The sequence below is a fragment of the Eptatretus burgeri genome, chromosome 2 (genome assembly GCF_056783735.1).
Source record: "Eptatretus burgeri isolate ZD-2024b chromosome 2, Ebu_testis_v1, whole genome shotgun sequence".
Taxonomy (NCBI): Eukaryota; Metazoa; Chordata; class Myxini; order Myxiniformes; family Myxinidae; genus Eptatretus; species Eptatretus burgeri.
Window position 1 is genome coordinate 154,282,509 of NC_140962.1, and position 121,896 is coordinate 154,404,404.

Here is a 121,896-nt window from a genome sequence, read left to right on the forward strand (position 1 = left end):
ACGTGTGAAGTACTTACTCTACATGGGAAACAAGTGTGATTTTTTTTGATGCCATAACTGGCTTTGTTATGACGTCATAATTACATACGTCAAGCATTTTATCCAATCAGTGTGATAATTTTTGAGGGTCATCTAGGGCCATATTGTATTGGGGGGGGGGGAATTGATGATGTCATCGCTCACGTAGTTTGGCAGCCATATTTGTTTTTAACACAAAAGCCTTCAAAAACCTCCGAAAGGGCTGAACATATACAGGAAAAACTTTAGAAGTATGATCGCCTATCCATGAGGAACAAAAAGTTCTTCACCTATGACGTCACAGGTCACATGGGCAGTGATGATTTTTTGAAGAATAAACCTTCAACAATCTTCTCCAGAACGGAAACTTCATCCACATGTTCCCCAAGCCTTGGGGATACCAGGGTGCTTATGAATAATTAATTGGGCACATGGTCTGGCAGCCATATTGGATTGACAAAAATCTTAAAAGTTCAGGACAAAATTATTTCTCTTGAACTGCTTCATCAATCAATGCGAAACTTCACAATTATGATTTAATAGTCATAGGAAATATATGTTTTAAATTTCAACCTGATCGGATACATGGTCTGACAGGCAGAATTATTTCACATTTTCAAACTGAGTTCAGGAATTGAAATCAAACTTGGCACAAGTATCTAAAATGATGCAATAATGTGGGCAGAGGCATATCTGGTGACATCGTGACATTAAAGAGTGTCCTTCTAGTTTTGTATTTTTTTTTCTGGAGTTGTTTTTTCTTTCCAGGGGAGGGGGCATGGACTGGTGTTGGCTTAATGGTTTGGGTGGGGGAGGTCTTGGTATCCCAGAATCCTGAGTTCAAATCCCACTCGGTTATTGAATTAATGCCAGGTGGGGTTGACTGTGCCTGTCATCCTTCTGAGATCAGCAAAATGAGTGCCAGCTTGCTGGTATCCCATGTTGGAGTGGCGAACTGTCCAGGATTGTGCCCAAAAGCCAAGGAGACTGCTTCGGCAGCACCAACGCTCTGCATAGAGTATGGTCCCCAATGGATGGTTGGGGCAAGGACGAAGACGGTTCATGGGTAAAAAAACACACAAACCACACAACACCCCTTGATGAGACCCCCACAATCAACACTCTACACAGATGTATACAATCACCCATCCATGCTCAAGCTACTTAAAAGCCCTGCCAACATCCCTGTTCCCCTCTATCTCCAATACTTACTTTCAGGTACCTATCTAATTCCAATTTAAACTTATCTACTGTTTCTGCTGCCACTACCTTTGCAGGGAGACCATTCCATGCTTTAACTACTCTCTGAGTAAAAGATGCCTGCCTTACTACTGGCTTCACTTTCCTCTTCTTTACTCAGACTATGGCTCCTGGTCATATCATTGTCAACTTTGCTGAATAATTTTTCTGCACTTATTTTGTCCATACCTTTCATGATCTTAAACATCTTTTTCATATCACCTCATAACCACCTCCTTTCTGATGTACTGTATAAAGTATTAGCTGTCTCCTTCAGCCGCTCCTCATAGCTGAGTCTAGCTAGGCATGGAATCAATCGAGTAGCCCTGTGCTGAATCCTCTCTATGACATCTATATCCTTCCTAATTTGTGGTGACCAAAACTGCACACAATATTCTAGATGTGGCCTCATTAAATTCCTCTACAATGTTAGAACCACCTCTTTTGATTTATTAGTGTGCCCATTAATCCAATGGACCAAATTTTCATTGGTCTTCACAGCCTTGTTGCATACCCACCTGCTATAGTGCTTCAGCATTAGCTTGCCTTTCACCAAGCACAGATGTACTTGGAGCCAGTATGGGGATTATATGTTCGTTATTATTATTGCCATATCGTACAACTATTATTATTATTATTGTTGTAAATATTATTAGTTTAATTACCTCCGCCACCGAAGGTGAAGGAGGTGATGTTTTCTCCCCCCCGTCTGTTTGTCTCTCAATCACCGACAGGTCACAATTTTAAACCGATCTTCACGAAACTTCACCACATGGTAGAGTTTGTCATAAGCAAGAAGCCTATTGTTTTTGAGGTCAAAAGGTCAACGACTAAGGTGGTATTTCTAAAATCTTCAATTTTCATCCGATTGACTTGAAATTTGAAGAGGATTTATATTTCAGGTCACTGAATTCAAGTGGGCAATTCTTTTTATTTTTTAATTTTATTTTTTAAACACAATGTCAAGGCTTGTATAAGAGCAAACACACAGAGCATATAACAAGGGGAGCAGGAGACAGGATGGATGGGAGAGGGAAGCAGAAAACAGTGGGGAATAGACACATGAGAAGATCTGTGGAAAGGAGCAGGATGGGGCAAGGTACACGGGGTAAACAAGATGAACACTACAGGGACTTTCAGGAAGGAAAGCAGGGAATTTGAAGGAGGTGGGTTTGGGGTGAATTGACGAGGGCAGAAAATATCATGGTTTTGGATGGGGGAAGATAAGAGATAATAGTGAACAGCTGTTTTGAAAACCTGGAGGGAAGAGTGGGATTGAAGAATGTGTGGGAGTTTGTTCCAAAGGCGGGAGAAAATGGGAATGGAAGTGTGAAGGTGAGCAGCGATTCTTGATTTTAGTAGTTGTACCAGAAGCGGGTTGCTGGCGGACCTTGAGCAGCCTGCAGAAATATGGGCGGGACAGATAGCAGACAGAGCGGGGGGGGGGGGGGCGAAGCCAGAGAGAGATGGTAGAAGACAGAAAGACCACTGACCTTCCTGCAGTGAGAGACCCAAAGACTCAGCCTCATCTTGGGATATAACAATGATCTTAAATGCCTTGCTTTCCACAGCGTGAAGCTGAGAAAGATGAGAGGAGGGAGCACCAGCCCAGAGGGGAGAGCAGTACTACATAAGGCTGTGGATGACAGCTTTGTACATGGTCAGGAGCTCAGGTGTGCCAAGGAAGGACTTTGCACAATGGAGGATGCCCAATCGGCAACCAGCTTTGGAGGCCAGCTTGAAGATTTGGCTTTCCCAGGAAAGATCATGGTAGGTAGTGAGGCCCAAAAGTTTGAATGAAAGGATTGTTGCAATAGTATATGGGGGTGGGGTGGGGTTTCCAGACGGTTCTTTCAGAGAGACACAATGAGAGTGTGGGATTTGTCAGGATTGAAAGACATGTTCCACGCGTTGGACGAGCTTGTGATTTTATCCGGATCTGCAGAGAGTGAAGAGGCTGCTGCTTGCTGATCTGAGCGATGACAGATGGTACGGCAGAGGGTGGAGTAGATCTGACGGATTTTTGCGGTCAACAACAACAATTTTTGCGGTCAACGGCCGATTTTCTAAAATTGTCAATTTCATCCAATTGACTTGAAATTTGAAGATGAGTTGCATATTTGGTCATTTAATTCAACCACCACTTATGTTTGATGGCAAATTTGTCTTATGGATTTTGCAAGTGTCATGCTCTGCACTACATCTTCTTCTTGTTTGCTTGTCTGTCTGTTTGTGTTCAGGATATCTCAAAAAGTTGTGGAGAGATCCAGATGAAACTTGGCAGGCTGGTTGGTTGTGTGACAAAGATGAACTGATTAGATTTTGGTGAAGATCCAGATCCAGCTACTAGAAGTTTTTTTAAAGTGATTCTTCACCATTGAGTGATAGGGCCAAAAATGATAAATAACACGATATCTCAAAAAGTTCTGCACGGATTCGGACAAAACATGGTGGACACGGGAGTGTGACAAGGACGATTGATTTGATTTTGGTGAAGATCTGAATCCAGATCTAGATACAAGCATTGTTTAATTTTAAAGTGATTCTTCACCATTGAGAGATGGGGCCAAAAACGATTAAGTACTGTATAGCATGATTTTTCAAAAATATATTGGGCCAGATATGTTCTCATGGACCAGACATTGCATGGCGGAGGTATGTGCTCTTCAAGTTAATATATGCTTTGTTACAATGTTATCTTGTTTTTGTTGTTTATTTCGTAATTAGAATGCCAATCTTTGGAAAAAGGACATATTAAGCTGCCTTATATACCTTAACATGGCATGGATTTAAACCATGGGAATTCCAATGGAATTTTTGTCGTTAATTTGCCTAATCAATTTCAGAGGTCATGACGATCATTTTGGTGCATCACTTTCCACATTAGAACACTCTAGTGGAACTCCACAAAAAAACATGACACACACACACACACACACACACACACACACACACACACACACACACACACACACACACACACACACACACTTATCGGAGATAATTGATTCCCCTCCAAATACAACCGAAAACCATATTTACTTTACCTATAGCTGCCTACTTTCCTCCAGTATCAATAACCAACCCCAGATCCTTCTCCTGCATGAACCGCTCTCTCTCTCAGTTCTGTCTCACAAGCACAACTTCTTCATAGCAAAGTCATTTGCATAGAAAAAGGGAAGGAGGGGGGCATGGGTTGGACAAAGAACAATACATGTTGTTAAAACTTACTGACATCTAAAATGGCCTGATAAGATGTTTTCCAAGCTGAAAACATTCCATTGTCAAGGTAAGAGGTGGGGCGTTCTCATAATACACAGCTATGTGCAGTACTTTGTGACCATAAATTATGTTGTTACGTTTGTGGGGTAGATGGAGGGATTTAATTGGAAAGATAGGATTTGTAGAGTTGCTTTGTCCGCGGACATGTAGGAGACATATCAATGTAAATTAAGTAGAGAAACTTTGAGCTTCAGTGTTATGTGTCACCACACGGGGGTGGGGGTTAGGTAGGGTTTAACGATAAGTTCTCCCAGTATGTGACTGCCCCCTGTGACCTTTTCCTATGTTTTTGCATTTCAAAACCGGCGATAAAAAAGGATCACCTCCTTAAAACAACAACAACCAAGCTGCACGTCCAAGCAGGCAGAAAGCCCCACCTCCAGGGGTGACGGCTGGTGAACCACACCCCTGGAGTGGATGATTGATGGTCGTGACATCAGTCTCGTGTTTGGGCGATGAGAAGAGTCTCGGGTGGTGCGACAAGAAGGTAGCCGATAAAAGGTTTGGCAGTTGAGACACAAAGAGGGAGTAGGAAGAGAGGTCGTGTGGGGTACGCACTTGGAGATGGTCTCGTTCTCTGGCTTCTCCTCGACATGGTGAAGAAGGCTGCACAATTTTCATGTTCGTGGTGAGGTAAACTGGTTCGCGTGGTGGAGCAAGATGCTGGCCACTGACTGTTGGCTGGGTCGTATGAGACCAGCCTCGAAGCCTCGTATTGAGCCATCGGGGAAAGAGATGGCACCATTTTGCAGAGCAGTGGCGTCGGCAAGGGCGATCGATGAAATAAGTTGCAAGGCAGTTTCTGAGCCTTGGTGTAAGAGGATCGCCACCCAAATTGCCTCCTGTACGTTTCTCGCCCAGAGAGCGGCTGGGCGCCATTTTGGGCACATTTTCCCCACATAGTGACGAAGCGGTTTGTCGAACATCAAGCTTCAGAAACTCATTTCTGGGCACTCAGCCAAGCACCGGGATAAAGGAGGGATTTTTATTTGATTTTATCTGTCCCCTTGTCTGTTTAAAGTCTGTGTGAAGGCACCTCAAGGCCCTGTCACACCTTGACGATTTAGCCAGCGTATGCCTGACGTATGCAAAATTTGGCTAAAATGCTGGCACACGTTGAATACATTATGGGTAAGTTTGTATACATTAAGAGCATGCTGGCATACGTTGTAGTACGCTGGCATACGTCGTAGTATGCTGGCATACGTCATCGTACGCCGAGGTGTTAGACAAATTCTCCATGCTTGAAATTTCCCGACGTATGCCAGCGTATGACACACGTTCCGCATAATGCTGGCCATAAGTTGTAGGCACGTTACGCGATAGTTGACACACGTTACTTGTAAGTTACTCATAAGTCGAAACACGTCGAGGTAATGTTTTGCGTACCCGAAACTTATTTCTAACCTATGAGTAACGTGTTGTAGGCACGTTACACGATCGTTGACACACGTTACTCATAAGTCAAAACACGTCAATGTAATGGTTAGCGTCAGTGTTCCAGACTCCCTGGTTTTTTTTTCTTCAGCATGACGGTGATGTTAACACTTCGATTTCTAGTGCGTTTATAATATAATATAATTAATAGGCTGCTGCTCAATGATTTAAATCATAACCGCACGAGAAATCGAAGTGTCAACATCACCGTCATACTGAAGAAAAAATAAAAAAAAAATAAAAAAAACCAGGGAGTCTAGAACACTGACGCGAACCATTACATTGACGTGTTTCGACTTATGAATAACGTATAAGTAATGTGTGTCGACGTGTGTCAACGATCGCGTAGCGTGCCTACAACTTATGCCAACGTAATTGTGCAGCAACTACAACTTATGCCAGGAACGTGCGTCATACGTCGAGAAATTTTCAACATGCTGAAAATTTCTCGACGTACTCGGCATATGACGACGTATGCCAGCATGCTTCAGCCGTTCAGCGTGCTATTAACGTATACAAAACTTACCCATAACGTATTCGACGTGTGGCAGCTTGGTTCGGCAAATTTTTCATACGTCGGCATATGCTGGCTAAAACGTCAAGGTGTGACAGCGGATTCACACTTCGATGTCTGGTGCGGTTATGATTTGAATCGTCGAGCCGCAGCCTATTAATAGCCTACGCCACGTGATCGTCGGCGATACGCTGCCGCGCGCTATGCATAAGTTAGACTATCATTGGGCATAGGTTGTCAACGCCGACAACACGCTCAGCATTCCTTGGTACAAGTTATCTATATGTGATTAAAACGTTCTGTGTACGTTACTAATACGTTATGCATACGTCCAACACGTTATTATACACCCAAAACTTAAAAAAAAACATCAATAGTTCAGCGTACGCCAGCGTTTTACATACATTTTGAGACCTTGCCATACGCTGGCTAAAACGTCAAGGTGTGACAGGCCTTTAAATAAGAATGTAGGTTACCTCACGTTTCATTATCCCGTTTTGATTTATCTCTGTTATGAATACTGTACTTGATTTATTTTCATTAAACCCCGTATTTATTTAAGTTGCTTGTGTCATCTATTTGTCGTGGGTTCAAGAGTAAAACCCCATCCTGTGCTTCCGTCTGCTCCGTCCTTGCCACCCTTTCCTTCCAACGCACACCATAATCTCCGAGAATCTTGGCTGTAAACCTCCAAGGAAAATCGTTCGGCTATCCGTCCAGGTAGGGGTGGGTTAAACCACCTGGACACGACAGTATTCTATCAGAATAGGGAGAGGCAACTGACAAAGAAGCATTATAACAGAAGGAACCCAGGATACAAGTCTACGTGGCAAGCCATGCACTAAACAAGATAAGGATATATATATATATATATATATATATATATATATATATATATATATATATATATATATATATATATATATATATGGCAAGCAAAAGCTAACTTCCCAGATCTCACAGCCACAAGCTTACCACATGAACATTCAAATGGCTTGCCTGGCAAAGTTACTGGGCAAGTGGTTTTAAAACAAACTTCATGGTCTTTTATTCAATTTGTGGTGATTATTCCCTTACAGTATACTGGTTAAGCTGATGATGCTTAAACCAGAACAAGAGAAATCTCACTCGCATCAATGCTGCAATGAGATGTTGTAGATGAAGTCCGACTGATGATTACTCCTTCGGCGTCTCTCCAGCGGTTGGTAAAGAAGGAAAGATTTAATGGCGCTCAGCCGTTGTGGCTTCAGAAATGGCGCCGAAAAATGGCAAGCGGAAGAGGAAAACTCGTTTGTTGCAGCCATGATTGTTTAACCAAACAAAGGAAATCCACTTCGCTCAATAGTCTTGATAAAGTTGAACCAAAAGTCACGATGAAAAATGATGACATGTTGAGTGACTCATGAATAGGGATGAGAAAGGCTTGTCCGTGAAGGCGTGCAAGCTTCCAACATGTCGTCGCCAAAGAACTCTTGTGAGCCCTCAGCCTTTTTCACATCCCGTGCGTTGATTGGCTCTCTGGAAAGATGCAACCGAATGGCTACCAGCGTTCACGTGTTTGAAAAAAAAATTAATGAATTATTGAGAAAATTAGTAAGTCACGACAAATTAAAACCCACTCATCCCACATAAGTGTTACGTTAACTATCAGTTTAAGTTGCAATAACAATATAAAGCTATATCAGTTATGTCCCCATGAACCTTATATGCATGTCCATGGAACCCACATTCTATTTAATCACACAAGCTATAATCAAGTCAATTAATACTCATACATGGGTATAATTAATACTGAACACAGATACATACTCATTAAATAAATGCAATAAGCACGTTTCAAATGAGCTTAAAACCAATCGTTGTCCATCATCTAGGTTTCACGAACATATTTATTATATGGCTAAAAAGCCATTATTCGCCAAATTAAATCAATCAGGAAGCTTAATTGGGCCACAGTTACACTGAAAGACCATAGAGCTAATATTTTAAGAGAAATTCACCACCTCACTGTACCACAACCAACTTCTTCCTCCCGTGACCCAATACGAAGTCATTTACTCTTCCTTTGATGTACCTAACTTCTGCTCATTCAAAACTGCACACAACTCTATGCATACAATCCTTTCTGCAGAATGAAGAATCTACATATATAACAGTGTCATCACTGACAAAAACGGTCTCCCAGTCCTTAATCTTACCAATCTCTATTGCTATACCCTCACTCACTGCACCTTCACCACTGCCGGCACTCACTGCACCCTCACCAATTCCTGTATTCACTGCATCCACACCACTGCCTACTCCCGTTGCGCCCACACCACTGCATGCACTATCACCTATTCTTGCTCCTACTGCACCCACACCACTGCATGCACTTCCTGCACACTCACCACTGCCTGTACTCACTGCATGGGTTGATAGAAAGACCAAATAGATGAAAGAGGGCTTATTGAACTGAGGTTTGGCATATGAGATTATTGGTGGGTTGAGGAAGGCAGGGGGGGAGTTTGTTGGAATGACCAATGGTGGATTGAAAGATTGAAAGTCGCGGCTGGGGGCGGGGGAAAGAGACATCACATCGGGGATACACAAAGTAACCTCAACGTATGTTTCCCCAAACCCTTAGACAACAGGCAAAGGTCTCCCTATCATAAAAATCATAACTCATTCTTGGGTGTCCTACATGTACATGAATGCTCTCCCCCAGGGTACATTTCCAAAACCATCACAATATTTTCTGCAGTGATTTCTCTGAAAAGTTTGCACATTATTGGGAGGTATGTTGCAGGTCTATATTTTGAGGAACTGGCTTCTCAGATATTTTTTTTGATTGGGAAAGTGGTGCCTTCTGTGAACCCTAAGACTTTGTTTTCCTTAGAAGAGTTTGTTGAGGCATTAAACACCCTGTTTGAGAAGAACTTGAAATTGTTTTTGTCAGACGTGGACAGTCTGTGTGTTTGCGCATGTGTTTCTGACAGCTTGATGAATGACGAAATTCCTTGTGACACACACGACAGGAATACGGCTTGCCTGGCACGTGAACCCATGCATGTCGCCGTAGATTTCCCGCATTTGGAAATGCTTTTGGACAAATTGTGCATTTGAACGGGCGCTTCCCGGTATGAAGTTGCATGTGGATCCAACAGCTGGATGACCAATTGAATCTCTTACCACACACCTTGCACATGTATGGGCGCTCCTGGCTGTGGATTCTCATATGTTGTTTACAAGATGACAAATTAGTGAATCCCTTAAAACACACCGTGCAAGTGTACGGTCGTTCTCCTGTATGAATTCGCATGTGTCTCTGACAGGGCGATGACGAAGTGAATCCTTTGCCACACATGCTACACGTGTACGGCTTCTCCCCTGTGTGGGTCCAAGTGTGTGCCTTCAGTGCGTATTTACGATTCGTACGATAGGAACAATCATTGCATTTGAACTTTTTATCACTGGAAATCGATCGGTGCCATTTCATGTGCACCTGCCAATAACTCTTCGTGGTGAAGCTGTGAGAACAGGAGGTGCATGGGAATTTCCTGATGAGCTCCACTTGACTCCCTGTGAAGATCATGCAAACAGAAAAAACAAAGTCACTGGAAAGTCAGATCTCAACTTCATTGATGTGTAATGAAGATTTGGATATGTCCACTAAAGTACTTGCAAAATATAAAAAAAAATACTAAAATAAATCAAACTTCTGGTCCAACACCAAAAGTGGTTTAAAGCATATTTCTTGCAATGATAGTCTGTCGTGGTTTAAGTGAAAGGGTTTTAGTTATCAATTTGGAAGGTATAACAACTATTGATAGCTCAAGCTATGGATGAGAACTCAAGCTTAGTTACCCTCAAGCAAGCCCTCATACCAGCCTTCTCCTGGTGGGGTTGTTTTCACCAACAGATGCAGAGGTGAAAGGTGAATCACTGGCATCTTAAAACCAGTTGCTTCGGGCAGATGGGGCTCATTGGCATTGGTAGGCAGCTCATCTAAAAGAAGGAAACTGAATCCAACCAAACCGCTGCTGCCTTGTGGTTCACCAAAGGTTGAGAGTTTAATGGGGTAAAGGCAGCAATCCTTCTTAAAGGAGGTGGCCTTTGCAATCGTTAACCCATGGGCCACCCTCGGGAAGGTGTACTACCCTAATTTTAGCCTTCCGATCAGAGTTACAGGAAGCCATGGGAGCAGGTGGTGGATGGCCATTGAGGCAGCTGGCACATATTGCCAATTGCATGGCCTTTATGCTATGCAGAGGATTCTGTTATTGAAAATAACTAGCTCGGATCACCCATCTCATAAAGACACTGCACGGAAGAAATCAATGGCAAAACACTTCCGTACATGCCAAGAAAACAATCATGATCAGAAATCAGAGATAAATCTATGGTGACAGATTATGAGCCCCTCCCCCCCCCCCCCACGTTTGAAAGCACCAAAATGGCTAATGGGGAAGAGCAAAGTGTTTCGATGAGAAGGGACTGGCAGTTATAACGGGACTGGATCAAACCCGCAAGGAAATCCAGTCGCTGAGGCCACTCGAACTGAAAGTCGAACTCCGAGCTTCACAAATGTTTACATAATTTGGACGTGGAATGTAAGGTCAATGAATCAGGGAAGGTTAGATGTATTAAAAGAGAACAACTGAACTTTTGGGGATAAGTGAACTTAGATGGACTGATTTTTGGCAGTTTCAATCTGATGATTACAAGGTGTTCTTTTATGGTCACGAAACCTGAAAAATAAATGGAGTGGCAGTAATTTGCAATAAGAAGACAACAGAGTCAGCACTGGAATACAACACAGTCGATGAATGAACATTTCAGTTTTTGTCTGGTTGGGTTTCAGAAAGTTGATATTCTTCAGGATTGAACTTAAGCATGGTGTTGGCTTAGTGATTTGGGTGGCTGGCTTGGGATCTTGGGTCTTGAGTTTGAGCCCCGTTGGCCGCTGAATTAACACCAGGTGGGGTTGACTCAGCCTGTCATCCTTCCGAGGTCGGCGAAATGAGTACCAGTGTACTGGTATAGGGGCACAGCATCAGCGACATAGTTGCGTCCCAACAAAATGATAGCGACCCGACAGCCAAGCTGCATTATGCAAGAAGAAGAGTGATTGAACTTCAGAGAGCAAAAAAACAAAAAAAACAACAGTCGCCCTGAAAACATACGAGAGAAAAAGTAAAATTAAGATCAATATTTGTGTATCGTCATGTATAAGCTGTTAACGGCACTCAGTGGAGCGCATACCTCCGCCAGGCTGATTAGTTTACGTTTTGTATCCTATTGATGGGCCGGATCTGGATCTGGACATGAAAAACCTTCGGTGGCAGAGGGAAAGAGTAGTTTTACAAAGTAGGAGGCAGACGACTGAACTTGAAGAGACAAACAGATAAAGGCACATTTTGAAAACCATTGTTGGAAGCGGTTTGTTTATGAACAGGTATATAGTTTGTGATTATCTTGCGATTTTGGAGGGTCCGCTTGGTAGATTCAGCGCACATAAGAATGCAATAAAGTTAATTTTGGTGTTTTTTTCGTATTTCCCATAGTCATTATGCGTAAGATGGGCTATTTTTCATATTGCTTAAGGTTGTTGTAGCGTTAGTAGTGATTAGAAGTGTTTGTTCTAAGGGCTAATGTTTGATGGTTTATATAATGGGCAGTGACATCATTTGTAGTGAACTGCCAGCATGAGCTTCAACTTACTATCCTCCGAGTCCCTTCTCTTCTCTGCTGGGCCAAGGGAGGTATCGTCTTCCACCTTAATCTGCAGAACTCCAGAAGGTCTTCCTATCTCCCAGTCATTTTCATATCTGGACACAATATTGCGTTTTAAGCCTGTCCGTGCACGGCACGAGTCCATGAAACGGCAGAGTATGGCATACATGGTGGAGTTGAACTTTCGTGTGGCCAAAGAACAGAGGTGAACCCTCGCCGGAGCGGGATCGGCACGGGCACAGAGCGCTCCAAGGATCTCAATCCCCAGCCCTCTAACCACGGCTCGGAGCGATGCCTTCGTCAAGCCCTGGTTCTCCAGCCAAGCTGGGATGACACTGATGCTGCCTTGAGCTTTTGTACAATCCATAATCTGTCTGGAGCCTGCAAATATATCAGTAATTGAAAAAAACCCCCCATCTTTTCTCAAGGAACATCATGAACAAGCACTCAATATGATTCTCAATGTACCATTCTCTTTACAATGTGGCAGTACTGCTGAAATGGTTATCTGCACAAGTGATGATGCATGGTTTGCTATTCCCTTACCCCCAAAAACATGAAGGCCAAAACGAATTAAAAAATACCAGTTCATCATCCCCGCCCACTTCCTTTTTTGAACCCACCTCCTTTTTCTTTAGCATTTGTTATTTTATCAAACACACAGGAAAAATAAAAATCACACCCGTGTCCGAAGCTGTGTAATGAAGCATCTGCACCGCTTAAAACATAGCCCCGTGGGGGAACTGACTGCTATTTCCCCCAACAGGCAGGGTAACCTACCTGACTGTTCTGATGCAAATGAAACATTAACACAAACAAGTAGAGATACATTCAAAGTACACCGCCCCCCCCCCCGCCCCCACCCATGCCAAATGGTAAAAAAACTGGCGTGTCAGGTACCAAAATCAGGCGCTCATTTTCCAAAAAAAGACAAGTCTAAACTAATAAATGTCATTGTGTGTCAGTGCGTCTCCTCCATAACTCCAAAACTATAAAAGCCGAGCAGATGAAAACCCCTTTTGAAGATTATAATTAACAGCCATATTTAATTACATCTACCACCTCGCTGTCTGGGTTCTTAAGGCATTTCCTGGGTAACCTCGCTGGGGTCTGAAGCTGTCATGCTTTTTGGCCTGCTCATCAACCATGCCTTGAGTTGGAACAGGCCGCAACAATTTCTTAACGACAACGTTTTTTTTTTCACTTTCCTCAGTCATATTGGAAGCCTGTTCATCATAGCTACGAATCGTTGTATACATCCATTTTGTAAGCACAATAGTTTTCAAATTAGGAACTTGGAGCGATTTCATGCATTATATTGTTGCGGGCCGGGGGTCGAGTGAGAAGACCACCAGTGGGGGAAGCTACCTCGGGTTCCCACCAGACTCCCCGGAATTGCAGGCCGTCGCACACGGATAATTCCGTGATGTGGCGGGTCGCTAACCGACCGTGAACGCCAATAAGTCAACTGCGTGACCTAGGGTCCTCCCGTCTATGGGTTAACCGCATTACCTAATTAATCATGTGATTTAATTACTGGGGAACACGCCCTCGGTATGCCTCGTCCAAACCGGAACACTTTACCGGATCGGATGCAGCCGAGCGACACTGCCAAGGACGTACCGGTTAAAAGAAACGGATCGTTGGGAATAACGTCCCGGCTAATCAGCTGCTCTGATTGGGCCTGGACCACTGCGTGGCCGGCCGTGATGGCTGGAAGTGGCTCCACTCCATTTCCGGCAAGATAACTCCAAGCTGCGGAATCGTCTCGCACCGAGCCCCATGATATGAATCGCCCCACATCAAACTCCGCAACATGAATTGCCTTGCACCGATCTCCCAGACCGTGCCGCGGCGACCGGCCGAGGGTCGTGTCGGCCCTGCATGCCTGCCCGGGCACCCCCGATTAGCGCTGATCAATGCCTGCTCCGTGATGCGCCACGCTGCCCGAGCGATCCGAACTACACAGCACACCTCTGCCTGATCGTGGCTTCGCCGGGCGGAGAGGCGAGGAGATGTCCGCCGTCCGTGGGGAACACCCACACCAGCCAGCGAGGACCGACGGTAAGGTGTTCGGGTAAACCCATGCACAGATGGTAACATGTTAGGATAAACCCATGCACAGACCAGAACAAGATGTGTGCCATCCGTGCCCTGCTCTGTACGATAATAAGGTGTCACAGGCGAAGCACGGGTCCACCTGCTATCGAGCATGTTTCGTACAGTACGCGCGGATCCGCCATGGCCCACGTGGTCAGCACTCGTGTTCGCCCGATTCTGTTATCGTGTGCGTGGGGCCAACCCCGATCTGTGTCAGGAATTGAGGGGAACGATCGGATATAATAATTCGATGGAGGTTTGGAATAAAAGAGAATATAGGGAGAGTATCAGATGGAGAAATGGAGGCAAAAGAGGATGCCGATACAATTAAATCCAGAAATGGGTTGAAAAGAACGTGCCGCCTGTATCTTGCACACTTGTGTCCTGTACAACGTGGTGTGGTTGTTGTTGTTTTTCTACTATCAGCCTCTGACGATGTGGTTATCGGCACCAAGCTGCCAGCCACGCTCTCGCCGATATTGGGTCATTTGCTTCTGTGTTGTGGAAAACAACGTCCGTGCAGCCTCTTTAAGAGATATTCGTTCGAATGCCTTTTCAATGCAGCCACCAATCTCATACCAGATCATTGGAAACGTCAGACCATCATCTTGAGCTTGCGGCAGGGGTTCCTTCGAGGGTAACGCTGTATCCTCGCAGCTGCGGTCGATGCTCGTGTGGTGTTGTCGCGGCTTTCCTATTTCCCTCCCCCAGCCGCAGCACGTGCTGCATGTGCTGGCCTCCGCGAGGACCCAAATTCGGATTTACCTCAGGAATAAGCAGAAAAGGAGAATGGAAATGAAGTTAGAGTGGTGTAAACAGACCGAGCTATGAGATCCACACAACGCACTGTCCCGTTGTCCTGCTCGACAAAAGGGAAGGGACTATCTGAACGTATATTTATGTAATAACTGTCTCGGGATCACTGTATGATGGTTGCTATTGCTTTGGAGGCATGCGGTTCTAGGAACCGCAATATGATACGATTTTCCACCATCTACTCTCACGGACCAATTAAAGTATGTCATCGAAATATTATTTCGGTTTTGAGGATTGGATATCGTCCGGACCAAATAATTGTCGAAATCTGTTGTGAAATCTCATAATTTAAAGAAATAACGAGTCTTATAACTAAGCTGATATACCTATTGACTTTAAGCAAGCTAGGCTATGATTCCTCCCCCATACATACACAAGAAAATGCAAAATTTCCAAAACATTAAGCTTATCTTTTTCTCCTGCTTGGAGAATTATATTGAGTAAACAAAAAAAATTAGGAATGTAACAAAATTAACCAGCTTCATTGAGCAATATGATTTAATGCATTCAATGCTTGATTTCACGTTCTGTCACCCAGAGGTACTGCCTATCCATAGCGTCTGCCAGATCTGTGTCGATATTTTTGGAGGTTTCACGAGGTGCTCGACAGGATATCAAAGCAAATCTTTTGAAAAACGGATGTTATAAAAAATAGTTACAATGTTTCCGCAGACCCCGAACCGACGAACAACGGGACACGTGCACAGACGATAAAGCAAGATGGCAGATTATCTGCAATGCTTATTTCATGGGCGATAGAACTTTGCAATGTCTCCAGGGTTGTTCAGCATGAAGCTGCAATTTGTGGTTTGCGCTCCGTCGCCCCGAGCGGGCGGCTCGCGCTCCGTCGCCCCGAGCGGGCGGCTCGCGCTCCGTCGCCCCGAGCGGGCGGCTCGCGCTCCGTCGCCCCGAGCGGGCGGCTCGCGCTCCGTCGCCCCGAGAGGGCGGCACGCGCTCCGTCGCCCCGAGAAGGGCGGCACGCGCTCCGTCGCCCCGAGAAGGGCGGCACGCGCTCCGTCGCCCCGAGAAGGGCGGCACGCGCTCCGTCGCCCCGAGAAGGGCGGCACGCGCTCCGTCGCCCCGAGAAGGGCGGCACGCGCTCCGTCGCCCCGAGAAGGGCGGCACGCGCTCCGTCGCCCCGAGAAGGGCGGCACGCGCTCCGTCGCCCCGAGAAGGGCGGCACGCGCTCCGTCGCCCGAGAAGGGCGGCACGCGCTCCGTCGCCCCGAGAAGGGCGGCACGCGCTCCGTCGCCCCGAGAAGGGCGGCACGCGCTCCGTCGCCCCGAGAAGGGCGGCACGCGCTCCGTCGCCCCGAGAAGGGCGGCACGCGCTCCGTCGCCCCGAGAGGGAGGCACGCGCTCCGTCGCCCCGAGCGGGCGGCACGCGCTCCGTCGCCCCGAGCGGGCGGCACGCGCTCCGTCGCCCCGAGCGGGCGGCACGCGCTCCGTCGCCCCGAGCGGGCGGCACGCGCTCCGTCGCCCCGAGCGGGCGGCACGCGCTCCGTCGCCCCGAGCGGGCGGCACGCGCTCCGTCGCCCCGAGCGGGCGGCACGCGCTCCGTCGCCCCGAGCGGGCGGCACGCGCTCCGTCGCCCCGAGCGGGCGGCACGCGCTCCGTCGCCCCGAGCGGGCGGCACGCGCTCCGTCGCCCCGAGCGGGCGGCACGCGCTCCGTCGCCCCGAGCGGGCGGCACGCGCTCCGTCGCCCCGAGCGGGCGGCACGCGCTCCGTCGCCCCGAGCGGGCGGCACGCGCTCCTTCGCCCCGAGCGGGCGGCACGCGCTCCTTCGCCCCGAGCGGGCGGCACGCGCTCCTTCGCCCCGAGCGGGCGGCACGCGCTCCTTCGCCCCGAGCGGGCGGCACGCGCTCCGTCGCCCCGAGCGGGCGGCACGCGCTCCGTCGCGCCGAGCGGGCGGCACGCGCTCCGTCGCCCCGAGCGGGCGGCACGCGCTCCGTCGCCCCGAGCGGGCGGCACGCGCTCCGTCGCCCCGAGCGGGCGGCACGCGCTCCGTCGCCCCGAGCGGGCGGCACGCGCTCCTTCGCCCCGAGCGGGCGGCACGCGCTCCTTCGCCCCGAGCGGGCGGCACGTGCTCCTTCGCCCCGAACGGGCGGCACACGTTCCGTCACACTGAGTGAGTTGTGTAATAACACCCGGTTTCCAAGCTGTATCACTGTGTTTTCTAAATTATCAAGCCAAATTTTTTTCCACCTGTCACATGTAGATATTTGTAAAGATTAATGTTTGTGAACATATCCCTGAAACGTGTGTGTGTGTGTGTGTGTGTGTGTGTGTGTGTGTGTGTATATATATATATATATATATATATATGCAATGTTGTTTTACGGTGAAATCTACTCATGGTTTTTGGATTGTTGCTGATATTAGCCAAGTGTGTGTGTGTGTGTGTGTGTGTGTGTGTGTGTGTGTGTGTGTGTGTGTGTGTGTTGTTCTTGAAGCATAACTTTCTCTCTCTGCCATCCTTGCTCTACCCCCTCCATATGCAGTGCAGCACCCTTCTCCCACACCTGTCTCATTCTCCCCTCCTCTCTCTCTCTGGACATATCCGGACGGTGGTTATGTCTTGGCAGCGTTTGTCTCCAGATGTTTTCGGGCAGGGTTTGTTTCTGGACGTGTCCAAGCGGTGTTTGTCTCTGGCCAGCTTGTCTCTGGATGCGTCCGGGCGAAATAACACCCGATGTTTACAAATAACAAAAATAATAATAATAATAATAAAAATAACACCCGATGAAATAACACGACTCCGGACGTGTCCAGGCAGTGTTTGTCTCTGGATGCGTCCGGGCAGTCATTCATGCACCACAGCACGTCTGCCTTCCCTTCCACTCACCTCACACTGTCTTGCCTTCCCTCACCCCTCCTGAATCCCCCATCCCTCCTCGCTCCCCTCCCTTCTCTCTCCTCCACCCCTCTCTTCTTCTCCCTCCCCCCTTTAGTATACCCACCAGCAAAGTGATGGGTCTATTTGCTTGTCACAAATAAAAAGGGCCTCCTCCTTCCTTAAAAAAATTAAAAAAAATCCAGATGATCAAATGGTATTATTTTTTATTTGGAAATAATCCCAAGATCCAAGAAAGGAAATGCAAAAAAATCGAAAAAAAAAAATTAATGAAAGAAAAAAAAATTGTATTTTTTTTTGTATTTTTTTGTCTTCTTTTCTTCCCCTCGGGGAGGGGGCATGGGCTTGGTTAAAAACACACATCAACCACACAACCCCCCCCTTAAAAGACCCCCACGAACAGCACTCCACACACGATCACCCATCAATACTCAAATTACCTAAAAGTGTTATCAACATCCGCATACCCCTTTATCTCCATAACCTCCAGGTACCTATCCAATTCTAATTTAAACTACCTTTCCAGGGAGATCATTCCATGCATTATCTACTCTCTGAGTGAAAGTCCCCTACCTCACTACCGTCCTAACTCTGCTCTTCTATACTCTCAGGCAATGGCCCCTGGTTCTGTCACCGTCCACTCTGTTGATTAATTCATCTACACTTATTTTATCTGCACCTTTCATTATCTTAAACATCTCCATCATATCTCCTCGCAACATAACAATTATATGGAGATCGATGACTAATCGGAATCTGTATCTCGATGTGGATGTCAAACAAAACAGAGAAATTCTTCAAAAAAAAAATGTTTGATGATAAAATCAACGTCGATGATCCTCCTCAAGTGATGAATCATGAACGATCGCACTTTGAGGAAACAACACACGGAGCGCTCACGTCGAGCAAGCCAACAACAATCAGGGTCGACTCATCAAAACCGGCAACGAACCTGCTCGGAAATCACGAAAAAACAACTCACAACGAACCGAGCACGACGATCTCTGGGCTCCTCCGACTCCAAACTTCCCTCAGAACAACCAGTCAGAACAGGCCACGCCTTCCTCGCAATGCATGCCGGGATGGCTTTTTCCCTTTAGTGCAAAAGTGATCTTGATTGGGCATCTGTTTATTACGTACGCAGGTTAAGAGTGATATTGTTACGGATTTGGAAACCTTGGGCACACAAGCAGCCAGAATCCCCGTAGTTCAGTTATTTCGATAAGTATGTGTTTATAGTTGGAATCCTTCCTTCTGTCTAATGGGAATTACATGTGTTCGCTACAAGTTATTTTTTTAGCTAGGTTTGTACTACAACAACGCCACCGTCCCTCATTCTTTCCGGTCGCCATTGTCCACGTGTTTTTGGCTGAAGGCGTGGGCGGAGCCTCCATCGCCTCAGATCGAGGCTCCGCCCCAAGGCAGGGCATGGACGTTTCCTCCAGTGAATGAGCGAAGGGCGAGCATCGCACGCGCGCCCCAGCCAATCGGGAGTCATCAGACAACCCCTCGTCCAATCAGGAGGTGAGTGGCAAGGAGAAGAGACCCCTCCCACCTCAGAAGAACAGAGTGGTTGGAGAGACAAGAGTGTGTTCTGCAGGATCGTGGCGATTGCAGTCTGCGGTCTTGGTGGAGATTGCGGCGTGGGCTGTGGTCGAGCTGTCTTTTGCAGTGGCTCACCGTGGTGGTGGTGACCGAACAGTGTGGTGGTGCTCGAGCAGCCAGGGTCGTGGGCCGTGGACTTCGGGTCGTGGATTCGAGTCCCACCGTGGTGGTTCGGGTCGGTGTGACCGCACGAGGCAGGACAGGTTCCCCGGCCCGACTCCCGACTAAAGACCCACGGGTCCAGTTCTTTTGGGTGTGTGTGTGTGTGTGTGTGTGTCCGTGGGCCCCGTGTTTAAGTAGGATTGTTAAGTGCTTTTATTCATTGTGCATTGCCTGCCTTTTATTCGGATAACTCTGCTCTGTGTGCTCCCCTCCCCGATTATTATTGTAAAAAAAACCCCCGTGTTAAATGTTCCAATTTGTTTCTGTCCTTTCTTTGATTGCCCCAGCATGGTTCAGACTTGAGAATTAGTGAGGCCGTTCGGGCCGGTAAATTGTTCATTTGGTCCGGCGCGGCTTTGGTAACTTCCGCTCGGTTACGCCGGATCCGAGTCGGTGATAGCGACTCGATTCGGTCAAAGTCAGCAGAGGGTGTGGTTTCCTCGAGAGTTGGACGGCGTGAGTACTTAGGTAAATTGGAATTAGACAAGTGGACCCTACCTCACGCCGTCAAAATATTGGCGACCACGGTCCTCTCAGTGACCCGTGATCTTTCAGAGTTGTCCTGGAATCACAACCTAAATTCTGGGTGTTCGGTGGGAGACGACTCCACTGCTCCACCTAGTTGTCGTTTATCACCACCGAACTCCGGCCCACAACAATATGTGGCAGGGGTGTGTTTCGTTAGCAAGCAGCTTGCTATCGCTTTACAAGCCAGTCGTTCTGTATCAACCGCATAGCAAGCCGCTCGGCAAGTGGAGCAAACGATTAAGAGAGCTGTTTTGTTTTGTTTGCAGAAATGGTCGTAGTAGTCAGATTAAAAACGATACTACAACGAAGGAAATGTTCTGAGGCACACCCGATATGTTTGGGGATTGACGTCACGAGGGGGTGAAGGGTGTGCATGCGCAATGAAGCACCGTGGTTCGGGCTTGCCTGCAGCAGCTGACTTGTGTGCTCACAGCATATTTCAGAAGGATACACAAAAGGAAATTCGATGCAGGTGGAGGCCGTTCAACCCAGCAACACCCCACCAATTTATCAACACAACATCAAAAGAAGAAAAATGTAAAAAGTTTTTTAAAAATTATTTTTTGTAGTTTTTAGCATACCAAGCGATGATTATGACGTCATACTTAAGTGATAGTTATGATGTCATATTTCAAGTGATAATTATGACGTCATAGGTCACGTCGTACGGGTGCCATCTTTGAAAAAACGAAAAACTTTGGACGTCTTTTTCTCTGGAACCGCTTGCTGGAAAAAAATTGAAACATGGCTCATTGTCAAGAATCTCCGCATGGGGTATAAGGGTTGCTAACGATGACGTCATCGGTGCCTTCATTATGACGCCATAATTTGACAAGTACAATGCTGAATTGGAAAAATTTGAAATTTCTGATCATCGTCTACGCAACCAACTTACCGGAGAAAAAAATATTATGTCATATTGTTGCGGTGCCGGGTTCGGTGGCGAGGACGACCGCTGGATGGGGCAGTTGTTAGGCTGTCTCCCACCGGACTCCCGCAATTGAAGGTCGTCGCTCCGGATAACTCCGAAGCCGACGGGTCGCTTAATCGACCGTGGTCGCCAATATTTCGACGGCGTGGGGTAGGGTTTATTTGTCTATTCCAATTTACCTAAGTACCTATGCCGTCTAACTACTGGGGAAGCCACACCCTCGGCAGGCTTCGTCCGAACTGAGTCGCTGTTACCGACTCGGGTCCGGCGTAACCGAGCAGAAATTACCAAAACCTGCCGGTCCAACTAGCAATTTACGGCACAAGCGGCCTCACTAATTCTCAAGCTCGAACCATACTGGGTCAATGAAACAAAACACAGATAACGAACTGGAACATTTAACAGTTATTTATTTACAATAGGCAAAAGGGAGGGAAACACAGAGCAGACTTGATCACGTATATAAATGCAGACAAATGTACAATGGCAATCACTTAACAGTTTTACTTACAGACTGGCACCACACACAGACACACACACCCAAAAAGAAATGGAGCCGGCTGGCCTTTATTGGACCCTCCTGCCGCGGAGGATAGGCAAGCTGGGGGTCAGAGTCTGGTCGGGTACCTGGCCACCTCGTGCGGTGTGGCCGACCCACACTTGTGAGCTCGGGGACCGTGGAACAGCTTTACGACTAACCAGGCACACCAAGGATGGTGGGACTTGACCCCACAACCAACGACGCACCAGGCACCAAGGATCAAGGGCGAAGAGACAGACGCCAGCCAGCACGATCCAACCACGAACCAAAAGCGAGACGAGACCCCCTTCTGTCAGGATTGCGCCGCCAATTCCGCATCTCCTCATTCTGGGTCGAGGGATCGGGCTCTCTAGTAACTCCCCCTCTCATTGGTAGGGGGGGTGTTGGGTGATCGGTGTCCTCTCCTCATTGGCTACAGACTGTCAGGACCCTCTCATTGGCAGAGAAGGCCTCGACCCCCGGTCAGCCAAAGAATCGGCTGACCGAGCAGTTGTCCAGTGCACCCAGAACTCAACAAACCTTTCAGCAGACTGAAAGAACACGTCAAACCCACGGACCAGGAGATGGGCAATAAAAGTCCTCAGCCATGAACCCCGGCACGTCTAACAACACCGTCCGCCCAAATACCTCAGATTGTGGTACGGCTCCATCCTTTGAGAACATGAACCTGATGCAGTTATGGCACCTGCCCGCCATTCCGGGGTCCTGGGGAGGGTGGGGACAACACTAGGAGAGAAAGGGGGGGAGAAATGGGAGAGAGGGAGGTGTTGTGATAGTCAGGTCATGTCAGATTAGATCTGTGACTTGCTACAGGTACCATGCAAACCTGTAATAACTTGTTTCATGGTCGGATTGTCGAAGACTAAACCGTCTCCCCCAGCAGGTTTCCTGGTGAGGAGGGTGTATGGATATGGACATCCAGCAGGATTAAAAACAAAACTTGTCAAGGGGTGGAGGAGCTCCTTGTGAGCCAATGGCCATCCATTTCTAGTGCCCAACTGTGTTTGCGGACATCGTCCTGTAGTTGGGTTACTTTTTTGAGGAGGTTGATGGCAGGATTTGCACTCCGGCCACCGTAAAACTGGGAGGTTGGTGGCAGGATTTGCACTCCAGCCACCGTAAAACCCTTCACTCTGCAAAACTCAAAAAAAAAAAAAAAACGCAAAGAAAACTCAAAATCCACTCTGTGGGAGTACCTCCTGTGCAGCTGCCCTTCACAGGGCAACTCAACGGATGACGGGATTGAGGCAAAGCCTTCGGGACCCCCCACTCTTTGATGATAGGAGGAAAAGCATGGGGTAACCTTCCTGGTTCAGATTGTAGTGGTGTGTGTTGGGGTGGTGTTAAGGTGTCGTCCACCAGGCGGTGGACTTCTTGGGTTAACCTGAGGCGGTCCCTTCGGGTGGGTGCTTGGAATATCCTATCCCAAAGAGAGGATGATAACCTGTCGATGTTATCAACTGAGCTCAAGTGTTTGGACATCGGTATCGCAGCACTCTCTGAGGTTCGGAGATTGGATCGGGGCGATATCATGGCGGGTGGTTACACTTACTATTGGTCTGGTCGCTCCGATGGTGACCATGCCGAAGGAGTTGCTGTAGCTGTGTCCAATAAGCTGACTCCAATGATAATTGAGGGAATGCCAGTCAATCAGCATATTACAAGACTAAGGATTCGTCACTCCTTGGATGTCATTTCCCTGATCTCTGTAAATGCTCCGAATGAGGAGAGCGATCTCACCGTGAAGGATGCATTCTACACCACGCTCGAGTCTGTGGTTGATCAGTGCCTCAGTCGAGATACTCTTCGGGTCTTTCAATGCATTGACTGGAACTGATCGGGATAGTTATGAGACACGTGTTGGTCCGCATTGGTCTGGAACTGTGAAGAAGAATCGCACCAAATTCCTTGATTTTCAAGAAGTCACGGACTTAGAGTGGTTCATGGTTTCAGCGCCCACACGCTCATCACTGGACTTGGATCTCCAATGCCGGTGGTGTGGCAAAGGAGATGACCATGTGCTCGTTGATGGTCGTTGGAGGATGATCTAGAACTGCAGCATCTACTGGAGCACTCAGTTCCTCAATATCGACCAAAGGCTTGTGGAAGCAACTCTGAAGTTGCAGCTTCTACCAGGGAGAATGGTACCATCCCAGCCTAGGCTAGATGTTGGCAAGCTCATGGATGAGAGGGTAGCTGAGGAGTTTGCGAACAGGCTCAGTGGAGATTTGGGGGGTCTGGGTGCTGTGGGGGGTCCTGAAGAGTTGTGGAGTGCCTTCAAGACCACCATCCTTGATGATGCCGGTGGACTTCTTGGAACTCACTGTTGGGCGAAGAAGAATTTTGTCTCTCAAGGGACACTGGATCGCATTGACCAGTCACAGGGCTCGGCTTAATGGTCGAGCTCAGCTGTTCAGGGAGTTGAGGCATAAAATTGTACATGCGCTGAGGGTGGACAAGGAGGCCTATGTGCGAGGAATCTGTGAGGGGGTAGAGAATCACCTGTGGTCAAGTGATTCTCGTTCTGCTTACAGGGGAATTCGCGCATTGCGATCCTCGATGCCTGTCCCTCGGTGTGCTGCAGTTAGAGCGGAGGGTGGTGGGCTCTTGACAGAGGCCTGCTTACTTTGTGAAGTGAACGTCTGCTGGGATGGTTACTTTGAGTGGCTGTACCAAGCTGATCCACCAGCTGTTGAGTTGAATGTCAGGGATGTTACTATCCCTATTGCTGACCCTCCAATCAACTGTGATCCACCTTGGTTTGTGGAAACACAGGCTGCGGTGAACCGGTTAAAATCGGGTGAAGTTCCTGGGATCTGTGGCATCCATGCTGACCTTCTCAAGGCTGGTGGAAATGCTAAAATCATGTCATGACATGCAGTCTGTGCTCTGCCTGGAACACAGGCATCATCCTTACTGACTAGAAGAGGGGCTTGTTGTCGCTCTCAGGAAAGGGAAGGGTGATCGCCAGGACTGCAACAACTACGAGGGGTGACGCTGCTTTCAGTGCCGGGCAAGGTCTTTGCTCGGATAATTTTTGATAGGTACATTCAAAGTTCGCCACCATCTGCTGGGGCACCAGCGTCTTGAGCATTCAGGCTTTACACCAAAGAGGTCAACGATTGACCGTATCCTTGCTCTTTGGGTAATCAACAAATGCAGATGAGAGTTTCGGCAGGGGCTGCTTGCAGACGACGTTGATCTCTGCTAAGCATTCAATTCAGTGAATCAGGATGCCCTCTGAAGGATTCTTTGTCTTCATGGGGTGTCCCCAACATTGAAATCTGATGTCTGAACTATACTTTGGTACTGAGAGTGCTGAGATGTGGTGATACAATCTCTGACTTATTTCCAGTTGTTACTGGAGTTTGTCAGGGGTGTGTACTGGCCCGCACACTTTTCAGTGCTTGCATGGACTGGATTCTGGGGAGGATGTCGGAAAGATCAAGCTGCGGTGCATCGTTTGGGAATGTCAAGATCTCTGACCTTGATTTCGCAGATGATGCAGTCATCTTTGCGGAGACTGGATATCCTTTTGGGAGGCCTTGAGGTGCTGAATGAGGAGTCGGAGCCACTGGAATTACGGGTTTCCTGGGTCAAAACTAAGATCCAGGCTTTCAGTGACATCTTGGATGCTGCTATCTTGTCTGTACTTGTTTATGATGAGGATGTTGAGGTCACAGAGATATTCACTTCCCTTGGCAGTGATATTCATGTCTCTGCTGGCTGTGAGCCAGAGTTCCGTAGATGTCTTGGTCGGACCTGAAGAGTAATGGATTCACTGGATCATGGGGTGGGCGCTGTCGGTACCTGTGCAGGAGGACGAAAGTCTGAGACTTCAAATCCTTGGTGCTTTCAGTCTTGTTCTACAGATGTGAGACTTGGACTCTGACCAGGGATCTGAGATGGAGACTTAATTCTTTTGGTATCAGGTCTCTTCGGAGAATCCTTGGCTATTGCTGGTCAGACTCTGTGTCCAACGAGCGGTTGCTGAGAGAGACTCAAATAAGATTTGTTACCTGCATGGTCCGTGAATGTCAGCTGCAGCTGTATGGACATGTGGCTCATTTTCCTGACGGTGTCCCTGCTCACTAGATTCTCTCAGCGAGGGAGCCTTGTGAGTGGAGGAAGCCAATGGGCCGACCACGTGCCTTGTTGTTTCAGTAGGTTGATCAGAATCTCAGGGAGATGGGGATGGGCCAGGCATCTGCCTGGGGCATGGCCAGACGGAGGTCCCTGGAGTACCATCGGAAAGTGGACGCAGCGACGCGCTGCTATGGCACATGCTCCCTTACCTGACCTGACCAGGAGGAGACACAATGACACAAACACACACCACACACATTTATTATTATAGATGAAGGATAGAAAAATCTTCTTTGAAAAAGCCAGGCATATCTGATACCTTACAGTAAAATAACAATGACCACACTATGGTCACAACCTGATACACAAAATACATACTTTTTGCCTTCTCTGTCCACTCAACATCCCATCCTTGTTCATGTTCCACATGTCTATGTGGTGAAAGATGGGTCTGCACATTAAAAAAAGTCATCATTACCTCCGGCTCGACCTACATTCTCTAATCTGTCTCATTAACCTTGTGTCACGGGTTCCCGTGTCTGTCCCGTGTGCCTTTATGAATAAATAAGATTAGATGGAGCCATATCTGTCCCGTCTTCCCATGTGAATGAATAAGATTATGTAGATAAGATTCAGAGTGATTCCGAAAAGGGGATGTACCTTTATGTGTGTGTGTGTGTCCCTCTCCGTGGCCATTAACCTTTTGTTCGTAAAAACTTGTGCGTGGTCATTCAAGGTAAACGAGTGCATTAATCATTCGAGGAACTTCGCCATTAGGCATTATATTGTTGCGGAACCGGGTATCGGCTGCGAGCACGACCGCTAGGTGGAGCAGTAGGGTCGACCCTACCGAACACCCGGAATCTAGATCGTACCTTTCGGAAAACTCCGAGGGTACGGGTCCCTTACCGGACCGTGAATCGTCAATAATTCCACCACATGGTACAGGGTTATTTGCCAATCTTCAAAATACCTAGAGATCCACGTGGCGAGTTTACCGAGTATTCACACCCTCGACGGCCCTCGTACGAGTCGAGCCGTTAGTGTGCCCGACCCGAGCGGATGGTTGCCGAAGTGCCGTCGGTCCAAATGTACATTTACAGCGGCAACAGCCTTTATAATTCACCAACACGTGCCATGCCAAACCAATGGAAGAAACACAGCAACGAACTGATACATTTAACAAATGTATTTATTTATAATGGGGGAAATGGGGGAACATGCAAGAAGCAGAGTTATCCGACTATAGAGATGCAAGTATGTACAGCAAAGAGCACTTAAACAATTCCTACTTTCAGACGGGCCCACCGACAGACAGACACACACACACACACACACACACACACACACACACACACACACACACACACACACACACCCAGAAGGACATGGACCTGTCCACCTCGTGTGGTTCGGCTGACACGGGCGAACCAGGCCAGCATCGAGATGCGATGATAGAATCCAGAGCTCCCTTCAGCGCTCATCCCAGCAACCAAAAACTCTGCTCTGTATCCCAAACTGTCCAGAAGGCAGGAGGTTTCTCTGCTACTTTTCCAAGTCTTTGAGTTGAACGTCAAAGCGAGGGCTGATAACTCCACACTTGTTCAACCTGCCCGTCAGATTGACCACAACCTTGCCTGCTCGATGGTCATCAACTATCTCAAAAACTCTCTCCTGTTCATCGACAGAGAGAGAGACGGCGTGCAACCGACTTGCGGTTCTTGTGGAGGAAGGATCTCTCGGTCCGATCGCACCGCAACTATATTCACCCTTCTCCAGGGGGGAGGAGACGCCTCCACCCTCCCCGCTCTCCCTCACTGGACGGCTTTGGCATGCAGAATCGCTCGTCGCCCTGTCATTGGCCAAAACGAGTGGCAAGTCCGTCGATTGGCCAGGGGGCGTGGTGACGTCACGCGGACCGCCTTTCTCACCGTCGCGGGGTCTGATTGGCTGAGCGGCGGCCCCCTCACTCGAAGAACGCTGATTGGTCGAGGGCTGCCGCGAGGCTCATCCTTGAACTCCGCCCACCAAGGCATCGGCCATAGGGAGGTGAAGGTAAGGGTGATGCTGGCGTTGTTGTAGTTGATGTTGGTGATGTAAAAATAAAAGAAAACCCTGACTATCAAAGTAACTTCGCAGCACATGTACGTTCAACTACCCATTAAACAAGGGACGGGGAGCTATCTATCCACATTTACTTATCGAAATAACTGAGCTATATGACCTGTATGTTGAGTGCTGATGGCTTCCAGATTCGTAACAACATCACAGTTATAATCCGCTGATCTCTATACCAACTGGATAGGAGAGGAAGCTCGTTTTTTGAAGCCATTTGTACGCCATCTTTGCTCCCCCAAAACGAATGAATTGGAATGTTCGGACCGAAGATGAATGCCACTTTACAATAAAGGGATTCCTCTTCTTCTTTGATCACGACCATCGTGGTTTTTACAACCGTAAGCAGCACATGATGGCATGTCATAAATACTATAACAATGCTTTTTCAACCTGGGAATGGAATAAAATCAAGTGGGAAGGTTGAATTTTCATAGGAAATATGCAGATTGAACGAAGTACTTGTATTGATGCATACGGGATTTTCGGTGTTGTGGGAGAAGGAATATGGTGGATGGAGCGCTTCCAGTGGTTTCAAGACCGTCTGACCAATTCACGCAAGGCACCCTGTCCAGTTCGTATGGCGATCAGTGGTTGTAATAGAACGGTTATGTCAGAACGAGCCAATTCGTCTATTTGACATATGATGAGATTTTTTGGGGTCCCTCATCATGAGTAATACTTGACCCAAACAAAGCCAATGGAAATCTGACACAACAAACTCTGGCAGTGTATAAATAATCAGCAGAGACCTCCAGGACTGTGTTCAGCCCACCAGAAAACCAATATGGCGGCCATATCATTTTTGTCTGGGTGATATGGTGGGTGGAGTCAAGCAAACAATGGGGGTGTGGTCAGGCAGCTGTCTGACCAATGGATGCACATTTCAAAAATCGACCCCCAAGAACACCAGCAGCAGCAGCAGCAGCAGGAGCAGGAGCACAAAGCTCTTGGAGACCTACCACATGTCCAGGTAAAAATTAAAAGATATTATTATGGTTCCTGGAGGAAGGCATTGTGGTTAGTCTTGGTGTCCCAATTCTTGAAGAACACTTTTTCCATTATTTATACTCGTACGTGCCCGTAGAAAATTTTTTTTTTAATAAATAAATATTCAAACCGCGAGCAAGAAACAACCACACAGGCCATTTCTTCACTCTCGCGTGCCCGTACGTGCGTTGCCCGGAAGTTCACATATCGCAGTTATGATTATTCGCAATTTAGTTTTGATGGCCAATTATTCAATTTGCGCCAACGTATTTTGCCTTTTCGCAATGTCGTCGCAAGGAAAAACAAAAAGAGAAGAGAAGAGAAGAGAGGAAAAAAAATTTTACTTCCTGGTTCGGAGCACACCAGCTCACTCTGATGTTACTGAAATTTATGCACCGTCTAATATGAAAACGATCATAACTTGGGGCATTGTGTTTATCCATAAATGCGCATAAGAAATCGATAAATTATTAGAATACATGAAGTCATCACTCTCCGGAAGCCCGTACGTTGTAACCTGTAATGAGGAACGTGGATGAGCTTCCCTTCCCCCATTGGCCATGCCCACGGAACAACGTGTCTTGTCATTGGTTTGGTAAATAAATGGCCATAACTTGGGAACCACTTGTCCGATTAATATGAAACCGTGAAAAGGCACATCCTCAGGTCCCCAGCAATATACCTGTCAAGTTTCAATCAGATCGGACCAGTGGTTGTCGAGAAACAGCGGTCACACACACACACACACACACACACACACACACACACACACACACACACACACACACACACACACACACACACACACACACACACACACACACACACACACACACACACACACACACACACACACTGCTGGAATTATAGTTTGATTTTAGATTACTAACTTTTTCCCAATTTTCAATTATTTCATTTTAAAATATTTGTTTTTTTCAAATATTTAAATTTCAATTCCACTTATTTGAATATTTTTCAATTATGAAATTTTTCCAAGTTTTCTTTTTTCATTTTGAGGCAGAATTTCAAGTCCTCCCAATTGGCTAATATTACGAGATGGCTATACTGGTGTGGAGGAAGTAATTATATTAATGTATTCTAAATTGTAATTATGCTGGTATTAATAAATTTAATTTTTATGCTATAAGTCGAAGTCGAATGTCAGTGTTCCTTCCCTTTGGCCAAGAGTCTTTGCCCTAAATGTTGATAAAAAATTGTCTTGTTATGGAACGATGTGACCTGAGATGATAACAGCAAACTTTGCCGTAATTACATCATGTGCTTCTCACCTAGAAGACACGTACTGCAGTTGGAGTTAACAGCCCTGACCACTCTTCCATGAAAGTATAAATGCCTTGAAATGCAATCTTGTTTTAGTGCAAGCACGTGAGGATGTATACCATCTCAGTGGGTTGTACTCCAAGAGAATGCAGGCATGTGTGGATGTATACTCCACAGTGGCTTGTACTCCTTGTTACTTAAGTTGCTACCAAGTATAATAAAACTCTGATGTAATGTACTTTCATGTTGTGGAAAATGAATTAATCGGTGTCTTTGATTTGAGTTGGTTAAACGGTGTCTTTGAAATGTAAGAGAAATGAAATAGAACCAGTTAAAGTTCCACAACAAAATTGAGGAATTCTAAACGATCACAACGAGACTTCAGAAGTCAACAATTAGGCCGAAAAAAATCCTCAACACTGGGAACCATCAACGAACTCTGATCGTAGCCCTCTAGTTCGTATAAGAATTCGCTGCCATGAGAGCATTTAAATTGCATCAGATATGGCAATAAATGCGAATTGCTGCTCCTAGCCTGCCAGCTCGATTACAGAAGACACCATTTGCATTTTTGCCGCCTTCATCCCGTTTAAAATATCTCCCGGGTACGAGCAACTTGCTAGTGTACATGAAAAAGTGAAGTCGTACATTTCAAGAGGACAAGGGGGTGCACATGGAAAAGGCACGCTTGCACACACAAGTAATCCACCACTCATCAGCCACATTGAGCGCAAACTAGCATCCACTCGTGCACAGGTACACCCACATCTGCACACTGTGCGATTCATGAGTCTTTATAAAACCAATGCTGAGTTAATGAGAGAAATTTATTCAGAGGAAATAGTTCAATTTTTTTTCAAGCCACACTTAACCTTTCTACATAACCATTTAAAAATCTATATATTTATCACACACTATGATTGTTGACTTCATTTTTTACCAACGAGATACTGGATTACAATTTTATTAAAGTTAAAAAGGAAGTTTTTTTTTTCTTTTAATTTTACGGAACAAGGAAAATCCCAAATGAGTTGACTATGTTGCTTCATCAATTACTTGTGACAAACAGCAAACAAAACGTGAATTCAAAGCGTGGGGAAATCGGGATGGAAACGTGCAGATTACAGAGTATGTCACAGATTTCAATTCACAACTGGATATCCGACGAACATGTTCGTACACATCTTGCACATGTATACTTGTTGAGTGCTGTATATTCTCACAATTTTCTTAAATGAAAAACTGGGATGTATTGTCCCCACACAAAATTTAAGTAAAGAGTGACTTGTCGTGGATTGTCCTCCCCTTCGATAGATATCAGAAGGAAGAACGAGTCCCTTCAGGGAGTAATGTATCCATAATTACCTCCACCACTGAAGGTGGATGGAGGTTATGTATTCACCCCTGTTTGTCTGTCTGTGAGCAGAATATCTCAGAAAGTTGCGAACCGATTCAGCCAAAACTTGGTAAGCAGGTCGGGTGTGTGACAAGGATGAATTGATTCGATTTTGGTGAATATCCAGACACTATAATATCTTAAAGTTATTCTTCACAATTGATAGATAGGGCCAAAAACGATAGATAGCATGATATATCAACAAGTTGTTGATGGATTATGGCATAACTTGGTGGATGAGTTGGCTAGGTGACAAAAACAAGCTGATTAAATTTTGGGTTAAGGTTCGGATCCAGATCCAGCCCATCAGTGGGATAAAAAATGAAAACTGTTCAGCCTGGCAGAGGTATTCATTCTACCATGTGCAGTTCTCGTTCCGAATGTTTTGCATCTTGAGAGAAGGTGATCAGTGCTCTCTGTTTTGACTTTGCAGAACCTGCACTTGTCCTTTCCACTCAGTGTTGCCATTTTTAGCTCATTTGGAATTTAAATTCCAGATAAGATATTGTCATTGTGCATCGTCCGTCCGTCCATTTACTATTTCGATTTCTCCGGCCAAACCGCTGAGCTGATGCGGCTGCAGTTTGGCAGCAACATTCCTCTCCTGACTGGTAGCAGCGATTGCAAAGCTTGCTCTGGTGACGTGACTAAGTCGGTCAAAATGGCTGACTTAGTAAATTTCTTCAAAAATCTTCTTCTCCAGATCCACCAGTCAGAATGCTGCCAAATTTGGATTACAACATTAGGCCAGGGTAGGGATGTTAAATTGCAGAAGTCATGCCAATCACGTGACCGGAAGTTTATTGAAATGGCGGAATTGGTCAATTTTGGGGAAAATCGCATTAATTCCTTAAAAAAAAAAAACTTTCTTCTCCAGACACACCAGTCAGAATGCTACCAAATTTGGGTTACAACATTAGGCCAGGGCAAAGATAAGCTGCAGGTCCAGTTGTCCTATTTTATGAAATCTATTTGGCATTGACCTTGAGCCTCGGCATTTTTGAATGAATCGTTCCCCATCTCAGTTCAGCTGCCCTCCTCTTTGCCATTCCAATAAATTAGCCCTGCTTACCCGTCTCCATTCTGTCCAGTTATTTTGAGAATCTACCTTTCCTGTCAATATCCCAATTTTTGACCGATTGGGTAATTAACTTGCTTTTCCATTATTTTGTCTTCATATGTCAATGTTTTCCATTGGATTGATGTTTATATGTGCAATGCTTTTCAAATATTTGCTATCATCTACTATTTGTCATGCATTTTTGTCTGACATATTCCATATCCCATAGAAATGAAGGGCTGGAGTGGCAATCTGTCCATTATTAGCTCTTGATGTCGGAAACAAGGTGTGAAAGCCCTGATACATCAAAAGTACGAGACAGCACCACCACCCACCACACCACAGATATGTCCATTTTTCATTATTCGATCAATTTTTCTTCTTTTGTTTTGAGGTTTACTCTCAACATTTTATTGTTGCCTGTTATATGGCTTGCTCTGTTATTTCCTTCATTCTGACTTTTGAGAGGTATTTGTGAACTTGGGATGCTGTGAGGTGAACTGTAATCGATACGCAACTTTTAAAATGACGTATTCCATCTCAGAATGCGCAGAAACCCCAGGAAACATCGGCGTTCGGGGCATCATAAAATATATCGTGTGTCAGAGATAAGTATTGCGACTAAAAATGGCTTACGAAGCTTCTGAAATAAGCCAAAAATACTTGAAAAAGTACCTGAAGGAAAGGGCTGTGCCACCACACAACAAAAGACTTCGAGAACTTTCGCAGCTTGTTGAACGGGAAGCTGCTGGTGCTGCAAACTCCCGACCATGTGAACCGGTGCAAACCCAAGTTGATGGGCATTTGCTATACAAACCCTCAACGTGAATGGACTGTTTATCTGGATTAGGTTCTTCTAAAAACCGATGGGAAGGACATATCTGGTGCTATTGAATGTGCAGGGTAAGCTTAGAATGACGATATTTACTATGAATCATGTTGGGGGTGGGGGAGGTGGGAGCTGTGAAGGCTGTTATAAATATATTGTTTGTACGATTCTGGGACCATAAGAAAAATGAGATTTTTTGCCACTTTTGCGAAAAGTTGACGCATCCGTGCGAGTATTTTATTTTATTTTTTACCCCGCGCACGAGAAGCAAAAAGCGGGGTTAAGTAATTGGTTCATGTCCATCCATCTGTCTTATTAGTTTATGATCGTGAGTTTATAAATCGAGGAACAACTTAAATCGAATGATTTATTTTGTACACGAATCGGAAGACAAGTTTGCCGTTTAACAGGACTCTGTCTGAATTCATCCCGAAATGAGTTAGATAATATTTCCACTCTGTCTGTCTGTCTGTCTGGTAGTCAAACAAATTTGAAAATCATTACAAACAGAAAACTTACTGTTTTTAAGGATGTTGTAAAGGACACAAACAATAGGCACAAATAAATAATGTAGTGTGCAGATAGGGTCACGTAATGAACACAGCGGAAAATGGCGGTAAAACCCGGAATTAACTCATTTATATGATTTTTTACAATCTTTATTGTATTTAAAGTTAATTATGTCCTCGAACACCGTAAAACACAAATAGTCTGTCATAATACTTTCAAGAACCTCCGGTTTTGCAGTACTGTCGTTCAATTTAAATAAAGGTTTAATGGGGGGTGTAAGGGTGGTATTCAGAGCTGCTGCTGGACTACTTCAATAGCACTAGACTTCGCATTTTCTTTTTAACGATCGTTAAAATCATTATTTTTTGGAAATTGCAGTAACACTGCATGGGGTACCGTGTTCTACGAACCTTATAGTTTTTATATATTACTACGGCCGCTAATTGTATTAACAGGAAATCAACACCTCAGTCTCATCCACAGATATTTGTCGTATTTCCGATATCCCCCCCCCCCCCCCAAGTCTGATTTACATTCAGGAACAGAACAATTATGGTGAACAATTTTGAAATAGCTACTTTTTCATTTATATGCAAAACATTGTTTGAAAGACTTTGAATCAAAGATATTTTACTTGCATCGGCAGGTTAAAAGTGTCCTGCGAGCTGAACCGATTCACTACACACACACACACACACACACACACACACACACACACACACACACACACACACACACACACACACACACACACACACACACACACACACACACACACACACACACACACACACACACGTGCAAAAGGGCTCATTTGGTATGCAGATGTCATTTCAAAAGTCATGTGTTGTGAAGAATGAAAAAAAATGGCTCATGTGCTGAAAGAGTAAATCCACTTGGTTAAAAAAAAGAAAAAAAAAAAGACGATCTCCTCTATTATCCAGCTCGGCTCTTTTATACCTCTTCTCTTTAAGTCTGGAATCGAGTTTGTGTTGTTGAAGCAGATCTTCCCACTTCTGCATTGCAAAGCATTTTATTTGTAGGCATCATTCCAGATTGTGGGTTTATCGAGATGGACTTTCTTGTGTCGGTAAAAGCTTGAAGAAACAGAAAACGTTTTACGACACACTGTGCACATGTACGGGCGCTCACCCGTGTGAATCCGTAGGTGTTTCTTAAGCGTTGATGACTGGCTGAAGCACTTGTCACACACAGTACAGCTATATGGCCTCTCTCCTGTGTGGATCCGTGTATGCCTTTGAAGAGAGGACAAATACCCAAAGGATTTTCTGCACAATTTACACGTGTAAGGGAGCTCACCCGTGTGAACTCGCATGTGTATGCGACAATAGGACGACGTAATGAATCCCTTCGCACAGACTTTGCAGGTGTATGGTCTCGCCGCCGAGTGGATCTGAATGTGTCTTCTAACCGCCCATTTATTGTGCATACTGTAAGGGCATTGAGTGCATTTGTACTTTCTGTCACTGGAAACCGATTGGTGTATCATCATGTGGCCCCGCAAAGCAGCTTCCACGGTGAAGCTTTGAGAGCAGAAGGTGCAGGGGAACGGCCTGATGAGATCCACCTGTCGTCCTGTGAAGAGCAGTCACACAAATAGCAAGCTACAAAAAAGAATGGTGAATGCAAACAAAGTTCAAGTATGCCAATAATATTCACTGCAAAATGATAATCAAAAAAAAATTGATCCAGCATTGTCCGAACCGAGATAGACTGGGAGATTATAATTTCCAAATGAATTAACCTGTCATAGTCGGCATGCACCTGCTGTAAATGCTCGGCCGCCCTTCTTAAGACCATAGCAAGATAAGATTGGTGCATCGTGGAGGATGCATCCCCCGTTCAGGAAGCCATGTGACCACTAGTTAAACAGCAAATTAGACGGTGGACACTGAAACTCGTGGTTAACTGATTGGCGTTGGTTGTAAAGCAATCACTGTATCACGAAGTTAATTGTGAGCGGTGGCCCCAAGTCCGGTTCTTCCGAGGAGAAACGAAGATTAACCCATTCATACTAAACTAGGTACCTGTGGTCGAAACAATAATATATATTGTTGCGGTTCTTGGAACCGCATGCATACAACAGATAGGTGTCCCAAGACAGTTATGCCATTAATATACGTGTAGATAGACCCCTTCCTCTTGTTTAGTGGGAAGACAAGGGAGTGCATTGCGATGGTCTAATAGTTAGGTTATTAAATCATTTTTCCCTTTTTATTTCATCCCCACTCTTTATTTTCTGAGGCAAAATCCACGACGTGCGCTTTGGGCTGGACATGCGCTTTGAGCTTCCACCGTCTACCCGAAACCAGACATGTGCAGTGAGTCACGTACGCTTTAGCACCCAGGTCGGTGGGCTGGGCCGACGTCTGCCCGAAACCCGGCCCAGGCTGGCGGACCATTGAGGGATCGGGGCTAGTCAGAACGCCGACTCAGGCGATGACGTTAGATTCGGCATGGCCCCTCCCCCGAGCTCCATAAAACACGGAGAAATCCTCCGTGTAAGTTTTGGTGTTGAGAAGTGTTGTGTTCGGTGTGGGTGTTCTTCACGCGGAGTGTTCCTGCTTCTTGATTCCACCGTCTCGCCTCGATGAACCACCTCCTGCCTGGTCCCGCCTACTGGACTCCGTCCTCCACTCGAGCTCCTCCTTCAGAACATGATCTTCACACGTGCGGCTGTGGCCAGAACAACGCGACTATTGTCGGGTACCGCACCACAGAGTATCCCCCCCCCCCCCGAAACGCCCAGGTAACAAAAGCTATAACCTCAATTCCTCTCCCTCTCTGGCTGCAAAAGTACCTATTCATTGGCGTTTCGTGTGTGTGTGTGTGTGTGTGTGTGTGTGTGTGTGTGTGTGTGTGTGTGTGTGTGTGTGTGTGTGTGTGTGTGTGTGTGTGTGTCTGAGTGTGCTGGCGCCTGTCTGTTAAGTAAGCCTGTCGAAGATCCTTATTGTTGTTACTGTTAATAATCTCGCGTCAAGTCTGCACTGTGTCTGCTTCGTAAGTTGCTTTTATTATTGTCGCACCCCCCCCCCACCCCTCTCTTCTCTTTCCCTGCGTTACATACCCAATAAATCTTTGTCGTACCACATACTTTTCCTCACTTGCTTGTTAATAAATAATTGTCATGAGAAAAGTTCCCAGCTCGCCTTGGTCTTGTCTGTCATTGGTCCAGCATGGTTTGAATCCAGGTTTAGCGGGTCTTTATTCCCAACAATCCGTTCCTTCTAGCCGTTACGTCCTTGGCAGTGTCGCTCGGCTGCATCCGATCCGGTAGAGCTATCTGGTTCGGACAAGGCGTACCGAGGGCGTGGTTCGCCGGTAATTAAACCACGTGGTTAATTAGATAACCCAATTCCATAGAAGGGAGGACCCGAGGTCATGCGGTTGAGTTATTGGCGTCCACGGTCGGTTAAGCGACCGCCGCATCACAGAATTATCTGAGAGCGACGACCGACAATTCCGGGGAGTCTGGTGGGAATCGACGTAGCTTCCCCCACCTCGTGGTCTTCTCACCCGACCCCGCAACAATACATACACACATATATATATATATATATATACATATACATATATATATATATATATATACACATATATATACATATATATATATATACATATATATATATATATATATATATATATATATATATATATATATATATATATATATATATATATATATATATATATATATATATATATATATACATATACATATATATATATATATATATACACATATATATACATATATATATATATACATATATATATATATATATATAGTTGCGAATTCGCGCCTGCAGGTGTGCGGACAGCCACGTAACTCGGATCGCGGCACGTCACCCACCGGACGGACAATTCAGTCGTGACCCTCCGGGAACTATCGCCCGGAGCCAGTCACGGGTGGGCCTTTCGACCTCACCACGATCGTGCCAATCGGCCACCCGCGTAGGATAGGGTTGTTCGCCAAACTCGACCTACCTAAGTACCCACGCGGATGGTAAACCGGGCGATCGTACCTCGCCGCAGGTCGACTCCGGACACGAGCCGCTTGGGCGGCCCGTTCCGTACTACCGGGATAACCGAGCGGTGTTATCGTTGACCTCGACGGTTCAGATTATTTACCGGGCGTTTTGCACCCACTACGAACCCCTTACGTGAAGCAGGATGGAGATTCAATCAGGAAAAGACGAAGCGAAACGGGAAAACAGTTCACACAATGCACATTTATTTCCCGGCACACGGAAAGCACGTATATACAGCCATACAGTCAAAATGCACATAAAGCAACCAAAACAATAAAAGCAACAATGACGCAGAGTTAATACCGACTACGCGCACACATGGCAACACTTATACAGCTTTACCTTACAGACGGCGCCAACACACATTGACACAAAAGTAAAGAAAAGAAGCCACCCTCATAGACAAGGAGGCAGACAGGCCTGTAGGCCAAATGTGCGTGGGACCAAGAGGAGCGGCCAGGTCCGCGAGACCGGAGGCGTCCTACCCGCGTCCTCGTGACGCGTTGGCGGGCGAGCCACAAATGTGGCCGCGCGGCTGTGCCCCGACTCCGTGCTCCTTGGCGGGTTTCTTTGGCACAAAGTTTGGAGTGGGGTGGGAACGGGGCCCCCTTTTGCACTATCTCAGCGCGGGGGGAAAGGGGGAATTGTTGATGCCCTGGGGGAGGGGGATGGCTGGCTGGCTCGGGTCCCGCGACGAGACGAGCGATCCCCCACACTGTAACCTCGTCGCCGACCGCCGTCCTTCTCGCCTCGGACCCGAGCTCCCTTGCCTGCAGTTCACCGCGCACACTCGCCTCGACTTCACCAACGCAACGCAACGCGTCCCCAACAGCCACTTCTCGACGACCCTCTTCAGGCAACTCCCGAACTCAACTCTTCCTGAAACTCTTCTCAGTTCCACACTCTCCTCACCCGACCGACTCGACTCTGCCACTCTTTTTCGTTCCACACTCTCCTCACCCGACCGACTCTACTCACAATTCGCCTTGCGCTCGCCTTTTTATAGGCGGGCAGGAGAAGCCAGTATGCAAATATTCGGATCAGAATGACCTCGGGGGCGGAGCCACGCTTGCCCATTGGTCGGAGGAAATGGGGGCGTGAACCTCCCCTGATCCTAGAATTTGCATATATCGACTTCACACACACGCGCCTGGAGGCAGGGTCAAGCCGCCCCGCGCTCGCTAATTGGACGGAGGAAAAGTGGGCGTGTAGCGTTTTTGATCCGAGTTTTCCCTCGGAAAGGCCGCTATTTGCGCTCGCGGCTCGGTTCGCTCAGCACCAAATGCCGAACGGGCCCGAGACAGCCCGGCGTTCAGTGTTCACAGGTGGTGCGGGAATGGCCGTAGAAGGAGAGAGGTGAAGGTGGTGTAGGGTTTTCGGTGGTGGTTTGATGGTTATGGTGCCGTTTGGGAATGGCGGTGGTGGGATGATGTGGGAGCGTAGATGGTGGCGGTGGCGTGGTTGTTGTGTGATGGCGGTTGAGACGTGGTTGGTTCAAAATAAAGATAGAACAGAAAAAATGGCTAACTCAAAGCGTCGCAGCCTGGATGAATCACATAAATTCCCTCTATACAACGGGTTTGGGCTAACTACACATGTACTTAGAGATATCTCACCTACGGGCCCTTCATGGTGTAATGCAAATTTCCACAGCCGTAACAATATACACACATATATATATATATATATATATATATATATATATATATATATATATATATATATATATATATATATATATATATATATATATATATATATATATAGTTTTTGGGCCAATCTCTCAATTGTGAAGAAACACGGGTCATTCCGTGTCATTTCAGCCAGGGGTTGTGGTGACCCCCTCAGATTTTTCTGAAAAATTCTCAAAGCTACCTTAACATATATGAGGAAGGTTTGCCAAGTTGTAGCTCAAAATTCCAAGTAGTGTCCAAGATATGGTCCTACAAACACCCTCGGGGTGTTTCAATTCTGGCAGTCGCGAGTTGCAGATTTGTATCTGAAGTATTTTTTGAGAGCTCTAAATTCCAGAGTTTTACAGAGTTCTGAAAATTCACACAAATGGTGTCTATTAGTGAGGCTTTCAGAATCTGACATCAAAAATGTTCTACTTAAAATACTTTTTAAGATAAGTACTCTCAAAATTAGTGATTTGTAACATGCAGTCAAAAAAATTTAAGTTTACAAATTGCTGCCAACAGTCAGTTTATTCATCATGAAGAATTTTGTTTCCTGATTTACATAATCTAGTGACTGGATCATTTACACAAGAAAACTGAAACCTTTTGGAGCAAAAACTTGGGTGCTATAGGTGTCTGAACTTTGCTCCAGACTCAACGACACTGAAATTTACCCAGGTTTTATTTACCCCAAGTGTTCACCATGTTGACAGTTATACAGCTCTTTTAAATTTTTGTCACTTAAAGACACATACATAGGCAAAATGTGGTAGAAAATTCAAGAGTTGTTCTCAATCCCTTCTATTTTTAAACGATTTTTATAAAGGCCCACTATTTAAAAAAAATCATGTTCGATGAAAGATGTAGAATAAAAGCAATAGGTATGCTTTTGAAGTGGAAGCCATGCCAAACATTCATATGTTGGCACCACAATGATCAAATTGTTGTGTTTTTTGGTCAGAACAAGTATGTGGTTACTTTAATTTGGCTCACATTTTTTTTAAAGGATATTTTAGTTTAAGGCCACAGCCAATCTCAACTACAAATTAAGACACATAATGTGATCATAATAATCACCATTATAAATATTTATTTGCATATCTAATTGTTTATATACTTAGTGAACATTGTATGAAAGTCCACATCCATTTGGAAATGTAGGTACAATATCTGATTCCCCTTTTTTTTCATAATTTCATATCAAATTGTTTGGAGAAATGTACTTGGATCCATTGTACAAAGTGAAGTGATTAGTTTTATAATTGCCAGGATATAATAAAATGTAACAATGAGCATTGGCAGTTACGACAGGGCTGTGTATAAGGTTAAAGCCTTAATAAGATGGAGTTATGCTTCATGCCTAATTTTGGAAATGATTTTGGTACACTTCTTTAAGCTTTACTAAACCGATTTATATATTGTTAGATTCCACTTAAGTCATACTTCCTTACAATATCTTCATTTTTCTATATGTTTGTTAGTAAAAAATTTATTTAAAAAAAGTAGCTTTTGGGACTGCAGAATCATTAGAAATTGATGCATTTTTTGTAAATTACTTCAAAACTTCAAACCCCACATTTATGATATTTTGCATGAATATAAAGGTTTACACAAGTATTTACTTGGTATAAATTTGATGTTTATGTGCAAATTTAATTCTGTGATATGAGATTAACAATGTTATCAAAGAAACCCAGATTTAAGACTGTAGACCAATTTGACCAAGCAGAGTTTGGTTCAAAGGTGTGAATGATCAGAATCCACCCCTGGGTAGCTCCTGTTTATTTACGAGCTGAATTTAGAAACCTGGTTAGAGTGAGGATTAACCAGTCTATTGAACCTGTGCCACATGTATATTTAGCTTAAGTCAGAGCTTTGTCATATCTATAGTGTGTGTAGTCAGCACAAGCACCATGTCCGCAGAAGCACTGGTGCCTTGTCGTGTTGGGGCTGCGTTAAATTCTCATCATTGTCACCGATTAACTCACTGTAGAAAAACTGGATATATTAGACTAAATAATCTGTCAGAAAATGACAAGAAGCTGTTAGAGTGGAGGTGTGGAAAAAAAAAAAAAAAAAAAAAAAAAAAAAAAAAAAAACTTTACTAATGAAGATGATAATACTTGCCATCATGAGAAACTCTACATTTCTAGCTATGTGCGGCTGCAAAAGTATTGTTGTGATCCATTGAAAGTACACAAGAAGAAGTTGGACAGTAAGTACGACAATTTAATTATCAAAATAATGCTTTAAAGTACCATTGTAAAGTAAATGATTTCACCCTGTTAAAGACTATAAAGGTACATGTTTAATCTTTTACAAATGTGATACATGTAAGTAATAGAAAAGTGAATTCATGTCATGAACTGTACAGAATAATTAAAAGTAACAAATTTACAATTTCTTTATTATGTTGTAAAAATATGAATGTAGAAAAAAAGATCATAATGAATTTTTTCTTTAAAATAAGTACTGTAACAAAAAAAGGATAAAGACAAAAGGTGAGAAAACTAAAAGGATGTTTATGCTGAAATGCCCTTTTGAAATGATGAAGACTCAACCAGATTTTTCCTTCCTTCTATTTCAGAGAATCTCCATACATTGGACCAGGATTAAGCGAAGGCTTGGGGGCTTAAACCTGGTCAAAAGCTGTGCTTCAATTGTGAGCAGAGGCTGAAGAAGTCACCTGTCAGGGAGCAGTTTTCATCTACAAGTGATGAGAACGTGATGGAACAAGCAGATGAATCTTTTCACTCTCTTGAAGCTAGTGTATCTGCATTGGGGTGTACTCCAATGAAGGAAATTCACAGCATCTCATATGCAAAGCGTAAGGTGAAGGACATACACACATCTGTGAAGAGAAAAGCTGCCCGCATCCTTCAAGTGGACTCTGATGAGCTTACTTCGTCGTCAGAGAATGATGAGAAGTGCCGAGAATTTGATGAGTTTATTTATCTTCTAAAGGAGAAATGCTCGAACTCTACCAGAAGGGAAAAGATAAAGTTACTGACTATGGTGCCTGCAAGTTGGTCAGATAGAAAAGTTTCTAATATTTTTGATGTTTCTCGGTATATAGCCAAGCCGTCAAGACAGTTAAGGGAGGAGAAGGGCATTCTTTCTGAGCCTGATGCGAAGAAAGGGAAAGCTTTATCAAGTGTTGTATGTGAACGTGTGACTGATTTTTATCAGTCTGATGAGTACTCAAGAGAGTGTCCTGGCAAAAAGGATGTTGAGTCAGTTATTGTTGAGGGCAAGAGAGTTCTGAAACAGAAGCATTTGTTACTTGTTAACTTGAAAGAGTTGCATCTAGAGTATGTTAAAAAGTACAATGATAAAGTAGGCGTTTCAAAATTTGCAGTGCTAAGACCAAAATGGTGTGCATCTGTGAATAGTGCAGGAATGCACTCAGTATGTGTATGTCAGTACCATCAGAATGTTAAACTCTTGTTAGCAGCAATACCACAACATAACGACTATAAAGACCTTCTTCTTAAGATAGTATGAAATACAGAGAACCGTCAGTGTATGCTTCATTTGTGTGAAAACTGTCCAGGAAAAACTGTACTGTATGATTACTTGCTAGGTCTGTTCTCCGACAATGACATAGATCCTGAAGATATTATCACTTACAAACAGTGGGTGCATTCAGATCGTACAGATCTGAAGACTTTTCAAGAAACTTTAAATGACTTTCTGGATGTTTTATGTGACGGATTTGATGAATCAAGGAAACATCATTACATCGCTAAATCGCAGTGTGCCTACTTACAGAACTTAAAAGAACAGTTACCCCCAAATGAAGCCATTATCTTATTAGATTTCGCTGAAAACTACAATTTCTTGGTGCAGGACGAAGTACAGGGACACCATTGGGATAATAGCCAGGCAACTCTCCACCCCTTTGCCATATACTACAAGGGGGCAGAGACTCTGAACTGCTTATCTGTATGTGTGTTATCAGATAGTTTAAAGCATGACACCACTGCTGTTCATGCATTCTTATCTAAAGTGTTTCCCTATTTAAAATCTGTTATTCCTAGTTTGGAAAATGTTTCATATTTTTCAGATGGTGCTGCAAGTCAGTACAAAAATGACAAAAATTTTGTGAACTTATGTTCCCATACAGCAGACCGTGGTGTGCCTGCAGAGTGGCATTTCTTTGTCACATCACACGGGAAAAGCCCATGTGATGGGATAGGGAGAACGGTGAAACGACTTTGTGCGAGAGCAAGTCTGCAGGCTCCTCTACAGAACCACATTTTTACAGCAGAAGACATGTTCAAATGGGCAGATGGTCATATCGAAGCCATTAAGTTTCTTTTTGTAAGTACAGAAGACATTCAAAATAATTCTGAAACATTTGACCTTGAATCTCGATATGCTGCTGCTGCAACTTTGTCTGGAACACGTTCTCACCACAGCTTCATCCCTACAGCTGATGGTAATATTGAAATGTGTAAGGTTTCATTAGATTCAATTTTCAGCACTGTTTCCGTAGGTACCGGTACTGCACAAAGTACACTTTGTAATGATTATTCTAAATTCAAGCAAGGGATGTATGTAGCTTGTTTGTATGACTCAGAGTGGTACATTGGCTGTATTGTGGAGCGTTCAGATGAAAACCAGGATGTATTAGTTAAGTTTATGAAACGATCTCGTCAAACATTATGTTGGCCAGAAAATAGTAAAGATGAATGCTGGGTTCCATTTGATCACGTCCTGTGTGTAGTCAGTGTTCCACATGTAAATGGTCATAGTGCAAGACACTACTCGCTACCTGAGTGATTTTGAGCTGATAAAGAAGAAATTTGAAACTGCTTGATGTAATGCTTATACTTGAAATATGACTTATCTAATTTGTCCCTGAAGATGGTTGTAAATGACTCTGTGAAATGTTTGATTTTCACAGCTCCATATACATTCTGATATACAATTATGAAAAAGTTCAATGTTGTATACAAATGTATATACTTGTAAATATGCACTTATTCCAATGTCACTTTCCATATGAAAATAAAGTATATGTCACTTTTTAAGATATTGTTTAATATTTATTACTTTTATATCATACAAAATGCACCATTGTACATTGTGCCTTTTTCCATGATCGAGATAAGTGTTAGCGTCTCATTTTTAATTGGAAAAATACATTTTTGAGCCAAAGTAAATTAACCACCAAGTTATTCTGACCATGAAACACTACTGCATGCTCATTGTGGTATCAGCTTAGGAATTCTTGACATGGCTTTCACTTCAAAAGCACACCTATTGCTTTTATTCTACATCTTTCATCGAACACGTTTTTTTTTTAAATAGTGGGCCTTTATAAAAATAGAAGGGATTGAGAACAACTCTTGAATTTTCTACCACAGTTTGCCTATGTATGTGTCTTTAAGTGACAAACATTTAAAAGAGCTGTGTAACTGTCAACATGGTGAACACTTGGGGTAAATTTCAGTGTCTTTGAGTCTGGAGCAAAGTTCAGACAACACCTATAGCACCCAAGATTTTGCTCCAAAAGGTTTCAGTTTTCTTGTGTAAATGATCCAATCACTAGATTATGTAAATCAGGCAACAAAATTCTTCATGATAAATAAACTGACTGTTGGCAGCAATTTGAAAACTCAAATTTTTTTGACTGCATGTTACAAATCACTACTTTTGAGAGTACTTATCTTAATAAGTATTTTAAGTAGAACATTTTTGATGTCAGATTCTGAAAGCCTCACTAATAGACACCATTTGTGTGAATTTTCAGAACTCTGTAAAACTCTGGAATTTAGAGCCCTCCAAAAATGCTTCAGATACAAATCTGCAACTCGCGACTGCCAGAATTAAAACACCCCGAGGGTGTTTGTAGGAGCATATCTCAGACACTACTTGGAATTTTGAGCTACAACTTGGCAAACCTTCCTCATATATGTTCAGGTAGCTTTGAGATTTTTTTCAGGAAAATCTGAGGGGGTCACCGCAGAATTTCATTTTTTTGGCTGATTTGACACGGAAAGACCCACACTTAAAATTCTGCAATCCAGATCCGCATCTGGATCTTCACCAAAATCTAATCATTTCGGCCTTGTCACACACCAAACCTCTCCACCAAATTTTGTTTCAATCCGTTCACAACTTTTTGAGATATCCTATTTACAGACAGGCAGACAGGGGTGAAAACAACCTCCATCCACCTTTGGTGGTGGAGGTAATGAGTTTTTCATGTGTGTTTGCACTCTTTTTGTCATCCTTAAAAACAGCAAGTTAGCTGTTTGGAATGATTTCCAATTTTGTTTGACTGACAGGTAGACAGACTTTTAAAAATGTAAAAAAAAACAACCTCACTCTTTTTGCACGCGTGATCGGGATAAGATTCTGTATATTTTGCCAATTTCAGAGTGAAAGAACTGATAAACTGCAGGTTTGTGTTCTACAGTGTTCAAAATATAACATTCAATTGAAATTGAGTGGGACCTTTATCATCGGCTGACGTCTGAAAATAGACAGACAGACAGAGACGAAGTGAACCGATTGCTTCACCCTACTATTCGTTTCACAGGCGCGGGGTCATAAACATCATCACCTGCACATCCACTACGTGGCGATACAGGATAATTAATACATTATGTATCAAATGTTAGGCAGACAAGCATCGACCTCACATGACCAACACACTGCCAAACAGATACCGTACGTATACAATTTATGACACTGTTTCCTTCCATCCTCTTCTATCCTGTTCATTCGTCCAACTGCGGCTCGATTGCCCCACTGCTACTTCAGGTGACACTTTATCAAGGCATCAGAAGGAATTTGAAGAAGACAGGTTGGAGAGTTGAGCCTCAAGGTTAGCCAGATGATGTTCTGAGGACGACGACACATTTGTTACGAGTCTTGCCGAATGACAAGACATTGCCCTTTGATTGGTTAGCCTTTCACTGCCTTGCCACGGGAATCGGCGTGCCGGGGCTTTGAGGATGGATACGATACCCGTAATGAGATGGAACCTCTGCATAATACGGCGATAGAGAAAGCAGGCTTTCATCAGAATCGTCAACATCAAATACAGTTGAGATAAAAGACCAATCATCTTGCGAGATGGCACTTTACAATCCCAGCCAGTGACCTCAGAAAACAAACAGACAGATTCAACAGCATTGTACAAATGCTCTTCTAACAGCAAGAAAGTTAATATTATTTTTTTTCCTCTCCACTACATTTTGAGGGTTTTCTGGGGTTTTTTTTCTTTTTTAACGATGGCTCTCCACAATTATATATTTAGCTATTCTGGTAAAATATATGGGTGCATACAAATCATACGACATCTGTAATAAAATGGCGTAGTACAGGTCCTAATTGTGGATTACCATGTAAAGCCTGCTGCTCAAAAGACTTACCATCTTCTGGGTCCCTTTCTTCCTCCTCAATGTTGGAGTGCTCATCTTCTGCTTTGATCCACAGGACTCCAGCAGATTCTCCCATTTTCTCAATGTAATTTCCGTATTGAGGCACGGCGCTCTGCTCAGAGTCTCGCCGTGCACGGCACAATTCCATGAAACGGCACAACTCGGCATACATGGTGAAGGTGAACTTTCGTGCGACCAAGGAACACAGTCGAACTCTCACCAGAGCGGGTTCAGCACGAGCACAGAGGGCTCCGAGGATCTCGATCCCCAGCCCCGTGACTGCGGCTCGGAGCGACTCGTCCGTCAAGCCCTGGATCTCCAGCCAGGCCGGGACGGAACCGATGCTACCCCAATTTCTTGCCGAGTCGATCATGTCAGCAACCTGCAATGAGGTAATAAGGTAAATGAGCAACCGTCCTGCTCTTCAATAAATAAGAAATTAGCCCAAACATAAAATAATTGAATACTTTTATAACAATGTAGACGTTTTGTGTTGCAATCCTTGATTTGAGTGGAGCAGCTTCACCTTCAGTAACAGTTTATGGATTCAGCATTTGGGGGGGGGGGGGGGAAGAAAAGGCAAAACCTTTCCCTCTTACTAGCAGAGTAGTAAAAATCTTACGAGCAGAGTACCCGCCCGACGTGCGTTCCTGTTCAAAGCGTGTAACACGTTCTTTATTTGGGCGGTGTATAGGTAACAGATTGCTGCCTTGATCGATCCCGAACACAAAACATAACCTGGGTTACGTATATGAAGCAAAATCATGCGTACTGCATAGATGCATGTATATAACTCATAAAATTCCAAACGTACCCCCTCTCCCCCCAAACAAAGAAAATACTAAGATGGGTGAAAAAACAACAAAAACTTGATGGAATCATACAAAACCTGCAGTCATGACTTCAGGGTACCCTCATTAGAAGCCTGGCTTGGGATCTTAGAGTCCTGAGTTTGAGCCCGTGTGGGCCATTGAATTAACACCAGGTGCGGTTGACTCGGCCCGTCATGCTTCCGAGGGTAGCGAAATGAGTACCAGTGTACTGGTAATAGGAGCATTGCATTAGCTGCGTAGCCACGCCCTCAGCCAATGATGCTACCCACAGTTTTGTGCTGCACGAGGAGGTGCCGCCCTCAATAATCCCTGAAAGTTTCATTTTCTCCGGTCAAATCTCAGACGACTAGATGATAAATACACACATACATGTATGAGAGTTCCATTATAGCATGGTATTGTGGTGCAGCATGTAAAAATAAATAAATAAACAAAATTTTCATTGCAATGATCTTGAAGGCCTTGGTTTCCATGGCGTTAAGCCGAGCAAGATGCGAGGCAGGGGAGCCAGCCCAGAGGGGCAGTACTCCATTGAACTGCGGACGAAGGCCTTGTGATGCAGGTGGACAGAAGCTCAGGTGTGCCAAGGAGGTGCAGTCAGCGATTGGCTTTGCCCAAGAGAGATCATGGCTGACATGCGAGACCCAGAAGTTTGAGTAACTGAAACTTCAAGAGCACGAATCAGCTTGCAAAAGAAATTTTACAAAAATAAATAAATAAATAAATAAATAATAATTGTAACGAATCCGCAAAAGAGAATTGGACACTACTGTCTACTGACGCTCACAGAAATCACAATTATCTTTTACCTCAATCATTAATTAATTATTTAATCAATTAATTAATAAGGACTCGGATTATTACACATCGATTCCTCGTTGAAATCTCTATCAAGAATAGATATTTTAACGCAACCATGGGCAATTATCCAGAAACCTTTAATGAATCGATATGCCAAGGATCCCCCCCCCGGGTTGAAGAGATCGAAGTTTGTGAGGAAACAACACGTGCGGCGCTCACAAGTCCCCTCCACCGAGTACCGAACAACAATCAGGGTCTCCTCATCAGATGAGCACCGAACAGACTCGCAAATCATGAAACAAACAAAAAAAAAAACAACTCACAACGAACCGAGCACGACGATCTCTGGGCTCTCGGACTCCAAACTTCCCTCAGAACATCCAGTCAGAGCAAGCCACGCCCTCCTCGCAATGCATGCCGGGATAGTGGAAGCCACCCCCATGCTCAGAGGTCATCTATTTATTACGTACTTACGCCAATTGGCTCTCCATAATATGGTGTGTGTGTGTGTGTGTGTGTGTGTGTGTGTGTGTGTGTGTGTGTGTGTGTGTGTGTGTGTGTGTGTGTGTGTTTCATTGCCAATAAAAGCTTGTCCATGTCCAGCGTAGTGTCTGCCCACAGACGAGAGTCTATACATAAATATGCAGACAGATTCGAGCATACTCAGACAGACTAACCATGCACAGCCGGTGCGTGTGATCGGCGAATCCATCCTCCATGAGAAACCGCACGTCGTTCAGGTAGTATTGTCGCCGCTCGTTCATCCGAACCGCTCGCTGGTAATCCCGGTCCCTGGTGAGACGACGCACGCGTTCTTCCTGGGTCTCACGTTCGCGGCGGACCCGTTGGTAGTCGCGGACGCGGATTAGCCGCCCCACGCGTTCTTCCTGGGTCTCACCTTGGCGGCGCAGTCGGTGGTAATCCCGGTCCCTGGTGAGGCGTTGCGCGCGTTGTTCCTGGGTCTCGTATTTGCGCCGTTTCCGTTGGTACTCGCGCTCCCTGGTGAGACGTCGCTCCCTCTCGTTCTCGGTCTCGTTGCACCGACATCGCCGCATCCTGTGAGCGCCGGGAGTTTGATGACGTCCAAAATCCGATTTGCGTTGTGGTGGCATCATGGGGCTGATGTGCTGTGTGTCTGTCTGTCCGTCCCACCCTGAAACACGGAAACACCAGGCGGAGGAAAAAACAAATTACGAAGTAAAAGTTGCTTCAAATTAATCCAACCATTCGGGAAAATCATTATTTATTCAATCGGACAAAAGGATGAACCTGAGCAGTGTATAAGCAACAGACCGCTGCTTCAACCACTCCCGAAAACAATTTTGGTTTCTTTGCCGTTAAAATATATTAATAACCTCCCAATTTTTGACCTCTTTCAACCAGAGTAACAAGAAAAGGTTTCCGTTTTGTTATATCGTGGTATTTTTTTTTTTATCACATGCTTGCTCGTTACCTCCGATGGTGGATCGAGGATATGCTTCCACCCCCTCTCAGTCTTTGTCCAACTGTCTGATAGCAGCAGCGTGCGAAGTGTAAAATCTCCAGCGGGGTAAAATAATTAAAATAACATGCATCTTTATTGTAAAACATTTCATTTTATTATTCACCATTAATGAGGTTCTATCAAAACAAAACAAAAAGACAAGCTCAATTCTCCCATTGTTTTCACAAACACAAAGAGCACGGTTTAAATTATGACTTTGACAAACCAATGAAAAATGAAGTTCAAAGTTCGAGGATTCAGAATACGTGTCGAGTTGGTCAAACTCTACCAAGGAAGGTCACACGGTGCCATCTGCTCACAAATACAGGACACCGCTCAATCGTGCAGATGTGTCTCGCCGCACGCCGCAAGCGGACGACAGTGTTCGATTCCACACAATCCTATCTCCTCTCCCCTTATGCAGAATGTGACTTGGACCATGTCAACACTTTATTTGGTGATTTTATGCGACAATAAAATACCATCTCCATCTGATACAAATAAGCATTAATAACGTGCTACAACAAACACAGTGCTCAAGCAGAAGGGCACTCGGTAGAGCGCATACCTCCACCACGTAATGCCTGATCCACGTGAAGATATCGGGCCCGATACATTTTTGAAACATCGTGCTATATCTCGTTTTTGGCCCGATCTCTCAATGGTGAAGAATCACTTACAAAATTAAATAATTCTAGTTTCCAGATCCGGATCCGGATCTTCACCAAAATGGAATCAATTCTTGTCACACACCAAACCTGTCCACAAAGTTTCGTCCAAATCCGTCCACAAATTTTTGAGATACCGTGCTATTGTTACAAATTTGGAAGCCCTTTGCACACAGACAGTCAGCAGTCCCATAGTTCAGTTATCTCGTTAAGTATATGTGGATAGTTAGAATCCCTCCCCTATGTCTCATGGGTTAATTTCTTGTGTGTGCTGTGGGCTTCTTTTATAGTCAGGTTTTTTTACATCTTTAAATCTAACAACACCAACAACCCCCCCCACCCCCACTCCTCCCACTCTGCAGGTGAACAAGCGCTTCACCCGCCCAACTTACACTTCACACCACAGCGCCATAACGCACGTATTTCTGACTACGGACGTGGGCGGAGCCCCCTCGCCTCGGAGCTCTGACTCCACCCCATCAAAGAAGAATGTCTCCCCTGTCGACACAAAAGAGCCTCTCTCGGGGGAGGAGCACCGAGACGCCGACACGCCCCTCGTCCTCCAATCACGGCTGGCCACCACGGCACCCGAAACCCCTCGTCCAATTCAGAGGCGAGTTAGCCGAGAGCGGATCCCTCCACCCCGCATGGGGGAGGGATAAGAAAGATCGCGAGCTGTATCCGGGGAGGTTCCTTGGTTCCTTGGCGGTTGTTCCTTGCTTCTGGTCTGCTGGGCTCTCCTAGTTGTCGGTCATCGTTCGTGGCTGGCCGGGTCGTTCGTAGAATCCTGGCTGCGCTCGTTGGATTCTGGTTCGTGGGTTCTAGTCCCACCGTGGTGGGTTGTGTTGGAGCACTCGAGCTGGGGATCCCCGTTCCCTTCGACGGATTCCGAGCTCCACAAGTGCAGGTCGGTAAAATCGCACGAGGCGGCCAGGTACCCGACCAAACTCTAACCCCCAGCTTGCCTATCCTCTGCGGCTGGAGGGTCCAAATAAAGGCCAGTTGGCACCATTTCTTTTTGGGTGTGTGTGTGTCTGTCTGTGGCCAGTCTTATAAGTAGAACTGCATAAGTGCCTTGCTTATTGTACATTGCATTTTAGTCAGTTTAACCCTGCTCTGTCTCCCTCTCTGATTATTATTTGTAAAATAAACCCTCTTGTTAAATGTACCAGCTCCTTTTCTGTGCTTTCTCTCATTGGCTAAGCATGGTTCGGGTTTGAGTTATAGTGAGACCGATTATGCCGTAGATTGTTATTTGGACCGGCGTGGCTTTGGTAATTCCCGCTAGGTTACGACGGATCCAAGTCGGTAACAGCGACTCGGTTTGGACAAAGCCGGTCAAGGGTGTGGCTTCCCCCGTAGCTAGATCGCACGGCTAATTAGGTAAATTGGAATCAGACAAAAAAGACCCTAACCGCGCGGTCAAAATATTGGCGTCCACGGTCCATTAAGTGACCCGTCGACTTCGGAGTTATCCGGAGTGACGACCTTCAATTCCGGGTGTTCGGTAGGAGATGGCCCAACTGTTCCATCTAGCGGTCGTTCTCCGCCCCGAACCCCGGCACTACAACACGATACATCGTTTTAGCGCTATCTCTCGCTGGTGAAGAATCATGAAAAATTAGCAGATCCGGATCCAGATCTTCATCAAAATTGAATCAATTCTTCCTCGTCACACACCCAACATGTCCACCAAGTTTCGTCGGAATCCGTCCACAACTTTTTGAGATATCCTGCACACAAACAGACAAACAGAAAGGGGTGAAAACAACCTCCTTCACCTTCTGTGGCGGAGGTAATGAAATCAACAACAAATGGTAACAGCAACACAATGTGAATAAACACTGACCAAATACACTATTGTGCAGTACAGTACAGTGTACAGTAGTATAATGGGCTGAATACACTCTCACACACACAACTGATTTCCATTCGCTTCGCGGAGTTTAAATTTGATACGAACAAACAAAAGTAATATCACATTTTACACTTTAAAGCTTTCAAATTGAACAATTTTTGATAAAATCTGAAGGTTCGGTTCAGATTCAAGAAGTCTGAATGTTAACGTCTGAGGTTTTACAGGCGCACTCTCCTGCTTCAGAGGTGAACGTCGCAATAAAAACGAACGATAAACGTGACACTTTAAAGCTTCCGATTGAACAAATCGTTTGAAATTTTAAGGTTCAAGAGGTCAGCGAGGTTTGTTTGGCACAGTCTGCGTTGAAGAGTGTTCAGTTTCGATTCACGAAGTAGTCTGAAAAACACCGCCAGTGACGTTGCACCAGCACATGCTTCTTCTTCAGGAGGTTTGACTTGTCGATATTCACCAGTTTCTTTCGGCTTAAATAAGTATGAAATAACTCACCACAAACTATAGATATATGTTCCACTCCAATTGGTGGTAAACTCCGCAAGGCAGATATCAGAAAGCTGGACAAGGCACGGCCAGGCCGCAACGCATTTCCAGGATGGAGTCGAGACGTCCTTGTTCTGAGCCCCTTTTGTTCACTCTTCTCGAGAGAACGTCGTCAAAAACACACACACACTGCGCGTCTATGTCTGTTTATGATGACTGTGGATTCTCATGTGTTGCTTACACGACGACAAGTTGGTGTAGCCTTTACCGCACGCCGTGCATTTGTACGGACGCTCTCCCGTGTGGGTTCGCATGTGGATCCGATAGTGCGACGGATGATTGAATCTCTTCCCGCACACGCTGCAGGTGTAAGGCATCTCTCCGGTGTGGATTCTCGTATGTTGTTGAAGGGTCGACGAATCGGCAAACGTCTTTGTGCACAGCGTGCACGCGTATGGGCGCTCGCCTGTGTGGATTCTCTTGTGTTTCTTGGACGAAGAGAATGAACTGAATCCCTTGCCACACACTGTGCAGGTGTAAGAGTTATCCTGGCCGTGGGTTTTCTTGTGCCGATGAAAACACGACAGGGCGGTGAACGTTTTGTTGCACAATGGGCACGTGTACGGGCGCTCGCCCGTGTGAATCCTCATGTGCACCTGACAGTACGACTGCGAACTGAATATCTTACCGCACACGTCACAAGTTTGCCGGTTATCTCCCGTGTGGATAAGCATGTGCTTTTGAAGATTTGCCTTACGCGAGAACGTTTCTGCGCACACCGTGCACATGTAATGCTGGTCGTCGTTGTGAATTTGCATGTGTTTCTGCCGGTGCGACGACTGACTGAATGCCTTGTCGCACACCCTGCACGCGAACGGGCGCTCCCCTGTGTGGATCCGAGTGTGTTTTCTCAAAGTCGAAGAGTGAGAGAACGTCTTGGCGCACACTTTGCACGTGTACGGGCGCTCACGGCTGTGGATTCTCATGTGTTGCTTGCACTGTGACAAATTAATGAACCCTTTGCCACACACGGTACAAGTGTGCGGGCGCTCTCCTGTGTGAATTCGCACGTGTTGTTGGCAGTTGGACGACCGACGGAATCTTTTGCCGCAAACTTCGCAGACGTACGGCTTCTCGCCAGTGCGGGTCCGAGCGTGCTCGTCAAGAGCAGATGAATCGGAGAACAACTTTGGCAACACCTTGTATGGGCACGGGTAGTCCACTGTGTGAACTTGCATGTGTCTGTGAAGGTTTTCGAATCCATAGAATTGTTCACCGCAGTCGCTGCAAGAATGCAGCTTCTGTGCCATGCACATCTTGGTGTGTTTCGTGAAGTTCCTGGTTTCATCAGGAACACAGGCACAGTCGATGCATTTGTGCTCGTCGATCCGGGGAAATGGTCGGTGCCTCTCCACGTGCATCTGCAAATCGGCGTCGCTGACGAAGCTGTGGCAGCATGAGACGCAGGAGAACTTCTCCTCTCCTCTCCCTGGGAAGATAGGTCAAAAAGAAAACCAGGAAATACAATTAGAAACCGTACGAGGAAAATGAAAACGACGAAGGCCATGGATAGTCAAATTCGTCATCTCTAGTGAAGAACCAGTCCTTGCGGATGGGATAATTTGCCTAGAATGATGGGCGGGATGATTCCCCCAGAAATATACAAACGAGATGAAATCCCCAAAAATTGTATGGACTGGTCAAATCCCCCAGAAATATATGGTTGGATTAAAATCAACCAGAATTTGTGGATTTTATAATAACGCGTATGCCTGGTGTTGGCTTGGGATCTGAGGATCCAGAGTTCAAATCCCCCTCGGTTGTTGAATCAATACCAGGTGGGGTTCACTTTGCCTGTCATCCTTCCGAGGTTGGTAAAATGAGTGCCAGCATGCTGGAATCCTGCAGCGGAGTGGTGACCCGTCCAGGATTGTGCCTAATAGCCGAGGAGACTGTTTGGGCAGCATCAACGCTCTGCACAGAGTGTGGTCCCAATGAATGGATGGATTATGACGTGTAATACCTCTTCCAGCAGATGGCACCATTCACTACACATTTCTTCCGATTCTGATGTACCATACTCTGTCTCAGCGTTTGTGAAAGCTTATATTGGGTGGTTTGCCACGGCCTTCCCAGCAGTAGTAACGGCAGGAATTTGTCCGTGGTGCCGTTGTAGCTCACCAACTCTTCGCGAAGGACACCGTGTGATCTTTAACGGCCACCAACTAATGCTGGTAGATGGGACGCCCGTTTAACGTGCGTCCGAGGGACGGCGCGCACATCGATGAATCACCCTGCCTGCGAAGCACCGCAATGACAGTTTATATGTGGAGTGTGCATACCTGTGGTTCTCGAATCTCAACCATCCTGGCAGCCCTTGACAGCTCACACATTTACGTCGAGAGAATTGGGGTGCTGCTCCCATCCTGAACTTCCCGTACTACCAATTTTTATTTATCCATTTTTTTTTTAAACCGACCCATACCCGCATACCTTCCTGGGCACAACCACACGTTTTCAACCGATTCAGTCCAGGAGTTTAGAAATGCATAGACGTCAAGGATACAAAGATACAAACATTTCTTGAATTACACATATACAGGGTGTAACAAAATTCTGAAATCATAACTTCATTGTTTTTGTTGTTTTTCAGGATAGAATCCATGTAAAAACAGAGGGATGAAATGTCAAAAAAACACAAACAACCAAACAATGAAAGAATGTCACCACATTACGACGCCACAATATTCTTATGGTTTAGCATCACGATATATTTTGACGTTGTTCCATCACAATCCCACAACAAAAGTGGTTTCGTTGCCAATCCTCGCTTGCTGGGAACAAGATGGCCCGTGGGGCGGGTACTCTGCCAGTAAAATAGAATTCCAACAGATCCCAATTTACGAGGATTTAATCCGAATTTACAAGGATATAATCCGAATTAGGAAGATTTAATCCGAATTAGGATTCACTCCGAATTACAAGGATTTAATCCGAATTAGGATATAATCCGGATTACGAGGATCCGAATTACGATTTAATCCGAATTAGGAGGATTTAATCCGAACTACGAGGATATAATCCGAATGAGGAAGATTTAATCAGAATTAAGAGAATTTAATCCGAATTAGGATTCACTCCGAATTACGAGGATTTAATCCGAACTAGGATATAATCCGAATTATGATTTAATCCGAATTAGGAAGATTTAATCAGAATTGAGAATTTAATCCGAATTAGGATTCACTCTGAATTACGAGGATTTAATCCGAATTAGGATGTAATCCGAATTACGATTTAATCCAAATTACGTGGATCCGAATTAAGATAGAATCCAAATTAGGATTTAATCCGAACTACGAGGCTTTAATCCGAACTGCGAGGATTCAATCCGAACTGCGAGGATTTAATCCGAACTGCGAGGATTCAATCCGAACTGCGAGGATTCAATCCGAACTGCGAGGATTCAATCCGAACTGCGAGGATTCAATCCGAACTGCGAGGATTCAATCCGAACTGCGAGGATTTAATCCGAATGAGGAAGATTTAATCAGAATTAAGAGAATTTAATCCGAATTAGGATTCACTCCGAACTAGGATATAATCCGAATTATGATTTAATCCGAATTAGGAAGATTTAATCAGAATTGAGAATTTAATCCGAATTAGGATTCACTCTGAATTACGAGGATTTAATCCGATTTAGGATGTAAACCGAATTAGGATGTAATCCGAATTAGGATGTAATCCGAATTACGATTTAATCTAAATTACGTGGATCCTAATTAAGATAGAATCCAAATTAGGATTTAATCCGAACTGCGAGGATTCAATCCGAACTGCGAGGATTCAATCCGAACTGCGAGGATTCAATCCGAACTGCGAGGATTCAATCCGAACTGCGAGGATTCAATCCGAACTGCGAGGATTCAATCCGAACTGCGAGGATTCAATCCGAACTGCGAGGATTCAATCCGAACTGCGAGGATTCAATCCGAACTGCGAGGATTCAATCCGAACTGCGAGGATTCAATCCGAACTGCGAGGATTCAATCCGAACTGCGAGGATTCAATCCGAACTGCGAGGATTCAATCCGAACTGCGAGGATTCAATCCGAACTGCGAGGATTTAATCCGAACTGCGAGGATTTAATCCGAACTAAGATGATTTACTCCGGATTACGAGGATTTAATCCGAACTACGAGGATTTAATCCGAAGTAGGAAGATTTAATCAGAATTAAGAGAATTTAATCCGAATTAGGATTCACTCTGAATTACGAGTATTTAATCCGAATTACGAGGATCCGAATTATGATTTAATCCGAAGTAGGAAGATTTAATCAGAATTGAGAATTTAATCCGAATTAGGATTCACTCTGAATTACGAGGATTTAATCCGAATTAGGATGTAATCCAAATTACGTGGATCCGAATTAGGCTTTAATCCGAACTGCGAGGATTCAATCCGAACTGCGAGGATTCAATCCGAACTGCGAGGATTTGATCCGAATCGCGAGGATTTGATCCGAATCAAGATGATTTAATCCGAACTACGAGGTTTCAATCCGAACTGCGAGGATTCAATCCGAACTGCGAGGATTCAATCCGAACTGCGAGGATTCAATCCGAACTGCGAGGATTCAATCCGAACTGCGAGGATTCAATCCGAACTGCGAGGATTCAATCCGAACTGCGAGGATTCAATCCGAACTGCGAGGATTCAATCCGAACTGCGAGGATTCAATCCGAACTGCGAGGATTCAATCCGAACTGCGAGGATTTAATCCGAACTGCGAGGATTTGATCCGAATTAAGATGATTTACTCCGGATTACGAGGATTTAATCCGAACTACGAGGATTTAATCCGAACTACGAGGATTTAATCCGAACTACGAGGATTTAATCCGAACTACGAGGATTTAATCCGAACTACGAGGATTTAATCCGAACTACGAGGATTTAATCCGAACTACGAGGATCCGAATTATCAGGCATATTAAGTGCGAGTTGTACGGATGTGTTAAATCGTTTATCACCACCAATTGCTCGCAACTCACCATCCTCTTCCGGGTCCTCGTCACAAACCGAGTCTTCGTCTTCTTCCTTCATCCGTAACATTGCAGCAGGTCGTCCCGTCCCCTCGGCGTCCATGTCATGTCCGGGCACGACGGCCCATTCTGATCCTCGCCACGCACGGCACGACTCCATGTACCGACAGAGCTCGGCGTACATGGTGTAGGTGAACCTCCGTGCGGACAAATAACGGAATCGAACCCTGACCGTCGCGGGCTCGGCTCGAGCACAGAGACCCCCGAGGATCTCGATCCCGAGACCCGTAACTGTGGCTCGTAGAGAATCCTCCGATAGACCCTGGATCTCCAGCCAGGCCGGGACGACGCCGAGACCACGACGAGCCCTCCTCGAATCCATTCTCTGTCAGAATTCCGCGCACACTCGAAACCGTCACCCGACCCGCTTCTCCACAAACACTTCAACCGGTGTCCCGGAAATGCGTTAGACCACGCCCACTTCCCCTCACGAGGTCGACACGCCCTTATCCTCACGAGGTCGACACGCCCACTTCCCCTCACGAGGTCGACACGCCCACTTCTCCTCACGAGGTCGACACGCCCACTTATCCTCACGAGGTCGACACGCCCACTTCCCCTCACGAGGTCGACACGCCAACTTCTCCTCACGAGGTCGACACGCCCACTTCTCCTCACGAGGTCGACACGCCCACTTTTCCTCACGAGGTCGACACGCCCACTTTTCCTCAAGAGGTCGACACGCCCACTTTTCCTCACGAGGTCGACACGCCCACTTTTCCTCACGAGGTCGACGTCATCATTTTAATATTTTTTATTTAAAAAAAATCATTTTAATATTTAATCTCGATATTCTGCTTTCACCTCTTGGTTTAATTCGTGAAGGCTTTTGTTGTTGTATAAATTAAACTTTAAATTCCTCCCATGAATAATGCGCTTCCGCTTGACCAGCAGTCTCGTGATTCTACTTCCGGTCATCCGAGGTGTGGTTCCGGCGAGTGGTTCGTTGGAATTCCTTTCATCGAGATGTGGCCAGATTTCTCACTCCCCCCCCCCTCCATCTTCCCACCAAACAGGCATTTGTACTTCCGTGCTGCGTCAAGAAACTTCAAGGAAATTAATTTATTTGTGAATATTATTTGAGATGTTATGATTTTATAGGTGTGCGTCTTTTATTGTGTGAGTGTATTTGTTCAACCCCACCCAACTATCCCTCCACCAATCAAATACCCCACCCACCTGAGCCACGTTGTGAATCTCACCCTTCACCTCCCCTTCCTTTTTACCATGTCCCTCCTTTTACTTTGACCCATCAACCCCACTCCCAATCTCTCTCCAAAACCCACCTGCATCCCCCTCAACCCCCGCCCGCATCTGCTCAACCCCCGCCCGCATCCCGCTCAACCCCCGCCCGCATCTCCCTCAACCCCCGCCCGCATCTCCCTCAACCCCCGCCCGCATCTGCTCAACCCCCGCCCGCATCCCGCTCAACCCCCGCCCGCATCCCGCTCAACCCCGCCCGCATCTCCCTCAACCCCCGCCTGCATCCCCCTCAACCCCCGCCCGCATCTCCCTCAACCCCGCCCGCATCCCGCTCAACCCCCGCCCGCATCTCCCTCAACCCCGCCCGCATCTCCCTCAACCCCCGCCCGCATCTCCCTCAACCCCCGCCCGCATCTCCCTCAACCCCCGCCCGCATCCCCCTCAACCCCCGCCCGCATCTCCCTCAACCCCCGCCCGCATCTCCCTCAACCCCCGCCCGCATCCCCCCTCAACCCCCGCCCGCATCCCCCTCAACCCCCGCCCGCATCCCCCTCAACCCCCCGCCCGCATCCCCCTCAACCCCCGCCGCATCCCGCTCAACCCCCGCCCGCATCTCTGCTCAACCCCCGCCCGCATCTGCTCAACCCCCGCCCGCATCTGCTCAACCCCCGCCCGCATCTGCTCAACCCCCGCCCGCATCTGCTCAACCCCCGCCCGCATCTGCTCAACCCCCGCCCGCATCTGCTCAACCCCCGCCCGCATCTGCTCAACCCCCGCCCGCATCTGCTCAACCCCCGCCCGCATCTGCTCAACCCCGCCCGCATCTGCTCAACCCCCGCCCGCATCTGCTCAACCCCCCGCCCGCATCTCGCTCAACCCCCGCCCGCATCTCCCTCAACCCCCGCCCGCATCTCCCTCAACCCCGCCCGCATCTCCCTCAACCCCCGCCCGCATCCTCCTCAACCCCCGCCCGCATCCTCCTCAACCCCGCCCGCATCTCCCTCAACCCCCGCCCGCATCTCCCTCAACCCCCGCCTGCATCTCCCTCAACCCCCGCCCGCATCTCCCTCAACCCCCGCCCGCATCCTCCTCAACCCCCGCCCGCATCCTCCTCAACCCCCGCCCGCATCCTCCCTCAACCCCGCCCGCATCTCCCTCAACCCCGCCCGCATCTCCCTCAACCCCCGCCCGCATCTCCCTCAACCCCCGCCCGCATCTCCCTCAACCCCGCCCGCATCTCCCTCAACCCCCGCCCGCATCTCCCTCAACCCCCGCCCGCATCTCCCTCAACCCCCGCCCGCATCTCCCTCAACCCCCGCCCGCATCTCCCTCAACCCCGCCCGCATCTCCCTCAACCCCCGCCCGCATCTCCCTCAACCCCCGCCCGCATCTCCCTCAACCCCCCGCCCGCATCTCCCTCAACCCCCCGCCCGCATCTCCCTCAACCCCCGCCCGCATCTCCCTCAACCCCCGCCCGCATCTCCCTCAACCCCCGCCCGCATCTCCCTCAACCCCCCGCCCGCATCTCCCTCAACCCCCGCCCGCATCTCCCTCAACCCCCGCCCGCATCTCCCTCAACCCCCGCCCGCATCTCCCTCAACCCCCGCCCGCATCGCCCCTCAACCCCCGCCCGCATCTCCCTCAACCCCCGCCCGCATCTCCCTCAACCCCCGCCCGCATCTCCCTCAACCCCCGCCCGCATCTCCCTCAACCCCCGCCCGCATCTCCCTCAACCCCCGCCCGCATCTCCCTCAACCCCGCCCGCATCTCCCTCAACCCCCGCCCGCATCTCCCTCAACCCCCGCCCGCATCCCGCTCAACCCCCGCCCGCATCTCCCTCAACCCCCGCCCGCATCTCCCTCAACCCCCGCCCGCATCTCCGCTCAACCCCCCGCCCGCATCTCCCTCAACCCCCGCCCGCATCTCCCTCAACCCCCGCCCGCATCTCCCTCAACCCCCGCCCGCATCTCCCTCAACCCCCGCCCGCATCTCCCTCAACCCCCGCCCGCATCTCCCTCAACCCCGCCCGCATCCTCCTCAACCCCCGCCCGCATCCTCCTCAACCCCCGCCCGCATCTCCCTCAACCCCCGCCCGCATCTCCCTCAACCCCCGCCTGCATCTCCCTCAACCCCCGCCCGCATCTCCCTCAACCCCCGCCCGCATCCTCCTCAACCCCCGCCCGCATCCTCCACACCCCCCGCCCGCTTCCTCCTCAACCCCCGTCCGCATCCTCCTCAACCCCCGCCCGCATCCTGCTCAACCCCCGCCCGCATCTCCCTCAACCCCCGCCCGCATCTCCCTCAACCCCCGCCCGCATCTCCCTCAACCCCCGCCCGCATCTCCCTCAACCCCCGCCCGCATCTCCCTCAACCCCCGCCCGCATCTCCCTCAACCCCCGCCCGCATCTCTCCCTCAACCCCCGCCCGCATCTCCCTCAACCCCCGCCCGCATCTCCCTCAACCCCCGCCCGCATCTCCCTCAACCCCCGCCCGCATCTCCCTCAACCCCCGCCCGCATCTCCCTCAACCCCCGCCCGCATCTCCCTCAACCCCCGCCCGCATCTCCCTCAACCCCCCGCCCGCATCTCCCTCAACCCCCGCCCGCATCTCCCTCAACCCCCGCCCGCATCTCCCTCAACCCCCGCCCGCATCTCCCTCAACCCCCGCCCGCATCTCCCTCAACCCCCGCCCGCATCTCCCTCAACCCCCGCCCGCATCTCCCTCAACCCCCGCCCGCATCGCCCTCAACCCCCGCCCGCATCTCCCTCAACCCCCGCCCGCATCTCCCTCAACCCCCGCCCGCATCTCCCTCAACCCCCGCCCGCATCTCCCTCAACCCCCGCCCGCATCTCCCTCAACCCCCCGCCCGCATCTCCCTCAACCCCCGCCCGCATCCCGCTCAACCCCCGCCCGCATCTCCCTCAACCCCGCCCGCATCCGCTCAACCCCCGCCCGCATCTCCCTCAACCCCCGCCCGCATCTCCCTCAACCCCCGCCCGCATCTCCCTCAACCCCCGCCCGCATCTCCCTCAACCCCCGCCCGCATCTCCCTCAACCCCCGCCCGCATCGCCCTCAACCCCCGCCCGCATCTCCCTCAACCCCCGCCCGCATCTCCCTCAACCCCCGCCCGCATCTCCCTCAACCCCCGCCCGCATCTCCCTCAACCCCCGCCCGCATCTCCCTCAACCCCCGCCCGCATCTCCCTCAACCCCCGCCCGCATCTCCCTCAACCCCCGCCCGCATCTCCCTCAACCCCCGCCCGCATCCCGCTCAACCCCGCCCGCATCTCCCTCAACCCCCGCCCGCATCTCCCTCAACCCCCGCCCGCATCCCGCTCAACCCCCGCCCGCATCTCCCTCAACCCCCGCCCGCATCTCCCTCAACCCCCGCCCGCATCTCCCTCAACCCCCGCCCGCATCTCCCTCAACCCCGCCCGCATCTCCCTCAACCCCCGCCCGCATCTCCCTCAACCCCCGCCCGCATCTCCCTCAACCCCCGCCCGCATCTCCCTCAACCCCCGCCCGCATCTCCCTCAACCCCCGCCCGCATCTCCCTCAACCCCCGCCCGCATCTCCCTCAACCCCCGCCCGCATCTCCCTCAACCCCCGCCCGCATCTCCCTCAACCCCCGCCCGCATCTCCCTCAACCCCCGCCCGCATCTCCCTCAACCCCCGCCCGCATCTCCCTCAACCCCCGCCCGCATCTCCCTCAACCCCCGCCCGCATCTCCCTCAACCCCCGCCCGCATCTCCCTCAACCCCGCCCGCATCCTCCTCAACCCCCGCCCGCATCCTCCTCAACCCCCGCCCGCATCTCCCTCAACCCCCGCCCGCATCTCCCTCAACCCCCGCCCGCATCTCCCTCAACCCCCGCCCGCATCTCCCTCAACCCCCGCCCGCATCCTCCTCAACCCCCGCCCGCATCCTCCTCAACCCCGCCCGCATCCTCCTCAACCCCCGCCCGCATCCTCCTCAACCCCGCCCGCATCCTGCTCAACCCCCGCCCGCATCTCCCTCAACCCCCGCCCGCATCTCCCTCAACCCCCGCCCGCATCTCCCTCAACCCCGCCCGCATCTCCCTCAACCCCCGCCCGCATCTCCCTCAACCCCCGCCCGCATCTCCCTCAACCCCCGTCCGCATCTCCCTCAACCCCCGCCCGCATCTCCCTCAACCCCCGCCCGCATCTCCCTCAACCCCCGCCCGCATCTCCCTCAACCCCCGCCCGCATCTCCCTCAACCCCCGCCCGCATCTCCCTCAACCCCGCCCGCATCTCCCTCAACCCCCGCCCGCATCTCCCTCAACCCCCGCCCGCATCTCCCTCAACCCCCGCCCGCATCTCCCTCAACCCCCGCCCGCATCTCCCTCAACCCCGCCCGCATCTCCCTCAACCCCGCCCGCATCTCCCTCAACCCCCGCCCGCATCGCCCTCAACCCCCGCCCGCATCTCCCTCAACCCCCGCCCGCATCTCCCTCAACCCCCGCCCGCATCGCCCTCAACCCCCGCCCGCATCTCCCTCAACCCCCGCCCGCATCTCCCTCAACCCCCGCCCGCATCTCCCTCAACCCCGCCCGCATCTCCCTCAACCCCCGCCCGCATCTCCCTCAACCCCCGCCCGCATCTCCCTCAACCCCCGCCCGCATCTCCCTCAACCCCCGCCGCATCTCCCTCAACCCCCGCCCGCATCTCCCTCAACCCCCGCCCGCATCTCCCTCAACCCCCGCCCGCATCTCCCTCAACCCCCGCCCGCATCTCCCTCAACCCCCGCCCGCATCTCCCTCAACCCCCGCCCGCATCTCCCTCAACCCCGCCCGCATCTCCCTCAACCCCCGCCCGCATCTCCCTCAACCCCCGCCCGCATCTCCCTCAACCCCCGCCCGCATCTCCCTCAACCCCCGCCCGCATCTCCCTCAACCCCCGCCCGCATCGCCCTCAACCCCGCCCGCATCTCCCTCAACCCCCGCCCGCATCTCCCTCAACCCCGCCCGCATCTCCCTCAACCCCGCCCGCATCTCCCTCAACCCCCGCCCGCATCTCCCTCAACCCCCGCCCGCATCTCCCTCAACCCCCGCCCGCATCTCCCTCAACCCCCGCCCGCATCCCGCTCAACCCCCGCCCGCATCTCCCTCAACCCCCGCCCGCATCTCCCTCAACCCCCGCCCGCATCCCGCTCAACCCCCGCCCGCATCTCCCTCAACCCCCGCCCGCATCTCCCTCAACCCCCGCCCGCATCTCCCTCAACCCCCGCCCGCATCTCCCTCAACCCCCGCCCGCATCTCCCTCAACCCCCGCCCGCATCTCCCTCAACCCCCGCCCGCATCCTCCTCAACCCCCGCCCGCATCCTCCTCAACCCCCGCCCGCATCTCCCTCAACCCCCGCCCGCATCTCCCTCAACCCCCGCCTGCATCTCCCTCAACCCCCGCCCGCATCTCCCTCAACCCCCGCCCGCATCCTCCTCAACCCCCGCCCGCATCCTCCTCAACCCCCGCCCGCATCCTCCTCAACCCCCGTCCGCATCCTCCTCAACCCCCGCCCGCATCCTGCTCAACCCCCGCCCGCATCTCCCTCAACCCCCGCCCGCATCTCCCTCAACCCCCCGCCCGCATCTCCCTCAACCCCCGCCCGCATCTCCCTCAACCCCCGCCCGCATCTCCCTCAACCCCCGCCCGCATCTCCCTCAACCCCCGCCCGCATCTCCCTCAACCCCCGCCCGCATCTCCCTCAACCCCCGCCCGCATCTCCCTCAACCCCCGCCCGCATCTCCCTCAACCCCCGCCCGCATCTCCCTCAACCCCCGCCCGCATCTCCCTCAACCCCCGCCCGCATCTCCCTCAACCCCCGCCCGCATCTCCCTCAACCCCCGCCCGCATCTCCCTCAACCCCCGCCCGCATCTCCCTCAACCCCCGCCCGCATCTCCCTCAACCCCCGCCCGCATCTCCCTCAACCCCCGCCCGCATCGCCCTCAACCCCCGCCCGCATCTCCCTCAACCCCCGCCCGCATCTCCCTCAACCCCCCGCCCGCATCTCCCTCAACCCCCGCCCGCATCTCCCTCAACCCCCGCCCGCATCTCCCTCAACCCCCGCCCGCATCTCCCTCAACCCCCGCCCGCATCTCCCTCAACCCCCGCCCGCATCCCGCTCAACCCCCGCCCGCATCTCCCTCAACCCCCGCCCGCATCCCGCTCCAACCCCCGCCCGCATCTCCCTCAACCCCCGCCCGCATCTCCCTCAACCCCCGCCCGCATCTCCCTCAACCCCCGCCCGCATCTCCCTCAACCCCCGCCCGCATCTCCCTCAACCCCCGCCCGCACGCGCCCTCAACCCCCGCCCGCATCTCCCCTCAACCCCCGCCCGCATCTCCCTCAACCCCCGCCCGCATCTCCCTCAACCCCCCGCCCGCATCTCCCTCAACCCCCGCCCGCATCTCCCTCAACCCCGCCCGCATCTCCCTCAACCCCCGCCCGCATCTCCCTCAACCCCCGCCCGCATCTCCCTCAACCCCGCCCGCATCCCGCTCAACCCCCGCCCGCATCTCCCTCAACCCCCGCCCGCATCTCCCTCAACCCCCGCCCGCATCCCGCTCAACCCCCGCCCGCATCTCCCTCAACCCCCGCCCGCATCTCCCTCAACCCCCGCCCGCATCTCCCTCAACCCCCGCCCGCATCTCCCCTCAACCCCCGCCCGCATCTCCCTCAACCCCCGCCCGCATCTCCCTCAACCCCCGCCCGCATCTCCCTCAACCCCCGCCCGCATCTCCCTCAACCCCCGCCCGCATCTCCCTCAACCCCGCCCGCATCTCCCTCAACCCCCGCCCGCATCTCCCTCAACCCCCGCCCGCATCTCCCTCAACCCCCGCCCGCATCTCCCTCAACCCCCCGCCCGCATCTCCCTCAACCCCCGCCCGCATCTCCCTCAACCCCCGCCCGCATCTCCCTCAACCCCCGCCCGCATCTCCCTCAACCCCCGCCCGCATCTCCCTCAACCCCCCGCCCGCATCCTCCTCAACCCCCGCCCGCATCCTCCTCAACCCCCGCCCGCATCTCCCTCAACCCCCGCCCGCATCTCCCTCAACCCCGCCCGCATCTCCCTCAACCCCCGCCCGCATCCTCCTCAACCCCCGCCCGCATCCTCCTCAACCCCGCCCGCATCCTCCTCAACCCCCGCCCGCATCCTCCTCAACCCCCGCCCGCATCCCTGCTCAACCCCCGCCCGCATCTCCCTCAACCCCCGCCCGCATCTCCCTCAACCCCCGCCCGCATCTCCCTCAACCCCGCCCGCATCTCCCTCAACCCCCGCCCGCATCTCCCTCAACCCCCGCCCGCATCTCCCTCAACCCCCGCCCGCATCTCCCTCAACCCCCGCCCGCATCTCCCTCAACCCCCGCCCGCATCTCCCTCAACCCCCGCCCGCATCTCCCTCAACCCCCGCCCGCATCTCCCTCAACCCCCGCCCGCATCTCCCTCAACCCCCGCCCGCATCTCCCTCAACCCCCGCCCGCATCTCCCTCAACCCCCGCCCGCATCTCCCTCAACCCCCGCCCGCATCTCCCTCAACCCCCGCCCGCATCTCCCTCAACCCCCGCCCGCATCTCCCTCAACCCCGCCCGCATCTCCCTCAACCCCCGCCCGCATCGCCCTCAACCCCCGCCCGCATCTCCCTCAACCCCCCGCCCGCACATCTCCCTCAACCCCCGCCCGCATCGCCCTCAACCCCCGCCCGCATCTCCCTCAACCCCCGCCCCGCATCTCCCTCAACCCCGCCCGCATCTCCCTCAACCCCCGCCCGCATCTCCCTCAACCCCGCCCGCATCTCCCTCAACCCCCGGCCGCATCTCCCTCAACCCCCGCCCGCATCTCCCTCAACCCCCGCCCGCATCCCGCTCAACCCCCGCCCGCATCTCCCTCAACCCCCGCCCGCATCTCCCTCAACCCCCGCCCGCATCCCGCTCAACCCCCGCCCGCATCTCCCTCAACCCCCGCCCGCATCTCCCTCAACCCCGCCCGCATCTCCCTCAACCCCCGCCCGCATCTCCCTCAACCCCGCCCGCATCTCCCTCAACCCCCGCCCGCATCCTCCTCAACCCCCGCCCGCATCTCCCTCAACCCCCGCCCGCATCCCGCTCAACCCCCGCCCGCATCTCCCTCAACCCCCGCCCGCATCTCCCTCAACCCCCGCCCGCATCCCGCTCAACCCCCGCCCGCATCTCCCTCAACCCCCGCCCGCATCTCCCTCAACCCCCGCCCGCATCTCCCTCAACCCCCGCCCGCATCTCCCTCAACCCCCGCCCGCATCTCCCTCAACCCCCGCCCGCATCTCCCTCAACCCCCGCCCGCATCTCCCTCAACCCCCGCCCGCATCCTCCTCAACCCCCGCCCGCATCCTCCTCAACCCCCGCCCGCATCTCCCTCAACCCCCGCCCGCATCTCCCTCAACCCCCGCCTGCATCTCCCTCAACCCCCGCCCGCATCTCCCTCAACCCCCGCCCGCATCCTCCTCAACCCCCGCCCGCATCCTCCTCAACCCCGCCCGCATCCTCCTCAACCCCCGCCCGCATCCTGCTCAACCCCCGCCCGCATCTCCCTCAACCCCCGCCCGCATCTCCCTCAACCCCCGCCCGCATCCCGCTCAACCCCCGCCCGCATCCCGCTCAACCCCGCCCGCATCCCGCTCAACCCCGCCCGCATCTCCCTCAACCCCCGCCCGCATCCCCTCAACCCCCGCCCGCATCCCCCTCAACCCCGCCCGCATCCCCCTCAACCCCCGCCCGCATCCCCCTCAACCCCCGCCCGCATCCCGCTCAACCCCCGCCCGCATCTGCTCAACCCCGCCCGCATCTGCTCAACCCCGCCCGCATCTGCTCAACCCCCGCCCGCATCTGCTCAACCCCGCCCGCATCTGCTCAACCCCCGCCCGCATCTGCTCAACCCCCGCCCGCATCTGCTCAACCCCGCCCGCATCTGCTCAACCCCCGCCCGCATCTGCTCAACCCCCGCCCGCATCTGCTCAACCCCCGCCCGCATCTCGCTCAACCCCGCCCGCATCTCCCTCAACCCCCGCCCGCATCTCCCTCAACCCCCGCCCGCATCTCCCTCAACCCCCGCCCGCATCCTCCTCAACCCCCGCCCGCATCCTCCTCAACCCCCGCCCGCATCTCCCTCAACCCCCGCCCGCATCTCCCTCAACCCCGCCTGCATCTCCCTCAACCCCCGCCCGCATCTCCCTCAACCCCCGCCCGCATCCTCCTCAACCCCCGCCCGCATCCTCCTCAACCCCCGCCCGCATCCTCCCCAACCCCCGCCCGCATCCTCCTCAACCCCCGCCCGCATCCTGCTCAACCCCCGCCCGCATCTCCCTCAACCCCCGCCCGCATCTCCCTCAACCCCCGCCCGCATCTCCCTCAACCCCCGCCCGCATCTCCCTCAACCCCCGCCCGCATCTCCCTCAACCCCCGCCCGCATCTCCCTCAACCCCGCCCGCATCTCCCTCAACCCCGCCCGCATCTCCCTCAACCCCCGCCCGCATCTCCCTCAACCCCGCCCGCATCTCCCTCAACCCCGCCCGCATCTCCCTCAACCCCGCCCGCATCTCCCTCAACCCCCGCCCGCATCTCCCTCAACCCCCGCCCGCATCTCCCTCAACCCCCCGCCCGCATCTCCCTCAACCCCCGCCCGCATCTCCCTCAACCCCCGCCCGCATCTCCCTCAACCCCCGCCCGCATCTCCCTCAACCCCCGCCCGCATCTCCCTCAACCCCCGCCCGCATCTCCCTCAACCCCCGCCCGCATCGCCCTCAACCCCCGCCCGCATCTCCCTCAACCCCCGCCCGCATCTCCCTCAACCCCGCCCGCATCTCCCTCAACCCCCGCCCGCATCTCCCTCAACCCCCGCCCGCATCTCCCTCAACCCCCGCCCGCATCTCCCTCAACCCCGCCCGCATCTCCCTCAACCCCGCCCGCATCCCGCTCAACCCCCGCCCGCATCTCCCTCAACCCCCGCCCGCATCCCGCTCAACCCCCGCCCGCATCTCCCCTCAACCCCCGCCCGCATCTCCCTCAACCCCGCCCGCATCCCCCTCAACCCCCGCCCGCATCCCCCGCCCGCATCTCCCTCAACCCCCGCCCGCATCTCCCTCAACCCCCGCCCGCATCTGCTCAACCCCGCCCGCATCCCGCTCAACCCCCGCCCGCATCCCGCTCAACCCCCGCCCGCATCCCCGCTCAACCCCCGCATCCCGCTCAACCCCCGCCCGCATCTCCCTCAACCCCCGCCCGCATCCCCCTCAACCCCGCCCGCATCTGCTCAACCCCCGCCCGCATCCCGCTCAACCCCCGCCCGCATCCCGCTCAACCCCCGCCCGCATCTCCCTCAACCCCCGCCCGCATCTCCCTCAACCCCCGCCCGCATCCCGCTCAACCCCCCGCCCGCATCTCCCTCAACCCCCGCCCGCATCTCCCTCAACCCCGCCCGCATCTCCCTCAACCCCCGCCCGCATCTCCCTCAACCCCCGCCCGCATCTCCCTCAACCCCCGCCCGCATCCCCCCTCAACCCCCGCCCGCATCTCCCTCAACCCCCGCCCGCATCTCCCTCAACCCCCGCCCGCATCTCCCTCAACCCCGCCCGCATCTCCCTCAACCCCCGCCCGCATCTCCCTCAACCCCCGCCCGCATCTCCCTCAACCCCCGCCCGCATCTCCCTCAACCCCCGCCCGCATCTCCCTCAACCCCCGCCCGCATCTCCCTCAACCCCCGCCCGCATCTCCCTCAACCCCCGCCCGCATCTCCCTCAACCCCCGCCCGCATCTCCCTCAACCCCCGCCCGCATCTCCCTCAACCCCCGCCCGCATCTCCCTCAACCCCCGCCCGCATCTCCCTCAACCCCCGCCCGCATCTCCCTCAACCCCCGCCCGCATCTCCCTCAACCCCCGCCCGCATCTCCCTCAACCCCCGCCCGCATCTCCCTCAACCCCCGCCCGCATCTCCCTCAACCCCCGCCCGCATCTCCCTCAACCCCCGCCCGCATCTCCCTCAACCCCCGCCCGCATCCCCCCCAACCCCCGCCCGCATCTCCCTCAACCCCCGCCCGCATCCCCCTCAACCCCCGCCCGCATCTCCCTCAACCCCCCCCGCCCGCATCTCCCTCAACCCCCGCCCGCATCTCCCTCAACCCCCCGCCCGCATCTCCCTCAACCCCCGCCCGCATCTCCCTCAACCCCCGCCCGCATCTCCCTCAACCCCCGCCCGCATCTCCCTCAACCCCCGCCCGCATCTCCCTCAACCCCCGCCCGCATCTCCCTCAACCCCCGCCCGCATCTCCCTCAACCCCCGCCCGCATCTCCCTCAACCCCCGCCCGCATCTCCCTCAACCCCCGCCCGCATCTCCCTCAACCCCCGCCCGCATCTCCCTCAACCCCCGCCCGCATCTCCCTCAACCCCCGCCCGCATCTCCCTCAACCCCCGCCCGCATCTCCCTCAACCCCCGCCCGCATCTCCCTCAACCCCCGCCCGCATCTCCCTCAACCCCGCCCGCATCTCCCTCAACCCCCGCCCGCATCGCCCTCAACCCCCGCCCGCATCTCCCTCAACCCCCGCCCGCATCTCCCTCAACCCCCGCCCGCATCTCCCTCAACCCCGCCCGCATCTCCCTCAACCCCGCCCGCATCTCCCTCAACCCCCGCCCGCATCTCCCTCAACCCCCGCCCGCATCTCCCTCAACCCCGCCCGCATCTCCCTCAACCCCCGCCCGCATCCCGCTCAACCCCCGCCCGCATCTCCCTCAACCCCCGCCCGCATCTCCCTCAACCCCCGCCCGCATCCCGCTCAACCCCGCCCGCATCTCCCTCAACCCCCGCCCGCATCTCCCTCAACCCCCGCCCGCATCTCCCTCAACCCCGCCCGCATCTCCCTCAACCCCCGCCCGCATCTCCCTCAACCCCCGCCCGCATCTCCCTCAACCCCGCCCGCATCCTCCTCAACCCCCGCCCGCATCCTCCTCAACCCCCGCCCGCATCTCCCTCAACCCCCGCCCGCATCTCCCTCAACCCCGCCTGCATCTCCCTCAACCCCCGCCCGCATCTCCCTCAACCCCCGCCCGCATCCTCCTCAACCCCCGCCCGCATCCTCCTCAACCCCGCCCGCATCCTCCTCAACCCCCGCCCGCATCCTCCTCAACCCCCGCCCGCATCCTGCTCAACCCCCGCCCGCATCTCCCTCAACCCCCGCCCGCATCTCCCTCAACCCCCGCCCGCATCTCCCTCAACCCCCGCCCGCATCTCCCTCAACCCCCGCCCGCATCTCCCTCAACCCCCCGCCCGCATCTCCCTCAACCCCCGCCCGCATCTCCCTCAACCCCCGCCCGCATCTCCCTCAACCCCCGCCCGCATCTCCCTCAACCCCCGCCCGCATCTCCCTCAACCCCCGCCCGCATCTCCCTCAACCCCCGCCCGCATCTCCCTCAACCCCCGCCCGCATCTCCCTCAACCCCCGCCCGCATCTCCCTCAACCCCCGCCCGCATCTCCCTCAACCCCGCCCGCATCTCCCTCAACCCCCGCCCGCATCTCCCTCAACCCCCGCCCGCATCTCCCTCAACCCCCGCCCGCATCGCCCTCAACCCCCGCCCGCATCTCCCTCAACCCCCGCCCGCATCTCCCTCAACCCCGCCCGCATCTCCCTCAACCCCCGCCCGCATCTCCCTCAACCCCCGCCCGCATCTCCCTCCAACCCCCGCCCGCATCTCCCTCAACCCCCGCCCGCATCCCGCTCAACCCCCGCCCGCATCTCCCTCAACCCCCGCCCGCATCCCGCTCAACCCCCGCCCGCATCTCCCTCAACCCCCGCCCGCATCTCCCTCAACCCCCGCCCGCATCCCCCTCAACCCCCGCCCGCATCCCCCGCCCGCATCTCCCTCAACCCCCGCCCGCATCTCCCTCAACCCCCGCCCGCATCTGCTCAACCCCCGCCCGCATCCCCGCTCAACCCCCGCCCGCATCCCGCTCAACCCCCGCCCGCATCCCGCTCAACCCCCGCATCCCGCTCAACCCCCGCCCGCATCTCCCTCAACCCCCGCCCGCATCCCCCTCAACCCCCGCCGCATCTGCTCAACCCCCGCCCGCATCCCGCTCAACCCCCGCCCGCATCCCGCTCAACCCCCGCCCGCATCTCCCTCAACCCCCCGCCCGCATCTCCCTCAACCCCGCCCGCATCCCGCTCCAACCCCCGCCCGCATCTCCCTCAACCCCCGCCCGCATCTCCCTCAACCCCCGCCCGCATCTCCCTCAACCCCCGCCCGCATCTCCCTCAACCCCCGCCCGCATCTCCCTCAACCCCCGCCCGCATCCCCCCTCAACCCCGCCCGCATCTCCCTCAACCCCCGCCCGCATCTCCCTCAACCCCGCCCGCATCTCCCTCAACCCCCGCCCGCATCTCCCTCAACCCCCGCCCGCATCTCCCTCAACCCCCGCCCGCATCTCCCTCAACCCCCGCCCGCATCTCCCTCAACCCCCGCCCGCATCTCCCTCAACCCCGCCCGCATCTCCCTCAACCCCGCCCGCATCTCCCTCAACCCCGCCCGCATCTCCCTCAACCCCCGCCCGCATCTCCCTCAACCCCCGCCCGCATCTCCCTCAACCCCGCCCGCATCTCCCTCAACCCCCGCCCGCATCTCCCTCAACCCCCGCCCGATCTCCCTCAACCCCCGCCCGCATCTCCCTCAACCCCCGCCCGCATCTCCCTCAACCCCCGCCCGCATCTCCCTCAACCCCGCCCGCATCTCCCTCAACCCCCGCCCGCATCTCCCTCAACCCCCGCCCGCATCGCCCTCAACCCCCGCCCGCATCTCCCTCAACCCCCGCCCGCATCTCCCTCAACCCCCGCCCGCATCTCCCTCAACCCCGCCCGCATCTCCCTCAACCCCCGCCCGCATCTCCCTCAACCCCGCCCGCATCTCCCTCAACCCCCGCCCGCATCTCCTCAACCCCCGCCCGCATCCCGCTCAACCCCGCCCGCATCTCCCTCAACCCCCGCCCGCATCTCCCTCAACCCCCGCCCGTGATCCCGCTCAACCCCGCCCAGCATCTCCCTCAACCCCCGCCCGCATCCTGCTCAACCCCCGCCCGCATCTCCCTCAACCCCCGCCCGCATCTCCCTCAACCCCCGCCCGCATCCCGCTCAACCCCCGCCCGCATCCCGCTCAACCCCCGCCCGCATCCCGCTCAACCCCCGCCCGCATCTCCCTCAACCCCCGCCCGCATCCCCCTCAACCCCCGCCCGCATCCCCCTCAACCCCCGCCCGCATCCCCTCAACCCCGCCCGCATCCCCTCAACCCCCGCCCGCATCTGCTCAACCCCGCCCGCATCTGCTCAACCCCCGCCCGCATCTGCTCAACCCCGCCCGCATCTGCTCAACCCCCGCCCGCATCTGCTCAACCCCCGCCCGCATCTGCTCAACCCCCGCCCGCATCTGCTCAACCCCCGCCCGCATCTGCTCAACCCCCGCCCGCATCTGCTCAACCCCCGCCCGCATCTGCTCAACCCCCGCCCGCATCTGCTCAACCCCCGCCCGCATCTGCTCAACCCCCGCCCGCATCTCGCTCAACCCCCGCCCGCATCTCGCTCAACCCCCGCCCGCATCCCCTCAAACCCCGCCCGCATCCCCCTCAACCCTCACCCACCTCCACATCATCCCCCTCAACCCTCACCTACCTCCACATGCATTGCCATCAACCCCACCTACCTCCCCATCAACCCCCGCCTGCATCCCCCTCAACCCCCATTAGCATCCCCCTCAAACCTCCCCTGCATCCCCTTCAACCCCCACCCGCATCCCCCTCAACCCCATCAACCCCCGCCTGCATCCCCCTCAACCCCCAACCCTCCCACTACCCCACCAGCTTTAATACATTCATTTCATACATACGTGGTCGAGGCTCGTGGAAGAGTGAGAGCAAAATGGAAAGGGGAAAACACCAGCAGGCAGCAGCAGGGTATAAGTGAGTGTGAGATCAAGTGGAGGGGAAGGACCCATGAAGGTGAACAAGCTGCACACAAGTTGATTGAAGCACAGCAAGAAGAGGAAGGGGAAGGTGGGGATGAAACAGAAAAGGAGCAAACGAACAGAGATGCGGGAGAAGAGGAGGTAAATCACAATAACCCGAGTACTTTGGAATGGGGTTAATTTGGGGTGGAATAGATCATGAGTATGGATGGGGGATGACCTGAGGTGGTGGTGAACAGCTGCGATCTGGAAGCCCTGGAGGGAAGAATGCCACTGAACTGACTGGGGAAGTTGAATCCACAGAAACAGGGGAGAGGAACAAAATTCACAAGCTTTTAGTTCAACATTCCTCCCCCCCCCCCCAACTACCCCTATGCCAAACCCAAACCACCTGATGCACATGTGAGAGAGCAGTGAGACAGAGTGCTCGTAATAAACACCCTGACTTCTTCCGAACTCTGGTGCACAGTGATTGCTTTGGAACCACTTGAGCTGTGTCAAAGAACGTGCATCCCATGTTTGTTCACATTTTCTGGAATGTCATGAACACGAAATGCCCCGTGCTGGTAAGTGTTGGAATTTATAATATGTTCAGGGTGCCGGCGATAGCTCGCCAACTCCTCGCCATGGACACAGTGGGAACTGCCACTTTATAACTGCTTACAGTGATGAATGGGTGCGGAGACGTCCCGCTTTGATGGAACACCTGACCCTGACCCATGACGTTTTTCATTATTATTCAATTGATTTTAGAATGAGATTGAATATATATTCAATTCAAATCGAATGAAAGACCAAATCGGTACACAGTCCAACATTGGAATCATCACAAAGAACCGGAACAGGCAAAAAACCAAAGATGAAGTCATCAGGAGAAACCTGGATAGCATTCACATTTCAGCTGCTGCTCCTCTACCCTCAAACCCATCCAGGCACAGCCAAGTGAGCCTTATTTAAATAAATAAATAAAAAAACCACAGATGAAAAAAATTAATAATTCTGACTGCCAGACCATGTGCCCGATCAAGGTGAAATTTAAAACGCTAGTGCGGGCCCGTAAGTGCGTGCCAGTATGTGCAGCTTCGTTCCTTCGCTCTCGTAAACAACGACTGGATTGGGGCATTGTTTCAATTAGATCGGACCAACCGTATCATAAACGGCCATAACTTGGGAAACACCTGGGAAACATACTCAGGTCCCCAGCGTCAATTGTGACGTCATATCGAACGACGAAGAAGCATTGTGACGCCCCTCTCTCTCACCCCATGTCTCGCCCCTCCTCTCTCCCCCACTCTCACCCCTCCTCTCCCCCCCACCTCTCCCATCCCCCTCTCTTGCCACGTCCTCTCTCCCCTCTCTTGAATTGTGACGCTCCCTCTCTCTCACCCCCCCTCTCTCCCACCCTCCTCTCTCCCGCCCCTCCTCTCTTGCTTCTCTCTCTGTAAATGTATTCACAAATGTCTACCAAGCACAACAATCAATTCAAACCTTGGGAAAAAAAAAACAGCTTTCAAACCCTTGGGAAACAGCTGTTTCACTTGGGAAAATTCAAACCTTGGGATTAATTAATAATTTGAACAATTAATTCAAACCTTGGGAAAAACAGCTTTCAAACCTTGGGAAACACTCGGGAAACAGCTGAAATGGATGAAGAACTATATCAAACCTTGAAAAGGCACATACTCAGGTCCCCAGCGTCAATTGTGACGTCATACCAAACGAAGAAGAAGAATTGTGACGTCAATCATGCGAAAAACAAAAAGAACATTAATTGTGCCGTCATTGGTGACGTCATAGCACCGTGTCCTGTCATTGGTTGACAGACGTTATTGGTCATTTTTGGTTGACAGACAATATATAGGTCGTTATTGGTTGACAGACATTGGTCATTGTATCATGTTATTCTTTGTATTACTGCCAATTATTGTGCTATTATTATTAATATGCTGTTATCATTATTCTGAGATATCTTTGGGAAAAAATGGCAGATAAGGTGGAACGACACTTCAGCTGGGATATATACACCTTTCCAACACTGAAAAAAGCAATAAAATGGCCGTAACTTGGGAACCGCTCGTCCGATTAATATCTAACCTTGAAAAGGCACATCCGCGGGTACCCGGCAATTTTCCTGACAAGTTTCAATCAGATCGGACCGGCAGTTGTCGAGAAACGGCGGTCGCAGACAGACAGACGCACACAAAGATTGCTGGAATTATAGATTGATGTATTCCCCATCACTACTAGATCATAATTGTGAACTTTCACGTCGATTGATTAAGCAGTTCCAAAGAAAACATTATTTAAAATTTTTCTTCAATCCAATATGGCTGCCAAACCATGTGACCTATCAATTATTCCTTAAGAAAATTGTACACACACCCATGGCTTGGGGAACATTTGTGTGAAGTTTCCCCTCGATCTGTCCAGACGTTCTGGAGATTTTTATTGGTTTCAGGGTAAATCCAATATGGCTGCCCAATCATGTGACCTATGACATGAGGTGAGAACCTTTTGTTCCTCACGGTTAGGCGGTTATACATGTCCATTTTCAATCTTTGGCACGATGCATTGGTTGAAGCCGTGTCGGCTTCGAATCGATGACATCCCGTGCGACAGCCTGGTCCAGATTTTGCCAAATGTGGAGTAGATTTATTTCCAATCTCTTGCAATTCAATTGGCAGATGCCGGTTTTTCTGCAGGTTTTTCTCAGTATGTTGCCATGGACATGTTCGATGGCGTTCGTGTCTGGAGCCGATGTCGACGGAAGAAGCTGCAGCGCGCACTCAATCTTTTCCAGGCGAAGGTGCTTCTGGACATGAGGCACCATCGCCTTGCAATAAATGTGGTCCACCCTGAAAAATGTCTTGCTGGGAGAGGTAAGAAGATTTCTTGCATATGGAAAAGCCAACCACTTTCAAGTAATATACAAGAGCAGCAACAAAATCTACTCCACATTTGGCAAAAATCGATGACCACTGAATATCATCGATTCGATGCCTTCACGATGCCAAAGGACATCCTGTCAGAGAACAAGCTGCAGATTGATACGAAAGCCCGAATTACTCCACATGGTGAGGTCATGATGCAGAGAATGGAATTATGAACATGCACAATTGCAAAATCACCAGGATGACAGCTGGGTGTCAAAACATATCTTGGAATCAAAATGCACCTTCTGCTCTTTCCGTGCTCTGTGAGGCACACGCGGGTCCACCATCAACCCCTTTCTGGTGAAACTCCCAAAACCTGGAATCACTGCTCACCTCCACTCATTTGTTCTTCTTCTTCTCACCTGTGGAATCAACTTCCACATTCCCTTCAATTCCTTTCTTCTCTCCAGGTCATGCTGTTTTACCACCATCTCAGATCATCCCCCATTCAAAACAAAACCATGGGAATGTTCGTTTTACTCATTCGTTTTATTCTGAAAATAGAAACAATATCCCCCTTCTACCACGCGGCGGGGGATAAAAACACTCGCTCTCAATTTCCAGGATTTTCCATGCATGGAATCAATACCTTTTATTTTCTACACCCATTAACCCTCCCCAAGCCCACTTCTTTCTAAGTTGCCAGTTTTTCCTTTCTAAATGTTTGCTTCTGCATCCACCCTATCCCATCCCTCCTTACCCCTCATTTTTCCCCAACTCCCTTAAATATAATATCTCCAAGTCTCCCTCCATTTTGTCTCTCAAATCCATCGTACGAGTGATTTGCCCCTTTCTTGCTGTTCCGTTTGTTCTGTTAGGTCTCAATCCATTCCATGTTCTCGCTCCTCCATGAGCCTCGACTTTGAATACAAAAAACGTGAGGATAGACATAAGAGGACAATAAATATATATCAATTCAGTTTCTTTACAACTAGTGGGGCAGATAATAGCAATTTTTGAGAGGAATCGTGCAAATGATGAGAAGCATCAAATTTGGCACATTTGTTCTCCAGGAGATTCTAATCAAATCTGCCTGATTGGCCATTTGAAAATCCAAATTTTGAAAAATTGAAGAAAAAAAAAAAAATAAATAAAAAAAAAAACTTCAAAAAAGTCAAGATCACGAATCAATGTTGGATGCTGGCTGAGACTGGTGAATGTTTCAGAAACATCATCAAAGACGTTCCAAGTGTGCCATGCAGTTTTCTTCCCTGTACCGCAGAAGGCAGACACGACGCCACATCCAGTGAACGCATGGAAGTATGGGGTCCCTCGAGCTTTCTCAGGCCCAATTGCAGAAACTACCTCATGAACTGGAATCCATTGCGCCTTGGCTCCTTGGCCAAAGGCAATCCACATGTTCTCAAGACCTAGTTCCTGTAAGGATGGCAGTACAGATATTGCTATGACTAGTACGTCCGTGTCATTAGCCTTAATGATAATGGACTTGCTACCATCCGTCGTTGCATCCCTGGCGTGTACAAATATTCGAGTGTCAGCTTCTTCATGACAACATGGAGACACAGCATCCGGTGACTTCCTTGTGTTGCTGATGGCATCTTCGCCTTTTGTGACAATGACTGTGCTTGCCGTCTGTGCTTCACACATCTTTTCCGCAAGGAAGTGAAACAGCTCAGTCTTGTTGCTGTCAACTCGAAGAAAGCTTCTCCAGTTACTTGGGGTCTTACTGGTTCCTGGCACTCTTCTTCTGATTCCTTGCCCCCTTTTCGACCTTGCCTCGGACTTCAGACTTGACTTCTTGTACACATCAAACATTACGTCCACCCTCTCGTACCTGGCACCATAGGATTCCACCTTTGGGATGATGTCTTCTGTAGAATAGTCATCAAATATCTTTGAAGTGCGTGGAGGTAGGGCATTGATAAGTGCTGAGCCATCAATGATGACTACATCTCCCCTTGGTTCTCTGTCTGGGATGTTCACTTACGCTTCAAGAATTTCAGCCAGCTGTGACTTCAAAATTTTTTGAAGTTTTTTTTTTTATTTTTATTTTTTTTTCGAAATTTGGATTTTCAAATGGCCAATCGGGCAGATTTGATCAGAAATGCCAAATTTGATGCTTGTATCATAATTTGCACGATTTTTCTACTATCAACTACACTAAACCAGACCAGCACACACAAACACACATTTGTTATAAATCCTTGTTCTGCCATGTTCAAGTTAATATGAATGTAGTTCTCCACCATTCAGGGTCCATTTTAAAATTTCTCAGTGGGTTCGGAGAGCCTCTGCCGATATTGTAACCTGGAGCCGGGGTGCCATAAATCAAGAAGTCAGGATGTATGCTCACAATGCCTTCTGCAGCCAGGGATCAAGGCCTTCCACATCAATGGAATCTCCAGGAGGTGGATTCCAAAGGACTGTCACTCTCCCACCGGCGGTAGGTTGGAGTGCTCTGTTTCATACAAGCTTACATCTGGCCTTGCTCCTCCTGCCCTCTCCAAGTCACACACATTCCTCCACAAACCTTCACCGATTCACCCTCCCAGCATCTAGATTTCTTGCCCACCTGCACATCAATGTCTTCTCATTCTCCCGATTGTGGAAAATGTCCGTCTCCCCGTGTCCGTTGTCTCATAATCCTCACTTTAGTCTTTCAAATGAGCTCACCCATGATGGTCTTGTCACACTACCTGTGTTCCAATCAAAGGTGGACGGAGGTTATGGTTCTACCCGTTTGTCTGTGAGCAGTGCTTCTCAAAAAGTTATGGACGGATTCGGATGAAACTTGGTGGACAGGCTGGGTTGTGTGACAAGGACAAAATGATTCATTTTTGATGAAGATCCGAATCCGAGAATGTTTTTATTTTTCAAGTGATTCTTCACCATTGAGAGATGGGACCCAAACGATAAATAGCACGATATTTCAAAACGTTGTGGACAGATTGACAAAACTTGGTGGACGAGTTGGTTCAGTGTCAAGAACAAGCTGATTCGATTTTGGTTCAGGTCCTGATCCAGCTTTATCAGTGGGATATAAAACGTTACCTTCACAGCTGGCGGAGGTATGCACACGACCGAGTACCATTCTAGTGTGTTATTCATTTCCTCCTTGTGTATATCCAACCTCCCAATACTACAATATTATTTTATTTTTTCTACAAGAGCAATTGCTAAACAGATCAACGGAACAACATTTGTATCCAAATGTGGAAAAACAAACATTTCGGTGTTACTTGCTCAAAACATCTACTGACATATGTGAAGACACAGGGACAGGTAAGAAAGAGACCAAGGTACGAAGCACCTTTACCTATTCAATAACGAACATGGGGAGACGGGACTTCTGGTTCAGGGATTTTTTTCCACGTGTTGGTTAAATTGCAGCTGCCGCTTCTACCTCATTAAAACCAAGTTTTACAACGCGATTTGTTGTGTTTTTCTGTTCAACCTTTGTCCTCCCTGTATTGCTGTTTGCGTTTCGGTCCGATTTTGTGTGTTAAATCGTACCTTGTTGTGCTGTATTTGTCAAATTCGTTTTCGTGTTGTTCATGGCCTTCTTTAGCTGCTCCTCGGATAGCCAATATGCCTGGTGTTGGCTTAATGGTTAGGGTGGTGGGCTTGGGGATCCTCCAAGGATCCTGAGTTCAAATCCCACTCGGTTGTTGAATTAATATCAGGTGGGGTTGACTCTGTCTGTCGTCCTTCCGAGGTCAGCAAAATGAGTGCCGGCTTGCTGGTATCCTGTGTCGGAGTGGCGACCCGTCCAGGATTGTGTCCAATAGCCAAGGAGACTGCTTAGGCAGCACCAATGCTCTGCACTGAGTATGGTCCCAATGGATGGATAACCACTGGACGATTTCACCGTTACGTGTAAGACATCCAGCCAAATTTTTTTAAACAGTTTTCTTCAGAGGCTAATATCTTGGGTTGGATGATGCAACACTGCAACACTTGTGAGTACGATAACATGGTGTTTAAATTTTGCAAAGTCAGAAAAAAAAAACCCAGAAATGTTTGCGTTAAGTGTGTCACATGATCGTTCATCTTGTGAGTCACAAGTAAGTATTTTTAAAATGCGCGATCGGCGAGCGTCGACAACGCATAACTAAAACAATAGGCTGACATGCCGTCATAGAAACATTGTCCAACATACAAAAATGTTAATGACAAGGTGTTATGGGTAAACCAAAGTGTCTTGGGCATCAAATAAGTTTCTTAAATGATGGAGCGGTACTTTTCATTCGGGGCTGCCAGAATAGTATCGAGGTACACACACACTCGCCTCTCAGCAGTCTAACCTGCGTTCGAATCCTGACCCAGCTATAAACCGTCATCCCGGTTGCCTTGCCAAACAGCAAGAGGCATTGACAAAAAAAGAAAGAAAAAAAAAAAAGCATTTTTGCTCCAAAAACTTTCTGGAAGCATCTCAAAGAGGACAGATTGTGATGTTAGGATTGAGTTTATTACAACAAGTAACATGAAGGCTGCAGCAGAGAGGTACAAAACTTATGAGCACCCTGGGGAAGTGAGGTCCGGGGAAGGCCACACAGGAAGCTCCCCCGTCTCTTCTTTCCCTCCCCCACCCCCCCAAAAAAAACATCCAAGTTCAAATTAAATCCCTCCTAAGCAACCGACAGTATCCAAGATGCAATGCAGGTCAATCTCTCTCCACCTCAAGCAAAACCAATTGTTCATTAATCTATTGCAAAAATATAGAGCAAAGCAAGTCCACTAAGTCTCATCACTGGTTCTCCATCTACCCAGTGTCTTACAGCATGATTCTCGGAAAAAAACCACCAGAACCACTGCCGAGCACAACAGATATCCCAGGAAACCACGGTAATACAGGACGAGCAAAACGGAACATTATTCAAGAGATAAACATCACAGCTACTTCAGTTGGATTGACCACCTGCAAGTCAATACAGTGGACGCCGCTTTATAAATCCACCGTGGGACCACGCCGTTTGGATTTATTAACCAGCTGGATTTATTAAGCGGAGAACCTATTTTCAGCTACCTACTGGATAGATAAGACAAAAAGCGAATGTCGTTAAACACTGCTTTATGCTACAAAAACATTGATTTATCAAACGGTGACAAGGGGATTGTTCAAAAGAATCTCTCCAAGGTCGCTTGCTTGGGAGGGAAGGTTTTGCGCAAATGTTCCTTTATTGAATCAGTCACGTGGCGGAAATCGGGATGGGCAAAACCTGAGAGCTGCAGTCCCCTGTCCAATTTGGCGACTGCAGTCCGCATCTCTGCCGCTGTTGGCATCGGCTCGGGTTCGTCGTCGCTTTCTTCTTCCACTTCTTCAGCTATGGGCTCGGTGGCTTCGAGAATCTGACCGACGAGCTGGTAGGTCATTTCCTCTTCCGTAATTTTGCCTGTTGCCTCAATGTCGTCGTCGATGGTGATCCATTGATCGAACACTTCGGCTGTGAGCTCGGGTGGTGGCGAGGACAGTGGCTCCATTTCTGGCATTGGGTCTGGTTCTCCAACAAATCCTCCCTTTCGCCAACAGTTCCGAATCGTTTCTGCCGTGACTTTTTCCCATGCAACATCGAGCATATTCATCGTGTCCAACAGCGTTACCTTTATGACAACTTCGTTGGCTACAAGTTCTTCCTGGCTATCACCGATAGTATCAATGATGTTCTGACGAAGCTGGTGTCGAAAGTAGGCCTTCAGCATCCTAATTATTCCCATGTCGCATGGTTGGAGCACCGATGTTGTGTTCGGCGGGAGGAACTTGACGGTGATGCTCTTCAGTCCATCGACTTGCGTATATGCCGAACAATTGTCAACAAGCATAAGTACCTTTCGTTTTTGACGATGGAACTTGAGATCCAATACGCGAAGCCAGCGCTCCCAGATTCTACTTGTCATCCACGCATTGGAAGAGAAGTCGTAGGTCAGGGGCAGTTGTTGAAGATTTTTGAAGCAACGCGGCTTCTTTGGTTTGCCAATCAGAAGAAGATCTTCCTTTCCACTGTCCATGTTGCAGCAGACCATCAATGTCACTCGGTCTTTTGCCGTTTTGAATCCTTTTTTGCCTTTCTTGTCCTTCTTGGCAATGTACGTCGAGTCTGGTAGAGCGTGGAAGTAGATTCCTGTCTCATCGGCGTTGAGGATGTCCTGCTTGTCAAATGACTGAAGAATCTCTCCCAGCTGATTTCAACGGAACTCATTCGCTGCAGCCACATCCGCCTCAGCCGCTTCTCCCTTCAAAACAGTGAAGACAATTCCATTCCGTTTCTTCCACCGAGAAAACCAACCGTCAGAGGCCCTAAAGTCGTGATGACCAGCTTTTTGCGCAAGGACTTCCGCTTTCTGACATAAGATCAGGCCATTCACTGGCGTATTCCTCCGATTCGAAAATTCCCATCATTCAAGCAGGGCTTTCTCCACTTCCTCGTCTTTCCCCACCCGCTTCCGCTTCACACCGCTGAGCTCTTGAACCTCTGCTCTGATGATGCCTTCGTTCTTAATAAGATTCTGGAGCTGGCCACGAGAAATTTCCAACGCGATTGCAGCCTCACGCTGACTTGTCTTCGCCATTGCATTGGAACGGTCTAATAAGGCCACCTTCTCCTCCATGGATAGATCCTTCCTCTTTTTACTCGTGGTCGCCATCTTGACTCTAAATCACAACCCAACTCGTGACTCTTAAAGTACAAAAGTGCTGAGAGATAGAATTCAACCAACCGGCGCAAGCTATAAACGCATACAATACACGCTTCACCCACTGTGACAACCGAAAAGTGAAAGCGTAGAGTGAGCTGGAAATCATTGCACAAGGCTGTAGTCAATGGGATTTCCACTGTGACACTGCGGGTTAGGATTCTCCAGTTATCCTATAGTTAAGCACACACCCCCACAGCAGCGCATACTACATCAAGCTTAGGTTGAGACCGCGCACGTGCCAAGCAGGTGGATTTATTAAACGGCGGATTTCTCGATGTAAAATTCCGTTCCAACTCATTTTGGTCACGATAAGCGGCTGGATTTTATAACCGTGGATTTATAAAGCGGCGTCTATTGTATCTGCCAATTTAATCCAGAAACTGCGATTGCTGGAAAACCAAGACATTTCATGCCCCGACTGACGCAGCTGCCATCCCTTCCACACGAACCTCTCCGTTTGAATAAACTACATTGAAGTCTTGTATTAATTTTTTTGGTAATTTTCAAGAACAGAGAACGATGCTCACGTAACGTGGTAGGTCGACCGTAAAATAATGGACAACCCGATGAGGAGACTTTTATTTATTTTTAACAAAGAGGAGCAGAAAAGAAAGTGGAATGTGGAGTTCCCACACAGACGACATACAGTATTCGAGCGGGTTGCACAGCACCATTTGTACCTGGATATCCATTTTCCAGTATTCGTATATTTACAGCAAGAGTTTTAGCGATATCGTTTTCCACAAAATGCACACATTTACGGGTGCTAGTTATCGGCTGCAATCTCTTCGGAAGTTGGAACGAGGTCCTCCCAGGAGAATGCGCACGGTCATTAGGTACCAAGATTTTTTTTATTTATTTAATTTTTTGCACCAATATTTACTGTTTTGTATGTACGTGCCAGATGGTGAGGTGACATGCGAGCATTAAATAATTTCTGATCGTTTCTTTTGGGTTGTGCTTCGACGACTTTCCAGGGGCTGAGGTATTGAGGTTTGCGCACGCATTTCCATCGACACGAGCACGACGAGTTGTTCATTCCGTCGACGGATTGCTCTGCACGCTTGTTATGCCTTTGCGTGTATGTCTGGTCTGAGTATCTTTCAACCTGAGACAAGATGATTGGCGCTTTCTCTTTTGACTTTACCTAACGTACACCTGTGCATTTTTCACTCAGTTCTGCAGTTTTATGAGAGGTGTTTATGTCATAAGGAATATGCACATTCGTAATCCCAGTTCAGCTGCCTTCTTCGATGCAATACAAGACTTTCCAAATGACGTATGAATGCTAAATGAGGCATTTTGCACATGTGCTGTGTGAGTTTTCACTTACTCGGGCCTGCTCACTGGGCACTTTTAACCTGCCATCGCTTGCGCCAAAATCTGTGATTCAAATAGTCTTTTAAACGTAATTTTAAGCACTTCGATGAAAGAGTGGCAATTTCAAAATGGTAAACCATCATAGTTTTGTTCCTGAATACAAATCCATCGATCCATCCATCCATTGAGACCATACTCTGTGCAGAGCGTTGGTGCTGCCGAAGCAATTTCCTGGGCTATTGGGCACAATCCTGGACAGGTCGCCACTCCGGCACAGGATACCAGCAAGTTGGCACTCATTTTGCCGACCTCGGAAGGATGACAGGCAGAGTCAACCCCACCTGGTAACAATTCAACAGCCGAGGGGGGTTTGAACTCAGGATCCGAAGATCCCAAGCCCACCACCCTTACCATTAAACCAACACCAAGCATAATACAAATCAGACTTACGGAAATAGTAGAAATATCTGTGGATGAGACTAGGAGGTGTTGATTTTTCTATCATGCAAGTTAGCGGCTGCAATGAACATATAAACGCACGCACGCTTCTCCTTTTAGCAATCGATGCAAAAATGTAGGACAATTTCTTGTGGCCCTGGGAACAAACAAACAATATATTTGTAACAGCCCTAACAGTTCCCCCTCCCCTCTCAACACGATTAATAGCAACTACAGTAAACCCTCCAATATCACGAGGGTTAGGTTCCTGGACAATGCCGCGATAGTTAAAACCGCGATCATTGAAACGAAGGGCCAATGGGAAGAGGCTGGTTCAGTTCCTGGACTGAACACCTTACGATTGAAATAACAAAATTATATGCATATATATAGCATGTTGACATTGAAATAAACATGTTAATACAATAAATAGTGTCAACTAAACAAAAGCACAAGAGTTTTACCCTTTAAATGTATTCCAAAACAGTGAGATAGGCGAGTGTAAACAAATTACGTACTCGTTCGCACTGTTCTCTGCCATAAATAGAAAACGCAAGACTTAGCTCGGGATGACGATGATTACGCTGCTGTAGGTGGGGGGAGCGTGGAGGTTAGAAAGACGTGGGTGTGGAACTTGCGATGGCTGTTGAATCATCGGGAGCACGGAGAAGGCACCTGCTGCATTGCCACATCGAAGGGTAAAAGGATCCTTCGCCACCTTGACCCAGAGCAGATCTTTCTTGCTTGGCGAGGAAGGCTTCAGATGGCATCCTCTTCCAAAATAATGCCATCTCTTCGGCGTTAAAAACCTGTTCAGACAAATCTCTTCGTCTCGATTCGTTCCATGAGCCATGGTTGAATTGGAGCCTTCGGCTCTGGATGCCTCGTGGAAATGTTGGGAAATCTGCGATGGTTTCTCCTGACACCGGTCCGCTCAAAGGCATTTTTTTTTCTGTTTGGTCCTCGATCCAAACATTAAGAGTTTTATCCAAGTGTTTATCTTGTCGATCCAAGTGTTTTTTGTCCTTTTAATATGAGAATCACAGGATTTGAATGAGCCTTTTGCACTTTGCTGGCAGGAATCCCTTGCACGGATATTTAAAAAAAACAAAAAAAAAACTTACATTTATACACAGTGGATTCATTGATCCAGTGATGGCGGCCCACAGATGCCGCACTTTCACTTCTTTCTGATGCATCTAACAACTTGATTTATTCGTGCAATGTCTTAACTATTTTCTGTCTTTTGGCAAGATAAAATTTGTCTATCGTTTTAAGTTTGGGTGCCATTATCAACTGTTGGGTGTTCACTAGATCTTGCAGATCTAGTATTACATGACCTCCATGTGTCGTTTCCTGTTCGATGACGATTCGTTATTAAATTTAGCTTCATTCCCGTATGCTGGTCCGATTATTGCAATGAACGGTGTGCAAGAAACATCAAAAGGGTCGTAATGTTAGGTAATCATACATTCGGACGCAATGACTCATCTCAGCTCAAAAACCATGATTCGCCAAAATTAGATACTGCAATAACAAAATCGGAACACAATAGGTTGCCCGGAATTGGTGGAAACCCACGATGTTGGAGGCTTTACTGTAACATCATTTTTAAAACTTGCCCTTAACATTCACAAGCCCCAGATATGTCCATCCCACCGGTGTTCAGAACCACCTAATAAAGATATACAGTCCATTCAATGGTAGCAATCAGTCAGGGGGTTGTGTAGCACACGCCCGTCCACTTGGGCCTTGCACTGGTACACATGATGGTCGAGAGTTTGCATTACGGGTAGCTGCACGTTCAACAAGCTGAAAAGTTCTCCAAGTGTTTCATTGAGAGAAAGAGCTGTGCCTCTGTACAAGTACTTTTTCCAAGTATTTTTGGCTTCTTTCAGAAGTTTTGCAAGCCATTTTAAGTAACAAGCCTCATCTCACCCGCACGGTATATTTTACGATGCTACCGGGATCACTATTTTCTGGGGCTTCTGCGCATGCACACCGAACATTTTGGGGCAGATCATGTTATTTCTAAAGTCTCATATTCCAACGACCTATTCAAAAATATTTCCAGTCTGTCTAGTTTATATTTATCATCGTCATCATTTAATGCGTACTCGTATGTATTTGCACGTAATTTTGTTTTAACGTCTTTGCGATTGTTTAGGCTGTATTGTGTTTAACAAATCGAGGTTTACATCTTTTTTTTTTTTCGCACTCGTTCTTGGCAATTATAAGCAAGGAGAGTTTGGGATTCAGGTGTAGCCTTGCCTTCTCGTGTGCATCCAAATATTGTATTTAACTGGAGACTTCACGGAACACTTTACCCCATGCAGTCTCGAGTAAAAAAAAAGGATATGGGCGGGGTGTGCAAGCAGCACATTTGATTGGTCGAGATTATGTAAAATGCCGCAACATTTTGTCCAAGTACTGCTAAACGAAAGGTTTTTGAAAGTGCCAAGAGGGTGATTTGTATTCTGCAGTGTTCAAGTATATAATTCAGTTGAAAGAAAAAAAAGATTTTAAAGGCTGTACAAAAAATATTTTCCGGAAGTTTTCCGCCGTTGATCCAGGATCTTTTACACCACCGAATTTTAACACATTACATTAGTTCTTCGTGCCTGTTGCTCGTGTCCTTTACGACGTCCTGAACAACAGCGAGTTTCCCGTTTGGAATTTCAGAGGCAAAGTACTGCTAAATTCCGTGTTCGTTTTCCGATTCACGTTCAACATACAACATACAACATTCAATTTAAATCAATTTGTTCCTTGATCACAAGCTGATGTCTCTTGACAGACATAGTGAACCAATTGTTTAACCCGCTTTTCGCCTTTCATGTGCGGGGTAATATACATAGCCTACAGTACCACAGTTGTTTGGAACATCAAAGATATAGTCGAGAAATACAATGGTTTTTGTGGAACCATTCTGAACAGCAAGTGCCTTGTTTTTGCATCCAATTTCTCCTGTAATTTTACAATGCCGCAACCATTTTGCAAGGCACTACTCTGCATGCGATTGCATATGCTTCTGACAGTTTGAGGACGAACTGAACCCCTTACTGCACACTGTGCATGTGTACGGCCGCTCTCCAGTGTGATACCGCATGTGTACCTGACAGTGCGACGAGGAAATGAACCCTTTACCGCACACTGTGCACGCGTATGGGCGCTCGCCTGTGTGAGTCTGCATGTGCCTGTGACAGTTCGATGACAAACTGAAGGTCTTATTGCACACCGTACACATGTACGGGCGTTCTCCAGTGTGAATTCGCATGTGTTTCTGAGAGCTTGATGACTGACGGAATCCCTTACCACACACACTGCAAGTATAAGGCTTCTCTCCTGTGTGTATTCGTGTGTGCCGTTGAAGAGTAGACAAATGACCGAAGGATTTTGTGCACACCTTGCATGCGTAAGGGCGCTCACCTGTGTGAATTCGCATGTGTCTCTGACAGTATGTGGAGGAATTGAATCCCTTTCCACAAACCTGGCAGGCATATGGCTTCTCTCCCATGTGAAAATGAGCATGTGCTGTGAAGGTGCTTTTATCACGCGTACTATAAGGACAATCAGTGCATTTGTACTTTTTATCACTGGAAGCTGGCCGATGCCTCTCCATGTGCACCTGCAAGGCAGCTGCGGTGGTGAAGCTGTGAGAGCAAACGGTGCAGATGAACTTCCCGAAGAGCTTCTCCCATTTACCTGTGAAGATCATCAAAACAATGCAGTTAGCTCTCCACAATACACAATCAGAGCAAAAATATATAAATAATTGGGTACAAATCGAAAAAGAAATCATTCCGTTGATCAAAATATTATTTCTGTCAAGTGAGAAATTCATTGCACGTAACATCACTGATAAATCTCGCATCTCCTTTGTTTTCTAGACAACTGTGAGTCATTGATTGGCGGTCTAATCGTGTTCAGTGCGTTGTTAACCTCTGCCATCTTCGAAGATGGATGGAGGTTCTGTTTTCACCCCTTTCTGTTTGTTTGTTTGTGAACAGTATTACGGAAAAACTCCTCGACGGATTTCGACGAAACTTGGTGGGGGGTTAGGTATGGTCCAAGGATCATGCCATTAAATTTTGGACTTGGTCCACCCCCCCCACCCCCCAAAAAAAATTTTTTTTTTTGCATTTCTGCATGTTTTTAGTGATTTCCAACCCCCCCAAAAAAGTTTGAGAAAAAAAAAATTTTCTTTTGCATTTTTTTACATGTTTTAAGTGATTTCCAACACCCCCCCCCCAAAAAAAAACAAAATGTTGGAGAAAAGAACTATAACTTTGTCAGCACTGTTGACATCATATTTAATGAATAAGATATAAGGTTCACTTGAGTGACCCAGCAGTATTGGCGGCGGAGGTTTTGCACTCTCCCGAGTGCTTCCCCTCTAGTTTACATTTGGATTCTTCCGATTCAATCATATTTATGTGCATTGTTTTGATAAATCAAAACAATATATATATATATATATATATATATATATATATATATATATATATATATATATATATATATACATACATATACAGTAGACGAGGCGCAAGTCGGCAGCGTGTAACTCGTCACTTCGCCTAAGTCGGCAGCGTCAAAAAGTCCCGAATTTATCTAATGTTAAATCCCTTTGAATAAAGTCTGTAAGTCGTCATCTCTAAGTCGTCAGATGTTGTCAGGTCAGGTCAGGTATGGGAGCATGTGCCAGAACAGCGCGTCGCTGCATCCACTTTCCGCCGGTACTCCAAGGGCCTCCATCTGGCCATCCCCCAGGCAGATGCCAGGCCCATCCCCATCTCCTTGAGATGATGGTCAACCTGTTGCAACCATGAGGCACGTGGTCGACCCACTGGCCTCCTCCACTCATGAGACTCCCTCGCTGAGAGAATCTGGTGAGCAGGATCAGCGTCAGGAAAACGAGCCACATGTTCATACAGCCGCAACTGACGCTCACGGACTATGCAGGTAACAAATCTCATCCGAGTCTCTCTCAGCAACCGCTCGTTGGACACAAAATCCGACCAGCGATAGCCAAGGATTCTCCGAAGAGACCTGGTACCAAAGGAATTAAGTCTCCGTCTCAGATCCTTGGTCAGAGTCCAAGTCTCGCACCCATAGAGCAAGACTGGAAGTACCAAGGACCTGAAGACTCGGACTTTCATCCTCCCGCACAGGTACCGGCAGCGCCACACCCCATGATCCAGTGAATCCATGACTCCCCAGGCCCGACCCAGACGTCTATTGACCTCTGACTCGCAGCCAGCAGAGACATGAATATCACTGCCAAGGTAAGTGAATCTCTCCACGACCTCAACATCTTCACCACAAACAGACACAGACAGGACAGCAGCATCCAAGATGTCACCGAAAGCCTGGATCTTAGTTTTGACCCAAGAAAACCATAATCCCAACGGCTCCGACTCCTCATTCAGCACCTCGAGGGCCCCCAAAAGGATATCTAAAGTCTCCGCAAAATCAAGGTCCGAGATCTTGACATTCCCAAACGATGCACCGCTGCTTGATCTCTCCGACATCCTCCCTAAAATCCAGTCCATACAAGTGCTGAAAAGTGTGGGGGCCAGTGCACACCCCTGACGAACTCCAGTAACAACTGGAAATAAGTCAGAGATGGTACCACCACACTTCACAGTACTCTCAGTACCAGAGTAGAGTTCAGACATCAGATCGATCCGTTTTGGTGGCACCCCACGAAGACCAAGAATCCTCCAGAGGACATCCCGATTCACTGAATCGAATGCTTTACAGAGATCAACATCGGCTGCAAGCAGCCCCTGCCGAAACTCTCATCTGCGTTCGGTGAGGACACGAAGAGCAAGGATACGGTCAATCGTTGACCTCTTTGGTGTAAAGCCTCTGGTGCTCAAGCAGATGGTGGCGAACCCTATCAAGAATTATCCGAGCAAAGACCTTGCCCGGCACTGAGAGCAGCGTCACCCCTCGGTAGTTGTTGCAGTCTTGGCGATCACCCTTCCCTTTCCAGAGAGGGACAACAAGGCCCCTCTTCCAGTCAGTTGGGATGATGCCTGTGTTCCAGGCAGAGCACAAAACTGCATGCAACGACACGAGTGCAGCATTTCCACCAGCCTTGAGAAGTTCGGCATGGATGCCACAGATCCCTGAAGCTTTGCCCCGTTTCAACTGGTTAAACCGCAGCCCGTGTTTCCACAAGCGAAGGTGGACCACAGTTGATTCGAGGGTCAGCAACAGGGATTGTAACACCCTTGACGTCCAACTCGACAGTTGGGGGATCAGCCCGGTACAACCGCTCAAAGTAACCAGCCCAGCGGGCCTTCATTTCAGACTCCTCTGTCAAGAGCCTACCACTCTCTGCTCGAACTGCAGTGCTCCGAGGGATGGGCTTGGATGAACGTAATGCGCGAATTCCCCTGTAAGCGGGACGAGAATCACCTGTCCACAGGTGATGCTCTACCCCCTCACAGATTCCTCGCACATAGGCCTCCTTGTCCACCCTCAGTGCACGTACAGTTTTACGCCTCAGCTCCCTGAACAGCTCAGCTCTGCCATTCAGACTGGCCCTGCGACTCTGGTCAATGGTATCCAGTGTCCCTTGAGAGACAAAATTCTTCTTTGCCCAGCGGTGAGCTCCAAGGCATCCACCGGCAACATCAAGGACGGTGGTCTTGAAGGCGTTCCACAACTCTTCAGGACCCCCCAAAGCACCCAGACCCCCCAAGTGTCCACTCAGCCTGTTCGCAAACTCCTCAGCTACTCTCTCATCCCTGAGCTTGGCAACATCCAGCCTAGGCTGGGATGGTACCATTCTCCAGGACTTAAGTTGCAGCTTTAGAGTTGCTACAACAAGCCTGTGGTCAGTATTGAGGAACTGAGCACTCCGGTAGACCCTGCAGTTCTGGATCATCCTCCAACGACCGTCAATGAGGACATGGTCAATCTCCTTTGCCACACCGCCAGCGTTGGAATACCAAGTCCAGCGATGAGACCATGAACCAGCCACCCTAAGTCCATGACTTCTTGCAAAGTCAAGGAACTTAGTGCTATTCTGGTTCATAGTTCCTGACCCATGGGGACCAACACACACCTCATAACCATCCCTATCAGTTCCAGTCGATGCATTGAAATCCCCCAAGACTAGAAGTGCATCTCGTCTGGGGCACTGATCAACCACAGACTCGAGTGTGGCGTAGAATGTGTCTTTCACGGTGAGATCACTCGCCTCAGTCGGAGCATAAACAGAGACCAGGGAAATGACACCTAAGGAGTGACGAATCCTTAATCTCATAATACGCTCGTTGATCGGTGTTACCTCAATTATCATTGGGGTCAGCTTATTGGACACAGCTACAGCAACTCCTTGGGTATGGTAACCATCAGAGCGACCAGACCAATAGTAGGTGTAACCACCCACCATTATCTCGCCGCAATCCGGTCTCCGAACCTCAGAGAGAGCTGCAATCCTGATGTCCAAACGCTTGAGCTCAGATGATAACAGAGACAGGTGATCATCCTCTCTTAGGGATAGGACATTCCAGGCACCCACCCGAAGGGACCGCCTCAGGTTAACCCAAGGAGACCGCCGTCTGGTGGACGACACCTCAGCACCACTCCGACACACTCTCCCGCAATCTGACCCAGGGATGTTACCCCGTGGTTTCCCTCCTATCATCAAAGATTGGGGGTCCCGAAGGCTTTGCCCCAATCCCGTCATCCGGTGAGCTGCCCTGCGAAGGGAAGCTGCACAGGAGGTACTCCCATGGAGTGGGTTTTCAGATTTTTTTGCGTTTTTGCGTTTTGCGGAATGAAGGGTTTTACGGTGGCCGGAGTGCAAATCCTGCCACCAACCTCCTAATAAGAAGTGACCCAACTGCAGGAGGACGTCCGCAGACACAGTTGGGCACTAGATATGGATGGCCGTTGGCTCACAAGGAGCTCCTCCGCCCTTTGACAGGTTTTGTTTTTAATCCTGCTGGGTGTCCATATCCAAACACCCTCCTCACCAGAAAACCTGGTGGGGGAGACGGTTTAGTCGCCGACAACCCGACCATGGAACAGGTTAGTACAGGTTTACATGGTACCTGTAGCAGGTCACAGATCGAACCTGACCTGACATAAGTAATGTTGTCCGTTCCCAAGTAATGGAACCTCAAGTAAATTACCATTCCTAACTCGTCACATGGAACTTCTTCCTCGTGAGAAGCCAGATTCCATGGAATCGGGATGCTCGCTCATTGGTTTACAGCGCCAGTGATAGGCTATTTATAACTGCGCTGCGTTCAGCTCTGTCAGCGTGCCGTCCCACATGCATCTGAAGAGGTAGACAGGCTGCGCAATGCAGTCTCTGGCGAAGGAGTAAAGGATCGATCGAGCTTAGTGTTGAAGTCCGATCATGGTATTATATAGGCTTGTTTTGTACGTCACCACACTCACTTTCACATAGGTATTGAGTGGTAGTCATCACGATGACTGCGTGTCATGTAATTTGTCGATGGTATACGAGTTTTCATTCCATATGAAAACTCATTCTACATTCATTCCAGTGAATGAATTCTAACAGCCATTCATTCCACATTTGTCGATGGTCATATACCATCACCGATGGTACATGAGTTGTCTTACAGTTGTTCATTATCTTTACTTTTGATAAAGTGATTCATGAATTCCATCTTTGCTTGATCACTTTCCAACTCACCAATGAACCCCCACTTATGCCCCGAGGATTGTGTTTCCCTTTTGGTACAATAGCCAGCTTAGAGATTGTTGCGCCCTCTCACACGTACGTGGCCAGGCCACGCGCGACTTCATCCTTCACCCCAGTCATCATGAATGTTTGCATACGCGCAAGTCGTCACATGTCTAAGTCGTCACTTTTTTCTCGGTCCCGATGGTGACGACTTATGCCTAGTCTACTGTATATATATATATATATATATATATATATATATATATATATATATATATATATATATATATATATATATATATATATATATATATATATATATATATATATACATACATACATACATACATACATATATATACATATTTGTTGCGGACCTGGGGTCGGGGACGAGAAGACCACGAGGAGGGGTGAGCTACCTCGGGTTCCCACCACTCTCCAGAATCACAGGCCGTTGCACACGAATAATTTTGTGATGCGGAGGGTCGCTAATCGACTGTGAACGCCAATAACTCGACCACGTGACTTGGGGTCCTCCGTCTGATGGCGTTTACCGAAAAGTCACGTGACCTAATTACCGGGGGACACGCCCTCGGTACGCCTTGTTCAAACCGGATCATCTTACCCGATCAGATGCAGCCGAGCATAACTGCCAAGGACGTACCGACGAGAAAAACAGATCATTGGGGGATAAAGTCCCGGCTCGGCTATGGACCACGCTGAATAAATGAAGGAAAAGACAAAAACGAGCTGGGAACATTTCTACACAAGCATTTATTTACACTCAAGTGAGGAAAGGCATGTGGCACAGTGAATGAGGTTTATTATTATGTACAGCAGGGATAGCAAGGAATTTGTGGGGTACGGCAAAAGGGCAAGCAATTTACAAAAGCAGACACAAAGCAGACTTATCCTGTTATCAGTTCTACAATCTTAACAGCGCCATCATATACACACACGCGCACGCACGCACGCACGCACGCACGCACGCACGCACGCACACACACACACACACACACACACACACACACACACACACACACACACACACACACACACACACACACACACACACACACACACACACACACACACACACACACACACACACACACACTCGGGCGGACTTGTACCGTCTGCAATTCTCGGGTGGGAGGGGAGCCATCCATAATTCTGAGGGAGGCAATTGGGCTGGGGGGGGGGGGGTGGAGGAGGACTTGGATCAATTCTGGGGGTTAGGCAAACTATTGGTGTTTATAGTTGCAACGATAATCTGGAAAGTTTATTATTAGAGGTATATAACAAATTGATGAAGTAATCACTGGTAAAACTAGATTCCCACTGTAGTGCGATCCGTTACGAACACCACGACTGGCCATTCGTAGCTGATCATGGAATTTCTCTGAAATTTCAGGTTTGGATACGAGGTGATGCGAGTTGATACGTTCTGATACGATTTGTTGCGCTCGGATGCGATCTGTTCACGATTTGTAAATTTCAGGTGTCATGATCTGTCACGGTCTGATCTTCCGTTCAGACACGATCGCATACGTTCCGATAGGATTGTTTCGATCGAGTCCACGATTGGGTCTCGATCTGACACGATCGGGTTCCCCGAATTGGGACGATCTGGTACGTGCAGATACGTTTCGATACGTTCATGAAGAACCGATGCGCTCCGTTACGATAGGATACGATTGTGGTCGCGATGTCTTTCACGATCATGATCGAGGGTGATCACGATTTGAGCTACGACTGGACCCCGACGGGTATATATACAGCCCGACTGACCATGGACTTCATTGTTTCTTGAACTTTTACAGAGTGAACACTACAACCTTCAACCATTGATGATGGCAGGAGTTGCGGATGATGACAACATGGCATTTGCAGTATTACTGTATACTTACATCATCGCCAGAGAGGAAGAAGGGGAGCAGCAGACAGACCAGCTACAATCCCAACCACAAAGGGCCAGGTGAGCTGCAGTCAGGCAGTTCTGGGTGCGACCATGGCTCAGAGAGGAGAGGAGACAACAGCTTGGTCAGTTCTCCAGCCTCCTGGACACCCAATTGAGGCTGGAGGATCCAGTAGCGTTCCAAAACTACACAAGGTTAACACCACAGCTCTTCGATGAAGTCTTGCCGAAGGTGGCCCCAGCAAACGAGAGGGAAGTCACCAGTTTCAGGCAACCCCTCTCACCTGGACTGAAACTGGCAGTGACGCTGAGGAACCTCGCAACTGGAGACAACTATCGGTCCCTTGCGTATGCCTTTAGGTGTGGAGTGTCCAGCATCTCAGAGATGGTTCCAGAAGTGTGCCAGGCAATTGTGCAAGTGTACAAAGATGAAGTGTTCAGCCTACCTGTGACCCCTGAAGCCTGGAGAGCCGTAGCTCACCAGTTTGAGCAAAGATGGAACATTCCCCACCCAATTGGGGCACTGGATGGCGAACACATTGCTATCAAGAAGCCACCATGGGCTGGCAGCCTGTACTACAATTACAAGGGCTTCTTTTCAATACCACTCCTGGCCCTGGTGGATGCAGATTACAAGTTTGTGTGGATCGAACTTGGTGGAAAAGGACATGTCAGATGCTCAAATATTTGGCGACTCGGAGCTGTTCAGTGGCCTGGAAGAGGATGCCCTAGGACTCTCCTCACCCTACCCTCTGACTGCAAGCCCTGATGACCATCAAGACATGCCCTTCTTCATCTGAGGGGATGACGCCTTCACACTCAGGAACTACCTCATGAAGCCATACAGCAGAAGAGGGATGTCCAGGGAGGAGAGGATTTTCAATTCCAGACTCTCAAGGGGGAGGAGAATGGTGGAAAATGCCTTTGGGCTCCTGGCCAATAGATTCAGGTGTCTTCTCAGGACTCTAGAGCAGAAGCCAAATACTGTGAAGGATATAGTGGAGGTGGCAGTGGTTCTGCACAACCTACTGAGGCTGAGGCATCCAGGCATTGCAGCACAAGAGGCGGACCATGAGAATGAAAACCACAATGTCATCCCAGGGGCATGGAGGGACCAAGTGGACTGGCTAGATGTGGATCAACCTCCTGCACCTAGCAATTCAGCGACAGCAGAGGCGAATCAGAGGGAACTCCTGAACGCCTTCTTCAACTCACAAGGTGCGGTCGCATGGCAGAACAGGATGGCCGGGCTGCATGACGCGGAAGGTGGAGAGGATGATATTTGACATTTTGAATTTTGTTTCTGAAAAAAAAAAAACCCGGAGGAAATGGACTTTCCCAAACCGAAGACCGATGCATACGACAATTCAAAACTTGCCTAAATTGTGGTTAAAGTGTGACAGAGTAGAAAACTTTGTGACAAAAGGAGAATTTGCTCGTTATGAGCAAATTCTCCTTTTGTCACAAAGTTTTCAAATTTCTTTTTTATTGATGTGTTGAAATGAGTATCTATACCATTCAGTGTAACATGAAATAAATATTCATGCAGACAAGTAAGTTAACAACTCGTTTTATTTTATTTTTTATCTTTTATTTTTTGTTATAACATATTGTTCCATTGAGAGGAAGTGAGTGGCCTTAAAGATGGCCATTAAGGAGTGTCTGTTTCTTGGGGGACTTCTACCACAAGGAGTCTCTACTTGTCGTCCAGGGGGTCTTCCCGTTCCTGGTACAGGTCTGTGTCATCATCCTTAGGAAGTGGATCAGGGGTGATGAGCTGCGAGGAGAGGTTGAAACTGCCGGCATCTTGTGTACTGGGTCCCAGCAGCCCGATGAAGGAGTGTCCTGGCTGAGGCTTATTGGTTTGTGGGCAGGTCATCGGGAGCGTGGGGAACTGTCGCTGGACGTAGCTGCGGTCCTGACTACCCCAGATACTGGGTGGAGGTCCTATAGGGTGAGGTGGCCACTGGGAGGGTTGAGGCTGCCACATGGCCTGCTGGAACTGGATGGGGGCCTGCTGGTCTTGGCTTGGTGGTGGCTGCATCTGGCTATGCTCAGCTGCCCGTTGAGCCCTGTGTAGCTCCTGCATGATGTTCGCCTCAGCATCCCTCCTGATCTCCCCAGGCAACTTGGACAGGATCTCCTCCACATACTTTCCAAAGTAGGAGCTGCCACACGCAGCAGTACTTCTGGATATGAATTCAACCAGCAGTTCTTCTGAAAGAGAACAAGCGAGGGATATTGTTACCGGGATGGCCAAAAAGATTATTTTTAGTGGGATTAAAATTATATTTAGTGGGACTAAAAATTATTTTAGTCCGACTAAAAATATTTTAAGTCCCACAAAATAGAATCTTTTTGACCCTCCCGCTACACCAAAGAGGGAGCTTTTCTTTTTTAGGAATGTTATTATTTCTAGTAATTATTTCTCAAAGAATTTCTTAATGTGAAATTAAATGAAACTGCAATTGTTATTAGGAGAGATAATACTTACTCAGTTCTCCAGAGGTCATCCTATCCTCACTGCCCCATCTGGAGCCGACCCACCCTGGCTGGGAGGCTCGTGGTGAGGCTGCTGGGAGTGTTGGTGTTGGAACCCTGTTGGTAGTAGAGGCAACTACTGAGTTTTGGTTGGTGGAAGGTGTGAGTTCAGTGCCACTGGCACTTGCTGCTGCTGCTGCTGCTGCTGCTGCTGCAAAGGAGGCCACATTTCTGGCATCCACAGTCTCAATGTGAGGGATCAAAAAGGAGAACTTATCCCATCCCCACTTCTCTGTGCTGTTCATGTCAATAATTGCATCTCCTCCTGACCCACTCTTCTTGGCACGTTTCTTCAGCTGGCCCATCATGGTCCTCATGCTTGAGTACCATATTTTTAGCTGCTCTTCAGTACTATTCATCTTAGCAGCCTGTGCAGCCCAGAGATTCTCCTTCTGGGTAACATCCTTGAACCCCAAAAGGCGTTTGCTGTACAGGACCTCATTTCTCATGAGGAACTCAATGATTTCCTCCTTTTGCTGTTCAGAGAAGGCAGTGACTGTTTTTTTTCCTCTTTGCTTTCTCGGAGGGGTAGCTCTCATCTGTCTCCTCTGGTGCGGGCTCTGGCTGGATTGGTTCAGGCTCCGGGGGTGGGACAGCCTTGCCCTTTCCCTTCTTGCCTCTGGTACCCTTGGGTGGCATCTCTCAAAGGCTCTAAAAATTACTAGCAAAGGCAGGTTACTAAGATGTGTTCTCTTCAAGAGTAGATCGCTGAATGAGACGCATTAAATCTTGTCCGGTATATATATGGGCACGAGAACTCGTAACAGATCGTGAGCGTTCGTGTAAAAACGTAACTACTCGTATCAACTCGCATTTACTCGCATCTTCTCGTATCAACTCCTATCTGCTCGTGAGTCATTCGTGTCAGGTCTTGAGCAATGGGACTCGACAGAGCGTAACAGATCGTGGGAGATCGCAACACATCTCAACAGAGCGTGGTGTTTGTCTTGTCTAAGATCGATCCCGATCACCACGATTTGGAAGCACGATTAGATGCGATCTGTCGCGCTTTGTTACGATGCAATACGATCTGATACGATGATCCCGATTGACAATTGATCGTGTTGATCGTAGAAAAATTTTGAACCGTTCAAAAATTTTCTACGATTAACACGATTGCCACAACTGACCTCAATATCTGATAAGATCTGATAGGATCACCACGATTAAGACCACAATTTCAATCGTGCCGCGCATCGTGATAGTGGGAACAGACTTTAATGAGCGATATTGCCATGCTAATGCAAGAGTATTGTATACCAGCCGATTTACCCCCAATACCAGAGCTGGCGACTCGAGACCTGACAGGGACTTGGACTCGAGTTGCAAATTTTGTGACTTGAGACTTGGATTTAAAGATTTGAGACTTAGCTTGTAGACTTGTTGACAATGATGATGAACACCACGGTATATAAAAATAAATATATCTCATTGATGTGTTTTGTGACTCATTTTCATTCGATGTCTGGTTGGATGTGATTATATTTACAAACAAAGACCGCCGGAGTGGTGTGCCAAAGGAAGCATGAACTCGGTAAATAGATCACACCGAGCATTGAAAAGGTATCAGTTATACACCACCAAAAGTGCCGCTGAGCTTCGAGCCTCCGATCACACATACATACGTGTAGTGGAGTAAGAGGAGGTAAATTATGGAGAAAAGCAAGTAGAGCTATTGCATCTTTAATTGCATGGATTCTACCTCCTTGAATTCAGTAGGCATGTATGCCGTACGGTGTACGTATGGAATTATTGCTGCTTCTTGGTTCATATTTCGTAGGCATTTAGCTTGTTCTGTGCTTTAAAATTTTTTTTAGTCATTTTTATTGTTGATAATGAAACTAAAATAAACACATGCACACACATTTGAGCTTTGAGTGAAGGTACTTACCAACACACCGTCAAGACTGAGCGTCACTGCGGAGCTTGCTGCTCCTCTCTGTGCACTTCACTTTGCGGAGTTGCTCGATTTTAATTCGATTAATTAAGATTTGGTTAAGCTCGACTGAAAAGTCACAAAAAATAAATAAATGCAGTAAAATTAATGCAGAGAACATCAGCTCTGGATCGTCAGAGGAATATTTGAAAATATTGTTACGGTTGTGGAAATTCGCAAACCACCATTCACGTTCCCCAGAGATCAGTTATTTCAATAAGTGTGTGTTTCAGGTTAGCTTTCCCCACCGATGTATAAAGGGAATTATTAGTGTGCCGGGCTGTGAATCTTTGAGTTAGCCGTTATTCTGTTCTATCTTTTATTTCAAACAAACATCTCTATAACCACGCCATCCCCACCACAACGCCAACATCTCCACAACCATGCCATCTCCACAAGCACCGCCAAAGGAGCCACATTCTCCACGTCCGTTACGAAAAGTATGCTCCGAAAAGAACAACTCGACAACCCCCGCCCTGATATTCTGGGACGTAAACAGGATTGACTGTTGGGGCAGGTCCCTCAGAACGGCGTAAAGAGGGATGGCCATTACAAAAAGTATGCATAGGAAAGAAGGAAACCCGATCACTCCTAGGATTGCCCCCGCGCGCCAGGTTGGGGCGGGTCCCTCAGAACGGGTAAACAAGAGTGACCGTTACAAAAAAAAGTATGCACAGGAAAGAAGGAAAACCGATCACTCCTAGGATTCTCCCGGCGTGCCAGGAAGGGGGTGGGGGAGCGCATCGGAGGGAATAAAAAGGCGCGTTGGAATGCCGAGTGGAGAAGAGAATTCTCGCCTGCCACGCGGGAGGTTCGTGGTGGTTCGTTGGTGGTTAGTGGTGGTTCGTTGGTCGGTAGTTGTCGTGGAGCAGCCAGTTGGAGTTGTGGAGTCTTGCAGCAGCCAGCGGAGTCTGAAGTGGAGAGTCAGGCGCGTCACCAGGTCCGACCAACCAAACCGCCATTCAAGCCGCTCGCCCGGCTGCTTCAGCCGCTAAATTGCTCAAGCGACTGGCGCATTGGCAGCGTAACAGATGGAACCGAGACACCAAGGGTCGCCGAGCGAAGACCACAGAGTCGCCACCAAGGGGTGGCCAGGTAACCGGCCCGGCCTCTCGGAGCCTTCCGGTCATCCCGGCTCTGAGAACATTAAAGGCTTACGAGCCCGTTTTCTTTCCCTTGGGTTTTGTGTGGAAGTCTGTGGGCCTTGTCTCAATAAGTAGTGAATTGTGTAAGTGCCTGTATATACTTGCATTTCTTATACTCGGCTGTAGGGTTTTCTTGTGTCATGTCCCCATCCCCCCATTAATTGCTTATGTGCTTGTTCAAATCAATGTCCCCCATTGTTGAACGTGAAGCCGCTCGTCGTGTCATTTCCTCACATTGACTGCCATGGTGTGTTCGGAGAATTAGCTGGCTATCAAGGCCGATAAACGTGATCATTTGTCCGACGGGATTTGGCGATTTAAAACCGCTCGGCTTCGCACACGGAACGAGCACACTTAAGCGGCTCGTTTTCGTACAAGTCCCATCGAGGTATAAACTCTCGGTATTTTTGTCTGCGCGAAGTTAGGTAAATCGACAATTCGGCGATCGACCCTGTAGCGCGTGGACAGAGTATTGACTGGTTTATGATGTGTTAAGGCATCCGTGGCTGTATTCCGGGGTTGGTCCGGAAAGTCACGACTGGATTGTCACTTTTGGTGGGCGCGCGACCGCGATTGGGTTGAAGCGGCTGTCCGCATGCCAAAATCAATAACAATATTGTTCTAAAAGATAAATAAATAAATTAAAATGCATTTTTGGGTAGTCGATCTATCTACCCTTATTATCAGTATTTCCGTCGATATGTTTGTCTGTCTGTCTGTATGTATGTATGTCTGTATGTCTGTCTGTATGTCTGTTCGGTCCAGTGCTCCGTTAATACAATGGCGATTTCGATGAAACTTGGTTGGTAGGTTCATACCATGACCTAGTTGTGTGCAAATGAGAACCGTTGCTATGGACCCATCCGTTGCCAAGCAACGGACCTTTGAAATTTTCAAAAAAATCTCAAAAATTAATTATTTGAAAAAAAAAAAAAAAAAAAAAAAAAAAAATCGGGCCACGAGCGACTGTGGGCAGTACATTCAGCCATATTGTCAAAAATTTCCAGCCGGATCCTATGAAAACTGTCTGAGAAGATAGACTTTGAATGAACCCTGGTCGAAAACAATAAAAAAAACGAAGTTCGTTATATCTCAGAGACTATGAGTCAGATACACATGAAACTGGTATGGTAGGTTCATGGAATGTCCCAGTTATGTGTGATAAAGAACCGTTGCCATGGATGCTTTTGTTGGCTAGTAACGGCTGAAAAAGGACTAAATTTGACTTGATCGACTACCCACGTCCGCCTACCGGCTTGTTCGGTTACTTTTTGGTGAGGAAACAGATCATGACCATATTTTGACAATTCGGTAGCTTATTTAATGAGTAAATCATGTTTAAAATAATCGATTTTTCTCCATATTTATGTTCTAGTTACCTCCATCAGCGAAGCTGGAGGTGAGGTTTTCACATCTGTCTGTCTGTCTGTCTGTCTGTCTGTTTGTTTGTGTACAGGATATCTCAAAGTTGTGGACGGATCCGGATGAAACTTGGTGGACAGGTTGGGTGTGTGACAAGGCCAAATTGATTCAATCTTTGTGAAGATCCGAAATTATTTGATTTTTAGAGTGCTTCTTCACCATTGAGAGGAAGGGGACAAAAAACGATATAGTACGATGTAGCATGATATTTCAAAAAATTGTTGGGCCCGATATGTTCTCCTGGATCAGGTATTACGTGGTGGAGGTACTGTATGTGCTCCACTGAGTGCCCTTCTGGTTCGTTAATTTTTTTGTCGTAGACCAACATACGAATACTTTATGTCATTGCATTCACCTGCACACTGTGGTCATTTCATTTTTTAATAACCCAAATGACGAAGCCCTAACCATAGTAATAACTCCAACCTGCCGTGTGCACATCCATGGTCCACGACTCCACATGATCAGAACTCGGAACTCGGAAGTGACGTGTTCATTGCTTTGCTCAGTTGCTCTCTGTGCACAACATGCTTGTAGAAACCTTTTATGTATTAAAGGCTTTACATGTAACCAAGGTTGATCTAAGATATATATATATATATATATAGTTGCGGTTCTCGGAACCACATGCACACAACAGATAGGTGTCCCGAGACAGTTGTGAGTTTAATATATGTGCAGATAGACCCCTTCCTTTTGTTTAGTGGGGAAACAAGGGAGTGCGTTGCAATGGTCTAATAGTTAGGATTATTAAAACATTTTCCCCTTTTATTTTATCCCCACTCTTTTTCTTTTCTTTTCTGAGGTAAATCTGCCTGCTTGCCCCTAGTCTCGTCTCGTCTACCATAACCATGCATCAACGTCTACCCAAAACCAGACATGTGCGGCGAGTCACATACGCTTTGGGCGGGGTGCGCCAACGCCTGCCCGAAACCAGACATGTGCGGTGAATCACGTACACTTTGGGCGGGGTGCATCAACGTCTACCCGAAACCAGACATGTGCGGCTAGTCATGTACGCTTTGGCACCAAGGTGGGTAGGCTGCACCAGCGTCTGCCCGAAACCCGGCCCAAGCTGGTGGACCACGTGAGGGGTCGGAGCTAGTCGGAGTGCCCGACTTGGGCGATGACGTTGGATTTGGCATGGCCCCTCCCCCGAGCCTCGGGCTCTATAAAGGACGGAAAAATCCTCCGCGTTGAGAATTTGGTAGTGTGTGTTCGGTGTGGGTGTTTTCACGCAGAGTGTTCCTGCTTCTCGACTCTGCCCACGTCTCGCCTCGACGAACCGCCTCCTGCCTGGTCCCGCCTACTGCTCCACCCTCACCCTCTGGACGCCATCCTTCTCCACTGAAGCTCCTCCTTCGGAACACGATCTCCACACGTGCGGCTGTGGCCAGAGACAACGCGACTATCGTCGGGTACCGCACCATGGAGCATCCCCTTCCCTGAAACGCACAGGCACCAAGAGCATAACCTCAACCCCCTCCCTCCCTGGCTGCAAAAGTCCCTTCTCATTGGGGTTTCTTTTTCTGTGTGTGAGAGTGTGCTGGCGCCTGTCTGTTAAGTAAGCCTGTAGAAGAGTATTATTGTTGTAACTGTTATTAATCTCACGTCAAGTCTGCACTGTGTCTGCTTTAGTAAGTTGTTTGTATTATTGTCGCACCCCACACCTCTCTCCTCTATCCCTGCGTTACATACCCAATAAATATTTGTCGTACCACATACTTTTCCTCGCTTGCTGTTAATAATTATCATTAGGAATGTTCCCAGCTCGCCTTTGTCTTTTCTCTCATTGGTCCAGCATGGTTCGAATCCAAGTTTAGCCGGGTCTTTATTCCCAAGGTTCCATTCCTTTGAGCCGGTACGTCCTTGGCAGTGTCGCTTGGCTGCATCCGATCCTGTAAAGTGATCTGGTTCGGACAAGGCGTACCGAGGGCGTGGTTCCCCTGTAATTAAACCACGTGGTTAATTAGGTAACCCGATTCCATAAACGGGAGGACCCTAGGTCACGCGGTTGAGTTATTGGCGTCCACGGTCGGTTAAGCGACCTGCCGCGTCACGGAATTATCCGTGAGTGACGGCCTACAATTCTGGGGAGTCTGGTGGGAATCGACGAAGCTTCCCCCACCTCGTGGTCTTCTCACCCGACCCTGCAACAATATATATACACACTACCGGTCAAAAGTTTTAGAACACGCCCATTTTTTCAGTTTATACTGAAATTTAAGCAGTTCAAGTCCGGCGAATAACCTGAAATGGTACAAAGCAAAGTGGAAAACTGCCAGAGGTTAAAAAAGAAAGTTTAGGTGACCAAAAGATGAAAAATAATGTAACTTTGAGTTGTTAAAAAAGGCCCTTTTCAGGGAACAAGTAATAGGTTAGCAACTGCAGCTGTTCTGCAGCGATGGAAGTAAATTAAGCCTTGAAAGTTGATGCAAACAATTCCTCCAGGTGTCCCAACTTTTGTTGATTAGTTACACACCCTCTGTCTATAAAAGCAGTGTTGGAACAGACTTTGTTGCAACACCCTCTGAAGCATTTGGACAATATTTCACTGCAGGAAGTAGTATTGTTACGAATTCGGAAGCCTTGTGCACACACAGACAGCCATCCCCTATAGCTCAGTTATATCAGTAAATGTGTGTTTCCAGTTATGGTCCCGTCCTTAGTCAAGTGGGAATTGGATGTTCATGCGCTGCGGAGTTATTTTGATAGTTAGGATTTTTATAACAACATCGACGACATCTGCCTTCGCTTCCTTCCACCATCCTCCACCGGCACCATTTTTTTTTTTTTTTTTTTTTTTTTTTTTTTGTATACCTTGGTCGAGGCTCGTATGAGAGCTAACACACAACTCACAGCAAGGAGGCATGAGACAAGAGGGGCGGGAGTGGAAGGGACAGAACATTGGGGAACAGACACAGGTGAACTGTGGAAGGGGGAGGGATGGGGATGGGACGGGGAACATGGCGAGGGGAAGATGGACATTAAAGGGACTTTCAGGAAGGAAAGCAGGAGAATTGAAGGAAGTGGGCTTGGGTGGATTATCGGGGGTAGAAAAGATCGAGGATTTGGATGGGGGAAGATAAGAGGTGGTGGTGAACAGCTGTTTTGAAAGCCTGGAGGGAAGAATGGGAAAGAATAGAGTGAGGAAGTTTATTCCAAAGGCGGGAAAAAGAGGAATGAAAGAGTGAAGATGAGCAGTGATTCGTGATTTTGGTAGTTTTACCAGAAGGGGGTTGTTGGCGGACCTTGAGCGCCCTGTGGAAATGTGGTTGGGACAAATCACAGAGAGAGCAGGGGGGCAAGGCTGGAGAGGAGTCGGTAGAAGACAGAAAGACCACCGACCAACCTGCGGTGATTGAGTGAGAGGCCCAAAGACTCAGCTTCATTGCGGGAGATGCCAATGATCTTAAAAGCCCTGGTTTCGACAGCGTGAAGTCGAGAAAGGTGGGAGGCAGGAGCACCAGCCCAGAGGGGAGAGCAGTACTCCATCAGGCTACGGACAAAAGCTTTGTAAGTGGTCAGGAGCTCAAGAGGGCCGAGGAAGGACTTTGCACGACGGAGGATTCCCAGTCGGCGACTGGCTTTTGAGGCAAGGTTGGAAATGTGACTTTCCCAGGAAAGGTCATGGCAGATAGTGAGACCCAGAAGCTTGAAAGAAAAGACTTCTTCCAGAGGATTGTTGAGAAAGTGGATGGGGGGGTTTGTAAACGGTCCTTTCGAAGAGACATAGTGAGAGTGTGAGATTTGTCTGGATTGAAAGACATGTTCCACGTGTTGGACCAGTTTGTGATTTTATCCAGATCTGCAGTGAGCGAAGAAGCTGCTGCTTGCCGGTCTGAGGGATGACAGATGGTACGGCAGAGGGTGGAGTCATCGGCAAAGAGAAATAGAGGATTTTCCAGAGAGTCCGAGAGATCATTGATGAAAACCAGAAAAAGAACAGGGCCCAGAACGCTACCTTGAGGAACTCCAGCCTGCACAGGAAGAGGGGATGAAAGAACTCCATTTAGGGCCACACGTTGACTGCGACAGGAGAGGAAGTCTGCGAGCCATGAGTGGAGATGGCCTTGAATACCATGGGAAGAGAGTTTGGTGAGTAGGGCAGGGTGCCAGACTGTGTCAAAAGCACGTGATATGTCCAGGGATACGGCTCGGATTTCCTGTCTGGCATTGAGGACCTCCATCCATTGATGGGAGAGCAGTAGCAGCATATCTAGGGTAGAGTGACCTGGTCTGAAACCAAATTGATGATTGGAAATCAAGCCATTGGAGAAGAGGAAGGATTTCATGTCTGAAGCGATGATGGATTCCATAACCTTGCTGATGATTGGGAGAAGGCTGATTGGTCTATAGTTACAGGGATCTGTTTTTGCACCTTTTTTATGCAGGGCAGTGATGTTAGCAGATTTCCAAGCAGATGGCAGATGACCTTGGGAAAATGAGAGGGTGAATAGAACAGAGAGAGGGTGAGCAAGAGCAGAAGAGCAGGCTTTGAGGACACGTGGGCTGATGCCGTCTGGACCGGTTGCAGAATCTGACTCGAGGTTTGAAAGCAAGCTCTCCACCTTGTCAGGAGAAAAGGATACAGAGTCCAGGGACAGTTGGGTGCGACTGGGTAAAGTGGGTAGAGATAGTGATGGGTTTGGGACACAAGATTTAGCTGCAAACACCGAGTTTAGACATTCAGCTTTATCACGTGTGGAATCAGCAGTGCGGCCATTTGAGGTAAGGGAGGGGATGGAGGGGGAACATACACCAGAAACAGATTTGATTAAACGCCACCAGGATTTTGAGGAGGGAGAGAGGTTTGAGAGTTCAGACTTGAGATGAGAAAGATGTTGTTTTCTGGCTCTCCTGAGGGTAGCTACACACTTGTTCCGAGCTTTGTGGAAAGAACTGAGATTGCCCTCAGTTGGGTTTGCTTTCCATGAGGCAAAGGCAAGTTGTTTCAGGACAACTGCCTCGCCACAAGCTTCAGTAAACCAAGGGCGGGAGGAAGGGTAAGACAACTGAACACGAGAGGGGATAAATCTGTGCATGAGGGAGAGCAAGTTTCTTTGAAAGAATTCCCAGGATGAGTTGATGTTTGAGAAAGTAGTGATAGGAGACCAGTCTGTAAGTTTGATGGCTGCTCGGAGACCCTGCCAGTCGGCTTGAGTGAAATGCCAGACTCGACGGCGGTGAGGTGGTTCTCTGATAACAGCCAGAGAGATGTCCACTTTAACAAGGACGTGGTCAGAAGAACCAATTGGAGCGAAGGAAGAGCAGCAGATATTGTCAGGGAAATTTGTCAAAATCAGATCCAGAAGAGATGGAGTACCATTGGTTGAGATCCGGGTCGGGAAGTTGACCGATTGAGTCAGTCCCAATGAGTCACAGAAAGCTTTTGCTGATGTCCCATGGCAGGTGAGAGAGGTACCCACACCTAGCCAACTGGCGTGATGACAATTGAAGTCGCCACATAAGAGGAAGAGAGAGTTTGGATGAGAAGATAGAAGATGGTCCATGTTTTCGGAGAGTGAGGTGTAGATGGAGTCATCACTGTTCGGTGGACGGTACAGTACACATATAAACATGAGGTGGGAGTGGAGGGGAAGCCGAAGCCAGAGGTATTCCTGGGGGTGTGGGGGAGTGAGAGCAGTGCATGGAGAGTGAGGAATAGAGTCTTTGATGAAGAGAGCAACACCTCCACCAGGACGAGGCTCAGGTCTGTCATACCGTAAGAGGGAGTAACCAGGGAGAGATACTTGGGAGTCAGACACGTCTTGGGAGAGGAAAGTTTCTGTTAGGCAGATAATGTCTGGTTTGTCAGTGGCAACCTGCATGGAAAGATCTGAAAGGTTTGAGCGAAGGCCCCGGATATTTGAGGTCCACACTTTTAATGAAGAGGTAGGGGAGGAGGATTTGGGTGCAGGAGGTGGAGGGGCGGGGGAGGGTAGGACGAGGGACGAGGGGGGAGGTAAGGAGGGTTGCTGAAGGAGTGTGGGGTATTGCAGAATAGCGAGGGGAGGGGGCCGAATGAGGAGGAGAAAAGGCTCTGTGGTGCTGGGAGAGAGGGGGACAAGAGACAAGGAAGATGGCAGTTGAGTATTTGAGGAGGTGCAGTGAAGAGATGGAGGTGAAAGGGCAGTGGAGGGAGGCAGGTTGGTGGATGAGAGGGGGGGCAACTTAGAGAAGGAAGAGTGAGGGGGATGAAAGGTGGGAGAAAGGTGAGGGGGAATTTTTGAAAGAGGTGAGAGGGAGGCTTGGAGGGAGAAGAGTGGGATGGTTGCTTTGAGAGTGAGAGTGAGGGGTGAGGGGGGTGAGTTGGCACTGAAGTTGGAAAAAAAGAATGGTTGATGGAAAGCGAGCATCCATGGCAAACTGTGGTTTTTAAAAGTTTTAGGTCAGAGATGCGATCATTGCACACGTGTGTGTGTCAGTACGTACGTGGGAGGAGTTCACAAGAACCTGACGTTTCTCGCCCAATCCAGGGGATGCGAGCGAGATTGCCAACGGTCGACCAATAGGCGCAGCCCACGTAGGACCATATTCCTCTCCTTGTTTGAGGGGCGGTCGGCCACAACGGCCGTCACGCCCCCCCCCCCGGTCCAATCAGCGGACTGGGCATCATTTTGCGGCCAATGAGCGACGAGCGGACCGCGCCCGAGAAGGGGACGAAAGAAAGGAGAGCAAATAATTGCGCCCGGTCTGCTCGAGCTCGTAGTCTGGTTGTCGGTCTGCTCGAGCGCGTGGTCCGATTCCATCTCGCTGGTGCTAGTCTGGTTCTCAGCCCTCATCTCGTCGCTGGCGTGGTCTGGTTCTCTGCCCTCGTCTCGTCGCAGCGATCCCTCACCTCGTCTCACCACTGCTGGATTTGGCTGCCCTGGTCCGTCCTTTGGCGACCGGAGCTCCGGGAAGGGGTGGAGGACCAGCCGCGCGCTCGCGGCCAAGGTAGCCAGCCACATTCTTGTCCCTCAGCTCGACTTCCCTCCGAGCTGAAGGAATAATAAAGACCCCTGAGGTCCATCTCTTTTCTTTGGGTGTGTGTCTGTGTGCGGGCCTGTCTTATTTAAGGAGCAACTGGTTAAGTGCTTTTGCTGTACATTATTAGCATCTTTTATAGTCGGTTTAACTCTGCCCTTTATGTGTTCCTTCCCCACCTATTGTAAATAAATACCCCTATTGTTGAATGTTTCAGCTTGTCTTGTCCTTTCCTTCATTGGTTTAGTGTGTTGGGTGATTAAAAAGGTCGTTGCTGCTGTAGTTGTGCATTTGGACTGACGGACTTCGGCCACCATCCGCTCGGGTTACGCACGGTTCGAGCACGCTCACGGCTCGTTCCGCTTGAGCTCCGTCGAGGGTGTGGATTCCTCGGAAGCTCGCAACGTGGGTCTCTAGGTATTTTGAAGATTGGCAAATAACCCTGTCCCACGTGGCTGAATTATTGACGATTCACGGTCCTGTAAGGGACCTTCTTATGGACCGATGAATCAAAATTTGAAATCTTCGGTTCATTACGCAGGGTTTTTGTACGATCTCGAGTAGGCGAAAGGATGGTTCCTCAGTGTGTGACACCAACTGTCAAACATGGAGGAGAAAGCGTGATGATCTGGGGCTCTTTTGCTGGATGCAGAGTCAGCGACTTGCACAGAGTGACTGGCACCCTGAACAAAAAGGGCTGCCACAGCATTTTGCAGCACCACGCAATACCCTCTGGCCTACGCCTAGTTGGTCAGGGATTCATCCTACAGTAAGATAACGACCCAAAACATACCCCCAGGCTACGTCAGAACTACCTTAGAGGAAAAGAACAAGACTGTCGGCTTCAAATCATGGAATGGCCAGCACAGTCCCCAGACTCAACCCCATTGAGCTGGTTTGGGATGAACTGGACAGAAGGGTGAAAGCAAAGCAACCGACAAGTGCAACACATTTGTGGGAACTTCTGCAACGGTGTTGGGAAGAACTTTGCAAACAATATTTGATTTCCATTGCAGAAAGAATGCCACGAGTATGTTCGGCTGTTATATCTGCAAAAGGTGGCTACTTTGATGAGTCAAAAATTTAGATTAAATTTTGGTCAACAAAACGATTCCATGATTTATGTTTTTATCTGCAATTGTTTATTTGTTCTATGCTTTAATTTCAGAGTACATTGAAACATTAAACTGCTTAAACTTCAGTAAAAACTGGAAAAATGGGGGTGTTCTTCAACTTTAGACCGGCAGTGTATATGACATTGTGACGTCACACTCGACTTGAGACTTGGCTCAAGTGACTTGATGGTGTCTCTGCCCTCCATCTCTACCCCCTGTCCCCCCATTTGCATTCCATCTACCTTCTATTTGTGCACCTCCTTATAGTCCCATGATATATTGTTTCAAATCTGGAAGCCATGAGCACACAACAGCCAGGTCCTCTAGATCAGTTATATCGGTAAGTACGTGTTTCTTGTTGGGTCCCATCCCTAGTCTAATGGGAATTGCATCTGTGCTACGGATTATTTTATAGCTAGGATTTTTAAATCAACAACGCCAACAACACTCTGCTCGCGGCATTGTCCTCACTCTTTGCGAGCTCACGAAGTGTTTCGTTCTGGCCTGGCACCAAATATGAGTATGTGTCATTTTCCGGCCAATGGGCGACGAGCAGACCAGAGCCGGGGCGGTCCTTTGCAAGAAGGCAGAGCCGCAACACGCGGTCCGCCCAATGAGAGCAGGCCACGGATGAGCGGACCGCGCCCGAGAAGGACGATGAAAGAAAAAAAGAACGAATAATTGCGCCCCGTCTGCTCGAGTGCGCTTCGGTCTGGTTTGCGTCTGACTGCATCGCACGCATCCGAGGCGCCTCGTCCGGCGCAGAACTACAAGAGGTTGACCATCTCATCACGGGAGATCACCTCGTCTCGCCTCCTCTGGGTTCGGCTGCCCTGGTCCATGCTTTTGGTGACTGGAGCTCCGGGAAGGTGTGGACGACCAGCCGCGCGCTCGCGGCCAGGTAGCCAGCCGTCCTAACTCCCAGCCGAACTATCCTCCCCGGCTGGAGAGCCGAATAAAGACCCGGCGGGTCCATTTTCTTTTTGGGTGTGTATGTCTGTGTGCGGGCCTGTCTTGTCTAAGTAAAATTGTTAAGTGCTTGCATTATTGTACATTGGAATATATTCGGTTGTAACTCTGCTCTGCATCTCCCATCCCGATTATTATCTATTATAAAAAAAAAATCCCTTTTGTTGGATGTACCAGCTCGTTTCTGTGTTTCTTTCATTGGCTTAGCACGGTGCGTGTTGGGAAATAGCGAAGCGGCAACAGGGGTGCAAATTATCGGCCGCCCGGTCACCAATGGTGCCTAACTTTTGTGCTGAGCGGGTACACAATACTGCCTTACCTGCCCGGCTGGGGAATCACCAGTGATTCCTGTTATTTTGTACAATTTGTACTAGCTTCTCTACTAGATTTCTCAACTGGAACTACTGTTTTTGTCCACAGAAATCACCGGTAATTCTGCGGCGGCCATTTTGTCTGTTTTCATCGCGTTCCAATTCATGCGTGATTGCGCGAGATTTGACGGTTTGGCACGGTTTGGACGCATTTTCTCATGCCCAGGTTGGTTAACTGAGTGAATTTGGGTAAATGAGTGAGTTTCATGGGTGAGGTTGGGTGAATGAGTGAGTTTGATGAGGATTTTGGGTTAATGAGTGAGTTATATGAGTGAGGTTAGATGAATGAGTGAGTTTGATGGGTGAGGTTGGGTGAATGAGTGAGTTTGATGGGTGAGGTTGGGTGAATGAGTGAGTTTGATGGGTGAGGTTGGGTGGATGAGTGAGTTTATATGTGATGTTGGGTGGATGAGTAGTACCCCCACCATTGTCCATCACCCACCCCCCTCCCCCTCCACCCCATCGTCCATCAGCCACAACTGCCCCATGACCCACAAAAATGCCCCCCCCAGCACTACTCACAACCCCCCTGCCTCCCCATCACCCACACAAAAGGTCCCCCCCCCCCATCACCCACAACCTCCTCCTTCCTGCATCATCTACCCAACTCACTCATTCACCAAATCCCCTCCATTAAACTCACTCATCCAACCAACCTCACTCATCAAATTCATTCATCCACCCAACCTCCTCCATCAAATTCATTCATCCACCCAACCTCCTCCATCAAACTCACTCATCAAATTCATTCATCCACCCAACCTCCTCCATCAAACTCACTCATTCACCAAATCTCCTTCATTAAACTCACTCATCTAACCAACCTCACTCATCCAACCAACCTCCTCCATTAAACTCACTCATCCAACTCATTCTTCCACCCAACCTCCTCCATTAAACTCACTCATCCAACCAACCTCCTCCATTAAACTCACTCATCAAATTCATTCATCCACCCAACCTCCTCCATCAAACTCACTCATTCACCAAATCTCCTTCATTAAACTCATTCATCTAACCAACCTCACTCATCCAACCATCCTCCTCCATTAACCTCACTCATCCAACTCATTCATCCACCCAACCTCCTCCATTAAACTCATTCACCCACCCAACCTCCTCCATTAAACTCACTCATCAAATTCATTCATCCACCCAACCTCCTCCATCAAACTCACTCATTCACCAAATCTCCTTCATTAAACTCACTCATCCAACCAACCTCCTCCATTAAACTCACTCATCCAACTCATTCATCCACCCAACCTCCTCCATTAAACTCATTCATCCACCCAACCTCCTCCATTAAACTCACTCATCAAATTCATTCATCCACCCAACCTCCTCCATCAAACTCACTCATTCACCAAATCTCCTTCATTAAACTCACTCATCTAACCAACCTCACTCATCCAACCAACCTCCTCCATTAAACTCACTCATCCAACTCATTCATCCACCCAACCTCCTCCATTAAACTCACTCATCAAATTCATTCATCCACCCAACCTCCTCCATCAAACTCACTCATCCAACCAACCTCACTCATCAAACTCACTCATTCTGCAAACCTCCTCCATCAAACCAACCTCACTAATCACACTCACTCATCCAACCAACCTCACTAATCACACTCACTCATCCAACCAACCTCACTAATCACACTCACTCATCCAACCAACCTCACTAATCACACTCACTCATCCAACCAACCTCACTAATCACACTCACTCATCCAACCAACCTCACTCATCACACTCACTCATCCAACCAACCTCACTCATCACACTCACTCATCCAACCAACCTCACTCATCACACTCACTCATCCAACCAACCTCACTCATCACACTCACTCATCCAACCAACCTCACTCATCACACTCACTCATCCAACCAACCTCACTCATCACACTCACTCATCCAACCAACCTCACTCATCACACTCACTCATCCAACCAACCTCACTCATCACACTCACTCATCCAACCAACCTCACTCATCACACTCACTCATCCAACCAACCTCACTCATCACACTCACTCATCCAACCAACCTCACTCATGCGAGTATATTAAAAGTGTTTGATATCAAATTTGTGACTTTTGTCTTTATTTTATCGGGCCGGTAGCTTTTTCTTGTCACCGGCCCTGCTGGTCTGTGGATAAAAAAAAATGTTAATTTGCACCTCTGGGCAAATTGTTCATTTGGTCCGGCGCGGCTCTCTGGTAACTCCGCTTACCCGCGACTCGGATCGGACCGAGTCGGCAGAGGGTGTGCTTTCCCCGGTAGTTGGACGGCATGAGTACTTAGGTAAATTGGAGTCAGACAAGTGGACCCTACCTCGCGCCGTCGAAATATTGGTGACCGCGGTCCTGTAAGGGACCCGTGCCTTTCGGAGTTCTCCGAGAAGGACGATCTAAATTCCGGGTGTCCGGTGGAGCCGACTCTACTGCTCCACCTAGCGGTCGTGCTCTCCGCCGACACAACAATACATCTTATTTCACATTGTTTATTTATTTAATTACATCTCCTGATATGTTTAATCACAATCCATGGTTATGAGGACCTCAAAGCCATGCTGCCACCCAGGTTCGAACAACGTTCTCATCACAAGATGACAATTTCTCGGACGTTGAGTTCCATTGAATCAGGACGGGAAATAAATAAACTGAAACCGAAGCTCACCAAACACAGGGTCCACATCCTCCTCTTGAGGACCAATCGAGTCCTTGTCTTCGATCCGCACCCGATGGACTCCACCAGGTCCTTCGGTCTCCTCAACGTCCTCACCACGTCCGGGCACGACGATTCGTTCCGATCCTCGCCCCGCACGGCACGCCTCCATGTACCGACAGAGTTCCACGTACATGGTGTAGGTGAACTTTCGTGCGGACAAAGCACGGAATCGAACCCTCATCGGAGCGGGTTCAGCCCGGGCACAGAGACCTCCGAGGATCTCGACCCCCAGACCCGTAACCGCAGCTCGGAGAGACTCCTCCGATAGACCCTGGATCTCCAGCCACGTCGGGACGGCACCGACCCGGTCCAGAGCTCTCATCCTCTCCATTTTCTGTGAGGAATCCACGCAAAGATATTAATTAAATAGTTAAACCATTAACTCGGTTTTTTTTTCCAGTAATAATTATATATATATAAACACTCCGTACCAGAAAACACTATCAATGCAACACAAATGACTCTGTACGTGGTCTCACTTCCACAATCGCACCAAATCTCGCGAGACTCCCGTCAGATCTCGCTGTTGTTGTTGTTGTTGTTGTTGTTGTTTTAAGGGCTCTCCCTCTGCAGTGACGTACGAAACAATTTACGGGGAACACATTTGGCAGGTTAGACAATGACTTCCAGACACGAAGGGAGAAAATAAAGTATATAAAGTGATAATACAGTGAGGGGGTTCACGTCGTGTTGGGACAAAGCTTGAAAGTACGAGTACGGGCCTCGAGGGGAAGTGCACGATGAGAATGATTTGCTGATTCGGCAATTTTATTCATTCACCGTCGGTTTAATGACAAGAATGATCGCACTGTGGTCACAAAATGCGGCAACGGGCGTTTTGGGAAACGCGCATTTAATGCGCCATGAAAAGATTAACTGGACGCCTCTCATCCACGACGACCTCCGCCACCGTTACATCAGGACGAGCAGATTCGTCACACGGTCACGGGAAAACATTAACTGGACGCCTCTCGTCCACGACGACCTCCGCCACCGTTACATTAGAATGAGCAGATTCGTCACACGGTCACGGGAAAACATTAACTGAACGCCTCTCATCCACGACGACCTCCGCCACCGTTACATCAGGACGAGCAGATTCGTCACACGGTCACGGGAAAACATTAACTGAACGCCTCTCATCCACGACGACCTCCGCCACCGTTACATTAGAATGAGCAGATTCGTCACACGGTCACGGGAAAACATTAACTGAACGCCTCTCATCCACGACGACCTCCGCCACCGTTACATTAGAATGAGCAGATTCGTCACACGGTCACGGGAAAACATTAACTGAACGCCTCTCATCCACGACGACCTCCGCCACCGTTACATCAGGACGAGCAGATTCGTCACACGGTCACGGGAAAACATTAACTGAAAACCTCTCATCCACGACGACCTCCGCCACCGTTACATTAGAATGAGCAGATTCGTCACACGGTCACGGGAAAACATTAACTGAACGCCTCTCGTCCACGACGACCACCGCCACCGTTACATTAGAATGAGCAGATTCGTCACACGGTCACGGGAAAACATTAACTGAACGCCTCTCGTCCACGACGACCACCGCCACCGTTACATTAGAATGAGCAGATTCGTCACACGGTCACGGGAAAACATTAACTGGACGCCTCTCATCCACGACGACCTCCGCCACCGTTACATTAGAATGAGCAGATTCGTCACACGGTCACGGGAAAACATTAACTGGACGCCTCTCGTCCACGACGACCACCGCCACCGTTACATTAGAATGAGCAGATTCGTCACACGGTCACGGGAAAACATTAACTGGACGCCTCTCATCCACGATGACCTCCGCCACCGTTACATTAGAATGAGCAGATTCGTCACACGGTCACGGGAAAACATTAACTGAATGCCTCTCATCCACGACGACCTCCGCCACCGTTACATCAGGACGAGCAGATTCGTCACACGGTCACGGATTGTTTAACCCAAATGTGGAGCTGTTAAAAAAACCTATGTAACGCTGTTGTTTTTTTTTTGGAGGTACGTACTGTACTGTGCGTGCTGATTGGCTTGATTGACCTTCCTAATATTTATTCGACATTTGATTCGACTTTTTGGGGTCCCTCATCATGATAAACACACGACCAAACCAAAGCCAATGGAAATCTGACGCAACAAACCCAGGCCGTGTATGATCATTGGAGGCCTGCATGCCTAATGTGTTTCGGCCCACCAGAAAACCAGGATGGCGGCCATATTATTTTGTCTGGGTGCCATTGTTGGTGGAGTCAAGCGACAAATGTGAGTGTGGTGTGGCAGCTGTGCGACCAATGGGTGCACATTTCAAAAATTGACCCCAACAAGAATCATAACCACCACCACCACCACCCAGAGCTTTTGTAGACGGTAGACCGACCACATATCACAGGTAAAAAAAACCAAGAACGTCCCATTTTAAGGTGCATTTGGGGGCTGCGTAGATTTCACATTTAAATAAATAAAATATGTAGGTAGTGGAGATTGTCACACTCGCCTCCAAGATGAAAAGCCTGCATTTGAATCCCACACAGCTATAAACCATCATCCCGGTGTTTCACAGGCAGGATTGGACGTTAAACTGAGAGTCCCGTCTGCCGGCATTACTTTTATTTTTATACAGGGTCAAGGCTCGTGGAAGAGCTCAGACACAGAAAGGATCAAGACGCAACATAACAATGGAAACAGCAGGAGAAAGGGGAAACGCCAACAGCAGGGCGGAGGGAGAAAGTAGACAGAGACGAGACAAACAGGGGAAGCAGATATTGATGAAGGGTAAGTGGACAAGATGGATACATAAGCCAAATTTTGGGAAGGGTGGGGGTGAGGGTGTTCCTAAAAAAAAATTAATGTCGGAAAAACGTAACCTCCACCCACCATTCAGTTCCATTAGTTGTTTTTTTTATCAAATAATATTGATAACTTGCACAACGCAATCAAAGTTTTTCTTACATGTCCTCCATACCAGCTCGATGTCCTCTTTCTATTCCTTATTTGCCCTGATAGTCATGTCCATTGTCCACATACTTATGACGAAACCATATTATGAGATAACAAGTAAAATGGTCAAGACGTGTCTAGAGTGTACCAGGTGCGGTGGGACGCAAGAAGCACGCGGGCCAGCATCGACTCCGCTTTATTGCGCGACCAGAAGCACACTCTTCCCACCCCTAGCGGGCGAGGCATGATATACGAAAACCCAATCACGTGACACAGCACACTCCTCCCCCCGTAAAATGACCCGTCACATAATGAACGGATAATCACAACATGACCATCGGAAACCCATCAACACTCATAATCCTCCAAGTACCGCGGCCGCACTCTGACCCGCCTCGGACGGGCAGCGCCACCAGACAGCCCAGGCTCAGACGCCTCCCGGCTCGGTCGAGGTGACACCCTCGCCGGACTCGCACTTTCCGCAACACCAGCCACCCCCGACTGCCCAGCCTGCTCGATGTCCCCGGGTAGGACGGCATCAGGCGAAGCCCCCCTTGGCGCCGGCCCAGCCAGCCCCGGCGATACATCAGGTGCCGGCGACACTACCGGTGGGGGTCCCGCATCGTTCGGCCCGGGGAGGTGTGGGGGGGGGTGACGCTGAACAGCGATCATGCATCTGGTCCACGTGCCGCTTCCACACATCCCCACCATCAGTCCGCACCATGCAATTCGCCGGCCCCAGCACCACAGAGACTACCGCCGGCACCCATTTGGAACCGTGGAAATAATCGCGCACCATTACCCGCTGCCCCACCTCGAAGCTGCGCAGCCGCGCCGGACGCGACATCGCCCCACTCCCCGACCCTCCAGGTCGTAGCAAATCCAGCCTGGACCGCAAAGCCCGTCCATAGAGACGAATGGCCGGCGAATCACCCGTGACAGGATGAACTGCGTTCCTGTAATGGAGCAAAAAGACATCGACCACCGTCTGCACAGGTGCAACACCCCCCCTGCGCAAAGCCCGCTTCAATATCTTAACAAACGACTCAGCTTGGCCATTCGTCTTAGGGTGATACGGTGCGGACCTTAGATGTCGAATACCATTCTGGTGCATAAACTCATCAAATACACCCACGATGAACTGCGGACCATTATCAGAGACCAGGATCTCCGGCAACCCTTTATTAGCAAAGATCGTCCGCAGCTTCTCTACTGTAATGTTTGCTGAAGTATGCTGCATTACTACAACCTCCGGCCATTTAGAGAATGCATCAATCACAATCAAAAACATCTTGCCATTAACCGGTCCCGCAAAATCTACATGGATCCTCTGCCAAGCGCGGTCTGGCACAGGCCAGAGACCCGAAGCTCGACGCGGGTTATCAGCATCTGTCTGGCACGTGGCGCAACGCTTAACCAACTGCTCAATGTCTTTGTCCAACCCCGGCCACCACAACAGGGTACGAGCAAGACTCTTGGTCTTCACGATGCCAAGGTGACTGACATGCAGTTCTTCCAAACACCGCTGCCTGAACCTCGGTGGAATCACGGTCCTCATTCCCCACATTACGCACCGTTGGACCAACGACAGCTCTGCTGCGCGTGACGTGAAAGGTTGAAATGCCGGTGTCGAAGGCAGATCGCTCGAATTCCCCGTAGAAATCGCCTGGACGACACGGGCAAGCACCGGATCACGAGCCGATTCCACCGCGACCTGCCTGGCCGTGACCGGCCTGCTTTGGACCTGGTCCAGCGCGAACACATCGACCCGGTCGCCCAACTCAGACGCAGCTGGACCCTCCGCACATGGCAAGCGTGAGAGCCCGTCGCAGTTAGCATGCTTCTCGGTGCTTCGGAACTGAATATCATAATCGTAAGCACCCAGAAACAGACACCACCGCTGTATTCGCGTGGCTGCTACCACCGGCACCCCGCGTTCGGGTCTCAGGATGAATTGAAGCGGTTTGTGATCCGTCTGCAAAGTGAAATGCCGCCCCAGCAGATATTGATGAAACCTCCGCACACCCCAGACGAGGCTGAGAGCCTCACGCTCGATCTGGGCATATCCGCGCTCTGCTGTGGACAGGGTCTGGGATGCAAAACAAACAGGCCGCTTGGAACCATCGTCCATCCTGTGGGAGAGCACTTCCCCGATGCCATATGCAGAGCTGTCGCATGCCAATAGGAGCGGACGCGCAGGCTCGTAGTGCACGAGGACCGTATCCTCTGTGAGCAGCCGCTTGACGCGGTCGAACGACGCCTGGTGTGCAGGCCCCCAAGCCCAGCGCTCGTCCTTCTTGAGCAACCGCGTTAACGGCGCAAGTTGTGAGCTGAGCCCGCGCACGAACCTTTGGTAATACTGGGCCATGCCAATGAACGAGCGCAGCTGTGTCTTGTCGCGAGGCGGTGGCATGTGCTGAATCGCCTCCACCTTCCGAGGACCTTTCAACAGCCCCTCCGGCGTGATGATGTGCCCGAGGTATTCCAAGCGCTGCTTGAAGAACGCGCACTTGTCCCTGTTTAAGCGCAGGCCGCACGCTTCTAGCTTTGTCAGCACTCGGGCAATGTTCGCAAGATGCTCGTCCACCGTTTTCCCCGCAATGAGCACATCGTCCAGGTAGGTCTGAGCGGGCAGGCCAATGCAAACCTGATCCATGGCTTTCTGCCACAAAGCTGGGGCTGAAGCAATCCCAAAACAGAGTCGGGTATATCGATAGAGTCCTTGACACGTGTTGATTGTTAAAAGCTGGCAACTCCTGGGATCCATCGGCAGGTCAAAACCAGACCTGCATCACGCAGGTCTAGCTTCGTGAAGTATTGACTCCCCGCCAATCGCGCATATATCTCATCGATTGACGGCAATGGATATTGCTCCACGCTGAGCCCCGGGTTAACCGTGGATTTGAAGTCCCCGCACAATCGGACGTCTCCATTCCGTTTCAGCACCGTGACAACCGGGGTGGCCCAATCCGAGCACGACACCCGTTCGATCACTCCACAGGCCTCCAGCCTATCCAGTTCACCCTTGACCTTGTCCCGCAGGGCATACGGCACCGGACGCGGTTTACAAAACCGAGGAACCACCCCCTCCTTCAAGAAGAGTTTCGCCTCAATGCCCTTGAGTTTTCCAAGGTCGTCGCTAAACAACCCTTGATGTCTTTGAAGAATCTCCTCCAACTGATCCTCCCACTGGCTCGGCACCCGT

General features: G+C 49.5%; 4 protein-coding genes across 9 annotated transcripts in view; all 4 read right to left on the reverse strand.

The window, feature by feature from the left end:
- Positions 1 to 19,055, reverse strand: part of LOC147033622 (uncharacterized) — a 20,142-nt gene extending 1,087 nt beyond the window's left edge. The window contains exons 1-4 of one of the 6 annotated variants that reach the window (XM_085857716.1): positions 18,958 to 19,054; positions 12,194 to 12,586; positions 9,975 to 10,051; positions 1 to 1,027 (exon numbers count right to left, since the gene is read on the reverse strand). The exon at positions 1 to 1,027 is cut by the window's left edge and continues 1,087 nt beyond it. In XM_085857716.1, coding sequence (XP_085713842.1) covers positions 911 to 1,027; positions 9,975 to 10,051; positions 12,194 to 12,572 — 573 coding nt within the window. In that variant the 5' untranslated portion in view covers positions 12,573 to 12,586; positions 18,958 to 19,054 and the 3' untranslated portion in view covers positions 1 to 910. Of the gene's footprint in view, positions 1,028 to 7,382; positions 10,052 to 12,193; positions 12,587 to 17,643; positions 17,785 to 18,927 lie in introns of those variants that run through there. The other 5 variants (XM_085857688.1, XM_085857706.1, XM_085857679.1 and 2 more) reach the window with 5 other exon arrangements.
- Positions 19,056 to 31,022: 11,967 nt separating this feature from the next.
- LOC147033623 (uncharacterized) lies at positions 31,023 to 50,364 on the reverse strand. Its single transcript, XM_085857471.1, has 5 exons — positions 50,228 to 50,364; positions 49,673 to 49,927; positions 49,452 to 49,566; positions 47,132 to 47,522; positions 31,023 to 35,605 (listed from the first exon to the last, which is right to left on the reverse strand). Exons 1-5 carry the CDS (start codon positions 50,362 to 50,364, stop codon positions 35,043 to 35,045), a joined length of 1,461 nt encoding a protein of 486 aa, XP_085713597.1. The 3' UTR covers positions 31,023 to 35,042.
- Positions 50,365 to 52,131: 1,767 nt separating this feature from the next.
- On the reverse strand, positions 52,132 to 116,246 carry LOC147033624 (uncharacterized). Its single transcript, XM_085851784.1, has 8 exons — positions 116,165 to 116,246; positions 115,683 to 116,067; positions 88,936 to 89,635; positions 84,217 to 84,267; positions 83,915 to 84,128; positions 82,796 to 83,656; positions 58,342 to 58,717; positions 52,132 to 54,770 (listed from the first exon to the last, which is right to left on the reverse strand). The coding sequence occupies exons 2-8, from the start codon at positions 116,062 to 116,064 to the stop codon at positions 53,479 to 53,481; spliced, it is 3,876 nt and encodes a 1,291-aa protein (XP_085707910.1). The 5' UTR covers positions 116,065 to 116,067; positions 116,165 to 116,246; the 3' UTR covers positions 52,132 to 53,478.
- On the reverse strand, positions 98,087 to 106,351 carry LOC147033625 (uncharacterized). Its single transcript, XM_085857635.1, has 2 exons — positions 99,023 to 106,351; positions 98,087 to 98,745 (listed from the first exon to the last, which is right to left on the reverse strand). Exons 1-2 carry the CDS (start codon positions 99,606 to 99,608, stop codon positions 98,225 to 98,227), a joined length of 1,107 nt encoding a protein of 368 aa, XP_085713761.1. The 5' UTR covers positions 99,609 to 106,351; the 3' UTR covers positions 98,087 to 98,224.
- Positions 116,247 to 121,896: the final 5,650 nt, after the last annotated feature.

What these genes read in the sequence shown, in the direction of transcription:
- LOC147033624 (XM_085851784.1), bottom strand. Translation starts at nt 116,064, where the DNA reads ATGGAGAGGATGAGAGCTCTGGACCGGGTCGGTGCCGTCCCGACGTGG. An exon ending in GGATGTGGACCCTGTGTTTG is followed by an intron (nt 89,636 to 115,682) that starts GTGAGCTTCGGT and finishes TGATCTTCACAG; the next exon opens with GTAAATGGGAGAAGCTCTTC. An exon ending in ATGCAATCGCATGCAGAGTA is followed by an intron (nt 84,268 to 88,935) that starts GTGCCTTGCAAA and finishes AATGATTTCCAG; the next exon opens with CTCACTCTACGCTTTCACTT.
- LOC147033623 (XM_085857471.1), bottom strand. Translation starts at nt 50,364, where the DNA reads ATGTTTTACAATAAAGATGCATGTTATTTTAATTATTTTACCCCGCTG. An exon ending in CCACCGACTGCGCCGCCAAG is followed by an intron (nt 49,567 to 49,672) that starts GTGAGACCCAGG and finishes TCGTCTCACCAG; the next exon opens with GGACCGGGATTACCAGCGAG. An exon ending in AGAAAGGGACCCAGAAGATG is followed by an intron (nt 35,606 to 47,131) that starts GTAAGTCTTTTG and finishes TGCTCTTCACAG; the next exon opens with GACGACAGGTGGATCTCATC.
- LOC147033625 (XM_085857635.1), bottom strand. Translation starts at nt 99,608, where the DNA reads ATGAGAGCTACCCCTCCGAGAAAGCAAAGAGGAAAAAAAACAGTCACT. An exon ending in GATGACCTCTGGAGAACTGA is followed by an intron (nt 98,746 to 99,022) that starts GTAAGTATTATC and finishes GTTCTCTTTCAG; the next exon opens with AAGAACTGCTGGTTGAATTC.